Here is a 144,179-nt window from a genome sequence, read left to right on the forward strand (position 1 = left end):
GGAGGGCGCTGGGTACAGTTGGCTCTGTCCTAGAGACTTGGAGGGTATAAACTTATTTCTTGGGGGACCCCCACACCCTGAGGCCTGCACTAGGGTGGGTTCTTTCATCTCCTGTCATCGTGAGCTACTTATGACATTAAGCTACCGGAATTTGTAAGTTAAGTAATTCTGCAACTCCCCCCCCCACAACAAAAACAAAAACAAAAACAAAAAAAAACCCGTTAACTTTGGAAAACAATAGGTTGAAATGGCACCGGGTGCTAATAGGTAAGGAAGGGGACACAGTAACTTAGTGACAATGTTTTCATCAATGAGAATGATGCAGCACCACGACCCCATACACGGAAGAAAACAAACCAAGTGCTCAGTCAAACCAGTGAAGGCATTTACATGGTCCCGGTGTCAGAGGGTCCACACAAAAGCACAGAGACTCCACCATCCCACAGTGCAGCCCTGCCCATCTCGACTTACTCTCCCAAGGGAAAACCCTGTGGAAATAAGGGTGCAAAGTATTGCTCTGTGGCACGTTCTGAGAGTCATATAAAAATAACTTCTACAGTAAGTTTAAAGTTGGCATGTAAAACTTGAACATAACAGTGCATAAAATCTATAAACAGAATACACTGGAAAACTACTTCCCTTGCCAAAGTAATATGGTTAAAAATCATCCCTCTAGTCAATGCACGTGAAGAAAATGTGAACTAAACTTCTGGAATAATCTCCACAGGGGTTTAGAGACATCTGGGTTTCTTCTGGACATCTGCTGTTGTTTGGACACACCCATCCCTCTCAGAAAGTCTGGCCAGATGATATGGGGAACCCTGCTTACTACCGGTTCAGGCAGTGTCTCTCAACACAGCAGCTGGGACCTACTCTTCTTCTCCTTCTTTGTTACACAAAAGGCTGACCAGTCAAAGAGGGATCTTAGGGAACTTGGCCCACCTGTGCCTGTCTCCAGCCACTAAACCTGGTCAGGGAGCAAGGTGTTCAGCGCTTCTGAGCAACATGAAGCAGGTTGTGATTACACAGAAACCACATGCCTGTATCACACTAACCCCTCTTGCTTGCTTTCGCTGGTCTAATACTGCACAGAAGCAGGCATTTCTCACAGAAGGCAATGGCTATTCTTAAACACATGGACTGCCTGGAACAGGCCCCAACTGGTGTTCTACCTTGTTTAGCCCAATGGGACCAAGCTGAGGGACGGGGCCCTTTTATTTGGCCAGGAAAGTAAGCCAGCCGCACATTCACCATTAGATTGGGGGAGAGAGAAGTAACTTAGCAAGGAAGGTAGATACAGTCAGTCCTCTGTCATCCTTCAAGAGTGCACAACCACTGCCCTGTTTGGGAGGGTTTCCTCTATTATCACAAACTACTTTAATTCTTAATTTGCCCCGTTTATTTCTTTCTTTCTTTTTTTTTTTTTGGCAGAGCGCATGAGAAAGATGACAGATTTGCATAGCCAGTTTTGGAGATTTCTAGTTGGCTGTTTTGGCTTCATAGTATGAGGAAGGCAAACATGAATTTCTGCCTCCTGTGTCTATGCACTAGGCTTCTGAACACACACTGGAACATTAGTCTGGAGGGATGAGCTAGAGTAGCCCACTCTGCTGGAAGCAGAGGCTTCTGTGACCTACACCTTTGGGGGATGAAACAGCTGTTCAGGTGATGTGTTCAAAAGAAGCCAGCCCTCCCTGCAAGCTGCTGCAAACCCTCTGAGTGAGAGATTTTTTTATTTTGAGTCTTTTCCCCACCACCCCAAGTAACAAGAGGAACCCCAGTACTCTCTCAGGGAGATGAGTATTAGCCATTACCACACATTTAAAGCATCTTGTTCAACACAAAAATAAAACTTTGAAAAAAAGTCTTAAAGAGTCTATTTAATAAATAATTTTGATTTAAGGAACCACTTTATGCAAAACTTGAATACATTACTGAAAACTCCACAGGCTGTGGAATAATTAAAAACAAAAAGGAATTACTCACAGGAGATACTCAGTTATTTTATTATCATTTCCAAACAGGTAAAAAAAAAATTTCCCTCCCCATCCTTTGAAAATTTTTATTTATTTATTATTAGTGTCATTATTATTATTATTATCTTTGCTTTTGCTGCTCTGGATGTCACGGGATAAAGCATCCTTCAGAAGAAGAGGCTGGCCCGGGTGAATATGTGACCCATCTCCTGCACTTTCTGAGGATAGGCAGGTGCTTTCTCCTGTTTGAGGGGCAAGGGGGCGGGGCTAGTCTAAAGCTCTCACCAGGTGTGGAAGTGTTGTTTCGTTTGCGAGGATTTTAACCATCGGCTTCCTATTTCCTGGAAGCAAGCTTGCTCTTTAGTGAAGCAGGCTAGCTCCTCAGTGTCCTTGGCCAAGAACAGTGGTCTGCAGAGGTAATCTTGGAAGGAAGAGGCTGCATATTGCTGCTCAAAACAGGGTAGCTAAGGACACATTATTTTTTAAATTTTCCTCAAGAAATGTAGGAGGCACCAGAAAGGAGACTGCTCAGAGATTGGGCTGCTCCCTCAATGTGGCATGGAGCCAGGAGCAGTGACACCTGCCCTGTGAAGGGTCTCCGCCAGCACAGAGCCCTTTTACCTGGCTGAACCCTGACAGATGCAGGTGGGGTAAGGTGGTGTCCTTGCCTCCCGGCCTCGGCCTCTCTCAGCCCCTACCCTACGGAAGGAGGCCAGGCTGGGTTCAAAGCAGCCCAGTGAGGGCTGACACAGTGACCAAGGGGTCAATTCTGTCCCCTCCTCTGGGGCACGGATATGAGATCACCTCCTAAGGGAACCTCCAGCGACAGTTCACTGTACATATGTCTTCAAAGGAGACACAAGCAGCCTGTCACGCTGGCTCATAGGTGGGCCGATCCGATCGTGAGTTCAAGACCCTGCTGTTTTGCACCCCCAAGTGTCTCTGGGAAGCTCCTGTCACCGGAGCTGCTCGGCACTGGGAGCGATCGCTACACCTCCCCGTGCCCTGAGAGGTAGGTTGTCCGGTGCCCATTCTGTGGTCGCCCGCGGCTTGGATGGCAGTGTGAATGTTGCTCGAGCCGGGGGCTGAGGGAGGAGGGTTTGCTTATGAGATGGAGCTGGGGAGTCCTAAGGGGCCAGCGTCAGCGGGTAGCGAGGTGCCTGCTGGAGGTCTCCAGGGACCCAGGTGGGAAGCAGGTGGGAGCCGCAGAGGAGGCTCCCCCTCAGGCCGGGCTGCGCGTTTGCTTCTAAACCCTGCGTGCTACCAACTGCACGCAAGTGACCGCTACTTGGAAGAGGTCAGTCCCTAGGTTAAGGGGGAAGAAAAGCATGTAAAACACTCCCTTCTAAAAACAAAGGGCTGCGATTTTCTTTATTTCTCGTATAGAGGAACAAAAATACTCTTGCAATGGCTATTGAGTTTCCACAGGTACGAGGCAGATGCTAGGCTAGCACACCCACTTCCAACAGTATGACTTGTTTCCTATCCATCTACTACCTGAGTGGCATCAGTGTAGGTTCAGGCACCATTAGGAACGTTTGACCAAACACGTACACGGCACTGACCGAGGAGGAGGCGCCGGCCCTTCGGGTGACCAGAGCAAGTTTAAAAAAAAAAAAAAAAAAAAAGACCCACAGGATGGAAAAGCAGTCCCTGGCGGCTCAGGGCCGCGCAGCGCGCGCTTCGCGCCGCCGCCGCAGCTCCTCGCGGTAGCAGTAGGAGCAGAAGTGCTCGGTCTCGGCGCGCCCGTAGAACGCGCAGTTCTCCCGCAGGCAGCGTCGCTGCGCGGGCCCGGGGCCACCGCGGGCGCACTCAGCGTTCGAGCGCGCGGCCGGCGCGTCTGCATCGGCGAACTCCAGCCCGTCGCGGGCCGCGCCGAAGCCGTTGCTGTAGGTCTGCGACTTGTGCTCCGCGGGCCCCGGGGAGTCCCCTCCGCCGGGCGCCAGCGACTCCACCGTGTTGACCGTACGCAGCGCGCCGCGCGCCGGGCTGTAGCTCTGCGACCACAGCGAGCGGTTCTGCTGCGGGTAGGTGGCGCACGGCCGCAGCGCGCCTACGGCCGGCGCGCACGCCTCGTCCCGGGCCGCCGCCTGTACGTGGATGACGCTTTGGCGCGCGGGCGCGGGTGGGCTGCGGCCTGGGGCCGGGCCTCCCATGCCGGTACCCGCGCGACGCGCGCCGCCGCCCGGGCCCGGGGACGCCGCGCCACCCACCGCCCGCGTCGCCCGCGCGTTCGCGCCGGTCCCCGGGCTCGGCCGCTCCTTGAGCTTGAGCACCAGCTGCGTGGGCGGCGCGGCTGGCGGGCCCGGCGAGGCGCGCTCCGGGCCTGGCGTCCCCTCAGCCTCGGGCCTGCGCGCCGGTCGCTTGGCCGAGGCCGTGGCCGTGGCCGTGGCTGCGGCGGCCGCGGCGTCCCGGCGCCGCTGCTCCTGCTCGGCGCTGAAGCGCTCCTGCGCGCTGGTCAGGTAGTAGCCGATCATTTCCTCGTGGAACTGGTGCCGGTGGCTGGTGAGCAGCAGGCCGGCGAAGATGAACTTGCGCTCACCCTGCATGGCGGCGCGCAGGATGTTGAGGCTCAGCTTCACGTCCGTGCTGTACTTCCAGGCGTCGCTCCTTGGCCCGCTGCCCTTGTCGGCCGGCGATGCTCCGGCCGCCTTGTCCGTGGGCGACGGCGTGGTCTTCTCCGACGGCGAGGTGCTAGCTGACGCTCCCGATTCCTCCTTACTGCCCTTGCGCGACTTGGACTTCTTCTCCTTGCTGCGCTCGGCGCTGTCGCCGTTCTTGCCATTGGCAGAGTTGGCGCGACCCATCTTACCGTGCACCAGGCCGCCCAGCCCGCCCATGTTTTTCTTCAGCTTGATGCCCAGCGTCTTGCTGAAGCTGCCCAGCTTGTTGGCCACGGAGTCCGCACGTGTCTTGTCCTTGTCCTTGCGCTGCTTCTCCTTCTCCTTGTCCTTACCGTTCTTGCCGTTATTGCTGTTGGAATTGCTGCACACAGAATCGCGATCCGAGTCCAGCGATTCCGTCAGGGACTGTACATCCTCCCCTGCCGAGGCCGTTGGAGACTCTGGCTGGGCAAGGGGTGCCTGTGGGGAGGCAAGGCAGAAAAGGAAAGTAGTTAAAGAAGAGCTGCCCCCGTGTAGGTTCCAAGAACACAGGTAGAGCTGAGCCCAGAACACTGGCGTTTTTTTTTTTTTTTTTTTTTTTTTTTTTTTTTTGTCTCTGCTGCTGTGGGGGGTGGGCGTGAGGTCTACCAGAGAGGGATGGAGGTTTTTATGGGATAGTTATCTTGCACAGAGCCCTGATCTTTGCAAGGGCGGAAGGCAGGCTTGCAGGTGTTGGCAAAGTGATCTGGAAGGGACCTCATACCTTTGGTCCTTTGGTGCCATCCTTTTAGGGAGGGTGCACAAACTTTATCTCGGAATTCATAGATAGTCTAGAATGCTGAGTGGATGAGTAGAGTCAACTGGTGTGGAGTTCCAGAACCTCAGTATATTTTATAGAGAGACACCAGGTCCACATTATGGTGTCCCTCCCTGGCCAGGCTGTTGGCACCACTAGAAAGAGGTTCCAGATCTCTGTGTAATGGTAGAGGCCACCAGGTGAGACAATGTCTCTCCCACACAGATGTTTCATCTACTTACTCTAAGCACAGGCTAGACACCTTGCCATGAACCCGATTCTTTGTCTTGAATCCATTACTCCCGTTATCCAGCTGAGACATGTTACTTAAGGGGTTCCTCTCTCCTAGTGCAAATGTGGAATGCTAAGCTGAGAAGGATGCTGGAAATGGCTTCCAGAGGGGAATGTAGGGTCTGGTGGAAAGATACTAGTGAAGGAATCTTGTGGTGAATAATCTGGATGACACTGCCTGGGGGCCAGTCAGTGCAGAGGACAAGGCCATGTAGAACACCGCAAGGCCAGTCTCTGGGGACAGGTGGCAAGCCTGAGAAGGCTGTGGGAGAAGGGCATGGTGGGTAGGGTATAGTTGAGGTGGGTCATTGGGCAGGTAGTATCCCTTATGCCAGTCTCTGGGAGTGTAGGAAAACTAGTACATTGGTACATGCCTGAACAGGCTTTTCTGGTCTCAGAGGAGATAGGAGAAGCTGTTACTCCTCACTTTACTTTTGTCCTTCCCTCAAGCAGGTTCCAGAGGGATGACCCTTTGTGGCTAGGTCACCCAAGCAATAGCTGGCAGAACTCGACCCCCAGCCCCCGAGGCAGAAATCCCTTCTTGGGTTTGGAAGGACTGTGGACTCTGGGGTTGGGTTGCCAGAGGCTCTAAAGGGTGGGAGGCCCAAGGCTGAAACAGGGAAGGGGGCCCAATAGTTGGGGAGTGTGGCTGTGTGCCCTTCAGCAGTGGGGTTGTCTGCAGAGCTTTGTACTGGGTAGGAAGGCTGCCAAGGCCTGGCCAAGCACCCTGCTCATAGTAGCGCATAGTAGCATCAGAACCTCCTGGAGGGTTCTTATGGATCTCGGGGTGCTGCCATTTCATACCACGTGGGTGCTAGAGAGCATCATGGAGGGGTGCAATGGCAGCTTCCAGTATGGGAGAGGCAAGACTTTATGACTACTACTGGCTGTCCCTTGTGCCCTCAGGAACACGACGAATTAGAGTCACGTGGGGGCGCCCTACTCAGATGATGTGCAGGTGAAGCGGAAGTGAGCCCTCAAAGCAGCAGGGCAGTCACCATTCAGCAGGGTCTCGCCTTTCAGTACTTAGAGCCCACTGGGTGCTTAAGTAAACGCATGTCAGGGAGGACCAATTATTTACAAGCAATTTTCACAAATCCCTTTCCTTGGGAGTTCCCTCCTGAGATTATGAAAACATCAGTCACAAACTTAAAACGAATCTCTCATCATCTGCAAGCAGGGGCAGCCCAATAGTCCCCCTAGGGCAGCGGGCCCCCACCCCCACCCTCCGCGGGAGACCGGTGGGCGGCTCTCCTTCTTTGCCAGCTCCACCTGCGGCCACCTCCGCCTCGAGGAGGGGAGGGGAGGAGAGGGGAGGAGAGGGGAGGGGGGCGCGCTGAGGAGTTGCGAGGTCGGTGCCCCAGCTTTTCTAAGGATCCACACAGTTATAATTAATTCCGCTCTGCCGCGGCACATCTTGTTCCGATCTCAGCAGAGATAGTTTTGTGTTATGACTTGCCTACGGTTTGTTTTGTGAGTGGGCGTGTTATTCCTCTCCTGCTGTGCAAAATAAGAGGAAAAATCCTAACTGGGGCGCGCGCGCACACACACACACACACACAGACACACACGGCGCAGCTGCCGGTGACCAGCGTGGGGCCCCAGCTCTGCCTACGGACATTCAGGCGGGAGGTGCATCATATCCCACACTGCACAGAGCGGCCACTCCTCCTCCCCCATGGCAGGGGCGGGGCTCTGCACGTGAGGCTCACCCGGGTCTCTGAGGGGATGCGGATCCATGTCACATTCATGTAGCTGTGTAGAAGGTTCAGCTTGGCTTCTAGGGATAGGATGAGGCTGACGAAAGAACACGAGGTTTGAAAAGCTCCGGATGTGGCACAAGCTCACCCGTCTGCACACACCATCTTCTCTCTGCCCTCTAGCCCTCAACCCCCACCCCCAACAGGAGCTCCCCGCCCCAGGGCTCTCCCACGGGGTGCTGGGGTGGGGACCCGGCCATGGGGCAGGTCTTACTGGGCTAGCCGGGCATTGTCGTTGTCGTCTTTTCCCCACTCCCAGTCCTTTCCCGGGTCCACCGCAAAGTGCAGGGGCAGCAGCTTGTGCTCAGAATCTGTCAGGGGGATGACAGCTGAAACAGAAGAGAGGGACAAGGTGGCAGGCAGCTCACTGGCCTGCCAGGAGGCTGGGAGCCTCAGCAGAGCTCAGAGCTCTGTAAGGGAAATTCAAGGCTAGCTGTCCGGGTGACAGGCAACTCAATGGAGACAGAAGGTAGATATAGAACTTCATACCAGCAGTGTTAAGACCATAGATTTCAAAACAAAACAAAACAAACAAAAAAACCCGACCCTGCTATGTAGATGAAGAGCAGGTGGAGGCATCGCCTGGACTGTCTGGGTTAGAGGGCAGGCACCGTCAAGGAAAGACCCAGGATGGGGGAGGTTTACTGGAGGAGGCCACTGTGTGAGTGGCCTGAGCCTTGCCTCCATTTCATCTCAGTGAAGGGCAGAGTTTGCAAGTCAGGAGAGGTGTGTGCTGAGTTTTACTGCAGCAAGACTTGGGGTGGGGGAGAGGGCCGCATGACACAGTAGCAAAGCAGGCTCTAGTGACAAGTCTACAGAAGGCAGCCACATAGTGCTGGGCTAAAGCCTGCTTAAAAGTAGAGTGGAGCGGGGAGCCTTCTGAGGAGGTGGGGATCTGGCCTGCTGTCCCTCATAGGAGCTGCTTCCACAAAACTTATGGACAGAGGCTCACCGGCTTCAGAGATCTGAGGGCTTGGAAGTGGGTATCTAAAGGTGTACTGAGATATGATAAGGCTTCCCGAGAGGGTCCAGCTACCCAGAAAATGGAATCCTTAATGCCACATCTGCCTTCTCCTCAGGGTGTTGCCAGGAGTAACGAACAGGAAGGAGTGGGGAGGCTGGTTTCCCAATTTCACCTTCCAAATGAGTACCAGTCTGCTGTGTCACTCCCTTTAGAATGCCCCACCCCTCTGGAGTCTCACCACCACAGAGAAGCCCAGCCCAGGGCCTCTGGCATCTGCTTTGTTCCTTTTCTTGCCATAATCCATGATTCATACCATGCAGTGCCATGGCAAGAACAAAAAGGCAAACAAAACAGAAAATCCAGGAGCCAATACTGTCAAGTTTGAGAAATTGTATACAACTCAATGCTGCTCTCTAGTGTTGTCAGGGAGATTGTGAGTGCAAACTGCACTCTCCCTATTCCTTCCCCATGTCTGTCAACCTTAAACAAACAAAAGTCAGGTTTGCTGATTATTTGCCAGCTTAGGGGTTTTCACTGTGTGTGGCTAGAGATGGAGGAGTGCAGGCAGAGTCTGATGGGGGAGGGGGTGGTGGTATCTCAGCTTCTGCTTTGATATGGCCTCCCTTTCCAGGGCTGTGCTGCAAAGTGGGTTTCTGGGCTGGCCCAGGAGCAGGTCTCCCTTGGGTGATGCCCATAGGTGAGCGCACAAACATTGAGGCTTTGGCCCAGCTTCCCACCAGTGTCTGGAGGCAGCAGAGGTGCTCTTAACCAACACTGCTTCCCAGACTCCTAGGGCTCTGCACTCCTGCATGCAGAGGCTCAGGCAACCCAAGGGCCCTGAATGACGATAGTGGACTAAATTGTAAATATGCATCCCTGCGGATATTGGAATCAAGGGATTCTGGAAAAGATTGCTCTAGACAACAATAATCTATCAGAATCAGTTCCCGTGGGTATAATTTGGACATGCTGGGTTCAGTGGCAGAGTTGGTTGGAGAAACATCTGCCATGGTGACTACACCTCCCATCCTCTTAGCACTGGGGAGGTAGGGATCTCGTAGCTGAATCTATAGGCTGTGAGTAAAGTAATGTAAGTTCTGGGGACTATGGCCAGGGCGAGGGGGCTTCCCTCTCTCTGCCCATGTCTCCTGTGAAGACAGTGGAACTCTGAGGCAGCTGGAGCAGGCTCTTGAACCCCAGGAAGAACTGCCTGTTGATCTTAACCCCCGTTACAGGATTCATTTAATTGGGAGCCCACCCTGTATGTTGTAAGCCTCTATGGTTTTGTTTTGTTTCTAATAAATTACCTACACTAAGACGCCCCACCATCCTTACCTCCCTGTTACAGGTGCCTGCGCATTCTTACCCTCAGCAGATGAGCTGGCCTGGGTTCCTCAGCCTGTCCACTCTGAGAAGACAACTGGAACATGCCTGAAGATGCTAGTGCTGGCTACCTAGAAAGAACCTGACAGCCTGTCAACCCAGATCTTGGGGTGAAAGATAGGTCCTGAGTGAGGGGCTGGGGATATACAGCTCAACCTGCTTGAGGGCTGAGGGGAGGTACAGCCAGGGACACCTCAAAAGCAGGTCCTCCTCATGAGCATCATTTGCACTGCTTTCCTGTCACATGTACATGGAAGATTCTTACTGAACATCTGCTTTACCCAGGAAGACACATAGCTGCGGGGCAGGGCACCCCCTGGTGGCAAATGTCGAGAATAGCAAAGGCTTTCAAAACAGGCCCAAGAGGATTTATTGGTTTGTTTTGGAAAGAGTTCTCTCATACTTTCAGCCTGTAAATCTACTGATATTATCTCCCACTAGCCAAAGAAGATTTTGAATATCTGTTTTATGCAACACATCTCTCTTCCCCAGGAGGGGGTGACCTCCCCGTGTGTTCTGACAGATTCTAGCATGCACAGTAAAGACAAACTGTGTGTGCCCATTCCTAGGAGTGTAGTGATCTCCCCAGTCTTTCTTAGAAAAATGACTTTCAGGGAAAAACAAAAAGCTTTTGAGGAAGAAGAGAAGTCACCCATACTCCATGTGTTGACAAGGCACAGAGTTGAAAGAACAGGACTCAGTGCAGGTGTGCAGGCATGAAGCTGTTCTGTTTTGTTTTGTTTGACAAGCCTTTGTGTTTCCTGCATGTTGTGGGCTGTTTTACTAGATACACAATTTGAGACTGGCAGTTTTTCTTTCAGTCTTTGAAGACACCACTCTGTTATCTTTTGCCTTATCAGATTTATGGAAGTCATGACACTAGAGACAACGATAAAGGGGCTAATTCTCTAAAAAGACAGCACCATGACAAGTATGCGGGCTTCTCCATTACTGCACAGCATTAAAGCAAGTGCAGCTCACTCTCCTTGTGTGTACCCCAGGAACCCCAGTGGGTGCCTGAAGCCACAGGAAGTACCAACTTAGACACAACCCCGGTGTTGCAACTATTGGACAATGAGTGTAAGATAACTGATGTTATAAACTGATAGAAAAGATGAGCACCACACAGGACTTGGTATCTGCTTTTAGAGGACAGAAGAAATTTAAGTTTCAAAGGGAAAATCTAGAAATAAAACAACAATAACAACAGACAAGACAAAACAAAACCCACAACAAACTACAAATGAATAAAAGAACAGCTTCACGAGATTCTGTGAACATCAAGATGGGTCTGGCAGAACCAGCCAAGCTGCAATAAAAAGTAGCAAAGGTTGGGTAAGAAGCAGAACACCCAAGAGCTGCAGGGCAGGTCAGCAACAACAAGCTGAAGGTCTGTGTCAGTGTCACTCTAGAAGAATGAGGGAGAGGCAGAGGAAATACTAAAAACACATACACACAAAATAAACAAACAAAACCACAGATCAGGGAAGCCATGAGAACATCACTGGGGAAAATCATAACAGCAACGTAACAACAAAAACATGCCACCCCACCCCTTACATAGCTCCTGAAAGCAACTGCAAAGAAGACACACAGAAAGGTAAGAATTGGAGCACACGGTTCAGGGCAAGCAGATAAAGGGGATGATAGCAGGTGGTGCCTTTAAAGAGATAAAAACAACAACAACAACAACAACAACAAAAAACAACCCTGCTAATTCCACTTCTGGCAAAGAGCTCTGAGACATAGAGGAGATTCAGAGGCTTTCTCAAAACCCAAAGCCATTCACTGCCTGCTCATCTGCACAGGACAGTGCCAAATTCTCACGAGGAGGAAGGTGACCAGCAGCGACTTGTATTTACCTAGAGTGATGGAAATGGAATCAATGGAGGTGGAGATAGAATTCCCCTTTCTCTCCTTTTCAGTACTTCTGAGATAACCAGATCTCTACAGCCAAGAGAGCAGCGCTGCACCTTGTCCACAGTGAGGGCAAATGAGCAGTGCAGAGGTTCTTATGAACAATTCTAAGGTAACCCCGGTTAACTGCTAAACTAAACACTAATAGGCAAATAACCCGGGCAAATAGAGTCTCTAAGCACCACAGTTAATCCAAGATAGGGCGACAGATGAAAAACAAAAGAACAGATGGGACAAGGAGAAAAGACTAGCAAAGATGGTGGCTTCTCACTGATCCACATCGTTCATATAATTAAATGCAAACAGTCAACACTATCAAAAGATAAAATTGTTAGATTGGGATTAAAGCAATGCAAGTCTCAAATCTGCACTACCTACAATAATTAAGTTATGAATCTAAAGGCATGGGTAGTTTAAGACACTCTCCGATACAAAGAGTTAGGGGGAGCCAGCTAATATCAAAGAAGAGTTCAGAAAAATGGTTACAAAGAAGAGGACCATTCCCCTAATGATAAAGGAACCAGTTCTCCAGACAGACAGGCATATGCAAGCATCTAACTAAATTGTTTCCAAGTGCACACAGCAAATGCGCTAGCCACCTTATCCACATCTCATGGCCCCAGCGGATGCCTGAACAATGGTCCTCACCCTCACAATACTGTATTTTTTCCTATATGAACATACCAATGATAGGGTATAAATAATCACAATAAGAAATTCACAACAATAACTAATGAAATAGAACAATATAAAAGATACTGAAATAAAAGAATGTGAGTATGGTCTGTTGATTTCTGGAATTTTCCATTTACTAATTTCGGACTATAGCTGAAAGAGGGGACCAGCAGAAAGTGAGCTAGGGATGGGGGAGTGTTCTACCATGCTAACATACATGAAAGGAGAAAGGGCAAACCTGTTTTTACTGTCAGTCAGCCACCCGTCTCAGTAGTTTACAGAGGGTCTGTCCATCTATTGGTTGGTGCCCTACTCTAAGCCCCACTGGCCCAAAAGCCCAGCAGAAAGCCTGGAGGACGCCAGCAGCTGTCATCTATGTGGAGTGAACTGGCTGTGGGTTAAGAAAGGTAAGAAAACAGGAGTGTGCTCAGCTGCCAGCCTCTCCTTCAAGCCCTGCTCATCCTCTCCTGAGCTACAGAGCAGGCACAGGCACCTGGGTTCCCGACCAGGCTCTCTGAACACCCTGCTTGGCACTTTGCAGGAGTCTGGTGGGTACACTATTAGCCGGCTTATTCATGTGAGATGTGCACTGAGCATGGGCATATGCAGGTACAAATGAACCACCTGCTTTCACCTGAGCCAAGTGCTCAGGCCTGTCCTTAGGGTTGCCCACCCCTTTCACCTGAGGGGACTTCATCAACACAGCTCCTTTCATTCCTGTATGGTTTCCAGTACCACTAGCTTGAGCTGTTGTGATAGAATACCATAGACTAGGTGGCCCGTTAGCAACTGAAATGCTTTCCTTCTCAGTCCTGAGGGCTAGAGATCCAAGGTCAAGATGTAGGCAGACGTTGTCTCTCAAGGGCTTGCTCCTGACATGTAACCCAGCAGACAGCTCTATAGCTATTAAGTTCATCCATAGACGCCCCAACCCCGCCTCTTTTTAATCTTTTGTGAAGTTTGTTGGCCAAGAGTCAAGTGTGCCGAACATGACAGCCTGGACTGTAAACTACAAGTCCAGGTGCCCTCACTCTGGCTCCTCATCCTCTTCCTCCATCAGGTGTTGGTGGAGTGTGGTGAGGTGAGGAAGCCATGGGGAAATGTATAAAGATCAGATGAAGTTCTTAATGACTGGGCATAGCCATGTGAAGGACCAATGCCCCAGACTCATGGGGAATTAGCAAAGCCATCCTATGTCAGGCTGGGAATGGCAACACCTTCCTTTGGCCCAAGTACTAATCTTTACAAATGCCTGGTCAGTGTGTGCAAGTACAAATGTTTATGAGCAACTGGCCAGTGTGTGCAAAACTAGCAACTGCAGCTTCCTCCTCCCCGATGTTTACAGCCTGAGACTGTTCACCTACAGACTCCTCCTATGGAGACTAGCTAACTTTCTCAGCCATAACAATCACACGGAGGATCCAGTTATAGTGTAATTGGTATGGCTTCATCAAAGCACATATAGCCAACCTGATCTTGACTTTTCTCTGTATGTATCTGTCATTTAAGTCTCTGTCTTTTCCTTACCACCCCTAGTTAGGTTAAAACCAAGCCATGCAGGATGTGGTGCTGGTGTGCTTTGAAATCTTTGCACTGCTCTGTCCATGTTCTGAGACCCAAAGAGGAGCAGCAGGGAGAAGGGTCTCCTGAGGCCCAGCAGCCCATCTCCTCCTCCCAAGACTCTCCATGGCAACTAACTAGTAAACTAAGGATGCTGCTGAAAAGAAGGGGCACTAAGTGCAGGGACAGCACTGGCCACATGTGTTAGGTACATCCCGGCTTCTAAAGCCTCTTTGCCATCATGGACCCTCCTTGTCCCAGAAAAGTGCTCTTATATATTTGATGCATTACTATATCCTCACAGGCCAGTCTGATTGGTATTGCATTAACAATATCACCTTATAAAATTTCATTTACGCAAATATTTAATACTTATCATATGTGAGGTCAAATAGCTACTTGAAAAGAATTGGCTTTATTGATTGGTAACCACTCCTGTAGGACAAGGCACTTACTGTTCAAAGTACTGGAAGTCACACCATGTGATCAGGGCTGGAAGTGTAGCTCCGCAGTAGAACATAGGCCATAGGTTTGGGTCCCACTATCATAAAAACATCCTAATTTATTTGGCCTGGGGAATACTGATACACACTAATGTTTGTTTTACTGTGGGTCACACATCAAACAAGCCGCTTACGTACTTAGTGGCTCCCCCAGATCTCTGGATGCCTCATTTTCACAAATGTGTGTTGTGTCTAAAAGACAAGGTTGCCTGTTGCTCTTGGTGAAATTCTTCTTTGGTTGTGTTGACTTTCTGTTGCAATAAACAAATCGTAAACCTGACCATCTGCAGGCCTTCTCCCAGAGTCTGAAGCTGTCCCTTATTGACCTCAGCCACCCCCATCTCTGACCTGACCCCTAGGGAAGAGCACTAGGACACTCCAGGGTTTCTTGACTTTAGTGTACGCCAGCTGTTTGTATTTAAGAGTTATATCTTGGCAATCACCTCACATACTCTCCCGCAGTAGCCCTTGTGAGGCAATGCAGTCCTGGCTTCCCTTATTTTCTCTAACTTTGAAGGCTCCTGAATCACCAGGTCCAAGTGTGGTGTGAGTCCATGCAAGTGCTAACCAGAGACACCACTTTCCAAGGCCTCTCTCTAATGCTTGCACACTATGCAATCACTGGATAGGTGCCTTTGTAGGAAGACTCTCCCCTTTCGGAAGGCATAGCATCCACTCTACTCATCTGCTACTACATTGCTTTGTGACTGTGGCCATTCCCTGGAGACGGGCTCTCCTGCCTCATGTGCCTCCTCTGTGAAGTGGGGGATGCTTAGCCATGAAGGCTAAGCAGTCACTCCTGGGAAGGACTCAGAAACCCACCTGTGCACAGAAAGTACATGCAATGCGATCCACCAGGGCCAGTGCACCAGCCCTGTGTGAAAGAACCTGCTGTCCTAGCCCAGAGCCGTCACGTGGGGACAGAGAATACCTGCACCCTCTGTACCCAGAGAGGCTGCAGTGAGACAGGTAAGGCTGAATGTGTCATGCTGTGCACTCTTTCTTCAGTTGGTTGGTATTTTGGGAAATCTTGCCATCAGATGCAGACTCTGTTAGATATTTGAGACCATCACTCAGGACACATGGATGCCTGCATCTGTGATGGAGGCACTTGGATGTGCCAATGCCACACAGGGTCTGAGCACCCACAGACAGCACTCACATTAGCTTATCACACATGAGTGCCATTTGAATAAGTAGCCTATGCTGGTTGGCTTTTTGTCAACTTGGCATAGTACAGGCTCATCTGGGAAGAGATATCTCAGTTGAGAAAATGCCCCATTAGATGGGCCTATAGGACACTGTCTTGATTCTAACGTGATGTGAGAGGGCCGGAGGGCCCAGTCCACAGACCACACTACTCCTAGCGAGTGTTTCTGGGTGGTATAAGAAATCAAGCTGAGAAAGGCATGGCAAGCATGCCAGTAGGCAGCATTCCTCTATGGCCTCTGTTTCAGTTTCTGTTTCCAGGCTCTTGCCTTGAGTTCTGCTTCGACTTACTTCAACGATGGATTGCTATCATGATGTGTAGTCAAAACAAAACAAACAAACAACAGCAAAAAACAAAACAAAAACCAAACCCAATCAAATCTAAACTCAAGCAAACAAAAAAGCTCTGTGCTCCACCATTTGGATTTGGTGATTTTCACAGCAATAGAAAACAAACTAGGACAGAAATTGGTCCTAGTATCATGGGGTATTATTGTGGTGGACATGATGGACATGATGGACATGATGGACTATGGAGGTGTTTGGAACTCAGAGTTTAATGGGTGGGTCTTTGGGAATGTGGAAGCCAAGAGTGTTGAGAAAGAAAGGCAGATGATGGAGGTCTTGTGAAACTTGTGACGTTTTGACAGATGATGGAGGCCTGGCTTGTGAAGTTTTGAGGGAAGCAAAGACTCCATAAAGGTCATTCATGTGATATATTTAAATTAAGAATCTTTTTTAGTAGCTGTGGATGAAGAATCAGTTATGATTTTTTTGTTTGTTTGTTTTTGAGACAGGGTTTCTCTGGCTGTCCTGAAACTCACTGTAGATCAGACTGGTCTCAAACTCACAAAGATCCGCCTGCCTCTGCTTCCCGAGAGGTGAGATTAAAGGTGTGCACCACCACTACCTGGCAGAATCAGATATGATTAACAAGAGACCAGAGAAGTACTGAATTGAAGCCTTCACTTTACTGGGACTGATGCTTTTTAGTTGGGGTGAGATATCAGCTGTGATTAATAAGAGACCAGCATTATTAAATTGAGATCTTCTGGAAGTATTTGTTCAGGGCCAGCACACAGAATCTGTGATCCAGAGTGGGCCAAGGCTGCATCTCAAGCTGGAAGCTGAACTTGGTAATGTGTAAGAGTCTCCCACGTTTTTTGGTGGCATGAAAGTTGCAGGACTGAAAGGGTCATAGAGAAAAGCCAAAGTTTGGCACCATGTGACAGGGTCAGAGTCCCTGAAGAGAGACCATTGGTGAACATAACAGACCAATTGCAATAGAGACTCCAGCATACCAGAGATACTACGACTGTGATGTGACCAGCAAAGACATAGCAGGTGTGGAATGGAGCTGTCCGGAACCTATGAGACAAGCCATGTGTACTGTGGACGGCAGAGTTGGAGAAGTAAACATTTGGAAGCTGAGACAATTGTTAGTGAATCCCAGACGTTTGATAATGAGGTTTTTTTTTTTTTTTTCACTGTTGGAATTTGGCTTTGATTTGATTGTGACTGTGCCCTGGTTCTTCCCTCTTGGAATAAGGAAGTATATAACTTATTTTTTTATTTTATATGAGACCACAGTTGAGTAACTTTGGATATAGTAAAAGAGAATTTGGACTTTTAAAGTGTTTGAATGTTTTAAGGACTGTAGAATTTTTAAAGTTGTATTTTAGGGCTGGAGAGATGGCTTAGAGGTTAAGAGCACTGGCTGCTCTTCTAGAGGTCCTGAGTTCAATTCCCAGAAACCACATGGTGGCTCACAAACCATCTATAATGAGATCTTGTGTCTTCTACTGGTGTGCAGGCAAATATGCAGACAGAATACTATATACATAATAAATAAAAATCTTAAAAAATTGTTACCATAAAGTTATATTTTATAACAGTAACATAATTTTGGGAGCAAACAAGAAAGGGGAGGTTATGGTTTAATAGTGATGTGTTTTTTTTTTTTTTTTTTTGTGTGTGTGTGTGTGTGTCAAGTTGAGAAAGGATCAATTTTTGCTGGTTTGCCTTTTTTGTTCAACTTGACATAGGCTAGATAATCTGTGGAGAGGGAATCTCAGTTGAGAAAATGCCCCTATTGGATTTGCATGTGTGTGATCCTATGGAGCATTGTCTTGATTGTGATTGATGGTGGTACCATCCCTGGCAGATGTTCCTGGGTGGTGTAAGAAAGCTGAGAAGGCCATGGGAGCAAGCCAGTAGGCAGCACTCCTCCATGGCCTTTGCTTCAGTTCCTGACTCCAGATTTCTGCCCTGAGTTTCTGTCCTAACTTCCCTCCATGATGGAGAGTCATAAGGCGACTAACAGAATGCCCCGGCCTCCCCCCACCTCACATGGTATTTATCACAGCAACAAAGAACGACACTAGGACATGGCCCTTGGGGTTTTGAAGGCTTGAACTCCAGGATGATGCTGTAGAAGGTGGTAGATTTTGAGGGAAAGAATGGAGCCTGAGGGAGGTGGGCCTAGTTGGATCAAAATGCAAAATTCCAGTTATGGTTTTTACTGAAAGTGTCTCTCCACTGTTGTAAAGTTGAAAACTCTGAGTTGAAGCACTATGAGTGTGGCCTGCTGGTGATGGGGAAAATCCTTCTGTATATATGTTTGTCTTATTAGTTGATAAATAAAGTACTGTTTGCCAATAGGAAAGCAAGATAGGTGGGACTAGGAGTTGAGGAGGATTCTGGGAAATGTAGTAAAGGAGTCTGGTGATCCAGGCAGGAAGTGACATATATAGCAGGCAGACCCTTCCTCCTGCTCTCTGCTTAGGAGCCGCCATGTGATCCTGGGAAGAGGATGCCAGCCAAAGGTGTCCTCTATAAGATAAATCTTATAAAATATATAGATTTATGATAATTAAGACTGAGCTAGCATATAAGAAATCCTAGTCAACTGGCCAGCAGCATTGTAAACTAATATAAGACTCTGTGTTATTCTGGGCGCCCTCGTGGTGGCGGGGCTCGGGCAGGTGGAGTAAAGACTTATCTTTACATGCTGGTGGTGATTTGGCCTAGGTCCTTGGCCACTGTGTATGTCCCTTTGAAGGAGATTATAGGACCATGACCTTTCTTTCTCTCTGTTGTTCTGTGGCTTGTGATATAAGTGGATTTCTCCACTGTATTTCTATCACAATGACAGCTCAGTAGAGATCCAAAGCAATGGAATGTATAAACCCTTAAGACCAAACAAAGTTTTTCTCTTTGTATGTTAGCTATCATGAGGATTTTGTTCTAGTGATGGGAAGATCACTCACAATTAGTTGCCTTTTATTTTTCCTTGTGCTAGGGTATCACATAGACACTTTCTTCAAAATGGCAAATAATACCGAGTAATTTCATTTCAGGACAACAATAAATCTATTGTATAGATGCCTCCTGACTTATGATAGGGTTATGCTTTTGTAAGTCCACCATAAGTGGAGAAAGCCATAAAGGGAAATCTATATTACCTATATCCTGCTGTGCACCTTGAACAAAAGTACACTACAGGGTGCAGACAGAGTTCTATGTGATTGCAGGGCTGATGGGGACCTATGCTGGATGCCGCTCCAGCATCATGAGAGGAACACTGTGCAAGAAAAGACCAAACTCAAACTCCCAAGTATGGTTTCCACTGAATATGTCTCTTCATCATTGTAAAGTTGAAAACTCTTGAGTTGAAGCAGTGTGAGTGGGGCCTGTTAGTGATGATTTCCAAACTTCTTTCTGATTCCTATGTTCAGTGAACTACATGGCCCCTCTGCTCTCTTGCCAGTTGATCGTGTGTTTTCATAACTCAGCCATTTGCTCTAAAGCCAGAATGAAATGCCCTGCACTAGGCTCTCAGAGAGTTCCCCTGGCAGGCCAATTTGAAGATGACAGGGCGTCTCATTGGAGCTTTGCCTATGGGTACAGCAACCTGCTTCCTGTAGCTTGATGAAGAACCAGGGACTAGGGTATTATGAGGCCAAAGGACCAGCCAGTATTCCCTTGGAGAAAAAAGATGGTCATCATTTGTGTAAGCTTTTAAGAAAATATGTATGTTCTATATAAAAGGCCCTAAAAGAACTGGCTAAGGCTTTCCCACTTGGCCTGGCTGCAGGTAGACTATTCTACCAGATACAACTTTTGCCTCAAGTCTTCTCTCTCCTCTGTCACAAGTCTGGCCTGGGGAGGACAGGGGGATTCCTGAATGTGGAGATGGTTGGAGGTGGCAGCAGCAGCTGGAAGGAGGCAGAGTGCTCTTCAGAGGACTGAGCACAGGCAAGACCCTTGTATGAGGAGGTGAAGAAAAGCTGTGTGCATTGTTACACACCAGATTGGATGCATGCAGTCACACTGCCAAGGAAAAGGAGGAGGGGAGTGAGGAGTGAGGGGGAGCCTCTACTTGCAGCCTAGAACACATTTTATCCTATTTTGAGGCTAATGGAGTGTTCCTAAATTTAGTGGCTTTTATCATAGGGTGACTTGGGGGCTTGGGTCTTTAGGAGTCTGCCAAGTTTCACTTTAAAAAATTGCCTTCAGTTATAACAGGTGGCAGGAGCATCATTTGGTGACATATACTGAGTAGGTGACATGTGGGAACCCATAGGATCAACTCCATTCCATTTTGACTTAATGTCAGAGAGGTTTTTTTTTTTTTTTTTTTTTTTTTTTTCTGCCCTTGCTCCTCCAAGATGAAAAAGTGAAGCTGTCTGGCCTAAGATGTAAGTGCAACAGGATGCTTGGCCTAAGGTGGTTGCTGCATGTCCTGCCTGAACAACAGAACACTTAACTCAGGATATAGTTACTTGATGTTTTGGGTATTAAAGAGGTAATTACTCTGTTCCTTGTAGAATTGGAAAGGAAGCCTTTGAACAATAAATTTGGGATGACCCTGGTATTCCCCAGGTGCCCTCCCAACTCTATCTCATTTCTTGTCTGCTTCTTTTCTCAATTTGCACAGGTATAAACCTGGATTAGATGGTGGGTCCAGACAGCGACAGACCATCAGAATACAGCATACACTGGCCAAGGAAGTTACTGTGGTGAACTGAGTCAGAAACCTCTGGATAAGCAGGGCCCAGAAGTTCCTCCTTTTAAAAGGCATTCAAGCACTCCATGAATTTAAAATGGCTCTTCAGGGAGCCCACCTTCCTCATTACCCTTCCAGAGCCATGCCTAGGAGACTCAGGGCTTGGACAGCAGGGCACATTCCTACCTGTAAGGCTGCTGGCTTCCCTCCCCTATTCCACCCAATAACCCCTAGGGTCTTCTTGGTGTCCAGAATGGTTCTAGTCCAACTACACACACTTCTTGGGCAGGTGGCACATGGCTTCAAGTCTTTAATACTCAGGGTTTTCTGGGTGGTCATTGCTTATCTAGATGAGCTTGGGTGTTGGCCTACCCTGACTGAACTACACTGGAGCAATGAAGCAACTTCTCATATAATAAAAAAGTAATATAAAACTTCTCACTACACATAGGCAAGGGGAGTTTCTACTAACAAGGGAAGAGGAGTTGCAGCAGTCTGACAACATGGCTGCCTTTACTTGTGATGACATGTGCTGGGCCATTCTGTGGCTTACTCAGGAACCTACCAGTCTCAAGTCCTGGGTTCAAGCTGGGCTGGCTCAGTGACAGAGGAGAGGGTGACAGAGAATTCCAAGCATGTCTTTCCCCATCATCTTCCATGGTTGTATGGCCACAGAAAATGAGTGCTTTCCCATTTCTTCTGTGAAAGCTCTCAAGGTATTTATTTATCAAGTCAAATTGCAAGTAGGGTGTTGAAGAAGCCATAACCAGGAGTGAGGACCCCTGGATTCATGCCTACTGGTGCCTACCATGACCAATATAACTCAGAAAAGAGGGTGAGTAATTTGTCGTACTATTTCAGAATGTTAGAGTTCATGATGCCAAGGGTCAATTGGGAGCTCACATCTTAATCCACAGCCATGAGATAGATAGCGAGCACTGGGAATTGCACACAGGTCCACACCTCCTAATCCTTCCCAAACAGTTCCACCAACTGAGGACCAAGTATTCAAGCATGTGAGCCTCTGGGGGAATGCCCATTCAAACCACTGTAGTGCCTCCTGGCTTCCCTGGAAGCTCTTGTAGAAGCAACTCATGGTCCTTACAATGCTGTGGCTTGGTGCCACCACGGGGAGGGGAGGATTGGAGCTGGGATCCACCCTCTGGGAGGAATGTCCCTCCAGAGGCACCAGGCTCACTGTAGGTCAAGGGCTTTAGAGAAAGGAGATGAGGAGGTAATGGGTGGCTTGGCTTTATAGTTTTGTGACTTTTGGCTAAACCCAGACACTCTGACTTGCTTGAAGAACTGGTCTTATTAAAGTCCATGGTCACTTCACCACCACCACAGCCTGGGGCTCGAACAGCAGAGGGTGTATCTCTTCACATTCTGGGTTCTAAGTCTTCATCAGGGCACATTCTCCTGACCTTCTCCCTTGGCTTGGGAATAGCTACCCTCTCTGCGTCCTCACATGGTCTTGTGAAACCTAAGTCAGTCAGTCTGTCTGTCTGTCTGTCTGTCTGTCTGTCTGTCTGTCTGTCTCTCTCTCTCTCTCTCTCTCTCTCTCTCTCTCTCTCTCCCTCTTTTAGAGAGTTTCTTTTTGTGGCCCAGGCTGCTGTAACTCGGTGTCCTCCTGCTCAGTTCCCATGTGCTGGTGATTACAGGTGTGCATCATGACACCACGATTTCCTCTCCATACAGAGGTGTACTGGGTCAGGGGCCACTTGAGTTTCAATCTCTTTAAAGACCTTGGCTGCAAATACAGTCACACTGTGACACACTGCGGGTGAAGACACCAACATGTGAACTTCAGGGAAACATCACTCACTCCATAATCCCTGCACAATAAACTGCAGGGCCTCAGTTCAGAGAGTCATGCTCTCTGCACTTCCTAGGGACACAGGATTTGCCCTACACTCCCTCCAATGACTAGTTCCCACAGGATCCAGTGACTCAGAGCACCCGATCACAAGATGAGGAAATCCCCAGCATGCAGCCATCCTCCAGAGGCCTGGGCCCTTCCAGTCCATCTTCACCATCTCTGCTTGCCCGTCATGCACTTCTCCATCTGGACTTGCCCTCTGACAACACACAGGTATTTTAGGCAGCATCTTGCTTTCTGGCAAGATGTGATGATCCTGGATCTCTGCCCCAATTTCCCACCCTAGACCCAACCATGGTCAATCAAGGGGGACCTGGTTTCTGGTCCTGGGGCATTCTGCAAGCCTCAGGTGGAGGGCCGCATGCTTCTGGGCTGCAAGCCATTACAAAGGCAAACACATCCAGCCTAGGTCACTATGAGTTGGGCTTTGTTTCCTGTGAAGATATCCAATTGGTGTTCGTGTGTACTGTGAGGGGAGAAGACCATGGTAAGAAAGCTGCCTGGCCTCAGGGATGGGGATGGCATGGTGACTCATTTTTTTAATTTTTAGAGATTTATTTTTATTTTATGTGCATGTTGTAAATGCCTGCATGTATGTATGTGTAACTCATGATTGCTTAGTACCCTCAAAGGCCAGAAGAGAGTGTCAGTTCCCTGAAACTGGAGTTATAGGTGGTTGTAAGCTACATAGAACTGGGAAATGAACCTGGTCCCCTGCAAGAGCAGCGAGTGTTCTTAACCACTGAGCCATCTCTCCAGCTCCAGAACCTCATCTTTGAGGGTTGACAGGTATTTACAGGCAGTGTCATGCTTCATTCAAGCTAGGTGGTACTAGGGTAGAGCCCAACACAGCCAGCTGACCTCAGGCTCTGAAGCTGTCGGTGAGGCTCTTGTTTAGACCCTAGCTGAAGGAAAGAAAGGTGTGTACATAGGAGGGTGGGAAGCAGAGGACTGTGTCACCAAGTCAGATGCTGGCACCACTGCTAGACGAGCACACTCTACCCTTGAATCTTGAGCTGGAGAGGGTGTGAGTGACCATTAGGTAGAGCTTGCACCCAAGACAATAGCCATGAACCTCTGACATTCTTGATTGCTAGGAGAATGAGCCACTCATCTGTCTGAGAGCCTAGCAGCCAGCTTAGTGTTTCCAGACAAGGCCTGTTAGTAAGGATCCAGTTTCTGTATTTGGGCCTTTCCCTGATGAGCAGACACTGCTAGCGAAAAAGTGCAACTCCCAGCGGAGCTGCTCGGAAACACAGCACGTCTTTTTTCTCCCCACTATACTTTATTTCTTAGGCTGCTTCATAACTAGGAATGCCAAATGGGAAGCTCAGCTTAGCACAAGTCTTCAAGGAAGGGCTGCCTTTCTTTCCAGTGAAAAGGCAATTATAGGAAGAAAAGGCATTTGGTAATGCACACAGTGTGAGTCTGTCCCAAGCCCTGTCCTGAACAGCCCAGACTTGTCTTGCCCTGCTCTGGACAGCACAGGATCCTCCTGCCCTGCTCTGGACAGCACAGGGTCACTCTGCACTACACTGGACACATGAGTCTGCTCTGCTAGGTCACTGGCATTTTATAACAGCCTGTCACTTCTGTCCAGGCTACTTTTGTACCTGCATCATGACTGGTCAGTTCCAAGACCAGTTCCAAGCCCCACCCCGGTCTACCTGCCCTTCCCATTAGACTACGGTCCCGAATGCTTGTCACATGTCTTCCTCTCCCTAAATAGTGGAGAGAGGTCTAAGGAGGGATGCAGAGATGTTGCTCAGTACATGCCCGTGGGACTGCTCTTGTCCTTCCATCACAGGATAAAGGAGTATATGGCTAACGTGGGCAGTGGGGGAACAGAGGCTCTTCTACTGGTTCTCTGCGGGCGGCACAGGGAATGGAATAGCGAAGCAGGAGCTCCTTCATCTGAAGCTTCTGCAGTTTCATTATAGATGGCCATGATTTAAAATATTTCATAGAAAATTCCAGAAACCAACAATTCACAAGATGAAACTGTGTATTGCTCTGAGTTGTGTGAAGAAACTTCACACCTCTCATGTGCGCGAAGCATCCCTTTGTCACTGAGACCACACAGTAGATGCTGTCATTAGCTGTCTGCTGTCAGTCAGGGACCTCTGTGCTTGTGCATGCCACCCCTTATCCATGGGCCCCAGAGTACAAAGCAGCAATGATGGGATTTAGACCTGCATGCAAGGAGAAGCCAGGAAGTACTTCCTTGAAGCAGAAAGGGGAAGCTTTTTTAACTTAGTAAGTAAATAAAAGTAATCAAAGCCTGTTATCAAGGCCCACAGCCACAGTGAAGTCATGGAGAAACATAGAAATATCAATGCTAGTTTTGCTGCTGTGTTGGCAGTTGGTGAGTGCCTACTGTGGGGGAAGGCCACACACAGGGACAATGTATTCAGGTTTTGGGCCATCCAGGATGTCAGCTACCCACATCTACAGTGTCTCCCTTGGCTGATGGCAGAGCCACTGTTGGTAATAGCTCTATAGAGGTATATCTTCCATAGACCCTGCATCCTCTCCAGGGCTCTAACTTGGTCTGTGAGAACTGGCAGGGCAAATGTGCAGTTCTGGGCATGTAGTGGCCTAGGAGGCAGGACACACAGAGACCCTGGAGGGACTCAGACAGCCACAGAACCCAAGAGTTATCTGCACTATGCTCTGGGGCCAGAACATGGAAAAAGCTTGTCCCTCAGGGTGAAACACCCTCACTCTGCCACATTTCCTAGAGTGAGTACCTCTCACAGCTATCATGTCACGGGAAAGGCATTTGGAGGTTGCAGCTGGAAGACCTCTGGGGGGATCTGAAACTGTGAACTTGAAGCAGACCTCAGGGGATCTTGGGACACTTGACAAGGAGGCCCAGTCCTGGCCCACACCACACCCTGAGGAAGGCTTTTGCCCTGCAAGGGCTATAGTGTGAAGGGTGGTTGCCTTCATGTGCATAGGGTTTCAGCAACTGAGAGATCTGAAGCAGGAAGATCACTGAGTCCAGGGGTCTGGAGGCTATCCTGGACAATGGAGGAAGACCTCATCTCAGACCAAACTAAAACAGAAGCAAAGCAAAACCATAGGGAAGGAGGCAGGCACCAGGCACCAGGCTTTGGCAATGGAGAGCCTCTTTTGGTGGTCAGAGGTAGTGAGAGAGTGATGAACAACTGTCTGTTACCTTCAATGCTGGGACCCATTTCTGGCTATACAGCATGTGAGCTGGGGTTTGATTTGGCTTTTGGGGAGGGGGCCAGGGATTCAGATCCCATCCCAGACCTGCAGACTCTCTGACTGGCCATCAGACCAGGAACATATGTGGAAGGGTGCTTGATAGGGGCTGGAGGAGGTAGGGCCTGGACATTGTCTATGTCCCACCTTGCCAGTTGTCCACAGGAAGGGACAGGATGTGGAGGCTCTGATATCCTCAGTGTAAAGAGTCAGGAGGGTCACCCCAAGCTTCCAGCTTGTGGAAGCCCTGGACCAACCACCTGGGGTTTCCTAGAACCACATTTAAGGTCAGGAACCCTAAAACACTGACTTTCAGTCTCCTGAGGAAAATTCCAATCTATACTGAAAATAAGTATAGATTTCGTGGCAACACGAAAGCCTGTCTGCTCTACTCAGACACCACTCACATATCCATCATAGCTAACATGAGAGAGCAAACGAATGTCCTCTTTGCCAGCAGGACAGCACAGCGGCTATAAATCAGCCCCACCAGTGCCTTACTGATAGCCACAGGTGTGCACTGTGCATAGCACGTGGCGCTGGTCAGGTCTGCCCATCAGCACTGAGATAGCTTTTTTCGGGAAACCTAACTATAGTGATTCATAGATAAAGTGTTGACTTTTTGGTTCAAAAGCTTACTAGTGTAAGCAGGAGTGGGCATCCTTTCATGAACAGTGCTAGCAAATGAATGTCAGAGGCCATCAGGCCACACACATAGTCTGCTGCCCAATTGCAAAGCAGCCACAGGGAAAATGTCAGGCAATGAGCTTGGCTGTGTGCTAGTAAAAAACTATTTGCAAACTAAGTGCTGGGCCACAGCTTGCCAATACTTGCTCTGAAGGGACTTTGTTTTCCAACTCTATCTAAGGTGGATTGCATCTATACAAAAATTCACATAGGACATTAGCAATAATTAGTTTTACAGCTAAAATCCCCTCTAAGGACACAGCATGTATTTCAAAAGGCTAAAAGCAAGGATTTTGAACATTTTCAACATAAGAAGTAATAAATGTTGGAGAAGGTAGATACGTTTTCCCTGACTAGAGTACTACATAGTGTATATACACTGAAATACAACACGAATACACTTGATTTTATGTGTCAGTTAAAATTAGTTAAATTATAGAAAATTTACATATGCCCATGACAGAAACCAACAGCTAAGTACAGGCAGTGGTACCTCATTTCCTAAGTGGTTTAGGTGGACCCTTACCTCTAATGCTATTGCTGTTTGTGAACACATATGCATACCTACTGGGCATGGCTATGCAGACACCATGGCTGCTCCTTGTGTGTGCATGTGCTCTAGGCAGTTGTCCACACATACCACATCTCCAGCTTCCTCCATCCCTCCACACCACCTTACCCCATCATGTCTCAGGAGCTGGACCAACCTTGTTCTCTCTGCTGGTCTCTCTGTTCCATGGACACAAGGGCTGAGAAATGCGCTTGATCATAGGCCAGAACCAGGGGCGAACAGTGACACCTGTTGGGGGGCACCTCCAGGGGCAGGTAGATCCCTCCAAATGGGATGGGTGCAAACGCTGTGGGTACAGACAGGGTAGAGGCGGAGTGGAAGAGTGGGGAAGGGAGTACAGAGAAAGGGAGTGGTGGGTCGATGTGGGGAGGGGGAGTAGAATTAGTGAGCAAGGCCAGGACTGAAGGTTTCCATGGTGATCTGTCTGGGTAGCCTGTGCCCAAGAGCTACACCATAGTCAAAAGAGTGGCAGGGTCAGGGCTAAGACCATTGCCCAAGATGGTCAGCGATATCACCCACTAGCTTGTCTAGAAGTCCACCCTGTCCTTTCTCTTCTAATGTTCACACACAGGCAGGACCTACATGTCCCGATAGTGCCTGGTGCATATTTTGAAAATGACTTCTGTGGAACAGAAGGGACAAGCCAGAGAGCTCTGATACTGAGCTGCAGATCAGGTGGAACACAAGAAGTAGAGATGCTATCTTTGTGTGATGAGACACCATCCTGTTCATGTTCTTATGAAGAACAAGGGAAGAGAAGTCTAAAAACCACTTCCATAAACACCTGCCCCAAGCAGTAGCTCTTTCTCTCCTTCTTTTCTTTTCCCCACTGAAAAAGGTCTCATGTAGCCCTGACTCACTACATAGCTGAAGATGACCTTGAACTTCTGATTCTCTTGACTTGGCCCCATGAGTTCTGGGATTACAGGCATGTACCACCATGCCCATTTTATGTAGTGCTGGAATGGAACCAGGGCTTTGTGCATGCTAGGCAAGCTGTCTACCCACTGAGCCATACCACCAGCCTAGCATCTGGGGTTTTGTTCACAAAGAACATTGCCTTTGGCCTCAGAGTGGGACTCGAAACCTCCTCGGAGCAGAGCACAGGGACCTTTAGAATGGTCTCTAAGGTCCTTTTAATGCCCCCCTTCACTCAGTTTGTACTGGGCAGGACAATTCTGTCCTCATAAGAATCCCGTTTTGAGGTCTTTAATAAGAGGAAGAAACATGGGCAGGCTGCCCTGGCGGCTGGCTCTGGTGCTGGGCAGCAGGGAGGAGAGTAGTGCAGGGCAGGACACATATTCTGCTAGCCCCTGCCCTCAGGGCAGCCCCAGCCAGGCTGCTGTTTCTCTGACATGAAGACTGAAGCCTGGCTGGCAGGGCTACAGGAGGTTCATGACTTCTGCTATGGGATAGATTGACATTTAAGTGGAGCCGAGTGAAATGTCATGGGGTCACCTGAGTGGCATGCTGTAGTAAAGAGATGTTGTGGATGATGCCATCTTTAGAAGTGACAAAACAAGGAAAAAAATGGCAGTAAGAGTAAACTGGATTGCACCGGTGCTGCCAAGCAGAATGGAAAATGAATCACATAATGGGAAGTGCTGGGTACTGGAAAGTGCTGGAAAGAGTGGGGTCTGCTGAGTGGGGCAGCTCCTGGCTCTTCCTCTTCAGAGCATAGCCAACCCTGTGGCGTCTCAGCCATCCTTCCTACAGCTCTTTGGACTCCCAGAAGCTCCAGGATTGGGGATGACATGCGAGGGTCTATATCCTGTCTCAGGCTGAACCTGGATGGGGGTATTGTCTAGCCATACTGGGGCTTCAGTGTACTTCTCTATCTGGGGAAGGTTGTGTGAGGAGCTGAGGGAGGGGTCATTGAAGAAGAAGCCGCACATGGGCCAGGCTTTCAGTGGATGGACAACAGCAGCTTGGCTACTCCTGCAGTTAGTTCCTGACTCTCTACTACCCTCCAGAGCTCCCACTCTGCCCTCCTCCTCTCCTCTCTAATACTCTGTCCTACAGAACCTCTGGAACAGGGCCTGGGGCTTTCAGAGGGATCTGTGCTGTCTGTGGTGGTTGGGCAGATTTCTCAGTCACTTGCTGGTGTCATGCAGGACAGGTGATCGGTGCTGCACTGGAGGAAGAAGAGACACATGGAATAATGCCATCTTGGTGTATGTCTCAGAGTGACATGATGACTCTGCCTATGTGCAGGTAGATGTCACCCTTTCTGTACCACCACTAAATATGGTTTCCTGAGGATCCTACCTTCGCCACCCGAGTCTCTCAGCATGGTGTCTGCCACCACCACAATGGGTCTCCGCAATATGTGGGCTAGGACAAAGACATGGAACTCTTCCAGGCTTTCATATACAGGATCTTCAGAGTTGTCCACACTAGGGAACAAAACAGAGTGATCTTGTCATGATACTAGACTGGGGTGGGGAACAGAAAAGGAAGGGACCCTGAGTAGGAACTGTGCACCCCCAAACACTGAACCCTGTCTACCAGGGTCTGAGGAACCCTGTAGAACAGTTCCTGGGAAGATGTCATGAGAAAGTTCCTCCCCAGCCTGGGTCCAAGCTCCTGCCTAACCTCGGGGGTAGAGTAGGCCCTGAGAATCACTGTCATCCAGACTGTGAGACACTGGGGCAGAAGACTGTGACCTAGATGTCCCTCAACAACAGGGCTACCCTCTAAGGAGAAAGGAGCCAGAGCTCTTAGATGGTGGGACCTTGTTTAAGTCTCCTAAATGTGATGATGGTGTACTGCAGGAGGTGATGGACTCTATGGATTTCAGTCCCCTGGGGCTTCTGGAATCAGTTCCCTGAAGACATCAAGGGGGTGGGGATGGCTGTGGGGCCTGGGATGTCTGGGAAAGAACTCCATGTGCAGAGTGCTGGGCCATCACTGTCTCCATCACTCCTAGAACAAAGGCTGTAAATCCTAAGACATGCAACATGCCTTTGGGGGAGATCCCATGTTACATTATTTCCTTTCTTTCTTTCTTGCTTTCTTTCTTTCTTTCTTTCTTTCTTTCTTTCTTTCTTTCTTTCTTTCTTTCTTCCTTCCTTCCTTCCTTCCTTCCTTCCTTCCTTCCTTCCTTTCTTCCATTTTGCCTTTTTCTTTGGTGGTTCACTATCTTTATTTGATAGTTAAAGATGTGGCAGTAATCAGAAGTCACAAAAAGTCACACAGAACCATCTGGAAGTTATTCTCCAGCCTTCCACCTCTTTACTCTGAGAGGGATCAGAATGATTCTTGTTTACAGGACCACCTTTGACACACCAGGACATAGCCACCCAAATGACAAGCTAACATGCAGCCACCAGGCCTGCTCACAGTGGTCCCAGTGACACTTGTAAGATGCAGGACCCAGCTGAGGGCCATGAGCTGCTTTCTCTCTGGTTCCTTCAGTCTCCCCCAGCCCACAATGCTGCTCCGTATTTCCCAACCATGGCACTTCCGAGACGATGAGGAGTACAGGGCAGGTGTCTTGTGGAACCTTCTCATCCTGGGTCTCTATGACGTTAGCCTATGATTTGCCAAGTCGTCCTCCACTGTCCTCTCAGGTGGTGTGACGTTTGCAGGTTGTCCTACCACGGTGGTGGGGCCTCGGTCACTGGCTCTTCTCTCAGCCACACCCTCACAGAGATGCTCACCTCTATAATCAACACGTGTTCCACTGGAGAACTAGGAACCTCTGTACATCTCTGTTCTTTCACACGCTTGTTGATAGCACTGTGGAGTTCTTGTCTTATACTTTTACTAAATGACTAATAATCCGTTTGTGCTATTATGATGTGCAAATATACTTTGATTTGGCCATCCTCACTTATTTCAGCTTGGTCTGTGTCCTTATGACATATCCTTGCCATTCTTTTGGATTACTTCCTCATTCTTTGGCACAAGAAGATTGGACCGTATGGGCACATATACCATCCTCTCTGGCTGCCTGTGAGTCGTGTCCCACAGCTGCCCTGGGACATGCTAAGTCCATGAGTACTCTCATTGCAGCCTAATGCTGACAAAGTTCATCCTTCCTATAACTTCCTCCTGCACAGAGGGGAACTGCCTGCAACTATCCCACCTTTCCCCCTCATTTGAAGCCATCTCTTGGCCTGTAAGCAGTCTCCCATCTCGGCTGTCATCCCCCACAGTGCTCCACCCTGTCTGGCCTTGGCACTTGCTACCGTCCTTTGTGTTCTCCCATTGTCCACCCACTGCAGACACCCTACCCTGCTTTGTCTACCAAATGACTTGAAGGTAGAGTTGTTTTAGGAAAGAAAGTAGAAGAGGAATGTTTAAAACAAGTTTTGCTTTAAAACAAACAGCTCTGGCTGGGCAGATGGATACAGTGGTTGTGCTCGTGAGGGCCAGAGTTAGGCTCCTCAGAACCTAGGCATAAAAGGTGTGGTGGCTGGCTGCCTGTAATCCTAGCACTTGTGATATAGACAAGGGATTCCCAAGGCTAGCTGGCCAGCTAAGGCTATCAAATTTGTAAGCTCCAGTGAGAAAATGGATCCCAATAAATAAAGAAATGGGTGACTGAGGAAGACAACAGGCATTAATTTGGGGCTTCTATATGTATCCATGTGCGGGCACACATGAGAATGCACATACATGTGCCTGCATTCTTGAGAATGCACATATATTCACATCTTCCCCCAAACAAAACATACAGATTCCTGTAGGTTCCACATCCGAAGATTCAACCAATGGAGATAAGCACTAAAGAACTAGATGAACTTTTTTTTTTTTTTTGCTTATTCCCTAAACAGTATATTACACTTTTTTCTTTAGAAGTACCTAGTTTCAGGAAACTTGTTATAGCAATGGAAAACAGACAATCATACTTGATTGCTGTTACTCTCCTTTCTCCCACCTACGCTTTCCCAGAAGAGATTTGTTCTTCTCCTTGGCAAGTGTGGGAAGTCCAACAGTGAAGGAAACATGGACTGGAAGGAACACCTGGGACTTGGAGGGCATGGAACAGACAAGAGCTAAGTTTTCAGGAATGAGTCTTCAACTGTTCAAATATGCCTGCCTGGACACAGGATGGGCTGTTGGGGCTGACCTGTCATCTCACTAAAACTAAGCGATGAGCAGCCCATAGGAATTGTGGGTTTCTGCACCCAAGTCTCATGTCGGAACACAGCTCCATATGGTGCCACTGTGGGCTCTGCTGGAATGCATCCTCCAGCTGGAGCTGCCAGAGGGCTAGGCCCAGTGGGCCCAGAGGCTGCCTTGGCCTGTGAACATGAGGCTGGTTCACGTGTTCTTGGTGATGCGCAGTTCTGTGTTCTTGGTGTCAGTCCTCATTCTTTGTGCTGTGGCAGAGACATTTTCTGGGGTGATACCTTTTCCTTCAGGACAAAGGAGCAAAAATCAAAGAATGCACCTTCTGAGATTTCGTGGCCAAATGTTCCACAGTGTGCCTGTTGGACTGGCCTGCTCTTCATTCCCACAGTGGAACGCTGGAGCTGACCTGCAGGAGCAAGCTATTTTTGAATGCACAGTGTGCACGGCCTTGGGGCTAAGACTACACATCCTATCCATGGAGTCCATTTGGGAAGCGCTGCGGTGGTGTGATGACCTCTTGCTTTCAGTGTGACTTGAAAACACACACTAAATAGATTAAGGAAAAACTCTATAAACATTGGCTGGTGTTTTCACAGCCCTGTGTACGCAATGACAGCTGTGGCAAAGACCAGCTCCTCCAGGCCTCATCCAGGCCTGGCTATGCCCTGAGTGCCCTACCTACTACTGTTTGCTTTGTATGATGAGCCTGAGGGAGACAGAGCTGGGCAGCTCTCATGAGCTCGTGTGTAGGGAGCGTGGGTACTTGTGTCCCACCTCCTCTCCCCTCCTATGTTGGCCTCATTTATAATGGGCACTCCCTGTCTTCTGCTACCTGGTTAGCATGCAGGATTGCTTCCTCTCCTCCCCAAGCTCTTTGAGGCCCTGAGTATCCAGGAGCTCTGGAAGACCCACAGGAGAGCAGGGTAGCACTCACCCACCACCTGTGCCGCTGCCATTCTTGCTGAGGTGTGTACGAGGCTCGCTGGAGGCCAGTTTTAGCAGCTCTGTCCACTCTCGCTCCCATTCCTCCTCAGTGTACACCAGCCCTGACTGGCGCGAAGGGAAGCTGGTTCAGGAAGCAGCGGCTGTCTCACCTGCCTTTACCCCCTCCTCCCACCAAGGTGGCCACCCAGCTTGGCCTAAGTCCCACTAGGATCCAGCCTGGTCACATCTGTTGGTGTCCCCTGAAGGCCACTCTTACTGTATTATCAGAAATTCCAGCCCTGATTTCAGAGCTGTTGGGAGTCCTCCCATTATCAAGGTCACTCCTGTGAGAATGAGTGACCCTGGCTGGGGCTGACCAAGGCACAGCTTAAAGGGCCAACAAGCCATTTTACCCCAAATATAGGCCGATTCTTCTTGTGGAAAAGAGTGCTAATGCCACCATGGCTAGGGGCTGCCGAGGATTCCTCTGGATCGAGGGGGCCAAGAGCATCGCAGATCAGTGCATGTCTACATATTTCATTAGCCATGCTGAGGCAATGTAAATGCCAAGGAAGACTTTCCTAACCACAGCTGCATGGGAGGTGTGAGTAGGAGGTGTGCTGCTGTCCACCCTGCGCTTGTAACAGGGCTCCTCTGGGTTATAGCCCAGCCAGAGGCTGCATCCACGTGCAGCCCTGCTCCAGCAGAGGCGGGTACCAACCTCCTTGTTTTGCTGTGTCTGCTGCCACCTCCACCTCCGCTTCAGGGCTTCCCGCTCAGCACCCGTCCTCATCATGGTGTAGAGAGCTTTCCGCAGAACCAGGTCCCGGTCGTGAAAGCCCCACATTCCTGCAGCCAGGAGGCCATGAGGGACAGAGAAGGAAGTGACATAAGAGATCAGTCAGAGGAGATGCAAAGGGTCACAACTCAGCAGGCTGACCTCCCACATAGGTGCACAGGAAGGAACTGCCATGTCAGACAGCTATTTAGTGTCACCACAGGCTTGCAGCCCTCCGCCAACAGCATGCTGTTATGTGTGCATTCTTGCTGCTCAGATATGTGAATGAAGCTGTACTTCCTGTCCTAACAAAACAACAGCAGGTGAAGGGCAAGAACTGCCTCTCTCTAGGACCTAAGGCTACATACCCTCTCCTGCAGGTTTTTCTGGAGAGGCCAAATACTCACCACAGGTCTTGGGTTTGGGTGAGAGATTGGGGACAAGTTGGTGACATATCCTCATAGAGGGCCCCATATGTGCATGACCGATAGGATTCTGGCTTCCCTAAGGCCCACTACAGATGATGTGTGAAGTCCTAGCACAGGGCATCTGAGCTCTCTGAGCAGCAGTGTCAGTTGGTACCTCTGCATATGTCTGGGGCATTACAGGGACCTTGCTTCCTGGGGAGAAGGACTCCACTGAGGTTGGTGCTGAGGGACTAAAAGGACAAGCCATCTATCTCTGAGTACAAACTGTGGGTGGCTAGGACATGGTCAAGGAACCCCATCAATGAGAAGCACATTGAAATGAGCTACAGCCATGGCTGCAGGGGGAAAAGGAGAATCCATCTAACTGTCAACTCATTCTTTCACCTTTCTACCATCCATCCATCCATCCATCCATGCATCCATGCATCCATGCATCCATGCATCCATCCATCCATCTATGCATCCATCCATCCATGCATCCATCCATCCATCCATCCATCCATCCATCCATCCATCCATCCATGCATCCATCCATCCATGCATCCATCCATCCATGCATCCATCCATCCATCTATGCATCCATCCATCCATGCATCCATCCATCCATCTATGCATCCATCCATCCATGCATCCATCCATCTATGCATCCATCCATCCATGCATCCATCCATCCATGCATCCATCCATCCATGCATCCATCCATCCATGCATCCATCCATCCATGCATCCATCCATCCATGCATCCATCCATCCATCTATGCATCCATCCATCTATGCATCCATCCATCCATGCATCCATCCATCCATGCATCCATCCATCCATGCATGCATCCATCCATCTATGCATCCATCCATCCATGCATCCATCCATCCATGCATCCATCCATCCATCTATGCATCCATCCATCCATGCATCCGTCCATCCATGCATCCATCCATCTATGCATCCATCCATCCATGCATCCATCCATCCATCTATGCATCCATCCATCCATGCATGCATCCATCCATCTATGCATCCATCCATCCATCCATCTATGCATCCATCCATCCATGCATCCATCCATCCATGCATCCATCCATCCATGCATCCATCCATCCATGCATCCATCCATCCATGCATCCATCCATCCATCTATGCATCCATCCATCTATGCATCCATCCATCCATGCATCCATCCATCCATGCATCCATCCATCCATGCATGCATCCATCCATCTATGCATCCATCCATCCATGCATCCATCCATCCATGCATCCGTCCATCCATGCATCCATCCATCCATGCATCCGTCCATCCATGCATCCATCCATCTATGCATCCATCCATCCATGCATCCATCCATCCATCCATGCATCCATCCATCCATGCATCCATCCATCCATCTATGCATCCATCCATCCATCCATCTATGCATCCATCCATCCATGCATCCATCCATCCATGCATCCATCCATCCATGCATCCATCCATCCATGCATCCATTCATCCATGCATCCATCCATCCATCTATGCATCCATCCATCTATGCATCCATCCATCCATGCATCCATCCATCCATGCATCCATCCATCCATGCATCCATCCATCCATCTATGCATCCATCCATCCATGCATCCATCCATCCATGCATCCATCCATCCATGCATCCATCCATCCATCTATGCATCCATCCATCCATGCATCCGTCCATCCATGCATCCATCCATCCATGCATCCATCCATCCATTCATCCATCCATCCATCTATGCATCCATCCATCTATGCATCCATCCATCCATCCATCCATCCATCCATCCATCCATCCATCCCAGGCGCTGGGAATATTCATGGCACAACAAAGTTCCTTCAATTTGTGAGCATATATTGTATGGAAGTAAGAAGTGAAGTAGCTATTAAATGAGTGCAAAATGTAAAATGTTCACAACACAAGGGGAGACAAAGCAGGTAAAGGCAGTGGGCAGGTGCATGCCTTATGGTGGGAGTGGATGGAGATATCCACAAAAGGTTCAAATGGACGAAGGATGGAGCTGAGTTGCCATGCCAGGCAGACAGCTCTTCGCAGGCATTGGTGCATTTGAGAAAAGGCAAGAGGTAGAGGCGGTTAGGCCCAGGATGAAGAGGATGAGGCAGAGCAGAAACAGGCCAGCTTGCAAATGAGCTGGGAGCTTTTAGAGCATGACTGGAATTGGTTGTGGGCTGTGACCTCCAGATAGGCAATAACCAAAGACTGCCATGGGCAGTAGCATCCCAGGCTTTTGTCTTTCCCAGTAGAATGGGTGGAGAGAAATGACCACCATCGTTCCTTTCTCATCTCTAGACACGTTTCCTCCCACCTGGCATTCCCTGGACAGGCTCTGCTTCCATAGCTCTTTGAAGGTCTTTCTCACACAGGTTTTCCTTGTTTCAAACACATTTGCCTGCCTGACAGGACAACTGTCATTTTTTTTTTTTTTTTTTTTTTTTTTTAAAGATTTATTTGTGTAAATGCAGGCATGCAGGCATGCAGGCAAGCACTCATGCTCACACATGCAGTTGTCTCAGAGGCCAGAAGAGGGAGCCAGATCATAGTTATAGGAGTTCTTGTAGTAGGTTCTGGAAACCAAACTCTGGTTCTGGCTCTTGACTAAGCTGTCTCTATAGCCCCAGTGACTGTTGTTTTTATGTGTGCCCACTATCCTGCTCAGTCAGGCCTGGTCAGGAGGTGTATCCCCCATGGTACTGGTGTGGTCACATGGATGCTTCTGGTGGTCCTGGATGGCTGGAGTTTTGCTGTGTCAGCACAAATGCAAAGCAAGTACAGGCTGAGAACACTTTTCCAAAATGTCTGGAGTCAGGAGAGCTTCTGATTTGGGGATATGGACATACACAGACACCTTGGGGAGAGAATGCAAGTCTAAATATAAAGTTCATTGACGTTGCCTATGTATTTGTGCACAGATCTAAAGGTAATTTCTGTTACATTTAAAGTGATTTTTGCTTGAAACAGAGGTTTGTGTTGTGGAATTTTCCACTTATGGTGGCATGTTGATGCTCAGGAAGTTTCAGATCCTGGATTTTCAGATTAGGGGTATACAACCTGTACTGGAGTAAAGGACCTGTGGGTTCCAAGCATCCAGTTTTGCAGGGCATTGGTAGAGAGCCTGTTTCCAGGCCAACCATGGCCTGGCCTCTCCTGCAGATGGAGCAAGGCTGGAGGGAGGCCTCAGAGGCCCATCATGCTCATAGAGAAAACAGCATCAGTTGAGGCGCTGCTGAGCACGGAGGCTCCATCACCCGAGGTATGTGAAGGACAAGACATCTCCATACAGGAGCCTTTGCAACAAGATGCAAAGAGACTCCGAGACAGGAGCGGCTCTCCAGTGATCTGTTCTCCAGGCTTTAGGTGAAAAAGTGAACAGCGCTAGGGAAACAGTAACAAATAAGACCCAATGACCAAATCACATTTTAGGGGAGGAAAGGAATAGGAAATTTGTAATGAAAATTCAAGATGTCCAACCCTCCATAAAGATGTACAGTTATTATTTGTCAATTAAAAATAAAAAGACGTGTTGAAAAAGGTCAGTAGAAAATGTTGGATTTGGAAGTGAACATGGTGGGTATATAAAATGGGGAGATAATATGTGCAGTATTGAAAGTGGCCCTCAGTTGGGGTGTTAGTTTCCTTATGAGTAATGTGGCTGCAGAATGAATTCTTTCTATTTACTTCCTTTCCCCTTCCTTCTCTCTGCTTTCAACTTTGCCACAGTTTTTTTTTTCTTTTTGTGGGGGATAACTCCATAAATATGTAATTGGTAGTGAAAGTGTAAAACCCTATGTAGAAGTTTACTGAAATACAAAAGAGTTGGAGATGCATAATATTTGAGTGGCCACCTTAATCTGTGTGATTCCTTTAAAGTTTTTATTTGTGAGCTCATTACAATAAAGTAATTAAAATTTTAATATTGTTTTGAGTTTTAATTACAAATTTCATTTAGTTCAAGATATCTAAATGTCATTTTAAGTATACAATCATTAAGAATAAGTAATAAGATATTTTATGTTGTTTTCCACATGACACCTTCAAAGTCTAGGTGCATTGTAGAATTACATAGTGCTTCCATTGGTAGCAGCTACATTTCAAATATTCCACAATCCCAGCTGCCATACTGGGAAACACACTCCTTGATATACTTAACTACAGTAGAAGCCTGAAAATGATTTAACAAGCAAAATGGGGATTCCTGTTAGGGTTTGTATGCGAATTTTCCCCACAAGTTCAGGTGACTGCATGTTTGGTCCCTAGATGGTGGTTTTGCACAGCTGTGGGACTTTTGAGGAGTGAGACCTAACCAAGGAAGCTGCTGGGAAGTGGACTTTTTCTAATTTTAAAAAATTAAATATTTTTATTCTGAGTGTTTTTTTATTTCTTGAGAGTTTCATACGAGTAAACGAGTACTGTATTTACATCATTTCCCCCCTCTGTCTCCTCCCTCCAACTCCTCCTGTGTCTCCCTCCCCAATTCTTTCTTAGATTCATGGCCTCTTATCTGTTTTACTGTTACATACACACATAGATATGTATAGATCCCACCTGGTGAGTTCACTTGGTGTTGCTTATATGTATATATGTTTAGGGCTGACTGTTTGGGACTGGACAACCTATTAGGGAGTTCATCCCTGGAGAAGACCGAGTCTGTTTTTTGGCAGCCTTCGTGTTTGTCCTCATTGTTTTTGGAGGCAGGTCTCACTGTGTAGCCCTGGCTCATAGCTATCTGCTCCCTAGTGCTGGGATTAAAGGTGTGTACCACCGCAAATGCCCAATGGCATCAGCAGAATGTGCTGGCCCTGCTGTGGGGAGGAAGCACGAAGTGACTGCCTTTCTTCCCCACTGCTGCCATCATACCCATGTACTAATCGAGGTCTCAGAACCTCTGGGCCTCTTTGGGCCCATTCTGAGTCACACTGCTCAGAGCTCTTTCCAGTGTCCTCTTGGCCTGTCTTGTACTGAGCAGGCCCCACTCTGGTCTAAATATGATGTGGGCCTGGCCCTTGATCGGGTTCCATTTAACTGGAAACATAATAAGAGTCATGTTCTTATCTGGGGATCCTGTTCCCTTGGCAGAGACAGTCTTCTAGGAATGATGAAGAGCCATGGACCTGATGTTCAGGCCTCTGGTACAAATCTAGACTTGCCTGTCACACAGCAAGAATGGTCCTAAGACAGAGATTCTAGGAAGTCTACTGAGACCTTGAGTTATCTAATATCGCCATGCACAGCTGTGTATCTGCTGATGGCTTCCCTGGGGAAGGCAGCAAATGCATGTGCTGTGTACCTGTGATTACCTGAATATGCCTACATGGGCCTTCTTCTCATCACAGATTGCTGTCCACAGGCAGCCCCCACACTACCCTGTGCCACACACTGCTCCCAAGTCTTCCTGCTGGAGCCTCATCCAGCATAGCTCTGTTGCCTCTGAACACCCCATGATTTCTGCCTTTTGTTTTGTCTGTGCTGTCTCCTGCCCATGGTGTCTTCCATTCTTTCAAGTCTCACTAAAGATCCAGCATCCTCCAGGAAGCCCTCTTAGATTCTTCCAGAGTACCCTTTCTATGGGCTGTCCTTGAAACTCCTGCTCAAGGTTGCCTAGCAAGACAGGTATTTACCCCACACTGCTGTCTTGTCACCAACCCAACCTGACCAGAAGGGCCAGGATGTCACAGGCATTCTGATGACAACAGCATGAATGTTGTTAACCATGCATCAAATAGACCCAGAGCCCCACTGGCCTCTTTTGGTGCTGTGGTGCTTACCCAGTGAGGCGGCATGTAAGAGGCAGTTCCCATCCCCTGTCGTGGCCAAAGGAAGAAGCCTTTTACAGCTTGTGCACACAGTAGACCACCAGTTAAGGCGACCTGGAAAGGAAGTTCATGTTAGAACAGATGCTCAGAAAGGCAGAGAATAGGTGTGTGTGTGTGTGTGTGTGTGTGTGTGTGTGTGTGTGTGTGTGTGTGTGTGTGTGTGTGTGTGTGATACACAGTCCCAAATATTGATGAAAGGTTTCCTTTTCTCAAACTATGAAGAGAAAAATGGGGTGGAGTGGGGTGGGGTAAAATAAGCTTTTCTTCTCTGAGACCAAAAGTTACATAGTTTGTCTCTGTGTCTGTAGAGTATTTAAGACAGCCAGATGAATGGTAGAGAATGAGGGGTCACAGAAGCAGATAAGATGTATATGCTTCCTTAAAGGTAGCTAAGTCTCTACACCAGTCAGCTCTGACAAGGTAGTGTCTGCACTGTAACACCCAGAACAAGCAGCAACGATAAAGAACTGAGTCACACTCAAACAAATCCTAGCTGGGCATGGTTGGCTCATAACTGTTATCAGTGCTGATGCAGGAGGATTGCATATTTGGGGCTAGTCTGAGTTGTCCAGTGAGATCTTGTTTCAACAACCAACCAACCAACCATCCAACCAACTAAATGATACTATACATACAATATGCTTGCTTCTTGACACCAAAACCAGGCGAAGGTACCAAGAAATATAGTCAGAAATCTCTCATGAATATGCTTCAAAGATTTCAACAGTTGTAAACAAACTGCTCTCAGATATAGATACCAAGAATTACACGGTGTGATCGTGTGAGACTGATTCTAAGAGTGAAAAGTTGGCTCAATATTAAAATATCAATTAGCATAATCCATTGCAATAAACTACAGAAGAAGCAGACCAGATAATCATTCACACAAATGGAGAAAAACCATTTAATGAAAGTCAATACTCTTATTGATTAAGACTAGGGGGCTGGAGAGATGGCTCAGAGGTTAAGAGCACTGACTGCTCTTCCAGAGGTCCTGAGTTCAATTCCCAGCAACCACATGGTGGCTCACAACCATCCCTTATGAGATCTGGTGCCCTCTTCTGATGTACAGATATACATGGAAGCAGAATGTTGTATACATAATAAATAAATAAAATCTTTAAAAAAAAAAAGACTAGGAAGGAGCTCCCTGAACTTAACAAGGAACACCTGCAAGTCCATACAGCATTCTGAATGGTGAAAGAACAAGTGCTTTTCTTCTACATGAGGGGAAGCCCCCATTCGAGAGCATCTGTGTGGACCCCCATACCATAATCCTCCCAGTGAGAGATGCTAAGAATACCATTTGCAGTTACAGATTAGAAAGGAAGAGATAACAGTCCTATTTTCAGATGACATGATGGTTACGTAGAGAATCAGAAGGAAATTACAAAGTCCCGTAATTAGTTTGTAAAGGTCACAGGAGATGAGATCCATATTTGCAAATCAATTGTATTTCTATATACTCACAATAAAATGTGAGAGTCACAACAAAAGCGCAACAGCATGTATAACCACTCAGAAATGACCTAGGCACAGATCTTTTGCCAATGGGCAGTACTCTTACAGGCTGGAGACTGCATGCTGATGGCAAGTTAAAACTTGCTGGGGTGGTGGCGGTGGCACGTGCACGCCTTTAATCTCAGCACTCTTGGGAGGTAGAGGCAGGCAGATCTCTGTGAATTTGAGGCCACCTTTGTCTACAGAGTGAGTTCCAGGACATCCAGGGCTGTTACACAGAGAAACCCTGTCTTGGAAAAACAAAACAAAGTTCAAAACGCTCTGGGAGAATCCCATAAAGGGAGACTTTCCACGCAGTGAGGGTGTGGATTCTTGCAGACTTATAGGCTGAAAGCATTCCCTGTAGCATGGTTTCTTACAGAAAGGAAACCAATAACAACATGGAATTCTGTACCTCAGATAGACTGGAAGAGACAACTCATTACCACTGGACCTGCAGCACACATATTAATCATGGCAGGAAAATATCCTGGGTAGAAGCAGAGGATGTAAACAGAATAAAGAAAACTGAAAGAAAAATATGTTGGTAAAAGTGAGTGAATACTGATTAATTGTAATTAGCAATGTCTCTTGGGGACTAAATTATATGCAAATTAAAACAAATGTCAGCAACAGCATGAACTTTAGCAGTTTCTATTATGTGATGTAAAGTTGAAGGCCTTCCATTGGACAGCAGATGGTAAAAGTACCAACTTAAAGGCAAATTCTAGTAACTCACAGAGACATTTTTGTAAATGGTAGTAAAAAACCAAACGATAGAATAAAAAACAAAACAAAACAAAACAAAATCCCCAAAACCAAAAAATAAAACAAAACCCAGTCTTAAATAACTCCAAAGAGGGGGAAAAAACCTTACTAATACACAAGAAAAGGCAAGATAACAGATTTAGATTTAAACAGGACAATACATTCAAACCAAAGTATACATTGGCACTTATACTAAATGTGAATGACTCGAACACTCCAACAGTGATTCAGGATGAGTAAGTTCTGGGATCTGCTGTATGGCCTGGCTCCTATAGGTAATGAAAGCATCCCATACACTTGAAATCTGCTATGAGAGAGGTCTTAAATATTCTCATTCTCATGGCCTTATCTGAGGGGGTGGACAGTCTAAGAACTTAACCATGGTAGTTATTTCACAATGCAAATGCATATGAAGCACACCTTGTACACTGTGAACACACACAGCCAGCTGCCATAGTTTCCTGGGCACTGGATAAAGGCTCCTAGACCAGAGACAAATGACTTTATTGTCCACAGCACAGTAAGCAGTAGGAGCTTCCTGTCAACGCCAGATCTTCTTGTCCCCCATATCTCACAGGGGTGGTGGGAAGACAGGCACAGATGGGCACTTCTCTCAGTGGTCTATGCTGAAGCTGAGAGACTTGAAGCTTTGTAAACCCCATGCCTTTACATTTATAATGAACTGCAAAAAACGAGAGAGAGAGAGAGAGAGAGAGAGAGAGAGAGAGAGAGAGAGAGAGACACAGAGGGAGCCAGACAGAAGCAGATCTCTCTCTCTCTCTCTCTCTCTCTCTCTCTCTCTCTCTCTCTCTCACACACACACACACACACACACACACGGGGGTGGGGAAGACAGGAGAGGACAGAGATTCCTTTCTTTTGGCAGACAGCGAACAAATCTTCCCGTGGTCGCAGAGCAGACAACATCCTTTTCATAAGGGCTTGCTTTGCTGACGGCCTTCCCCATGGTGGCTCTAAGCCCCAGCTCTACTTTCTAAGTCTTTCAGATCTGGCTGTCAGCCTCACCCCGGGCACAGCCAAGAGTTTGGTGAAAAGCCCTTTACAGGTAAAACCAGATCACAGCTATGGTATCCCAAGTCTTACTAAACTTCTTCCCCCACCTAGATTTTGTGGGTGGAAAGGCCTCCTCTGTCTCAATCTTGGAGTCTCAGAAGCTTAGGTTGATTTAGGAGTAAGATTCTGACTGTCTCTCCTCTCACTGGGCTAGACAGACAGATCTGCCATTAGCCCCTTCATTGATTTTGGGAGCAGGAGACTGCCAGTGCCTTATTTGTGGTAGTAATCTAATTTGTATCCCTGGAATAAATCTGACCTTGCTGACATATATGGATGAGTTCAGTTTGCTAAATATCTTGTGTACAATTGTGTCATGATTATTCATGAGTGACACCCTGAGCCCATCACTTGTCAAATGGAAATGGAACACTCAAGAATACTGCAATCTAGCTTCCAGAGACATCTGGAGATGATATGGGAAGTCAATGACCTCTTGGGGTAGACTTTATCTCTGGTGCTGCTGCCCAGTGTAGAACTGTCGATTGTGTGTGTCTCTCCACATAGTCTCCTCAATGCTGAGCTTGGCTCACTGATGCCTCTGCTGAGCTGAAACCTGGGCTGTTCACTGGGCTTTGGAAAGCTGTTCTGCTCTAGCCTTTATTCTACAGAACCAAAATGCACCTAGCCACCCAACCTCAGAGCAGGACTCAAGGATGCTCTTGTAGGTCTGGCTAATGTTGCCTTGAAACTGCTCCTCTTTGCTGCTGTCAATGATATAGCAATCCATCCACCACATAGAAAGCTACACCCTGGCAGGTTATATAAGACAGTAGACCTCAGCTGCTCATCTAATGACTGGGCCACTCATATTGAAGGGCACACCCAACATTTGTCCTCTGAGGTGACAGACCAGTACTGAGTGGCTTGCATTGCCTGCACTTCTCAGATTCTACCATGGTTACCTGCATCCTCTGTAGACATACATGGCAGTATTCCTACCATCACGGGAGACAGAGAATAAAGGACTCCAAGTTAGTTCTTATGCAGAGGTGGCCACTGTGTGCCACACACATCTGACCACTATTGTGTGTGTGATTGTGTGTGATTGTGTGTGATTGTGTGTGTGTGTGTGTGTGTGTGTGTGTGTGTGTGTGTGTGTGTGTGTGTGTATGAGTACAGCACTAGGGTCTCCTTATTCCAGCAGACAGCAGTATGGCACTGCCTCCCTGGTGTTAACCTTTTCAGGAAACAGCTGTAGTTACAGTCCAACCAGCCAACTCTGGCCACATTGTTATGACCTTTACAACAGCTAATCCATCCTGCTCCTGTAAGTCACCACAACACGCTCACTGGTTCACCAAGCCAGGAGAAAACTCACATGGCAGTGTTGTCTAAATGGTATACTTAAGTGAAAACCAAAATTCATAGCTTCCTGTCTAAGACTGGCAAAACTGTCTGTGAGGCACTAAAGCCAAAGTCTGGAGGCCTACACATGCAAGGACAAAGTGGTCAAAGGAATGCTAAAACTTTGGCTCTTGCTTTCCAGGACATGGTTGGAGGGGATGATGAAGCCTCTCTAAAATAAGAGGACCCCACATCCCCAGTAAGTCACATGCCCTCTGGTCAGAGACACCATGGAGACCTCAGAGATTGGAACCTAACCATTGACTATCCTACAAAGGGTCACTAAAGGGTAAAAAGTTCCCTCTTTGCATGGGAAACCGTGGGGTCAGCAAGGTGCAGCCAATGGCACTGCAGGTAGAGAAAGTGAATGAATCAAAGGTTCTTGTGAATATCAAGGTTCAACAGATCTTAGTAACCATCTCCATGTCTTAAATACCCAGTGGGAAAGCTTAACCAAAAATAATCAGTAATATCACAAAAGAAAACTCTATCAGCCCCCTTCCCCCGGCTTCTCATAGGGATCCCGTTCATCTGGGGGCCCATATGCAAAGACAGTCCCTTACCCAGGTCCTTCAGCAGCTTCAAAGTCTAGAGAATTGCTTGCTAACTTAACTCGGTTCACCTATTTGGGGCAAAAATCCTATTTTTCAAAAAATGCTCAAGGTGAAAGAAACACTGAGTTTTCAAAGCCCACCCCCACAGTGACACACTTCCAATAGAAGGTGCGGCCCAGATTAAAGCTGTGCCCTCCAGCCTCAAGGGCTGGGTTAAAGGTGTGTGTCTTCCAACAAGACCACACTTCCTCCAACAAGGCCACGCCTCCTAATAGTGCCACTCCCTATGAGTTTATTTGGGCCAAATAAATCCAAACTACCTTCACATTTCAGCCACCAGGAATGAGTACTGGAAGTCTGACCTCTAATAATGTGTGCCTTATCCAGACATCTGGAACCTAAGTCCGAATGACCCATAGTACCTGAACAAATGCCAGGCCGGAGGAAAACAACATACACTGTAAAACTTGCAACTTAGCAAGATGAGATGTCTGACATCAAATGCTGGCCCACGGGCTAAAGCCAAACAACTTCCTCCTCCACTACCATAAAAGATTTTCCATCCCCTCTCATCTGGTATCTCTGCCTCACCTGTCTCCCTGCAGTGCAGTGTTCTTTGCCTTTCTCTGTGTAGTCTTGGGTAATTCTTGTAGAACCAATGCCATCAGCTTTCCCTATGCTAGTTGCATGGCAGTACTGAATGTTGGGGTGACCTTCCAGAAGGGAGCTTCAGAATGATCTCTGATTGCTATGGTCTGAATGATGATTCCTCTAAAAATTCATAGGCTGAAATCCAATTCCCTCAGCAATGGCATTGGGAAGTGTGGCAATTAGATCACAGGGGTTGTTTCCTTGTGAGTGAGATTAGTATCCGTATAAAAGAGGCCTTAGGGACCTCTTTGTCCCCTCTATCATGAGGAACATGTATAAGGTACCCTCTATGAGGTATGAGCCTCTCTGAGTACCAAAAATGATAGCAGCTTGGCCTTGGACTTCTTCTAGAACGGTAAGTAGGACATTTCTGTTTATGACTCCCTGGGCCAAAATTTTTGTTACAGCAACCTGGAAGGACTAAGACACTGACCCTTACCATTCCTGATGTGTACCAGTCTTTGTCCATATGGGTCCTGGAGTGTGGCTGCTATAGACCAGGTATAAACAATAAGTATCCATTTCTTATAATTCTAGGGCCTAGAAATCCTTCATTCTCTCTCTTCCTGGCTTGGAGATGGCAACTTTCTCACCCTGTCCTTACACTAGAGGAGTGAAGTCTCTGCTCTTTCTTCTCTTTTCAGGACTGTGATCTCTGCATTCTGTTGGAAGCCAGATCCATCCAAGGCTTTCCCAGAGGCCCCGATGAAAGGACAAAGGGAGTGGTAGTTCCACATCCTTGCCCAGGGGCAAACTTGGCAAGGTCTACTCTGGGGCTGAATTTGAAGGAGTTAGGTTTTGGTTCTGGGGAACCTGGATTTTTCCCTCTGAAGGACTGTGATTATCAGTCCTAAGGCTGGGGTACCCTACCTGCCTGTGCTCTCTTTGCCAACATTGTTCGATTTAGTTTTCTGTGGACTTGTCTCATTCTCTCCTGTAAATAGTGTATAAGATGCTGTACTTTTTTTTTTTTTTTTTTTTTTGACAGGGTTTCTCTGTGCAACAGCCCTGGCTGGCCTGGAACTCACTTTGTAGACCAGACTGGCCTAGAACTCACAGAGATCTGCATACCTCTGCCTCCCAAGTGTTGGGATTAAAGGCGTGCACCACCACTGTCCAACCTGACACTGTTTTTCTTAGTAAACTTGCTGGTGTAAGTCATCCATTTATGCAAGAGCTCCCAGTTATAGCTATCTGTCTTCTTTAGTCCTCATTCCTCCGTCCTTCCCCTTGACACCACACCCTTAGGAACCCTTATTCCTGTGGTTTCAGGTCAGCACTCCAGCTTTGTGATCTTATCAAAACTCAGTTTCCTCTCAAAGGCTCCCCCTCCTAACACAATCATGTTAGGTTAGTCTTTAACATATGGATTTGAGGGGCACGGCTGAGTCCATGGCAGCACCTTTGTAGTGAAGTGTCCTGAATGTGGGTGTTCTAGTGCAGGACCATCTCCCTCCAGATGTCCCCTAAGTAGTGGCCAGGATGAACAGGGCAGGGGTTATGGAGAGCTGTTTTGGAAAACTTAGGTTTGACCCCAAACAATTTTGTTCATGTTGCAACTACCATTTTCCTTCTGGCAAACCAAGCGTAGTCTGTTTTGTATGTCTTCTGGGTGGCTATCCAGTCAAAAGAGGACCTAGAGTTAATTGTTGCTTAGCTTTATAAAAATGCTTTTGTTCCTCTTGTTTCTGACCTTCATAGATGAGATAGATATATAATTGAAATCATTATTTAAAAAAAGGAGGTTTCATGTAGGTGGTGGTGGGGGTAGCCACTCCAGTATACAGGGGGGAATATCTCAGAATCTCTGACAGCATGGGGACGTATATATGGGCTCCTCTACTTTGACCCAGGATTCTCAGGTCTTCTGCCAGTACTCATGAAACCAGGCAGATGAAGTTATCAGCTTCAGGCAGAGTGAACTCTCTGACACCGAAGTTCTTGGCATAAAACAGACTTTTTAGATATGTCATGAGATACTGAGCTCACTGTCTACTGGGGAAGGAGAGCTGACAAAATGCAATGGGATGAGGAGAAAATACTGGCATACTAGACATGAACTTGAAGTAGATGGAGCTTTTTTTTTTTTTATTAATTCAAGTTAGGGAACAGTTGGGTAAATAGGATAAAAAAATGTAGAAGAGATGAGTCAAAGCCCATATTAGAGCAAATGATGTTAAAAACTTTTCCAAATTTAGAAACAATAGCTTTTAGAAGGCCTGTAGACACAGAGATATTAATGCAAAGTGAACCACGCCAAAGCACAGAGTGAAGCTGTCAAGAACTAAAGACAAGGCCTTGAAAGCAGAGGAAAGCATTGAACGGGTAATGGTGAGGCAAGGTCAGTGCATAGCCCACGGGACCATGGAAGACCAGGCTCTGCATGGAGAAAAATCATCCTCACAGCAGAATGAGGAACATAAGGAAGTTTCTCAGTGGGACAGAAGTCCTCCAAGAAAACCACACTGCCAACACCAGAGAGGAGCCCCCTGGACTCTGGCAACCAAGACAGGAAATGATACTAAGGCTTGAGCTAGTGCAATCCTGTTAGAGACAAAAGGACAAAGGATGGGAAATGAAAGAGTGAAGCAGGCTTTACTAATGAAGAAATGGTTTCATATAGAAAATACTTAGGAATCTACAAAAATTTCTTGACCTAATAAACAAACTCAAGTATATCAAACCTCAGGCTACAAAACAATTAATAAAAACAACCATAACAATGAACTTAAAAATATAAACACTTAAGTATATATCTATCAGGGAGGTTTGACAGATGGCCCAAACAATATAGGCTAATGCCATTGCTCTTAATTACCCACAAGAACTTGATATTGAGATAGTGTTGCTGAAGAGACCACACACTTGAGTTATTGGACCAATGGTGAAATCCAGCTAGTGTCTATTGGAAGCTTCATCCACACTGGCTAGCTCCCACAGTGCCAGGAGGTGCTGCATAGACTGCTTGGGAAGAACAGGGATTATCAGTCTTACTGAGCTGTGGACACAAGGACTGGCCTGCCAAGACATGCTCATGCGTACAATAGCGTCATAAGTGGTATGGGGGTAACCAACCACTTTCTGATTGTATTTAATACATGAATCAGAACACATATCTGGTACTGTTAAATGGAATAAGAACCTGTGGCTGGGAAGGTCATATAAAGTAGAACTTACTAATACTCTGCTAAATGAACATAGGATTAAACTGCCCTCTAATGCTTATTTCTATACCCACAGATTGGTGCAGATCTCAGCCCTCATCAGAGAAGCCTCCTTTTTTCCCCCTCAGTAGATGGGCATTAATATAGAGACTAACTGGTCCAAATGAAGAGACTAAGAGATTGTGGAGTGCTCATACCTAAATGGGAATTTATATTGTTCCTTTGAGCTTAGAGATGACCATGGAGGGGGCAGGAAGATTATAAAAGAGTCAGAAGTTGTGGAACACTGCTGGGAAACTGTTTTCCTGACATGGCAGGGACCGCACTTAAGAATTCACAGCAGCTTTGTTTGAATGTAGGAAGCTTGCACAGCATCAGGCAAGTCAAAACTCCAGCATGGATGGGGAGGTCTCAAGTCCTGCCACTGGCTGAGGAACTATTGGCAGCTGATGGTTACTGGGGGAAGGAGAGTTATTTTTTTTGGGGGGGGGATGTGGCCCCTGATTGGCTCCTCATGTTCCAGTGGATGGAAATACAACCATGTGCAAACTGTCTACAGTAATAAGATCCGGTGGAATAAAGAAAAGAAAAGAGTAAAGATAACTGGGAGGGAGAAATGGTGATGGGGGTGGGAGGAGTTGAAGATGAGGATGTGGGGGTGGACTTGAGCAAAAGACATTGTTTATGAAATGTGCAATTTAAAAACAAAAACTGTATTTCAGAAAAGTGAGTAACCAATAAAATCTTAAAAAGAAAATCAGAATACTTACGGTTCCTGATTATGTAATTTATCATGAAGAAACAGTATCCATAACAATGTAAATTTAGTGTAAAAAGTACAAATCAATGGAAAAAACAGGAGGATGCCAAAACAGATCTATGGTTATGGCCAAGCAATTTTCTACAAACCTATGTGGACTATCAACAGAGGAATGGAACTAGCTTCAAACAAGTGGGGCAAGGGTTAGTGGATACATTGAAAAAGACCTTCAATGTCAACTTTGCACCATAAGCACCAATTAATTAAAACTAAATCATAGCCATAGCTACCAAACTAAACTTAGAGAGATTCAGAAGTCTAAGTAAAAAGCTGAAACTGCAATGTCCTGGAAAAAAGGGAACAAAACATTATTGGGATAGTTAGAGAAAAAGACTAGCACGCTTGCTTCATCAAAATAAAAACTTTCTGTACACTCAAAGACACCACCACAAAGGGCAGAGGCATGCATCTGAGAAGGAGTGGCAGATGGACAAAGAAAACAACCTATGGGCACAAGACTTAACAAGAATTTGATCATAAAGGAACTATAGATGGTGAAAAAGGACACAAAAGATGCCAGGCATGGTGGCTCATGCCTTTAATCCCAGCACTTGGGAGGCAGAGGCAGATGGATCTCTGAGAGTGAGTTCCAGGACAGCCAGAGCTACAGAGAGAAACCCTGTCTCAAAAAACCAAACCAACCAACCAACCAACCAAACAAACAAAAAGACACAAAAGGTCCTTAACATTAATAGCCATCAGATAATACAGATTCAAACTATAGAAAACCACTACTACTTCACACTCTTAAGGTCAGTTTGTCACAGTCTGTCATGTGAACACTGGAGTCACATGGCAACCAGACCTTTTGTATGTCACATCTGGGAATTGAAATGGCAGAATGGTTTTCAAGAAGTTTTTGGTAATCGCTAACAAAGCTAAGTATATGTATGCCACATGATCCAAAAACTCTATTCTTGGGTTATTCCCCCAGAGAAATGAAATGGGAGGCACGCACAGGTTCACTCGGAGCAACCTTGCTTCTCAGAGCCAGTTGCTGACCTGTTGGAGGTTTTGTTTCTGACATAATCAGTACTTAGTAATGATCCTGGACTATGCCTTTAGTGAATCTGTACTAGTCTATTTTCTGTTACTATAACAAATTACCTGAAGCTGAAAACAAACCAAATGGTTTATTTAGCATACATACTTCTATTCCTGACAACATATATATATATATATATATATATATGTTTATATATATATATATATTTATATATATGAATTTTGGCCATTTTAATTCTCATTTCCTTTTCTCATTCACCTCTTCCTCCTACTGAAACCCTTCTTCTTCCCCACAAGTTCTCTTTCAACTTTGATGAGTGTGTGTGTGTGTGTGTGTGTGTGTGTGTGTGTGTGTGTGTGAGTTTAACTAGTGTTGCTTGCACAAGCATGGGCAAGCAGCTATTTACTGGAGCACTGGGCAACTTACCAGTGGGTACACCACTGGACAAAGTGACATCCCATTGCCTTAGCCACCTTTAACTGTCAATTGTTCCTCAGAGGGGGTGGGGCCTCAGGAGTGATGAAATGTTGACAGTCTTGCAGGACCCATATTTCAGAGGCTGAAAGTCCAGGACCAGGCAGATGTATGTGAGAGCCTCATTGCTGGATGACGTCATGGTAGGAACACATGTGGGAGGAACAGAGCAGTCACATACTGAGACAGGAAGCTGGAAGGGTTCAGGGGCTAGGCTCATTCTTTTCTAACAATTTGTTATGGGAAATAGCCGGGGTCCCATAGTAACTATGTTAATCTTTCTTAGAGCTGTGCCTCAAATGACCAAACCACCTTCTGACTTAGAGGTTAGACCTTATGACTTAGAGGTACATCTGTCACCTAGCAACCCTAGGCACCAAGCTTCCACCATGTGAACTCTTAGATACACACTGAAATCATAGCACCATATAGTCCAGCAATTCACACAGGTATTTACTCAAGAAAAATGAAAACAGGATTTGTATAGAATATCTTCAGCAACCCGACTTCTCCAAAGATCATTCACTCACAGGTCTGAGATTGCAATCTTGGATAATCAACATGAACTGTGACCTCTGTCAAGCTGTCCCTATTCACTCTTTCCTGGGAAGTTCCTAGACAGCTTCACCCACACCAGGGTACAAAAGGAAAGCAGTGAAATGAGATGGGTGAGCTACCCAGGAGGGAGGCAGGCACTCACCAGGATAGTGCCATGGGTGACCATTCCATTGGTAACTTAACTGCTTTTCAAAAGGATGTCTCAGGATCATCTGACAATGGCATGTACAAGCCATGTACGTGACACAACATTGATAAGCTGCTTCTTGGATATTAAAATTGTTCAAGTTTATGAGCCAAGTTGACATGTGTTCATGTATCTATACATATACTTTTGCAGGTTTATATATGCTTGTATGTATGAAAATGAATTTGAATTGTTTACACATCATTTCTAATATTATGTAAAACTACTATATTATATATACCACTATATATTATATTATGTTAATTATATTATATTTTACTTAGGGGGATATAGTACAGTACTCAGTCACTCCTTTCAAATCTTTGTGAACTTCACTTGAATAAGGACATTTACTACAGATATTCCAAGACGTTGTTAAAAACATTTCAGTTGACTTTTTAAAGGGAATAAGCCTGTGTGGTGTCCATAATCCCAGCACATGGGAGTCATGAGGACTGCCTTGAGTTTGAAGGTGGCTAGGGCTACCCAAGGAATTCCAGGCCAGCCTGGGGTATACAGTGAGGCTCTACTTCAAAAAACCAGAAAAACCCAAACACTGCAACAACAACAGAGTCTAATGATAGCAGGTGTCAGACAACTGTAGGGTATTACTTCATTGGTCTCCACTTTCACTTCTTACTAGTGAAATGAAACTGACTTTAATAAAAGGCTTTGATGCTTTCAAAACAAAACAATGAAATCCAAAGGGAAAGACTCCAACTCAGTTGTAAATTAAGGTTCTCAAAAGTGTATTCAGCTTAAAGCCAGCATATTAACAAAGTTTAATAAGCTTGTCAGTATTTTGTTCAAAATCTGCTCCCCAGTGCTGCCTGGCTAATATTCAGTAATTCCATTTTAATGGTAAGTGTTTTAATGTCACAAACTAACTGTGGCCTTAACTGAAAATGAGATATGTATTACATGTAATAAAATGCACACTACAAAATGAAATGGCTATAAAGATGCTAATGCTTATGCTAACAATGGGCACATCCTTACCACCTGCAAAGCATCTTATTGATGCTGAATGAGAGATGCAATTAGCAGCCTTAATTAACAGTATCCATGGATAGCCTGTTGAAAACATAAGTGGGAATAATATTCAATCATTTAATAATATTTTTGTCTCTAGGTTGTGTAAAAGCAATCTGTCTCATTTGACTTGTAAAAATCTCTTTCCAAAGTTCCAGGCTGGGAGATATTAAAGCTATGTTACTACAAATCAAATGAAAATGCTGACTTGTTTTAACAAAGGCATAATAACTGACACATTTAATTTGAATGTAGGCATCCTGGTCCATGTCCTTATACCATCGAAGGTACAACGGCTCCTGGCAACAGTCCATGAGCAGTGGCAGAGGGGAAAGTTAGTTTTTGTCAACTTGATACACATTCTAGTTACCTGGAAAAAGGGAACCTCAACTGAGAAATTGCCTCCATCAGATTGTCCTGTGGGCATGTCTGATGGGGACATTTCCTTGATTAATGATTGATGTGGGAGAGCCCATCCTACTGTGTGTGGTGCCAACCCCTGGACAGGTGGTCCTGGAGCATGTCAGGAAGCAGGTTGAGCAAGCCATGGGGAACAAGATATTGAGCAGCATTCCTTTGTAGTTCCTGCCTCTTCCACTGAGTTCCTGTCCGGAGTGTGAAGGATGACTGTGAACAGAAGTGTAACCCCCAGTCCCCAAGTTGTATTTGGCTATGTGGTTTTGTCACAGAAATAGAAAGCAAACTAGTACTGTAGTATGCTAATGAGGCAAGTGTTCTGCATTCACGAGGAAGAGCCTCCAGTTTGCCCAAAACCATAGTTTTCTTCCCCCATTCCTTTTTAGTAAGTCAGAGAGTGGGATGGACATCTGCTGGCTGGGTTAGTGTCTCTCCACCCTGTCTCTTTCTATTTACACAGAAGGAAACTGAGACCCACAGAGAGTAAAAGGAGACTCTGAGCATCCCAGAAAAATCACATCAGAACCAATGACGGTTTCATCTACTTGGGAGTGCTTGCTCTGCAAGCTTGAGAACCTGAGTTCGAACCCCCAGCATCCATGACAAAGTTGGACATGGATGTGCACTGCTATAAGTCCAGCACTGAGGGACAGAGAGGCAGATCCTGGGTTCACACTGACTAGCCACAATGTCAAGTGTGAGAGAGCTCATATCAAGTCAGTAAGGAGGACAGTGCCCTAAGATAACTGGTCTGCTTTGACTTGTACATGCACATTCACCACACACACACACACACACACACACACACACACACACACACACACACACACACACACACACACACACATTCTTTTATCAGGACCAGAGAATTGGAGAGTTCTTGGAAGATGGCAGATTGGAAGCTCCCTCAGTTGGATGCAGTGAAGGAGATGAGCTGGGATAACAAACCACAGATTCCATTCCAAAGAGGGAAAGATTGGAAGAGCATTTGACTGAAAGGTGCAGAGAAACCCTGCAGAGAACAGGAGCAGCTGAACACGGCTCCTGCTCCAGCCACTTCCTGGCAGGGATGGAGGCAGAGGGAAGACTTGCAAGGATAGCCAGGAGTCCCGCAGAAAGTTGGCAGCTCCACTCCACAACAAGCCCATAGTTTTGAAAGCCTTAAATCTAGGTAGGAGTTGTGGCTTGAATGTGAAAAGTTCCCCATAGCTGTGTTTTGAATATCTGGCCCCCAGCTAGTGATACTCTTTTGAGAAGCTGTGGAAACTTTGTGACATCTGACACAGCTGGTGGGAATGGGTCTCTGGGGACAGCAGCAGTTCTGATTGTGGCTTGAGATACCCAAGAATTCTGCTTCCTGATCTGCAAATGTCTGAGGTGCCTCCACCTCATGTTCCCATTGCCTTGAATCCACCATGGCACCACTGGAAAGGAGGCTTTCCTCTCATATAACCAACACTGTGTGTTGTGTCAGCAGTCAAGGGAAGGTCTACTTTGTCACCCTCCAAATCCTGGAGGACTGTGGCCTTGTACCATTTTGAGAGGGAAACTATTATTTAAAGCTAAGCTATCCTAGGGGGCAGAGAAGAAGGAGCAACCACAAGCCATTGATTGAGGGATCAACCTGCCACAGCCTCAGTTGACTGACAACTGTAGGAGGCAGCTATGGAGAGGAACAGGACTGGTCACAGGCACACGGAGTTCAGGTGGCAGGAGGTCCAGCTGAAACAGTGACATGGATGGGTTGTAGCCTTGCCCTCTACTGGTAGCTGAGTCCATCCCATGAAGATAATGATGGAATCTAATAGACTTGACATGGTAGTCATCCAGGAGCCCTTCCTGGAGTGTCGGAGAACTCTGAAGCTCCAGAGAAGAAATTTGACTTCTACAGGCTTCTTACATGGTGGTTAGTGCTGAGTGGAGTTTCAAAGCAAGGGGACTAGTGCTCTAGATGGGTCAGGGCCCAGGGCTGTACTTGCTTCCTCCACTCCCTTGCCCTCAGGAGACACACACTGTGGCTTGGACATCAGCATCCCAAGGAGTTGTGGTAAGGCAACAAGCTTAGCTCTCAGACTGCAAAGCTAACTGTGTCCAGCAGAGGTTCTGGGTACATACAGGAAAATAAACCCTTGAAGGAGAAACAGCTGTGGCACACATGTGACACTGGGCTGCTCCACACCAGGCCCCAGCTTAGCTGGCCGGAAAGACAAGAGCCAACCTCAACCCCCAACCAACCAGAAAAGCCCAATGCTGGAGGATCCAGGGAGTTGTACTAATACTTGATTACTTTTCCCTGTGTCTCACCTTTTTACTTTAGTATAGTTTATTAGCATTTTAACTTTATTTTTTTCTTTGTTTATCTAATTGAACTTAACACATGTTTTCTTCATTGTGCACTTAGATTTTTTTTATCTCTTGTTTTTACTTTTGTCTCTCATGACACTCTTCTTTATTTTCTTTTCCTTAACCTTATTCTCCATTCTGACCCCTTTCCAGGTTCCTTTCCTTTACCTTATCCATTTACTAATTTTTATTCCTACCCCAAATAATTTTAAACTTCACCATACAGTCTGCATAATTTTAGCCATCTTTCTTTATTGTCATTGGTTGCTTATTAATGATTTAAATGGATTTAAGTAATTTCTATTGCATCTTTGGATCAAGGCTGCTGCTGTTATAATGGTTTGTTTTCTTCTCTCTGAATGGTGTTGGGGACTGGATCCTTAAGAGTAGGGTGCACAATAAGATCCCTAAATATAACAAAGAGGCAACCAAAGCAACAGGTTTGCAAAATGCAGTACAGAAACACAAGACAACTGAGAAAATGAGGAAACATAACCTTGAAAGATTGTAAATCCTCAGTTACTGCCCCTAAAGATATTAACAGGATTGAAATGTCAGAAAAAGAACTCGGAGCCTACTTGTAAAAACATCAACATTTAAAACAGGAACAAACAAGCAGTTGAATGAAGCAGGCCATCAATACATGATGTGAATAATAAAGCATACAAAAGATAAAGTTGCTAACATGGCTGAGAAATTGAGAAAATTTTGAAAATTCAGATAATTAAATCTACTTTGAGATCCCATATTATACCACTCAGAACAGCTAAGATCAATAAAACAAATGACAGCTCATGTTGGTGAGGCTGTGGAGTAAGGGAAACACTCATCATTGCTGGTGGGATTACAGCCACTATGGAAATTACTGTAAAAATTCCTCAGGAAGATGGTAATCAATCTGTCTCAGGGTCCAGTTATACCATTCTTGGGCAGATACCTAAAGGATGCTTCATCCTACTACACTTTGACATTTGCTCAACCATGTTCATTGCTGCTCTATTTATAATAGCCAGAAATTGGAAACAGTCCAGATGTCTGTCAATGAAGTAATGAATGGATAAAGAAAATGTGGTAAATTTACACAAAGGAATATTACTTAGCTGTTAAAAATGAAATTAAAAAATCTGCAGGTAAATGGATGGAGTTAGAAAAATAATACTGAGTGAAGTAACCTAGACCCAGAAAGACAAGTATAGTATATATTTGCTTCTATGTGGACATTAGCTGTTAGGCCTTCAATAAACAAAAGCTACAATTCACATAGCCATAGAAGTTAGGTATAGTATAAGGGACTAACTAGTAGGGAGAGATGGATCTCCCTAGGAAGGGGAAATAGAATAGACAGTATGGATGGATGGGGTGAGGGCAGGAACAGGATGCTCAGATGGAGAAAGAGAGGGAGGAAGGAAGTGAGGGGAGGGAGTACAGAGAGGGACAGCTAAAACTAAGGGCCATTTAGTCATATGGAAACCTAATACAGTAGAAGCTTCTTAAAATATATACATGTATGAAGGCAATCTAAATGAAACTGCCAAATAATGGGGGAGATTGAGCCCCAACTGGGTATCTCTTATTACCGTTGAAGCTTCGTACAGGAAATGGATTGCATCTAATTGAGTTGTTGGCCAAAAGGACCCAATGGGAAACCCTGACAACCCAGGTTATTGCCCAGTCCAGTGATTGCTCTCTACAAGCTGATGGTAAGGCCCCATTGCTGAAGACAGCACCTACATAACTCATTGAAGACAGAAGTCAAGCTGATGCCTACTTACAGTCTTTACCCCATGGACCAGTGTTTATGGTACTGGGAGGTACCTTGCATGCTGCCAAAGGAGAAAAGTAAACACTAACCCTACTACAAACCCTTCTTCGATCTACAGTGATGATCTAGCTGCAAAATGTGTTAGTTCAATAGCTTCTGAAAGTAACTGACCAATATCTGACTGGATTGAAGACCCATTCCATGATATGGAACTCATCCCCAATACCGTTCAGGTGGCTAAGAACCTAAACAAAAAAAATCTTATTTTATGTTAAAAAAAGAACCTGAGACCAGATAAGTAAGAGATCTAGGAGAAAACCAAATACAACTGTTCTGTTAAAGGAACATAGCAATATACTCTTGGTGACATTCTGACACACTCACAGATCAGTGTCTTGCTCAGTGATCATCAGAGAAGATCCCTCTTCCAATAGATGGGAACAAATACAGAGACCCACAATCTGACATTGTGTAGAGACTGAGAAATCTTGGAAAACTCAGTCCTAAATGGGAGGTCTCTATCAAATCCTTCAGCTCTGGGCCCAGGGAAGAGGAGGCAGAACGACTGTGAGTCAGAGCGGATGGAGCACTTCAAAGGAACAGCATGCACAGAATTTGTGCAGCACCTGCAGAGGGTCCTAGAACTGAACGGAGAAGTGGACACATGCTCATCCCAAATCCAGAAACTGTCTCCAACTGATAACCACATGCAAATGAAACGTAAGTTCTCCCAACAGAGTCTCCCTGGGAATACAAATCACTCTTTAGGGCAGGCCCCATGCCCTGCAGTCGATGAACACCACAAAATGAATTCCATGACATCTTTGGATGTTCTTTGTCAGGGCTTAGCTTTTCCTCCTCACTGGTCCTTTGTGTATATATTATGGCTTCCATTTTTATGTTTCTATAGGAGTCCTTTGTGTACAAACATGTATGACTCTGCTTTTTCTTTGGCTTTTTCCTTTTGTTTGTTCTGTCCTATTCCAGTCTGTTTGTTTTATCATCACCATCATTATTATCTCTATTATTATTATTACTAGTATTATTCAGATGCTAGCTTATTTTCTAATGAGAGGATGAAAGGCTATGAGTTAAGGTGGGGAGGAGCTCATAGGAGTTGAGGGACAAGAACCATAATCAGAATATATTGTATGAACAGCAACAGCTCCAAGCTATGCCTTGTGGCTGGGGCAGGGGTGGGGTGGGGTGTGGGTAGGCAGGACTCAACCAAGCATGTCCCAGGTTGGGTACCATTATGGTGAGTGAGTACAGGGTAAGGGAGGTGGGAGGGGCGCACTCATGGGCTGGGAAGAGGGGTGGATCTGAAGAGGTGAGGGTGGTGAGGAACAGGCTGATGTGAATGGCCTGCTTGATACCCAAGTCTAAGTGGATGTCCAGGCCAGGACTGCTGCCAAGGGCCACATCTCAGTCCATGCCCCTACTGCAGTCAGGGTCTTTGTTGATGCCCATGTTCCTGATACCATTGAAGGCAATGCTGATGCCAGGGAACTGAACCATCACCTGGGGCCATGTTGGTGTCCATGGGCCATGCTGCTGTGGGGGTCATGGCAATCTGGGTGACCTACACTACCACCTGGGTCCATAGTAACATCTGAGTCCAGGTTGCTGTCTAAGACCATGTCTGGGTCCATGGTCCTATCACAGCCAGGGTCTGTATTCATGTCCATGGCCCACATTGTCACCAAAGGCCACGTGGATGCCTGGTGTCTAGGCCACAATCTGTGGCCATGTAGGTGCCTGAGGTCATGCCACCACCAGGTCCATGCTGATCTGAGTGGCCTGCGCTGTCACATGGGGTAACGGTGTTGTCTCAGCCAGTACTGCTGCCCTATAGCAGCCAGGGTTTGAGTTGATGTTTGTGGCTCCTATTACCTCTAAGGGCTGTGGAGATGCCTGGGGTCTGGTCAGCCACCTGAGAACATGTTGGTGTCCTAATTGTAGGGGATACTGTAGCCAGCTCCTAAGCAGGTGTGGCTACAGCATCCCCTACATAGGGCCATGATGCTGCCAGGACCACACAGATCTGTCACATTGTGACATCAAGTCCTGAGCTGCTGCTGAGAGCCATGTCTAAATCCATGGTTCTGCTGTGTTGATGTCCATGGCCCATGTTACCACCAGGGGTCATAGGAACCATATTTGTTGAAATCTGAGGACCATGCTGAGCTGACCCTGCCTCTCATTGGTTATGGGATAGCTGGCCCTGTCCCATCACTGGATACTGCAGCAGGAGAGCTGCCACCTCCAAACCCTGTACTCAGGAAAGATGGTCCCAACATGGGTGCACATCCTGCCTGAGCAGAACACTAGAGGTGACCTTGTCATTGGTGGCAAAGATGAACTGGCCCCGAGGGTATGAGAGCAGGAGAGCTGAGCCCCCCATCTGCCATGTGATAGCATGGGTGAGGGAAAGATGTCCTGTCCTTGCTGTCTGCAGCAGACAAGAGAGCTGGTCCCAGGGTCACGAGAGTGGGAGAACCAGCCCTGCCCCTCATCAGCTGCAGCACACAGGAGAGGGGGCCCTGCATCCTGCCAAGGCAGCACAGTAGATCTCACACCCTGTCATTGGGGGCACAGGTGAGCAAGCCCTGAGGGTGTGAGAGCAGGAGAGCTGACCCTGCTCTCCCTTGTATGCCCCCTACAGCAACCTGGGGAGAAAAGGCCCTGCACCTCACCTGGGCAAGACAGCGGAGCTGGCCCTGGTGGTGTGAGTTTGGGTGAGCCAGCCTTGAGGGCCTGAGAGCAGGAGGACTGGCCCTGCTCCTTGCTTTAGGCTGTGTTGGGTTGGCTGGCAGAGGCAGTTCTGGGCAGCTTGCCCAGGTGGTGATGATGGGGGAAAGCTGGCGGTCGGACCAAACCAGCTACCACCCAGTTGGCTATGAGTTGGGCCACCCCAACATCCACCGCACCTATGAACTGATAGAGCATGTGAAAGGGACAAACCTACAGATCCAAAACTGCAGGATCTCCATGACACAGGACAACAACAGGATACCCAAGAGAAGTCCCAGTGACAGACCATTATTGGTGGTGTAGTGGAAGCCAGAGGCCATGACCCAGACCAGTAACTCATGGCGATGAACACTTTTAAGTAAAGATGAATAGACTAAAGGGTAAACTGTGTGACTCACCAGGCCACACCACAGCTTCCATGATGAGATTCTTCCTCTCCTCCCTATGTTTTTGGTTTGGTTCTTGTTTTTTCTTTTAAGTTTTGTTTTGTTTTGGGGTAAAGGTTGCAAGGGTTGAGGGCAGATGTGGGGCAGGCAGATGTGGGGGCAGGCAGATATGGTAGGATCAACATGCATGATGTGAAGTCTACAAAGAGGCAATAAATATTAAAAACTATTTTCAATAAAAGGAAAATAGGAAAAAAACAGGCAAAAGAACTCAAGTAATAAATAAAATGATGAAAACTGGGGAAAGAATGTCTATAATTTTAAGGGCACAGTAAGATTGGCAACTTCACAAATCAGGTGAGAGATTCCAGAGTTCTGCCAGGAGAGGCTGGCTCGGGTACAGAAGCTCTCTGCTCTTAGTGAGAGGTAAGGCCAAGAGCACACATGAGAACTGTACTTAAGACAGATTCAGGAAATCTGCACTTTGATTTCAGTAGGGGACAGAAAAAAGGGGTAGAGACCCAGACAAAAGGTGTGCATCAGCATCAGTAGCAGAAGGGGATGCTGGGAAAACTCCCCTCAGCACTCAGAACTAGACTGGAGCAGCTGTGGAACCCATCTTAAACAGATCCCTGCTGCAGCAGTGGTCCACGATCCCAGTGAGTCAACATTGCTGGGAAACACAACCACAGAACTTTGAAGCCTGTCCAGATAACACTGCTAGACTGTGGGGAAGAAACTTCCAGTCAGAGCTGCAAAGAATTTCAATGAGGTGGAACCCAGGTGAACCATACTGACTTCAAGCAGTGCACTGGACAGAGGAAAGGACTGTGCTGGGGCATCCTGCACAGCTTTCATCCACAGCTGGATTCCTAAAATTTTTCTAGAGGTGTGACCAGCATTGACGACTCTACCTGTGAAGCACCTTCCACAGAAAGGATCGGAATCTGTGATTCCGTGTTCTGAAGGAAGGGCTCAGAGGCAGAAACACATTCCAATCCGGCACCAAGGTTGACCAGGGATGTGACCATCATTTGTGACCCAATGGGGTCACAGGTTTCTGGAAGTTAGGGAAGAGAATCTGTGGTCTTCCTCTGTTTTTCTTTCCACTCACCCACAGTAACTAATATATTCATAACACATTCATAAATCCTAAAATGATTGGTGCATAAGAGATTTTTTTTACCTGATTTGATATATTACTATATATTCATAATGATTGTGTTTATAGACAGCATTCTGTTCTCAGAGGAATACTGGGGGATTGATTGTGGTATACAGAATATCAGTCTAGCAAAGGAAACAACACTTCAACCATATTACAACCTAGTCCCTCTTGAACATTGGGATACTTACACAGAATTGATTTAAATAAAAATTTCAACCAATGGCCTAACTCTAGATTCATAAGTCCCAATGCAAAAAAAAATTGAAACAAGAAAAGCCAAGGTAGCAATGACTTCTTCAAAAATGACCAATCTGACAGTAATTACCTCCAATGAAAATAGATTTGGCAAAATACCAAGTATGTAAAAAAAGTTATGTTCAAAGAAATCAAAGAGGACACAATCAAACTTCTGAATGAATTTCAAGAGAACACAGAGAGTTGAATGAAATAAGGGAGTCAATGAAATGATTACTGAAGAAAAACAAAAGTATAACACCAGAAATGAAAATTCAATAACTCAAACAAAAATCTCAGTAGAAAACCTCAGAGACATAGTGGACCAGAGATACAATGACTATTAGTCCTTGAAGAGAAGAAAGAGGAGTTTGAATACTGAGTCAATGTAAAAAATAAATAATAAGTTACAAATACAACATTTAATATCTATAGGACACTATGAAAAGACCAAATGTACAAATTATAGGCACTGAAGAAGAGTTTTTGTGCTAAAGTCACAGAAAACATTTTCAATAAAATAATAGAAAACATACTAGAGTTATTTAGAAATCAAAATGGACATAGCCAGAAAAGACCTTTCTATGTCATATTAAAATCAAAACATTAAATATAATGAGCAAAGAAAGTATATTGAGATTTGCACAAAACCAACTTACATATAAAGGCAAGCCCAAATAATGCAAATTTCTTTCCTCCCCGCTTCGATTTTTCTAGAGCCTACATTTTATGGATGCTTGTAATAGTCTCTCTACATTGCAAAGAGAAGCTCATTTGATGACTGGTGAGAGCTTCACTTATCTGTGGGTGTGAGAGACAATCCCATGTGGTCAGCTATGAAGGGCTCCAGCAGGCCCAGGCTTGGCAAACACGGCACTGGCAGGCCTTGCCCTTCCCCATTTCCTCTCCCTTCTAAACCACAGATTACATCCCTAAAGCAAGCCACTAAGGTCTATAACCTTACCTTAACACTTTCATATGCCAGAGGCTGACTACCAAAGTGAAGCTATCAAACCCCCTTTGGTTCACCTAATTAACAGACCCCACCACCTCATCTGAGCCCATTCTAACACAGACCTTCCCTTTTCTTTCTTTCTTTCTTTCTTTCTTTCTTTCTTTCTTTCTTTCTTCTCTCTCTCTCTCTCTCTCTCTCTCTCTCTCTCTCTCTCTCTCTCTCTCTCTCTCCCTTTCTTTCTTAATTACACCTACAAGGCCATTTGCTGCTGTTTTCTGCTTGGGTCAGAAATCACCCACTTTAAAGAAATTCTTCTTTCATATATCACTTCCTAACCACAGTTTACCCTCCCTTCCCTGTATCCTCCAGTCTCTACCTCCACCTCCCCTCTCCTCTAGACTCACATCTGCCTCCTTTCAGAAAAGAGCAGGCTTCCCAGGGACAAAACCAAATGGCATTAAAGTAAGACCGTGCACATCACATCAAGGCAACCCAGTAGGAGGAAAAGAGTCCCACAAGAAGGCAAAAGGGTCAGAGACTGTCCCCACTCCTGTTAGGAGTCCCACAAGAACACCAAGCTACTCAGCTCTAACATATGTGCAAAGCACCTATGCCACAGTCCACAGACCCAAAGAGGCTAAGTAACAAGGAGGGCTTAAGGTGGGGGACACAAGGGTTTCCCTGGAAAGGGGAAATAGAACAAATTTCATGGGTGGGCTGGGGGTGGATGAGGCTGGGAACAGGAGAGATTAGATGGGGCAGAGAGGAGAAGAGAAAATACTGGGAGAAGTGACTGGAATTGGGGGGCATTTCAGGGTAGTGATAGAAACCTAGGGCAATGGAAACTCCCTGGAATCTGTGAGAGTGACCCTAGCAACAACTTCTAGTAATGGGAACACAGAGCCTGAAACAGCCATCTTCTGTAACCAGGCAAGACCTCAAATGGAGGGATTGTGACACCCAACCCAGCCACAAAATTTTGACCTATAGTTTGTCCTGCCTGCAGAGTGTTCTGCGACCAGAGTCTAACAGCATGGTCATCAAAGAGACCAGAGAGACTTCATCCAGCAACTGATGCAAGGAGATACAGAGTCCCGCAGCAGACAGACATTAGGCTGAACTAGGGGAGTCCTGTAGAGGAGGGGGAGGAAGGATTGGAGGAACCAGGTATGTTGGGGACACCATGAGAACATGGCCCACAGAATCAACTGACCAGGACTCATGGGGGCTCACAGAGATGAGGGAATCCTGTAGGGAAAATCACCCACTTTTACCTTTCTTCCTTGCTTAGTAAAAAACCTCTCTGTGAACACAGGTGTTTGGGTGTGGTTTGTGCCTAATCAGAGGTCTGAGAGGGAGTCTCGGTTGTGTTTAAGACCGAAACACATATGCACATGAGTAACAATCAGTAGGGTGTGTGTGTGTGTGTGTGTGTGTGTGTGTGTGTGTGTGTGTGTGTATTCAACAATCATTTAAAAAGAAGAGACATGAATTTGAGAGGGAGTGTGAGGGGACAGGAGGAACTGGAAGGTGGAGAGGGAGGGATGGAATGACACAAATATATTACTCACATATGAAATCCTCAAAAAATAATGCAAATAAAAAAATCTCCCAGCTAAATCCATCTTGATTCAGAAGGATGCACTGCTGAATTCCATCAGACCTTTAAAGAACGACCATGTGTTTCTCAAACTATTCCATAGAAAAAGTGAGAAACATTGCCAGCCCCCTTTTTGTTTTGATTTTTAAAATGTCTTATGAATTCTTTGGAAATTTCATATAATGTATTTTGTTCATATACACCCACTCCCCCCTCAACTCCTCCATAATTCATCCCTACTTCATTACATACCTAACTTTGTATACTCATTAAAAGAAAAATAACTATAGAATCCAATTTGTCCTGCCCATATACTCTTGGGTGTGTGGCCATGCACCGGAGCCTAGTCAACCAAACTCTTAACGAAGACATTGTTACCCTGACACCAAAACCATGCTAAGAAACAACAAAAGCAAGCAAACAAACAAACAAAAAGAAAAAGAAAAAGAAAACTACAGACAAACCTCTTGGATGAACTTAGATGCAAAATTTCTCAATAAAATATTTATAAATTCAATTCAAGAACATATAAAAAAGATATATACTTTGGTCAAGTTGATGTCATTCTGGAGGTGCAGGGTTCAACTTGCACACATCCATAAATGTAGTATGTCACATAAATGGACCCAGGGGCAGAAATCATATGATCATTCCAAAAGAAGCAGAAAACACATTTGACAAAACCCAACATCTATTTCTCAATGATAAAAGCCTTGCGAAGACAAGGAGTACACACACACACACACACACACACACACACACACACACACACACTTACTTTAAAAGCCACAGAAATACAAGAAGCTACAGATAAGTGCACAACCAAACAGAAGGTTTTAGTGCATTTTTTATAGTAATTGTGAGAACAGGTAAAAAGTATGTTGGTTAGAAAGATGCAGTAAATTACAGCAGACACAAAGAAAACATGTAGCAGACAGACTACACATTCTTTTCAAGCATACATAGAACATTGAAAAAGACAATCATAGGGCTAGAGGGTGGCTAAGTGGTTGAGAGCACTGACTGCTCTTCCAAAGGACTGGAGCTCAATTCCCAGCAACCCACATGGTGGCTCATAACCATTTGTAATTCCAGTCCCAGGGGATCTTCTGCCTTCTTCTGGCCCTTGTGGGAACTGCATGTACCTAGTATACAGACATAGATATAGGCAAAATACTCCTACACATAAAAGTAATAAATAAACAAAATACCCAAAAAGCTAATCATATTTGGACAATAAAGAAAACCCTGCAAGTTTCAAATCATACTGATAATCTTCTCTGACCATAATATCAATAACAAAAACCATCATGATTGGTCAGTCCAGTGGCTCAGGGGGTTAAAGCACTTGCTATGTAAGCCTAATGACCTGAGATTGAGCACTGCATGTGTGAACACACACACACACACACACACACACACACACACACACACACACACACACACACAATCCATCACATTCCATAGATGCAGACTTCAACTTTTACAAATCAATAAATGTAGTACATTACACAAATGGACGGAAGTCATAGGATCATCTATGCAGAAAAGCCTTGTGACAAAATCCAACATCCTTCATGTTAAAAGCCATGAAAAGACCAGGAGTAGAAAGAACACACCTCAACACACAAGAAAGGGTATAAATGACAAGCCAACAGCCAATTTACAAAATAATCCATGGGTCAGAAAAACAAATCTGTATAGTAAAGATGTCTATTTAAAAAAGAACAAAAATAAATCTGAATGAAAATCATTAATTATTTTTGATTATAAGATAGCAACAATACTATTTACCAAAACTCATGGGATGTAGAGAAGATAGCAATGAGAAAATCACTAACATAATTATAATAACTTAAGCACTTACAATAGGATAAGAGTTAATGAATTAAGGAACTATCTCAGGACCATAGAACACAAACAGTAATATACCCAATGCAGAGGAAGGAAAACCATAGAGACAGGACCTGTTAAACTTCAGCCTGGACTACATGGCATAGGGATTTGTAGGTGTATGTAGTCATTCTGTTCCAGAGACAGATAAGCCAATGGGACAGAACAGAGTTCAGAATCAGAACCCTCCATAGTCAAGGGCTGTATGTATACCAAAATCATCCCAGTAATGTCACAGAGTAAACAAATCCTTCCCACCACTCAGACATAATGCAGTTGCAAGGGAAACCTCCAAAAGGGTTCCCTCTTTTCACTGCCTTTGTCTGTGACTCCTCTCAGCCCTGTCTGAACAGTGTCCACTGGAGTCTGAAGTCTCCACCTCACTGAATACTTTTGTATCTGGCCCCCCAAAGATCATTCCTTTGGGGATTTCCTCTGCCATTGGTGACTTACTCTTTTAGAGAAAGGAACTGTGCAATTCATATGTGGAATGAAGTGTTCAAAGACAGTCTTGAAGAGAGGGTGGTAGTTTAGAAGACTCTGAGAAGGTGGTGCAGAGAGGGCAGGGGCATGCAGAGCTGGGCCCTCCTCAGCTCAGCCATTTAGCAGGTTAGGGAGGCACAGGTGGATGCCTGGCCTCTCAGGGCTTCTTTCCTTTTATCTTTGGATCTGGTGTGCATCTGAAGTGAGAGCTAATTTACTTCGTACATACATGAAGTGCTGCATAAGCCTCTAACATGCCACGGGTGCTGCTACCAAAAGCACAGCCACTACTGTGCCTACCCCAGCCCAGATGGCCTCCGCTTTGGCTGTCAGGAGAGCTGGCAAAGCGTCCAGTTTCTTCAGAGGGCACAGTGGAAGTCTAAGCTTGCAATCATTAGGAAGAGAGTAGAGAGCAGATAATACACCCTGTCTGCAGCCATCCCATACTGCAGTACACCAATTCAAGGAGAATGGTTCAGAGTGGAAAATGAGGGACCTAGGAAAATTCCTTTGATCCTAATATATCCAGTATGGTTTAATATCTCACTGTGAGTTTTAGCTCAGCAGAATAGTTATCTACAAATAAGAACACGTCCTATGTAGCAGGCAGACCTCTAAGGTAGCCCTAAGAGCTCCACCCCAGGGGCACCCGGTAAAACTATTTCCCCTTGAAGGTAGATGGGGCCTCATGCTATTCTACATGATTAGGCTACAATCCAAGGCCAAGTGAGGAGGCTTGGGGGAAAGTCAGTTCTTGATTCTGGGTTGATTGAAGTGTTGTTTTGGATTATCTTGATCTAACTGTGTGAATTCCTTAAGGAGGTCTTAATGGTCAGATAAAGCCAAAGTGAGGGGAATTTGGAGCAAGACGGTAATGGGAGGGGAGACAGGAGGGAGTCTCTGGCTGGCCCTGCACAGTAAGCAGTGAGTATGTATATCTGTGTCTATGTGCATATCTATCTATCTGTCTGTCTGTCTGTCTGTCTGTCTGTCTGTCTGTCTGTCTATCTATCTATCTATGTAGTTTGAAAAGGGCCAGATGGCAAAGACCAGCACAGGACAGTCTTCCAGGTGGCTTTTGACAAAACCAGTGCTGTTGTCACTGGAACCCCATAGGTCTCTGAGCTGCTGCTGCATTCAACTCACTAAGCTTGCTTCTTTAAGAGCCCACATCAACTTGTTCCTTCTTGGTGAAGATTGAAGCATTGCTTCAATGGCCTTGTATGAATAGTCATTTGGGCCCGTTAGGTTGGCAGTTTCTGCAGGTGATTGTAGGTTACCACCAATTCCCTAGGTTGCTTTGTGTGTGGCTCAGTCAATGGTGCTGAGGCAAGGAAGGGGGGAGTCTGCAGAGCCAGTTAGGTATTTCTGAGGGCTGTGTAGAACCCAAGATAACAACTTGTTCTTATTTACAACAAAGACTCACATGCTACTCTTGTGCCCACAGCTCTGTACCCATAGGGTGAGCTGAACAGAAATGTCATGATCACCCAACCACTGTCTTTCTGCCAATGTGATAACCTGGCCAGTCTGCATGGTGGAGGAAGAATGTGGTTAGAGCCTATTTCTCCAACATCTTCTCTCCCTGAAGTTATGATCTCTCCACACAATTACTCATCCTTCCCCCCTTTGCAAGGCACAAAGGTAGCAATGGCCTTGCTGGGTGATTCACAGGCATGGCACTAGCCTTTAGTGTTCTTAACCTCTGCACATTGCTTGGCAAATATACCCTTTATGGAACCCTACCATCTCATTAGATTTCTTTCATGGCAGCATCTTGATTAGCAATGCCCACCCTCTAGATCCTATTTTTCTCTTTTTCTGAAACACAGACATATGGCAATGCTTACTGTGTTTTGGCTAAGAGCTGAGTTCCACTTCATGGCAGCATGTTGTTGGCTGGAGCTCTCAGCAGAGAAAGTGTTCTGCTAAGATGACACACCTATGAGGCATCCCCCCTTCTCTGCTGAGACAGGTTACCTAGGAGTCCCTCCGGCAGCCAGGCCTCTGGAAGTGGAGGTTCTACACGGGAAGGGTTGGCCAAATGCCAAGTCTGAATCAGAAGCCTTGTGTTCCACTTCTACTGGGGCAGCAGGGACCACTGCTGGCGACACATCCTTAGTGCATGCTGGCAATGAAGCCCCCTGGGAGATGCTTGTGAAGAACATATTCTTTCACATGTTTATCTGAGAAGCCCTTTGGTTTTCAATTTTGCAGTTATTTATAATGCGAGCAATGATTTGATTTTCAATTTTGTAGCTGTTTACAATGCAAGTGATGATGCTGAAAAGGCATTGCCTTGTCTCAGGAAGAACATACATCTGTCCAGACATTTGCTTTGAGTCAATTGTTAAACTAATTAAAAAGTCAAAGAGGACACATCTGGCTTCCTCCCTGTCTTCCTCACTGGCATCATAGGGTCATAAGGTAATTCTAGACACAAAGAGGCTCAAGTCACTTCTGTGTTTCTTCCACTGGGAGGCCAGAAAGACTGGAAGAGTTGTGAAGAGTGACACATCTCTGTCTAGGCCACTAGTGTTGTGAACTTCGTGAATGGGAAGTTCTGAGTACAGGACTTGCCCATGTGCATAGGAAGTGGCAGGGCCTCCCGTTTCTCTTCTAATTCAATCATATTGCCTATCCTTCTTCAGTGTCCATGGGCATGAGGGATGGGAAAGAGCAAGGCCAAGTAGAATGGTGCTTATATCCAGGGAAAATCTGGGATTCAAGAAGAAGGGAAAGCCAGTGCCGGGAGACAGAGTACAACAATCTTTAGAGCACAGTTGGTACAAACGGAGAGTTCTGATGGCAAATCCCAAGAACCCCGATCTTGCTCCTGCTCACTGGGGAAAGAGGCAGTCAGGCTGCTGCACAGGGGTGGGGTGAATGAGTAGGGGTGAGTGCTGAGGAAGAGGAGCCTGCAGTAGCAGACACTCACCTGCCTGCTCCAGAGCTACCATGGTGGCCTGCTCGATCAAGTCCCGTTCAATGAAGCTCCTGAAGTCCTCACTGTACACGCTCAGGTCCGGCAGCTGGAATGTATAGATGGGCATCTCCAGTGGGAACTGCTCATTGTTGCATTCATTTGCCACGTGGGATCGGGCTAGGGAGACGATGGCTGAGCTGGCATGGGAAATTCCCCGGGAAAGGCGTTTCTCTGCTGATGAGAAGAAAGGATAACCACAGGGACCATGTCACTGTCAGTGTGGCTCTGAGAGTGCATGCAGCCATGCTTAAACACTCACACACAGCACACATACCACATACATGCAAACACATATAAGTACACACATAAACACATACCTATATACTATGAACATGTAACACACATATCCACATTCACATACATACATATAATACACTGTACACATTATAAATGCACATACATACAAACATACCCATACAGATAGTTGCAAATATATGTACATATTGTACAATACACTAATTCGTGCACACAGTATACAGAACTATCAATAAGTATGTCTACACTACATACACATGACACTTATTATTTTTAATATTTAAATTAGATTTATTCATTTTACTTTTTGTGTGTTTTCTTTGAATATATATATATATATATATATATATATATATATATGTGTGTGTGTGTGTGTGTGTGTGTGTGTGTGTGTGTGTGTTGTGTGTGTGTGTACTACATGTATATCTGGTGACTGGGGAAGCCAGAAGAGTGCACTGGATCCCCTGGAACTGGAATATGGTTGGTTGTAAACTGTCGCATGTGTGCTGAGAATCAAGCCTGGAGCCTCTATGGGAGCAACAAGTGCTCTTAATGGCTGAGCCTTCTCTACAGCCCCAACATGACACTTTTAGACAACACATTTTTTACATACACATATACACAGGCACACACCATATAGTTTACATATACATGCATACATGTACACACACATACCCAGGTATAAAAATGTACTAGACACTACAAATATGAACACATATATCCCCAAACATATGTAATATATATCACACATGTAATATATATCATGGACATGTAATATACACATGAACATGGAAGTATATGCATACAATACATATGTAATAGAATATTTACACAGCAAGTATGTGACACATAGGACATACTACACACACACATGTACAGCTATGTGTCCCCTGTACCATACACATATAGGAACACATATGTGCACCACACTCATGCACACACTCATATCCTTCCCACATTAGTCTTTCTGTCTTCCAAGCCTCTTCTACCTTGCAGGCCTGCCTGCTGCTGGAATAAACCTGGTGTGTGGCCCTGCCTCAGAACACCGAGATCAGTGCTGCCAGCCTACTGACAGGAGCAGCAGGGCTTGCTTTGGGCTATTGGGCTCCATTTAACTCCACTCCCGAGAGACTTCCTCTCCCAGCAGTGATTGGGACCTGGGAGGCCATCTTTGTTTTCACAAATTTAAAGCAAGAAGCATCCTGCTCAGGCTGCTCTGCAGTGATTGAGGCTTTCCAGACATGGGCTACTTTATTCTTGCTTCTCCAATGAACATTTCCCATGTGGGCATCCTGGGGACACACGGATGGAGACGGTGCATGTTTCCTGGCTACCTGCATGTTCTTTTGTCCTAGCACTCTCTGGTACTGTGGCCTCCTCTATTTTATTCTTTGTGGGCTTTCTGCCCAAAGGCTGAGAAACACATTGGAAGACGCCTCTAAGGTATGGTCTGTTATCCTGTTAGAACTTGGGTGATCTGAAGCAAATGTATTGTTCTCTTGCTGCAGTGAAACATACTGTAAAAAAGAACCTAGTGCTTGATTTGTAACATAACACACACTAGAAGTCTATTTTGTATAGAGCCAAGGCTGGCCTTGAATTCGATATCCTCCTGTCTCAGCCTCCATGATTACATGTGTGCCCTGTCCCTAAACAATTCTGGAGCATATGACACAGGAATAGCACCTATAGACTCAGTGTTTGTGGCATGGGACTTCTCACAGTGGAAGTCCTCTTATTCAGCTCAGGGAAGGAGGGCCCTTGGTGACTGATTGCAACTATGGTCAAAACCCTGCGGCAAACTCCTGAGTATATGCATATGAGTTGCTCACCTCCTTTCAGGCAAGCATCCCTGGTGCACGGGAAACTGAAGCCACTGCCTTCCTCAGAGCAAGACGTTCAACACAGCCTCATATGTATGTCAGTGGCCAGAAATGACATTAATGCAATTGTGTCAAAGCAAATTGGCAAGCAGCGGTTTGCCTTGACAACCTCATACATTTTCCCCATTCAAATGGACAGAAAGTATAGAGATTGCATATTTCAGAATGAAAGGCTTCTATTCACTTCAATTTCATTCTGAGGCAATAGGATTAGGTTATCTTATACCTTGAGGAAACAACAACAACAAAAAAAAATGAGAAAAGAAATGAAACCACAGAGGCCATCGGAATGAGAAATAAGAGAGATGGAATGGGAGGTCTGGGTTGTCTGTCACTGGGAGATGCCCCCATTGCTCCCTGCACCCAACTCAAATCCTCGAGAGCATTAGTCAAGTGCTCCAATCCCAGCAGGCACTGCCTCCCTCCTCTCCTTTCTCCAACAGGCCAATAGCTGGACAATGGCCACAATAGGTTTAGCCCTTATAAACAAGCAATATCTGTAACAGTGGTTCTGGAAGTTTCCCCGAGGAGATACCAACTGTAGGGAAGGGGAAGTTCCCTTAAGCCTAAGGTAAAATGTAAAGCCCAGTAATTCTAACACTGGATATATAGCCAAAGGGGAGAAAATCATTGTGAGCTATCTGCTCTCCCACATGCTCTACAGAGTTAGTCACACAGCAAAGAAACAGAAGCAACACAGGTCTCTATCAGCAGAATGGAAAAAGTGATCACATACATAGAAGGGAATACCATTTATTAATGAAAACAGTGAGATTGTGTCATTTATGACAACACGGATGAACCTAAGGAACCTACCCTAAGTGAAAAAAGCCAGGCGGATCCCACAGATGTAGCTCACGCGCAGAAGCAAAATAAAGTGATTATGCAGAGTTACAGTGGGGTAGTGGTGAGCAAAGGGTGGGTGTGGGGAGAGGAAACTGAGGTTGGTGATCGGCTACAAGACTGCAGTCAGTAAGAATCTAAGCAATAGTCGAGAGGCTACCTTAAATGCCCTTCCCCTGTAATGAGACTGATGACTACCTTAAATGCCCTTCCCCTGTAATGAGACTGATGACTACCTTAAATGCCCTTCCCCTGTAATGAGATTGATGACTACCTCATATGCCATCCTAGAGCCCTCATCCAGTAGCTGATGGAAGCAGAAGCTGACATACACAGCCAAGCACTGAGCCCAACTCCTGGAATCCAGCAGTAGAGTGAGGAGTGATGAGCAAAGGGATCAAGACCAGGCTGGAGAAACCCATACAGAAGCTGACCTGAACAAGTGGAAGTCCACAGACCCCAGTCTGACAGCAGGGGAGCCAGCATAAGATTGAACCAGGCCCCCTAAACACGAGGGTCAGTTGGGGGGGGGCGCTGGGCAGTCTATGGGGCCTCTGGCAGTGGAACCATTTATCCCTAGTGCACAAATGAGTTTTGAGAGCCCATTCCCTATGGAGGGATACTCTCTCCCTAGGATATACTCTAGATACACGGGGGAGGGCCTAGGTCCTGCCCCAAATGATGTGTCAGACTTTAATTATCCCTCATGGGAGGCCTCACCCCACCCCCCAGGGAGTGGATGGGGAGTGGGATGGTGGGGTTGGTGGGGGACATGGGAGGACGGGAGAGAGAGGGAATGGGGATTAGTATGTAAAATAAGATTGTTTTTTAACTTAAATAAAAATTATTTTTTAAATTAATTTTTTAAAAAAGATTGCAGTTGGATACAGGAAATAAATCCTAATGTTTCATAGCATGGAGTGACCACTGTTCAGAATTTACTGCATTTTTCCAAGTTGCCTGAAAAACATGTTTTGAATGTCTTCAGCAGGGACGATGATAACTGGGATGACAGATGGGCTAGCCCTCAGAGGGCTATTACACATTGTTCATATATATTGAAATAGCCACAGCACCCTATGAATATGTACAACTATTACGTGTCAAACACAAAGACAAGAAAGTCAAGGCTGGTCACCTAAAGCCCTTTCATACTCAACCAGAGGACCAGCTAGAGCCACACTGCCTGCTTTTTGCGTAATATACTCTAGTCTGAGGTGCTGATAATCATAGCACTAGGTGCTCACAGGCACACTGAGGAGACATCTGAGGAAGGCAGGCACTTGTAAGAAAGTAGTCAGAGTGTTTACATTACAGGAACCAGACTGAATGGGCTGAATTTATAAATGCTCTCAGCAAACATGTTTGGAGAAATACTGAGGCTATTGTGAAATACTAATAATATTAAGAAATAATTTGGGATGAAAACACATGTTGACTCACAACAAAAGCACAGGAAAAAGAAGCAGGTGCGAATGCCAGGGCAAGCATGTCTCTTAGACGATGAGAAGAGGACAGCCGAGGATGCTTACAAAGAATTCAAGGAAATGAGTGAGAGCCGGGGAGCTTTGTTCCACTAACAAAATTCGAGAAGGTCGTGAAAACCTTTTCAGGCACTTAAGGTTTAAGAGATTCTCAGCAAAAATAAGATTTGAAGGCAGTATTTGAGGACACATTTTTTTTGAAAGAGGGAAATGGATGTAGCCACATGTCTCTTAATGAATAGATATCTTCTGAGAAATACGTCCCTGTGTGACTTCACACTGGCCTCACAGGGAATTGTGTGGTCCGGCCTATGCTTTTCATGTGGCCTCTTTATGCCACTGAGAGGCAAAGTAAATTCTGAGGCTGCAGCCAGCAGAACCTGGCAGACTCTTTCACAGTAAAGCGTTTTGTCAGAAAACCACACTAAAATAACAATGAAAAGCACAGTACAGAAAATATGTAAACACATGCTTGATGATGTTCATACTGACATTAATTATTTATTACCAGTTCTTTAATATACTAGATGATGTGAGGTCACACAACTGTAATTCTAGTATAGATGAGGCCCAAGTAACACACACACACACACACACACACACACACACACACACCCCTACATTCAGTGCTGAGAGCAGGTATGCTTGTGTATTTTGTGTGTGTGTGTGTGTGTGTGTGTGTGTGTGTGTGTGTGTGTGTGTTTATGTAACAATAATAATTAAAGGAAAAGAGGGAATGAGGAGAGGAATGGGAGGGGTTAGAATGAGGAGGGAAATGATATCATTATATTTTAATTAAAATTGCAAATAGCCAGAAATAATTATATCTAAATGTAAACAAGATATCAAATGCTCTTAGATGATATGATTTCTCCGAGGCAATAACCCAGGGTCATTTTCTCAGAACTATTACTGTTAAAAAGATACCATGTTTATGTGGCTGCCTAGATGACAGGTAAGTACAGGATGGCTTGCTTTCTCCTGTGTCTAGTCTTAGCAGAATCTGAATATGTGGACAGGTGTACACAACACTATTGGATACAAGAAACATGCCATTTAAAGATTAAATGGGACCCATTCAATCACAATTGTAATAAGGCTTACATGGAAGCATAAACACACAAAGTAGTGAAAACCTTTGGAAAGGCAGTAAGGGAGTTTGCCTAGGAGGGTAACATATAGGAAGCTGACAGAGTCAACAGTAACAGTTAGACAGCAGCATGCTAGACACACAGGGACCACAAACAGATTCTGAGATAGCAGGGACTTTACAGTATGGTCCAGTTGGCATTTAGTCCAGAGGGGAATAGCAATCTGATCAGTATGTGGGGAGGAAGTGCTGTATTCAGAAGACAGCAGCCTAGAGCTTTTGCTATTGTTTATAAGGTTTTCAAATTGATGGAAACACCTGAAGACTAAACTGACAAACAATAAGTAAAAGGAATTATTAACCATGTATTTTATTTTTCAAATCCAGAGAAGAGCCGATAGGCTGGGGTATTAATACTGTAAACATTTCTGTATGGCAAAGTCCTTTGAACACAAAGTTGTAAGGCAGAATGACACAGTGGGATTAACACCTGGGCATGGGTAGAAACGTGTGCCTATCCTACAGGCTGATAAAGGAAAGCACTTTGATTGGTGGGAAGATGAACCACACGAAGAGACAGGCATGTAGCAGAGGAGAAGGACAACTAACAAGCAAACCGCGAGGTGAAAGTTAAAACAAGATTGCAGTTTTCACCCTTTAAAACACCACCAAGGCAAAGCCATAGCAAGGACACACAGTGCTGGCAGGAGCAGAGCAAAGCACTGGGCGTGCAGTCAGTGAGCAGAGACGTGAGCAGGAAGCCGATTACAGGAAGCACAGCGCTAGCCTATAGGGAGGGAAGCACTGGTATGGGCTTTATAGGACTGAGTGTCTCTTTACAGATTTACTTGGAGTAAATCAGATCCCCTGGAGTTAGAGACAGTTGTCAGCTGCCAGGTGGGTGCTGGGAATTGAACTCAGGTCCTCTGGAAGAGTAGCCAGTGCTCTTATTCAGGGAGCCTCTCAGACCCACATCACAACATTTATTATATGTGTGTGTGGGGGGTGGGATGGGGGTGGCAAAGACAAACAAATGGCAACACAAATCCAAGAAAACCCAGAAGTGTCTAAATATACCATGTAACAAAATGTAGAAACCAAGAGAATGAACTAGTGCTTACTGCTCAGCAAAGTAAGCAGTTTGTAAGCCACATGTCTTTGCATCTTGAACAAGCTTAGCAGGAGAAGGAGGTAGATGTGGCTATCAGTGGAAATTAAGTCAGTGAAGCTGGGAGGTGGGACAAAAACCTTTCAACTTTCCTTTTTATAATCACTGTTACACGTCTGTCTTAGTCTGAAGACAAAAAAAAGAACAGTAAAGAAGAAGAAACACATGGAATGATGAACAGCTATTGAGTGACTTGGAGACTAAGCTGCCAGAAGTAATGGGAGGACCAGTCAGGCAAAGTAGGACTCCCCAGCAGTCGGCCTGGCTCTCAAGGCTTCAGGCACACTCTTGGGCTTTCTAGGGAGATGTGGAGCCGCAGATTCATGTTGCATTTTAGCCTACTGTGAGGAGATGGACATTGAGAGTTCATTTGGCTCAGCTTGGTGATGTTGAGCACACTGTTCCCTACACCTGAAGGCCCCTCAGCTGGTACCTTGGGCAATTTCGTCCTGCCTCTGCAGGCAGGGCCGCTCCACCTTGTGCCCAGGCTGGGGCAATTCTCGCTCAGGCTGCTTGGCGCACCTCCCTTCGTTGAACACATGTGGCAGGTTGGCTGTGTGCACCTGTCGGAGTTGCTCATAGTCGCTTAGAGCAGCTGTCAGGTCCCAGTTTTTGCCTGTGGATAGAAATGACAAGAGACTGTAACAGAAATGGAGGAATCCTGGCTTTCCCGGAGAAAAGGATGCTGCTGGGCAGTTTCTGGAAGTAACCTTTGACACCCATAATGGATGGCCAGAAATACGAGATACAGCGCCTCTCATTAACAGACACATACACCCTGTGGACATCATGCCTCTAACGACCATCAAAGTGCAGCACTAAGTGAGGGCTGTGCCAGGGGAGGAAATCCAGGCCACACAGCACTGGTTTTGGGTACTTAAAACACCTGGGAAGCCTTTCAAGTCAGGTTTCAGGAACATGCTAACATAGCTGAACTTCTGAGGCTGTTGGCACACAACTCAGGGACACGGTGACTTTGGAGACTGCCACTCTGGAATGAAACTCATCACCCTATGAAGGACTTACGAATTTCCTAAGATCTCACCCATGATATCTATCCTTCTGAGAGACTGAGCCCTATTCTTTCCCCCCCGATACTTTAACATAACTCCTGGGAAAAAAAGTGAAGTAAGGAACAGTCCTCTTCAGCTTACGCCACTACACAGCCACTTTCTGGTAAAACTTTTGCACATACTTACAAGGCTGCCCGGCTACAGTGTCATTCAGATCACAGTCCATTAGGCCCTACGTGACTGTGACTGTGATTTCATCTTGGCCACAAAGAACAAAGCACAGAATGCACAGAATTTATTCAGCCTTACATAGTAAAAGCGGAAGTGCAGCTTGGGAGGTTTTCTCTTGTTGAGGTCTTCAGCTACAGTCCCACGAATGCTCCAGCTTGCTCAACCTGCACACAGAGATGTTGCACACCCCAGCCGGGCCACGCCTGGGTGCTAATACATCATTATGCTACTTAGAGTAGCAGGGGCACAGGCTTCAGTGACTGTGACAGAGAACATGCCATTCCATACACAGAACTTTGGATTCCTTCTCCGTACAACTGAGTTAGTAAAATCCCAACTCAGCTGGAACTGATACGAAGGTTAAAGAGACACAGAGATAGTGTTTTTAAGTACTCAACATATGGAAAACACCTAGTAAATGATGTTAATCCAGATAATGGCCATGTTAGTTGGTAAGAATAGTTAGCCCAAACCATCTAGGTGACTCAATAGAAAAGACAGTATGTTTGGTGAAACTTTGTGTAGATGAGAGGAGGGGATGCTGATGTTATGTGGACCCACTTTTTTGAATGTGGGTGTGGGTGGATGGTGTTCATGACAACAAATTCAGAAGAAACTATAGAGGACACAATCAGTGTAAAAATCCACTCATCTGACAAAACGGAGTTTTCCTCAGTACTTATCACCATTCAGTTAAGGGTTTTGCTCATGTCTGATTTATATTGCTTTCCACAAAATCACTTGGGGGAGGGAAGGAAAGAGAGGAGGGACAGAGTAGGCATACCACAGGAAATGAACTTAATTGTCTAGAGAAAAGAGAAAGAAGATAGAACAATAAAAGACTTAAAAGTAGCAGATTCAAATTTTTTAGATACTAGAAAAATATTTTAAGATAAAAAGCTAAAAGTATGCATATTTTAATGTAGAATACATGACACTACCAATTCTATCTCCTACAGCAACACTGGAGCAGACTTAACACAACATGTAAGGAAAGGGAATGAGTATTTGCTGTAGGAGACACACATGGAGGTGCAGGCCTGACATCCCAGCTGGTTGGCAGGCTGAGGCAGGAGGATTACACTTTTAAGGCCTGCCTGAGGTAAAGAGTGAGTTGAAGGTTAGTCTGGACAGCTCACTGAGACTATCTCAAAATAAACAATGGGGGAGGGGGAACTGGGCATATAGCTCAGGGATAGTACTAGGGCAGCATGCCAAAATCCCTAGGTTTAATATTCAGTATTACCAAAAGAAACAAACAATAAAAAATCCAAAACCACAAAAAACAAAAGAACTCCCCAAACAACAAATAGAAACAGACCAAAAAAAAAAAAAAAAAAAAAAAACCCAAAACAACAACTAAAACCCCCAAAGAACAAAACAAATAGAAACAAAACAAACAAATCCCACACCTAAAGCAGAGCTATTTCTAACAGCTACTAGGTGATGGCTACCAGATAACAAGACAATACCAATAGGATCCTGCTCTTGTAGCAACACAGAATTCAGGCCTACATCATTAAATAAGATGAAAAAAGCAACATGACTGGGCTTAAGGGCTCAGTTTAGAACTGAGATGCATTCAGCATGATGTATGGGCACCCTGAGGTTCTGCCTCCTGGAGATGTGAGGTTGCTCCTGCCCTCTGCAGGCCTCCACTTTATACCCTACCTCTCAGGCATGCTGGAACACCAACAACTCAGGATGGCTTCTCACCTGGGAGCTGACACTGCAGACTCGTCAACCCCAAACCTGCTTGTCTGCACTGTCCCCCTTCCCCCAGAAACCACAGGAAAGGCCCCTGTGCTCATTCCCTTCATCCCTACGCCTCCTGACTGGCATTTCCATGTGATAGACCACGTCTCCTGATACACAAGCAAACTTCCTACAATAGTCGTCTATGTTTGCACACCCAATTAAAGCAAATTCTAGACATAAATGAAAACTCGAGATATAAACAGCCACATATGGAATTTAAAGGTTAAAAGGCAGAAATTATTGCAAGACTCTGACATAAACACACTGACATTAGATTACTGAGAGAGGGCTATAAGAGGGCAGATCTACAGTCTGGGGATGGAACCCGGGGCCTCACACACCTACTAAGCAGGTGTTCTACCACTGAGCTACACCTCCATCCCACAGGGCAGATTCTAATATGGCAGCAACCACCCTCAAAATCACAGGCTGCTTGGACTCCTGCTTGTCATGAGTTGGGAGAGCAGCCACACTTCAGACTTCCCACCACTCTGGAATGTTCCTCCTTGACAACTGAAAAACTCTCTTAGGAATGCATTTCATTTCTGATTACCACCATGGTCAGAATTCCACCTTGGGGCTAGGGGCATACTCTTCTCCATCCTCACAGGGGTTGTAGGAAAGCAGGATACAGCCCATAATCAGCATTTCATGACTAATAAACTGGATAGAATGAGCAAGCTTGAATAAATAGCCTTCAGGCAAAAGGAAGTTAGAAAACAAAGTTATAGAACATTATTATATTTATACTGTACATTTATAATTTATAAATTATAACCCAAAGATAAAAATTCAGAGGACTATCCTTAAATGCAGAAAACATACTCTTACCTATCAATCTACCTCTCTAGGCTATTTATAGTACTCCTAAAGGGTGCCACAGTAGGTCTACACTTATTGTGTTCTTTGGAAGATTCGGCGTCATAATTTCTACCTAAGTTAGTTCATACAGTTACTATGACTCTCCAAAGCATAAGCAGAACCCTGTAAGTAGTAGCATTGCACGTATACCGAATAACATAAGGTTAACTAATTAACCTATCTATTTTTCAGTATTGGGGATTGAACCCAGGACCTTGCCCATGCTTAGCAATCCCCACTACTGAGCTACATCCTTGCCAGATAAGCTGATCTTAGTCACATTTATCTGGAGAAATAAACAACAACAGCCAGGTTTGAAAAAAGAGGAGGGAGGGCACTCAGACACTAAAGCCCCTTCTGCCATCTTGGATGTTACACCATAAACACAAGATAGCAACAAATCCTCAGAAAGCCTCAGGGTCTCAAAGGAATTTAGAAGCCTATCTGGGATATGCTTGCAACTCATTTCACACACGAGAGGCGCTTATTTCTGAAGTAACTCAGTTTCCAAAAAAAAAAAAAAAAAAAGAAGTCTAAGGAAAAAAAAGTGCAGGCAGAAAGTTTGCAGTGTGAAGGCACACAGGGCACACAGGGCACTGGCTGAACTGAAGGCAGCAGATCAGGGAAAGCTGTTCACATAGCCACTAGGCATCAGGAGTTGGGGCTCCACACACAGATATGCGGGGTCTTAAGATAGTGTTGTGTTCAGGGAGAATCTTAGATGATTTCCTTTGTCTGGGGACAGAGCCTAAAGAAGATCCATTAGTGGAACAGTATGATCAATATAATATGACAAAGAATTTAACACCCCCAAGAGATACAAAGGCAAAAGACAGGACTTTGAGCCTTTCCATTTACAAGAGATGTAAAATGTAAATAATCAAGGAACCGTTTTACACATCAAAGAATGACAAAAGTACAAATGTTAGCTTCGTGTCGTCCAGCCACTGGGTTCCTGACTGTGGGCAAGCATGTTTGCTCACCTACTTGTGGAGGAAGTCCAACTTCCAAGATTGGGACTTTCATAGCATTCATTGAAAACATAGATGCCTTTATCCTGTTACCCAATACGTCCTCTTCTGGGAATTCATCCTAGAGAAATACCTGTGCACATGAAACATGTTGTGTGCAACAGTGGCAAGCAAGACAAGTGTCCATCCATAGAAAGAGGGTTTACGTGCCTCACCACCAAACACAATGCTATGGTGTGGTGTTGATTCTGCATCCTGGGTATTTATTTGCCACAATCCTTTGGCTTACCTCTTTGCCACTCACAGCTGTTTTCCTCTTCTGGCCTCTTCTGACCAAAGGCCTTCAGCTCAGATATACTCACCTCCCAATTGCCCCCGCCCCCAGCTACTTTCAAAAATGTCATCTATGTACTGACATCCCTGGCCATCCTCTCCCCGTCCCACCGCCCCCTCCTGGGGGATCTACTCTTGGGCTTCACAGTTCTCAGAAAAGGCTCTACAACAGAGCTGTTTAGATTCTTGACTCTCGTGACTCATTTCTTACTCTGTGGCTTATCAGTTGTCCAAAAGCATCCCAGGCCTAGCTCAGACAGTGCTAGGCTGGAGCTTCCTCCACACACTGGCTGTGCTTACTTCCCACTGTGTGAGAGTAAAGGGCTGTGAGTACCTTTTAGAGAAGGTGGCATATGATTTTCTCCCCTTCACATGCTGTAGGCCCTGCAGCCTGATATCCATGGCAGCCAATTGGCCTTGTAGGACCCCCAACTCTCATTTTGTTTCTTCTGTGGTCCCAGAAGTGGAAACTTCCAACTATTTCCCTAGTAACTGCAGAGTCCTCTGCACTGCCACCCTGTGTACCCTAGGGTGCTGGCCTCTGTTCTCTTTCTTTTGGGCTGCTGCAGCAAGCAGGTCTGAGCATCTACAGAGGCCTTCCTACCATGGGGCTCTAATACTCACTGCCCCTTTAGCTTGGAATATTCATTCCCAAAATACCTGCACTGCTTCCTCTGGTTTTTGGTGGCCTCTCCTGAGAGGATCCTGGTCACTATTTTTTTTTTTTATCTAAAATGTCCTATCTCTGGCATTTAGCAGCATCTTTAGGCAGAAATCCTCAAGAAATGCCTGCACCTCTGACATGCAGAAGGAACCCTATTGAAACCTGCATGACAACCTTATCACATAAAAAAAAGACACAAGGTAAATGTTAACCAAAAGAATGAACCAGCAAGTACACACTCATCCACTTAAATAGCAGACTGCTAGGCAGCAAGGTCAGGGCAACTACATTTCATACAACACAGATGGGTCCCAGGAGCACATGGTCACAGGAGAGAAGAATGATCTTAGACATTCATATGATCTCTTTTCATTTCTGAGGTTCAAACATGCATTCTAAACACACAATTACAGATATAGACTGTATGATCAAGGAAAGCAAAGGAAAAGAAAGAAACTGCAGGAGTGTGGTTCCCTGGATGGAGTGGTTAGGAAGCGAAGCATAAAGGGGTTCCAATGTTCAGGACTAAGCCTTTTTGAAGCTGGGTCGTTCAAAACTTCAGTGCTAAGGGTTGAAGGTGAAGCTTGGTGCAGTGCCTGCCTGGTATGTGCAAGGCCCTGAGTTCAAGACTCAACACTAGGAACAACAGCAACAACAGCACCCCAACCCACAGAACAAGAGCCAAACCTGCAATACTTCCAAATTTAATTCCGTTACACGTAACTTGGTGTCAGCTTAGTACTTAATAAAAACAACGAATTAGGGTCAGTTAATCTGTGGTACTCAGAAGAGCTCATACCCCTTGCTAACCAAAGGTCAACCAGCCCCTTCTGCACAAGGCAGCTGAGCCCAGGTGCCCAGGCTAGCAGTGGCTCTGTTCCATACAGTCATCCAGAAATCCATGCAAGTGTAATACAGGTATTATGTCCCATCTTCAAAATGTGCCAGCTCACTCAATCAGGAAGAGGAAGAACCCAGGGGGCATAGTGGCTTCCACTGTTTATTGCAATCTTTCCTATGCCTTGTCTCCTCAGATAGGCTGCCATGGGCAGGGCCTGGAGTGTCTGTGCTGCTTTTTCTGCCATTCCACAGCCACATGATGCTCACATCCAAATTCCTGTGTACATACACATGTTGAATGTATATGCACAGTACATGCATGCAAAGATGCATACATACATCTGGATATACTGCATGTGTATTCTGTGCAGGAAAACTACAGAAAGAGATTTCAAAATATCCTTGGAATTCTCTCTAAAGTCTGTGATGATGAGTGGCTTTTATTATCTCATTTTATTCTTCAACAAACTCACACTTACGTTAAAAATATCCACAAGGTTACCTTACTCAGGATTTTTTTCTAGTTCCATACATTTGCCTTCAAAAATTCATGATCCCATTGTTCTTAACAGCTGAGTAGCACTCCATTGTGTAAATATACCACATTTTCTTTTTCTTTTTTTGAGAAACCTTGGAACACTCAGTCTTTTTATTTATTTTTATTTTATTTTATTAGTTCAAATTAGGAACAAGCTTGCTTCGGATGTCAATCCCTTCTCCCTCTCCCTCCCCTCCCCCCAACATCCCACCTGCCCCTAGCCATCCCCCCTCCAATCCCCAGGCAGGGTAAGGCCCTCAAAAGGGGCTCCCCAAAGTCTACCACATCATCCTGGGCCAGGCCTAGGCCCTTCCCCATGCCACATTTTCTTTATCCATTCTTCAGTGGAAGATTATCCATTCTCTAGGCTATGGTTATTATGAATAATACTGCTATGAAGATAGTTGAGCAAGTGTCCTTGTGGTATGATTGAGCATCCTTTGGGTAAATGCCTAAGAGTGGTATAGCTGGGTCTTGAAGTAGATCAATTTCCAATTTTCTGAGAAACTGCCTTATTGATTTCCAAAGTGGCTGAACAAGTTTGCAATGGAGGAGTGTTCCTCTTACTACACATCTTCTCTAACATAAGCTGTCGTAAGTGTTTTTGATCTTATCCATTCCGAGAAGAATAAGATGGAAATCTCAGAGTCCTTTTGATTTGCATTTCCCTAACGGTTAAGAATGTTGAACATTTCTTTAATGTATCTCGGCCATTTGAGATTCTTCGGTTGATAATTCTCTGTTTAAGTCTGTACCCCATTTTAAAATTGGATTATTTGTTTTGTTTTATTGATGTCCAATTTCTTGGGTTCTTCATATATTTTGGAGATCAACCCTCTGCCAGATGTGGGGTTGGTGAAGATCTTTTCCCATTCTGTGGGCTGCTGTTTTGTCTTGTTGACTGTGCCCTTTGCCTTACAGAAGCTTCTCTGTTTCAGGAGGTGACTGTGCTATTAGTGTTATATTTAGGAAGTTGTCTCCTGTGTCAATGCGTTCAAGGCTACTTCCCACTTTTTCTTCTATCAGGTTCAGTGTATCTGGGCTTATGTTGAAGTCTTTGATCCACTTGTACTTGAGTTTTGTGCAGGGTGATATATATGGATCTATTTGCATTCTTCTATGTGACAAAAATCCAGTTATGCCAGCACCATTTGTTGAAGATGCTTTCTTTTTTTCCATTGTAACACTTTGGCTTCTTTGTCAAAAATCAGGTGTCCATAGGTGTGTAGATTTATGATTGGGTATCTCATTCAATTCCATTGATGTATGTGTCTGTTTTTATGCCAGTACTGTGCTGTTTTTATTGTTATAGCTTTATTCTAGCACTTGGAATCAGGGATGGTGATACCTCTTTAAGTTCTTTTATTGTACAGGCTTGTTTTAGCTATCCTGAGTTTTTTGTTTTGTTTTGTTTTTCATATGATGTTGAGGTAACTCAGACCCAGAAAGACAACTATGGAATGTACCCACTTATAAGTGGGTATTGGCTGTAAAATAAAGGATAACCATGCTACAATTCACAGTCCCAGAGAGGCTAGGTAAGAAGGAGGACCCAAAAGAGGGTGCATGGATCTCCTGGGGAAGGGGAGATAGAAGAGATCTCATGGGTGGACTGAGGGAAGGTAGGGATGGGAACACGAGGGAGGGATGGGGTTTGGAGATGGATGGAGGGGGAGAGTACTGAAAGAGATGCCTGAAAAGGGGAGGGGACATTTTCGGGGTCAGAAAGAAACCTGGTGCAAGGGAAACTCCCAGGAATCTATGAGGATGACCCCAGCTAAGACTTCTAGCAATAATGGATTTGTAGCCTGAACTGGCCTTCTCCTAGGACTGGATGAGACTTTCAGTGGAGGAATTGGGACTCCAGCCCAGCCACACAACATTTGACCTACAGTCTGTCCTGTCTATGCGAAGTGCTGGGGGAGGAGGTGGCAGGGAGGTTGTGTGCGTGGCCAAACAATGACCGGTCCAGCCTCAGACCTATCCCATGAGACTGAGCCCACCCTTGACACTGCCTGGAGCATGAGGACCCAGAGGCTGAGTGGACCAGAGACATAGGATAGAACCAAAAAAGATCAGGAGAGAAAAAGTTAATGTAATGCTTCCTAAAGATATCTGCTATACTCATAGATTGGTGCCTAGCCCAATTGTCATCAGAGAGGCTTCACCCAGTAACTGATGGAAACAGATGCAGAGACCCATAACCAAGCATTGGGCCAAGCTCAGGGAATCCTGGTGAAGAGAGGGAGGATGTACTGTACAAGTCAGGGGGTCAAGAACATCATAAAATAATCCACAGAAACAACTAACGTGGGAGCTCACGGTCTGGACCGAGAGCCAGGAAGCCTACATGAGAACAACCGAGGCCCACTACAAATGTGTGACAGTTGTGCAGTTTGGTTTATTTGTGGGTCTAGCAGTGGGAGAAGGAGCTGTCCCTAATGCTTTGACTAGCTTTTGGAAACCTATTCCTTACACTGGGTTCCATTGCCTAGCCATAATGCAAAGGGAGGAGTTTAGTCCTAACTCAATTTGATATGCCATGCTTTGTTGATACCCACAGGAAGCCTGCCCCTTTCTGAACAGAAACAGAGGAGGGATGAATTGGGGTGGGGGGAGGCAGAGGAGAGGTGGGGACTGGGAAAGGGAGGAGAGAGGGAGGGGAAACTGCGGTCTGGATGTAAAATAAATGAATACATTTAGTTAATTAAAAAAGGAAGAATATCCACAGGGCTTCAGTTCATGTGTCTGGTAGATATGGTTTGTTTGTCTGGGTAACAGTTGGCTCATTTTCATTATTTATTTTTTCTTGAGACAGGGTCTTGCTACATAGCCCAGGCTGGCCTTAAACTGCAAACCCACCTCAGTCTCCCAAGTAATGGGATTAATGGGCCTGTGCCACCATGCCCAGCTTGACATTATCTTCAGTAAGTATGTTCACATCTGAACTAAAACAGGCTGCCAGTTCAATCACTCTCTAGTGCTTGTTAAATCATAGTGAAAAGGAAATCAAGGACACATTCCAGCACTGGGTGGCGATGTGAGTATTCCGAGTAATCTTCAAGGAAAGTACTGAAATGATCAATTTTACAGTAATCGAAGCACATTTTAATTGTTTGTATGTTAATTGGTCTATCAGAAGGATTTATTTTAGTTTCAACTGTGCGCACATGCATGAGTATGAGTGAGTACTGATGTGTGTGGAGGTCAGAGACATGGGATTCCCTGGAGCTGGAGTTATGAGCAGCCTGCTATAGGTGCTGGGAATGGAATTCAGGTCCCCTGAAGGAACAACAGGACATGCTCTAAACCACTAAGCCAATGCTAGCCTCTGATTGGTATATTTTATGCTAAAGAAACAATTTCAATATAAAAAGTTTCAATCTGGTTATCTTAAAGAAATAAAAGGGCCAGGCGTTGGCACACACCTTTAATCCCAGCACTCGGGAGGCAGAAGCAGGTGGATCCTGTGAGTTCCAGGCCAGCCTGGTCTACAGAGTAAGGCTGGCCTGGATAGGCTCCAAAGCTACATAGAGAAACCACATCTTGAAAAACAAAACAAAACAAACAAACAAACAAACAAACAGAAATAAAAGGAAAGCAGGTTAAAACCGTATGTGCAGTAGATCCTAACTCTCTGTTGACATAGTCCACAAATAAAATCACTTTATTGTCATATGAATGTATAAGTGCTTATGTACTTAACATATTGAGAAAGCATACTTATGAGCCCTGCCTAAGCTTATGAACATAGGATAATTTTTGTCTTTGCATATATTTGTGTTCTTTACATTCAGAATACAATTAATCTAAGCATTTGTGTAAATGTAGGGAGAAGCATTTTCATAGCAGCTGAAGAAACAGCTAAACTGAATAGCCAAAAGCTACAGGCAAGGATGTGCCCAAGGCTATGTTGTTTGGTGGCCCCGAATACACAAAGACACCCCTGAGTGTTGATGACTACTGTGTGCTTTGTAAGAAGCTAATAACTGGATCTAAGCATGCATGGGACAGCTGTGGTGACCTGTGATGGCTGAGGTAGGGGTGTGTGTGTGTGGGGGGGTGGGATAAGGAGTCTACACAGGGGTTATTCACCTATCAGTTGGGAGTAAGGAAATGGAACCTTCTCAGAGGAGAAGGAGGAAGGCAGTGCAGAACGCAGCACAGACAAGGAACCAGTGGTTTACACAGCCTCCACAGGGGACTGCACAGGAGTGACAGCACTGGGGAGATTGGGGCTGAACAAGGAAATAAAGATGTGATGTGGCCACAAGGTGGCAGTAGATAACACAGCTTTCCTGGAGATGCTCTGGCAAGGATTCTCTGGAAAGATGCCCACTGTAGGGGAGGTACAGGGGCCAGAGGGAGAGGGAGGCTGCTGTTCAGAAGAGAAGGAGCCTGGAGGCAACTCCTAGGAGAGACAGGCTGGAGGAAGAACCCAGGGGCTAAGGTTCATTTGCCATGCAGAGCTGACTGTTCTGCAAGCTGGCAGACAACCTCAAACGTGACTTGGGGTATACATTTGTACATCTCTGACGATGAGTGAGGACCTCTCTGGATGAGATGAACATCTGAATCTGTAGGCTGAGTGAAGCCGTGCAGTCTTCCAAGAGTGGTTGGGCTGCATCCAGTTGTCACCAGAGTGGAAGAAAAGCCTCACAAGGGAGGGAGCCCTGCTGGCAGGGGAGAGCTCACTGTCACCATTAGCCCTCTTGGCCTCTAGCCTCCTTACTGCAAATCATGGGGCCCATCAGTTCTCCTAAATATCTCCTTGATTAGTTAATGAGCTAGCTAATGATCTAATTCCTTGATTCCTTGTGATAAATTTTTCTCATTCCCACCTCTCTCTTTTCTTTCTGTATGTACGTATATGTCAACCCACAGGAAATATGTAGACAGACTCAGAGTAGACAGTCTCCAGGTCAGACAGCTTGGGGTCACTTCAGCACAAAGCTGTGCCTTATCAGTTCCTGGTGCAGGGGGAGGGGGTGGGAAGAACAAGCTGTGCAAAATAGGAAGGCTCTACATCAGTGATTCTCAACCTGTGGGTTCCAATACCAGATACCCTGCATATCATATACTTGCATGATGATTCATAACAGTAGCATAATTACAGTTATGAAGTAGCAAAAAATAATTTTATGGTTGGGGGCCACCACAGCATGGGGAGCAGCATTAGGAAGGTTGAGAACCTTTTCTAGATAAACTCTGCTTGTTTGGGCTACATTCAAGCTGACTGAATATCTGGGGCTTGGGGGATAGATCAGGCTCAGAGCCTTTCCCTGGTATGTGTAAGGCCTTTGACTCCAAGCACCAGAAAAGAAATCAGGGGTGTGAAAATTTGAGTTTGGAGATGGCATATTTTTCAGCTAATGTATCTTATACTTCAACAAAGAAGTCAGAGTCAACCTTTGGAGCATTTAAATTAACCCCAGGTCAGCAGGACCAAAATGATAGTCCCCCAGGTAGAGTTTTGGAAAACATCTAATTTTATGTTAAAGTCTCAGATGGGCTAAAAACTACTACTTGATTTCAAAGACAAATGAGTGAGTTCAGGAACTGGCTACCTCATACACCCACATTCTTCTGCCATTCACCCAGGTGTCCAGGCAACACCATGCAGCAACTGTCCCTGTGGAGGTGTCTGGGGAGGGGGCTGTTGGAATAGCATGCCAACATGCTGCAATTAACTTGTGGTTCAATCCTTCTTCTCACTGAGCTGAATCCTCCTCTCTCTAGGCAGCCTAAAGGTACAGACTGAAATCAACAACTGCAAGCAGCAGTGGCTTCATTAACCCAAGGCATAATTAGGATACTTAATGCCCCCAGAGGTATGTGGGTACCCACGTGTGTATGCATGCTACAGTCTTGGCCCCAGCTTCGAGCTTTGGAGGTGGTGATGTCTTTGTAAGGTGGGGCCGATGGAAGCAAGTTAGGTTACTAGAAGCATGTTCTAAGGGAAACATGGACTTTTCTTTCTTCCTTCCTCTTCTGCTTCCTCGATGGTCAGATTGGTGGTTTTGCTCTGTGACATGCTATAGTCACTAGTGCCTAGAACAAAGGCACCTAATAATCATTGACCTGAACCTCTCAAGCTGTGAACCTTCCTTCTTTCTAGGTTACCTCATATCTTTGTTATAGTAATGGAGAGCTGACTCACACAACTAAGCAGGACACAGCTTAAGAGAATGAAATCAGCTGTCAACATGAGTCTAGATTTATATGACAGAGAAAGCAGGCTCTGCTGGGGCTGACAGAGGCCTTCTTGGAGGGGTATCCGCCAAGGGCCCTCATTGTGGAAGGACCACCATTCCTGTGTCTCCCATGCTGTCAGTCTGCATGGGATTTAAGACCCCATTCCTTTCAGCTAAATTGTTTTAGTTAAAATTCCCCAGACAGGCTTGAAAAACTACAGTAAGATCAAACTAAATCCTGCAGATCTGAGAAATAAATCACTTCTGTGTCTTGGATGTTTGCCAAGCTGGCCCCCAGGAGGAGTTTTAATATGTCACTTGGAAGAAAAGTCTTTTAGTTCTCTCTAGTCACCCCCCCCCCCAGAAGTCTATCAGTTCCCCTCTACAGTGTCCATGTACCCCAGGTAGGTAGACAATGAAGGCTGCGGCCAATGGGACCCAAGCCTCACATCAGGGCCCAAGACACACCTTGAGGAGGACCAGCCCCCATGGGATCCATAAGCACACAACACAGTGCACAGTTAGCAGCTGTCTGTGGGTGGTCAGCCCATCCACACAACAGACAGGGTGATGGCTCTAAGGATATTGTCTGCTTATTCAGAATAAAAGAAATCCTGCTGAGATCCTATCTATAAGAGTGGAAGCATATTAATGTAGCAAGTGGGGTTTGGGGGAGCCATGGCTCTTCTCAAGCTGTGTAGTAGAGAGCTTGGAGCAGCAGGTGCAGTGATGGGAGAACTGTGTTGGGTACACTCCTCCCAAGAGACCATGCCTACTAAAGAGGCTGTATCTACTGAAGAGGCTACATTCACCAACTGTGGCTATCAAGGAGGCTGTGTGCACTGAAGAAGCTACATTCACCAATTGAGTCCACCAAGGAGGCTATGTACACTGAAGAGGCTACATTCACCAATTGTGTCTATCAAGGAGGCTGTGTCCACCAAGGAGGCTGTGTCCAGTTCAGAAGCTAGATTTACCTTGGAGACTGTCTACTTAGAAGAGTGTGTGTACCTAGGAGGTTACATCCACCAAAGCTGCACCTCTTCTGAAGATCACTAAGAACAGAGTACATGTCTACCTAGAAGACCCCGTGTCTTTCCAGGGAACCCCAAGTCTTCCTAGGAGACCATGTCTATATAGGAAACCTTATCTACCCAGGAGACTGTCCACCTAGAGGGCTATGGCCACCAAGCAGTCTGTGCACCAGGGAGCAATGTTAATGAAGTCAGCAGAAATTCAGAGGTACTTAGTCCATGGTACTACCAAGGCAACTGACTCGGTTCTCACAGGTGACTGCAGGCAAAGGACTTTCCCAAATGAGGAAGGGAGTGCTGCAGCTATTTTGAGGATAGTGTTTTCAGTTATTGGAATAGCAAGACTGACCACAACATGGACTTGCACAGTTGTGTCATCTGTGGATGACCTGGGAGGGTGGTCTGTGTTTGGAGTGCATAGGGTGCACCTGTATTATAGATCCTGGATTTTATGTTGGGTGACAGAACACTGGTCAGTTTCCATCTGTGGAGAGAAATGTTCTGACATTCTTTAATATTTTGTCTGTGTGGTTTAATTTGTTGATGGTGGTTGAATGTTGGTATGGATACTGAATGTCTAGTTGTGTGCTCAGCGGAACGTGCTTGGTCAACCCGTAGCAAAGGCACAATCTGAACACTGTCTATTCTGTCAGCATGGCCATCATGTCCCTTCCTCATCAGTCCCTCTGTCATTGATTTTTGCTGCCTACAATATCACACACTGAGTGGCTTATAACAGCATGAGTTGATTTTCTCATGATTTTGGAAGTCACCTGTAGAGAGGCCTTGACTAATTTCTTTGTTCCAAGTCTCACAATGCTGAAGTCAAGGTGTCACAGGGCTGGGTCTCTCCTGGATGCTCTTAGAAGGCCTCAGCTTTGAGGCCTGATCCTATGCCGGGTGGTTGGAGTACTGAGTTCCTGTGGAAGCTATCAGATGAAGGTCAGCTTTAGATGCCACTCAGGATCCTTGGCTGGTAGTCCCTCCTCCATTGTCAAGCAACTAATGGAGGGTTGCTTCACTGTCACATGGCATGTCCTCTCACCCCCTCCCCCCCCCCGTGTCTACAGTCTTCATTTGTTTCTGAAACCTCTCACATTATTTTGAGTTTGCCAGATAGGGTGTAATTTCTATTAAAATCAAAATGATTATCATCCTAAATTCCCTCTGCAGAGTTCTTTTGTAGCACTACAGTAGCCCCTCTTTATCTGAGGGAGATGTGTCCCAAAACTTATGGGAGATGTCTAAAGCTATGGGTGTACCAAACCCTCAGAGCAGGTCTGAGAAACCCCCACCTTCCTTATTAAGCCTAGAGCCTTTATCTTTCCACTCACAGGAAGCACTTCAACCCTCTCTTATCTCCCAGATGCCACTACTCTACCCTTGTGCTTTGGGGATCACTGCTAGGTAAAACAAGGACTACCTGACTACATATACATCGTGACACACATGCTAGGCAAAAGAATGATTCATGTTCTAGTTGGGGTGAAATAGCATAGTGTTAACTTTTATCAGTCTTCTTTGTAATTTTATATTTAATAGTTTTGAACTGCCATTGACTACCAGCAACTGAATTTATGGAAAAGGGAAACAAAGACATGGGGCATGTACCTATGCCAGCACATAGTTCAGTATTAGAGAACAGGAATCTTTCGAGTTATTTTTAGACATTTGTCTACCAGGTAACCTTGTGCTGGAGCTTTGAAAAATGGACCATTGCAATACAGTACTGTTTGATATCTTCACTCTGGCTCAGAATAAGATGTCTGAGAGTCATCCATGTTGTAACATGCATCAGTAATTCATTCATTTTCACTGCTGAGTATTCCATTGTATGCATACAGAAAGATGTACTTATCCATTTACACACCGAAAGACGCCATGTTGCTTGCTTGCAGATTTTGATGGTGAATAGAATGGTTATAAATCCCTTCAGGTATGAGTCCTTTTCGTAAACATACCTTTTCAAAAATTTTTTATCAGTTAAAAGTCTCATCTTTTAGAGAATTTCTAGTGTGCAATACAACACTAACTATAGTCAATCTTAGAACTATACTAATTTATCTGAGTTCTATCCGGGCAGCTTTCTCCTCTCCCAGGCTTTGGCCTGGGAGCTCAGCCTCCAGGATTCCCAGAATGCTCAGTGCAGAATGCTCCTTGCACCATGCAGCCTGGGAGCTTCTGTGTAGGGCACTCATCCTGGCAGGGGTCCTGCTGGGCTTACACATTTTATAATGGGAGCTTTCCTATGTATGCAGAAGTAGACACGAAACTGTAATGGTTCTGCTGGAATCCATAGCCCAGCTCTGATGAAAATCAATCATGGTTTCTCCTGTTTCACATCTGCTCTCATCAGTGTTGCCTCCCATAGCATGTTATCATTTCTTCCATCAGTATTTCAGCTGAACCTTTCTCTTCACAGTAAAGCACGTTTACAGGCCAGCTCCAAGAGATCCCAAAATCCTCAGCTGCCCAGGAATGCTGAGTTCAATTTCCAGCTTGCCTTGCAATGTTTCATTTTTCAGTATTTGTGAATAATCTTTTAGTCAATGCACCTATATTATGATTTGCCCATAGATCACTCGTCTTGGATGAAGACCATACACTTCAAGACAGGGCCTCTTTTTGTCACTATTGTGTATGTCAGACTAGCTACCACCTCCCCAAGCTCCTAGGGATTCTCCTGCCTCAATGTGCCATCTTGCTGCAGGATTGCTGAGGTTACAGGTGTACACGACGGTGTCTGGCTTTATATGGGTTCTGGGATCTGAACTCAGTTCCTCACACTTGTGAGGCAAGTTCTTTACCCACTAAGTGGTCTCCCCAGCCCTCTTGAGTCTTCGTAAAATCTATAGCAGGGTGAGCAAACTGGCTCATAGTCTGGCTTCCCACTGTGAGATTGTGTGTGTGTGTGTGTGTGTGTGTGTGTGTGTGTGTGTGTGTGTGTGTGTGTGTGTGCATGCGTGTGTGTGTACGTGCTCGAGCACTCTTGTGTGTAGGTCAGAGGTTAACATTGGGTGCTTCTCAGGTACCATTCAGAGTCTTTGGTTCTTGAGCTGGCTTTTGGGAACCTATTCTCCATGCTGGGTTGCCTTGACACATGGGTAGGAGTTTGATCCTGGCTCAGTTTGATTTCCCATGCTTTGTTGACTTCCATGGGAGGTCTGCCCCTTTCTGAATGGAGAAATGGATGGGGGGGCAGTAGATGGGAGGTGGGGGAGGGAATGAGAGGTGAAGAGGGAGGGGAAACTTTGTTTGGTATGTAAAATAAATGGAAAAATTTAATAAAAAATATCTACTGAGAGTAATAAAAGAAAGTTTGGTCATGGGAAGCCATTTTTCCTTTACCATTTTAAGTAAACACGATGTCTCTCTCGTCTTTGGGCTGGATTTGAAGCTGAGTGGTAGAGTACACACTGTGTGCTCTAGGCTCTGGCTTCATTCCGGGCCACTTAAGAAAAATGAGAAAGGACCTAGCAGTATGGAGTGGAATGACAGGGGTCTCCAGGCAGAGGCCTGTGCTACCACTGCCTGGCCATTTGGGCTCTCCATGCCTACCCTTCAAAATGCTGTCTGGGCAGCAACGTGGATCTGCTCTACCTGGATCCCATGGCCAGCTGGTAGGCAGTGGAGCCTTTTCACTTTCACTAAAAAAGGTCTTCCTTTCACCATCTCCCCTTTCTCGTGGATTATTTTTGCAATGATCTCAGTCAGCAGCTGCTGTCCCCACACCATGCTCAAGATTTTAAGGACCCAACCTAAATGTCAGCAAATGACCTGTCATTGTGACTGTCAAGCAATTGGCAGCTACTTCTCTGCATGACTGGACCAAGAAAATGTATCAGAAGCAGTTTCCCAAACTGCACATTTTTCAAGCCTAAGAGACCAGGAAAAGAGTCTGTGCTTCCTCAGAAACAACCTGAAGAATTCTCAGTTTCAAATGATCAGCTGGATTTGTTACCATACATACATCTTCAGTTAGCCGGGTAGCTCAATACAAGAGACAGCGGTATGCTATGCCTCCTAGGCAGGCCTAGAACTAGGCTCAAGAGACCCTCATTTCTCAGACAACCAAGTTAGTTAGGTGGGACTGCAGGTGTATACCATGCCTGGCTCCTTCTCTGACCCTTCTTTCTGAGGGATATAATCTAACCTATTCACGGTTGTTTTCTTTGGCTTTCTAAATTCCACAAAGATTCTGGAAAATCATACAAAACAGACTGACAGACAGACAAAACCAATACCCTTTACTGGGTTTCCTAAGTGAGACCTGGCTGCTTTGTTCACGAGTTGTTTTCTGTGGTAAACAAGGCAAGGAGTGGGCTTTTGCTGGAACATCTTGGTGGAGCCTTGAGGGCCAGCTTTCACAGTTATCGCAGAAGTGAAGTGTTGCTTTGCCTTCAGGTGGGGGTGGGTGCTTCATGAGCAACTTATGTGCTTGGCTCCATTTCAGAAATCTTCTTAATTAACGTCTAATAGATGCAAAGTGGCCAGACAGTGTCTTGCACATAGAGTTAGCCACATTCTTTTTTCTTTCTTTTTTTTTTTTTTTTTAAGTTTTGCAGTCTATTGGAGTATGGACGGCTTCCTTTGAAAAATAAAGGTTAATTAGGTACCTCATAAGAGGGTTTATTAAACCATCTCTTCAGCAATTATCGAGAGCATGCTTGCATCTTCCCGTGTGTGGAGGGCTGTGGCGCTGTGGAAGGCAGTGCACACAAAGCCAGGGGGCAGGGGTATGGCTTTTATAGAGTGAGCGTAGTCTTTGGGGGGTCTGAGCTAGGTTCAGATGCCGGTTTTGAACGGGTGGCAGTGGGCTCTGCTCTGTCCCAGCTGTGAAACCTCTAGAGATCTTTCTTGGTTTCAGCTTCCCTAGCTACTCAATTGGGAAATCTAGCCTCTCTGTTGCTAATTCATTGTGAGAAAAGACATGATGGCATGTTCGAAGAGTCCAATGTATGGCATATAATGACATCCCTATTATATATTTTATGAAGATCTATTAGAAGAAAGGAACTCAAAGACCCAAACACGAAGAAATAAGGAGAAAGATGACTAATTACCCTGATTTGTACAGTGCACACTGTGTGTATGCTGAAGGGTCACACTATGTCCCACTAACACTGTAATTTTAAGTTAATCAAAAGTTTTCATAAAATGTCCAGAGACACCATCATCGACAATGTTATTTTCTTTGTTTTAAAGAACTTCTAATTAAATGAAGGAAATAAGTCCTGGAATTTCCTATCTACCTTGGAGGGTGCTGGGGTTTGACTGTGAAGTGTTCTACATTTACTCATGTACTGAACACTTGGTCCCCAGCCCGTGGCAACATTGTGAGAGAATGTAGAACCCTTAGAAGAGGAACCCCACTGAGGAAATGGTTTGCTAGGGGTGGCCTTGAGGTTTTATAGTCTGGCCCTACTTCCTGCTTCCTGACCCACCTGGAGGATGTAACAAAGTAGCCTGGACTCCTGCTGCTCCAGCTAATGCCATGCCTTCCACACCAAATGGCTGCAACCCCAAAGCCATTTACCCAAACACTACTTTCTCCTCCAGTTGCACTAAGAAAAGTGACTCGTACAGATGGGATTTGAGCAGAGCATATGCAGAGGGGAGGGTCACGATGGGATTGAGCAGAAGCAGAGGGTGGTGGGACTGGAGAAGGGGAAGGTGAAGGGCCTCAGGAAGTGATGAAGCAGGAGGGATGGAGCAGGGCCAGATGCTCAAGGGACCTGAGCTCCAAAGGGAGGAGCTTGTTCTGTAAGTTATGAAGGTGCTCCTTCGTCAGTGGCTCATCTTTTCCAAAACTCGCCTTTAAATTCAGTGGCTCAACTAATCACCAAACTGAACTGGAATCCAGTTGCAGAGAAGGACAAGTGAAGAGCAAAGGGGTCCAGACCTGGCTGGTGAAACCCACAGAAACAGCTGACCTGAACATCAGGGAACATCTTGCTCCCCAGACTGATAGCTGGAATACCAGCATGGGACTGATCCAGACCCCAGGAACATGGGTTTCAGTGAGGAGACCTTAGAAATCTAGGGGACCTCCTGTAGAAGTTCAGTACTTATCCCTAGCATAGGTGTGGACTTTGGGAGCCTATTCCACATAGAGGAATACTCCCTGAGCCAAGACACATGGGGATGGGCCTATGCCCTATCCCAAAGGATACGATAGACTCTGATGACACCCTATGGAAGGCCTCACCCTCCCTGGGGTACACAGAGGATATGTGATAGGTAGGATTTTAGTTGGGGGGGGGTGGTAGGAGAGGATGGGAAGGAGAAGGGAACTGGGATTGTCATGTAAAATAATCTTGTTTCTAATTCAAATAAAAAATTAACAACAACAAAAAAAATTCAGTGGCCATACTGGCAGTATTGAGAGCTAACCTTTCAGGAGAATACTATTTGGCTATAAAACACGAAATCCTGTATTTTGTGACAGCATGGGTGAATGTGGAGGACATTGTGGTAAGAGGTATGAGCCAAGAACAAAAAGACAAATAATTCATTAGCATACTCATCAGTTGCAGTTTTAAAAAAAGCTGAACTGCCTACCCCTGTGACCTGCTTAAGGACCAAATGCCCCACTTCCTTTCTGTACCCCTTTCTGCATATATCTCTCAGTTAGGGAGGTCCAACTGTGCCACTAACCCCATCCACACCTGCCAGATCTCTCTAACCGACAACCCTAACTGGGAAGTCTAGGCTTCCCTGATGACACTGGCCCCCACTCCAGCTACCCCACCAACTCCACACATCCTCACTGCACACACCTGGACCTTCTTCTAGGTAGATGCAAGATTTCCAATGCCAACTATACTTACCTCCTTAACCTGAGAACCACCCCTCCAGGGAGGGGCTACTCCTAAACCAGTAACTCTGACCATCTCTGTAAGCTGCCTAGTGACCCTGTGTCTTTCTTCACCCCTTTCTTCATATATCTGTCCTGTAGGGAAACTTCACTTGGGCCACTAGCCACATCCACCTGAGGAATGTCCTTACCCTCATCTCTAGCCTGGGGCATAACCCAGCAACTCCACCCACCTCTGTGACTCACCTGAGGACCATGAGTCCCACACTTGCTTTTGAGGAAAAACAAAAAACAAAAAACAAAAAACAACCCATATTCATCTAGGCAACTTGGGCAGCATCCATTACCCAAAGAAAAATGCTCAGACTCCTTAAGATTGACTCTGAGAATCCTCTAACTGTATAAAAAGTCTTCTCCTGGGCTCAGAAACCTCATCTGGAACTTAGCTGTGTCTACTTCTGAAACCCCATTTAAACATCAACAAAGAAGTGTCCAAAGACTGAACTCTAAGCCACATGTAGCAATCTGACAAGTTGGGATAATATGCAAGAGAACATCAGACACCCACTCAACAAAAAAGAAACATGAGTTCTCTACCAAGAAGCATCACCAGCTACCTAATTCCAGATGTTTAAGACCCATTGCAAAATCCCAAATATGAATAACCAAAGCAAATATCCCACAAAAATTTTAGTCACATAGTAATGTCACCAGATGAAAATTGATTCAGCTGACATACAAGAGTATTATTTTAAAATAGCAATAATAAAAATGATCAAAGAACTCAAAGAGGCTATGAAGAAATGCCAGCATGACCTACTGTATTCTGAATTTTCACAGAATGCAAAAGCACAAAGAGTTGAATGAAAAAATGAAACAATTCAACGTGTGAAAACAAAATTTAATAAAGAAATAGGATCTCTGAAAAAAGCCAAATCAAATAAAACTTGAAATGAAAAAAATTCAGGAATTCAAACAAAAAGTTTAGAGGGAAGCTCCAACAATAGATTGGATGAAATAGAAGAGATTATATTAAACCTTGAAGACAAGGTAAAGGAATTGGACCATTCTGTCAAAGAAAACGTCAAATCCAAAAAGTTTCAAGAACATGAAAAGAGCTCTGGGACACTATGAAAACACCAAACCTTCTAATAGTAAGCACAGAAGAAGAAAACACCCAAGTCAAAGGCATGGAACATATATTCAACAAGATCAACAAAGAAAAGTACCTTTAGCACCATGAACACTAGTCAATAGGGATGAGCTCCAGCTTGGTCTCACCATGCTCAACTGAACATACACAAGTTGTATCTTCAGCAATGGAGTCTTACAATCAACTTATGGAGAAAAACCAATAGTTTTGGCAATAGCTTGTAATGCTTATGGGGGAAGGGGCTTATGAGACCCCTTTTGCCAATGACTCAACAAGCTATATAACCCATTCCATTCCTGGCACTGGAGGTTTTACTTTGTGGAAAAGACATCTAGTTGGGGCACTGGCTACCCCCATTATATGATGACTTCATTTTTATACTATTGGAGTAAAAAAGTAATCAGCAATATCATACAGATATTGAGACCTGTAACACTCACCTGCCTACAGTATAGACTGGTACGATAGTAGCACAAATGTCATGGAAGTAACCAACCGATTTTTAAAAATTTCATTTAGGGTCCATCCCTGACACTGCTAAAATGGCCAAGAGCATGACTAGATAGATCATGGGATACACAGGAAAATATAATACTATTATTCTGCTAAAGGAACTTAGCAATAATATGACTCCTAATGACATACTGCTATATCCATATATCAGTGAATCACTCAACTCTCATCAGAGAAGCTTCTTTTTGCAGTAGACAGGAATTAATCAGAGACCCACAACTAGACAATGTGCATAGAGTCCTAAATCATATGCCTTCATCAAACTCTTCTCTTCAAGGCTCAGGGATCTATGGGGAAGAAGAGGCAGAAACACCCTAAGAGCCAGAGGTGGTGTAATGACTCCAAGGAAAACAACATCTTCCAAATACAATGGGAATCACACACAGAGACACACAGACACACACACAGACACAGACACACAGACACACAGACACACACACACACACATACACACACACACACACACACACACACACACACACACACACACGCACACACACACCACACCACACACAAACAAATTCAGAGACTGTGATAGCACAGTTCCAAACCAGACAAAATCCCAGAATTGAGAAGAAGAAGGGTCACAAAGTCCCAGCCCTAACCAAGAAGTTATTTAATTGCAATTGATTCCTGCTGGGAAAAGGAAAATCAGTCCAATGGAATGTCATTGGATATACCAACCACACTACAGGGCGGGCCTCATGTTCATGATTAGTTAGCTAACACAAATTGGACATTTTTTTATTATTAGTGTGTGTATTTGTGTTTTGTTTTGGTATTTTTTGTCTTATTGGTTTTTAAAAATTTGGGGAGGTATGAAGAGGTTGGGTGGGTAGGAGGTTGAGGGAGAATCTGGGAGGAATTGGGTGAGGGGAAAGAAACTGATCACAATGTATTGTATAATTTTTAACTAAAATAATAAATTAAAAAATATAGAAGAAAACTTGTCCAAATCTAAGAAAAGAGATGATTACCAAGATCCAAGAGGCATACCAAATAGACAGGACCAGAAAAGAAATTCCACATGCCATGTAATAATCAAAACACTAAATGTATAGACAAAAATATTAATAGCAACAAGAAAGAAGGAACATCGCATATACAATGACAAGGCCATCAGAACCACAGCAGACTTTTCAATAGAGACCACAGAATCCAGAAAAGATTGGACCAATGTTCAACAAATTATGAAAGACCACAGATGTCATCCTAGCCAAACTGAATTTAAAAAGAAAGGAAAATCTTCCAGAACAAAACCAGATTTAAGGAATTTGTAACTGCTAAGCTGGCTTTAGGGAGAATATTGGAAGGAACACTTAGGTCTGAATAGAAGGAATATATATATATATATATATATATATATATATATATATATATATATATGGACAAGGAACAAATCAGTTCCAGAACACTGAATCAAGAGAGGCCTAATAGAACTCCACAAAAGCCACAAAATGACTCAAATCAATACACACTGTTGAACAATAACTCTTCATATTAATAGTCTCACCTCCCAATCAAGGGACACAGACTATCAGGCTGCATTGGAAAACAGGATCCATCTTTCTGCTGCCTCCAACAAACACACCTTGTGACCACTATATACACCACCTCAGGGCAAAAGGATAGAAAGGGAAACAACAGGTGTGGTTATTCTAATATCCAACAACATTAACTTCAAACCAAACTAATCTAAAGAGGCAAAGAGGGGCATTGTGTCCTCATTAATAGAAAAATTCAAGAAGAGGGTATTATAATCCTAAACATATGCACAGCAAACCAAAACTCAGACCCATGAGAATGGCAAGCATAGGCACACCTAATTTTATAAGAGAAACACTATTAGGCTTAAAACCACAGATGAAACCCAATACAATGATCGTGTGTGAGTTTAATACCCAATGGTCACCAATAGTTAGGTATTCTGGGAAAAAAAACCCTAAATAGTGAAACCCTGCAGTTAAATGACATCATAAATCAATGGACCTAACATAGCTACAGGACACCCCACTGAAACAGTAGCAAATACATGTTTTTCTCAGAAGCCCATGGAAATTCCTCCAAAATAGACAACGTACTAGTACACAAAACAAGTCTATATAGATATAGAAAAACTGAAATTACATCCTGCATTCCACCTGCTGCTTTAAGTATAGATATCAATAACGAAAGGAAAGGAGGAAAGCACACATATTCATGGAAGCTAAACAACACACTACTAAATCAAAATCAGGTTAAGGAAGAAATTCAGAAGGAAATTTAAAAATTTTCTAGAACTGAATAGGAATGAAAATGTATCAAATTCTATAGGATACAGTGAAAATAATCATAAGCGAAAGCTTATAGCATTATATACCTATATCAAAAAACTTGAGGTCTAAAGTTAATGATGCACCAAAAAGCCACAGAAAAACAAGAAATAATCAATACCCAAAAAAGTATTTGGAGTGAAAAATGAAAATAAGGGCTGAAATGAATAAAATAGAAATGAAAAAAAATCAATTAACTAAACCTCTGAACTGTAAGCCAACCCCAATTAAATGCTTTCCTTTATAAGAGTTACCATGGTCATGGTGTCTCTTCATAGCAACAAAAAAACACTAATTGGGGCAGTGACTGGAAATTATCTGCTGGAAAAGGAAGTGTCAGTTTTCTCTAGGAATGTGGCTCCTGGAGTGTTGACCATGCTCCAGTGGAAGACTGCACATCCAAGAATATTTTGGACAGCACGAATTCATTCAGGAGGTCCCATCTATCAATTGTTGATCTCAGTGTCTGTGCTACTGGTGTAATGTTCAGGAATCAGTCTCCTGTACCAATTAGTTCAAGGGTATTTCCCACTTTGTCTTCTAATAGGTTCAGTGTGGCTGAGTTTATGTTGAGGTCTTTGATCCAATTTGACTTAAGTTTTGTGCATGACAATAGGCTTGGGTCTATCTGTAGTCTTCTACATGTCCGCATCTAGTTATGCCAGCACCATTTGTTGAAGATGTTCTCTTTCTTCCAGCATATAAATTTAGATTGTTTGTCAAAATTCAGGTGTGTGGGTTAATATCAGAGTTTTCAACTCTATTCTGTCTACCTGTCTATTTTTGTGCCAATACCAAACTGTTTTCAGGACTATAGCTCTGTAATAGAGCTTGAAGTCAGGGATGGTGATGCCTCCAGAAGTTCCTTTATTGTACAGGCTTGCTTTTGGCTATTCTAGGTCTTTTGTTTCTCCATATAAAGTTGAGAATTGTTCTTTCAAGGTCTGTGAAGAATTGTGTTGGGATTTTGATGGGGATTGTATTGAATCTGCAGATTGTTTTTGGCAAGACTGCCATTTTTATTATGTTGACCCTACCTATCCAAGAGCATGGGAGATCTTTCCATTTTCTGGTATCTTATTTCTTTCTTTAGAGACTCAAAATTCTTACAGTACAGGTCTTTCCCATTTTGGGGGATATTTTATGTTGTTTGTGGCAATTGTAAAGGGTGATGTTTCTCTGATTTCTTTCTCCACCATTGTGTCATCAGTAAGTCATATAGTAAGGCTACAGATTTTTTTGAGTTAATCTTGTATCCTGCCACTTTGCTGAAAGTGCTTATCAGCTGTAGGAGTTCCTTGGTAGAGTTTTTCAGGTCACTTATGTAGACTATCATATCATCTGCAAATAGTGAGAGTTTGACTTCTTCCTTTCTGATTTGTATTCCCTTGATCTCCTTTTGTTGTCTTATTGCTCTAGCTAGAACTTCAAGGACAATATTGAAGAGGTATGGAGAGAGTGGACAGCCTTGTATTGTCCCCGATTTTAGAGGAACTGCATTGAGTTTCTCTCCATTTAATTTGATGTTGGCTGTCTGCTTGCTGTATATTGCTTTTATTATGTTGAGGTATGGTCCTGTTATCCCTAATTTCTCCAAGATCTTTATCATGAAGGGGTGTTGGATTTTGTCAAAGGCTTTTTCCGGCATCTAGTGAGATGATCATGTAGTTTTTTTCCCCCTCAGTCTGTTTATATGGTGGATTACACTGAAGGATTTTTGTATGTTGAACCATGCTTGCATCCCTGGGATGAAGCCTACTTGATCATGGTGGATGATTTCTCTGATGTGTTCTTGGATTCGATTTGCCAATATTTTATTGAGAATTTTTGCATCAATCTTCATGAGGGATATTGGTATGTAGTTCTCTTTCTTAGTTGTGTCTTTGTGTGGCTTGGGTATCAAGGTTATTGAAGCCTTATAAAAAGAGTTTAGCAATGACCCTTCTGCTTCTATTGTGTGGAGTACTTTGAGGAGAAATGGTATTAGCTGTACCTTGAATTTCTGGTAGAATTCTGCACTGAAGCCATATGGCCCTGGGCTCGTTTTGGTTGGGAGACTTCTGATGACTGCTTCAATTTCATTAGGGGTTATAGGTCTATTTAAGTTGCTTATCTGTTCTTGGTTTAATTTTGATAAGTGAAATCTGTCCAGAAAATTGTCCATTTCCTTTAGATTTTCAAATTTTGAGGAATATAGGTTTTCAAAGTGTGACCTGATGATTCTCTGGATTTTCTTTGTGTCTGTTGTTATGTCCCCCTTTTCATTCCCTGATTTTATTAATTTGCAGGTTCACTCTCTGCTGTTTGATAAGTTTGGATAAAGGTTTGTCTATCTTGTTGATTTTCTCGACGAACCAACTCTTCGTTATATTGATTCTTTGTATTGTTCTCCTAGTTACCATTTTATTGATTTCAGCCCTCAATTTGATTATTTCCTGGCGTCTGCGCTTCCGGGGTGTATTGGCTTCTTTGTGTTCTAAAGCTCTCAGTTGTGCTGTTAATTCTCTAGTGTGATTATTCTCCTGTTTCTTCTTCATGCGGACACTTAGCGCTATGAACTTTCCTCTTAGCACTGCTTTCAGTGTCCCATAGGTTTGGGTATGTTGTGTCTGCATTCTCATTGAATTCTAGGAAATCTTTAATTCCTTTTTTTATTTCTTCCTTGACCCTGGAATTGTGCAATAGTGTGTTACTTAATTTCCATGAGTTTGTAGGTTTTCTGTAATTCGAGTTGTTGTTGAATTCTAACTTAAAGCATGGTGGTCTGATAAGATACGGGGGGTATTTCAATTTTTTTGTACCTGTTGAGGTTTGTATGTTGCCAAGTATGTGGCTGATTTTAGAGAAGGTTCCATGTGGTGCTGAGAAGAAGGTAAATTGTTTTGTATTTGGATGGAATGTTCTATAGATGTCTGTTAAGTCCAATTGGTCCATAACTTCAATTAGTTACTTTTTTTTTTTTTGTTAAGTTTCTGTCTGGTGTTCCTATCCAGTGGCGAGAGTGGGGTGTTGAAGTCTCCCACTATAAGTGTGTGCGGTTTTATGTGTGATTTGAGTTTTAGTAATGTTTCCTTTACAAACGTGGATGCCTTTGTATTTGGGGCATAAATGTTCAGAATTGAGACTTAGTCCTGATGGGTTTCTCCTGTGATGAGTAGGAAGTGACCTCCTTCATCTCTTTTGATTGATTTTAGTTTAAAGTCCAATTTGTTAGATATTAGGATTACTACCTCTGCTTGTTTCTTGGATCCATTTGATTGGAAAATCTTTCCCCAACCTTTAATTCTTAGGCACTGTCTGTCTTTGAAGTTGAGGTGTGTTTCTTGTATGCAGCAGAAGGATGGATTCTGTCTTCTTATCCATTTTGCTAATCTGTGTCTTTTTATAGGGGAGTTAAGACCATTAATGTTGATGGATATTAATGACCATTGATTGTTCATTCTTGTTTTTGATTTGGTGATAGTGTCGAAATTATGTGTTGAATTCTATCCCCTTTTCCTTTTGGCTGTTGGTAAAGTGGGATTATCTATTGCCTATATTTTTCTGGTTGATGAGTTTATTTCCGCTAGTGTGTCTTCAAGTCCTGAGATTCTCTCTTCCATCTTTTGTATTCTGTTGGTTATGCTTATGTCTGTAGTTCCTGATCATTTACCCAGCTTTTCTATTTCCAGTATTCCCTCAGATTTTGCTTTCTTTATTGTCTCTATTTCTGTTTTTAGGTCTTGAGCTGTTTCCTTGAGAGATTTGTTGATATCTTGTATTTTTTGCTTCGTTTTTTCTTCCATTTCTTTAACGGATTTTCTCATGTCCTCTTTGAGGTCCTCTATCATTTTCATGAAGATATTTTTAAGGACATCCTCTTCTGCTTCATCTCCATTGTGATGTTCAGGTCTTGCTGGTGTATGGTTCCTAGTCTCTGGTGGTGTCATATTGGGTTTTCTGTTGTTGAATGTGCTTTTACATTGACTTCTTCTCATCCTTTCTTTTGGTGGGTGTAGCAGGAGTTTCTTCCTCTCCTGGTGGGTATGGGACCAAGGTTCCCTTCTGGTAGATGCAAAAGGTTCCAATACTCTGATGTCTGTCCTCTTGTCATGGATGGAGGCGGAACTGCCACCAGGGCCTCGCCAGTGTCTGGGTGTGTCAGATCGTGCTGCCGAGCTTGGATCTGGTGAGCAAACCCCTGACATCAGATGCCTTGTAGGGAGCCGTCCCTGCATTCTCCATTACAAGATGGCGCCTGCATCCGGCAGGCACCGAATGTAAACAAGATTATTGCGCAGGCGCTGGGTAATTTTCCATTCCTTGATCTCTGCCTATTCCGTGGCGTCATATGGCCTGATGAGCTGCAGCCAATCATAGGGTGACACGTCCCAGGCGGCGGCTGCCAGCCTTTATTAGGGGACGGGATTCTTGGCTCAGGGTCTCCGCTCTGGGAAGCTTATGCTCTCCACTCTCAAGATGCATTAAAGCTTGTCTGCAGAAGGATCCGAGTGTCCCGTGTATGATTTCTTGCTGGCGAGAAATACAGAGCGCGCGCGGGACATATGGTGCCGAAACCCGGGAACATATGAACATCTCCAGCACCGCAGAGACCCCTTGGCTACAAGGTGGATTCAGAACTGCAGGGTGGTAAATTCGGAGAGGTATGATTTTTCTGGACTTTGGCTTGGGAATGTTGCTATTGTGGGAGGTTAATATAGAGGCTTCTATGCTTTTATTAGGAGCTATTTTGACTTTTCTCACTGTTGTAGCAATCTTAAAGAAGTCCAGAATTACATATCAGAAACCGAATGTGGTGAGAGATGGGGCGCGCCCAACAATAAAATATAAGAAAAAAGGACCTCCCGGGATGTCTAGTGACAAGGGAGTGAATAATTTGTTAACAGAAAAAACAACAAATAAGAAAAAAGGACCTCCTGGAATGTCTACTGACAAGGGAGTGAATAATTTGTTAAATGATTCTGTAAATAAGTTTAAAGCTTTAAATCTTGATAGCTCTGATGACTCTAAAAGCTCAAGAGATAAAGTTTTAGAGGAAACAGCTCAGCTAGGTGAAAAAGAAACAAAAATGGAGGGAGAGAAAATAGGAGATAGATATCGGCTGCCAAAAATGCCAGCGGGTGTGCTTCCATCAGCACCCCCACTATTTGGTACCGACTCCTTTTTACCATCAGAGGAGCGGAGAAAATTACAGATGGCTTTCCCAGTCTTTGATAGGGGAAAAGGCCGTGCATGTTATTCAACACTGCTTGGAGGCCTGGGATGCCTGGGAAAAGCCTCATATCCTAAAGTTGCTCAAGTAATTTATGTATGCTTGTTTTAAAATGTTCTATTTCCTGGTACGGCCATTTTGTAGCTGGTCACATGACTGACAGTAGCCATTTTGCTAAAGTTAAAAAAAGGATACTTAGACCGCCATCTTAACTAAAGGTGACCCCATGGAAATTAGAGGTACCATCTTAGAAACAAGTTTTTCAGTTAAGATTTAAAATGTTAATGCTTCTATATATTACAGAAAGACCTTAAGGGAATTTAAATTTCTTTTTAAAACCAGTTTTCAAATGTTTAATTTTATTAATGTTTTTACTTAAAGAGCTTCAATTTAGAATTATTTTTAAGCAAAGCCTGACAATGTAAAGTTCTTGTTTTGTAAAAGATGCTAATCTATTATGTTGGTGACACACACCTTTAAGTTGAGGGCGTTGGCGGCATACGCCTTTAATCCCAACACTCGGAAGTAAGAGGCAGATGGATCTTTATGAGTTCAAGGCCTGCCTGGTCCGGCAGATCGAATTCCAGGACAGGCTCCAAAGTCACAAAAAAAACCCTGCCTCAAAAAGAAGTTAAGCTACTGTTTAAGGAAGTTCAGCTGTATTACAGAAATAAGACTTTACCTAGCCACCTGTGTGCTTCTTAAAAACAGATAATGGGCCGGCTTATACCTCTCAAAAGTTCCAACACTTCTACAGACAGATGGAAATTACCCATCTAACTGGCTTACCTTATAACCCTCAAGGACAAGGCATTGTGGAACATGCCCATCGCACACTTAAGCCTTATTTAATTAAACAAAAGGAGGGAATGGGAGCATCCTTACCCTCGGTGCCAAGAGTTGCAATATCCATGGCACTCTTTACCCTTAATTTTCTAAACACCGACGCTCAGGGCCATACAGCGGCCAAGCGTCATACCTCAAAACCTAAAAGGCCAAAAGGAAATGGTAAAATGAAAAGATATCTTAACTGATCTTTGGAGAGGCCCGGATCCCATTCTCATAAGATCCAGGGGAGCGATATGTGTTTTTCCACAGGATGAAGAGAATCCCCTGTGGATCCCGGAAAGACTCACCCGAAGAGCCTCTTTGGACCCTCAAAAGTCGGAACTCCACCCTCTCCCCGGGAGTTGAGAGCCGCTATTATCCAGATTAACTCCTGTCTTTGACGGAGGGACTGTCATCATGGATTGCTTCAGCTGTCTCCTATTTTAAGGAAATGGGTGGAGGTGGGATTGTTTGGTACAGCCGTTTGCTGCGGATTGATGTTGCTTCTCTGGCTGGTCTGTAGGCTCAGGGCTCAAACTAAGAGAGACAAGGTGGTTATCGCCCAAATGCTTGTAGCTTTGGAACAAGGGGCTTCCACTGATATTAGTTAACTATGCTTAAGCAATAGGCCGCTGGCCAGACAGCTCTTGCACACCCGGAGCCTAGGCTCATTGCACAGGGTAGAGTGCCTGGCTTGAGCAGCCCATGAGGGATGTCGAGCAAGGCATCGCACAGAGAGTTGCCCAGTATGCAGGCTTCTCTGGGAGGCATGTTGTCCTGCATAAGGGTTGCCTGCCCTAGTCTCCCTTTCCCAGAAAAACGGCAGAGGACAGGTCGAGAGTGCTTCGGGTCAAGCTAACAGCCTAGTCGCGACTCCCGTACACAGTCTTAATGTTTGATTTTGGGAAGGTACAACCTCTACCTCTATCCCTCAACATATGGGTGACCTATTTGCTTGTAATAATATAAAGCCTTTTCATTAATTAATAAAAAAGGGGGATATGTAGGGAGCCGTCCCTGCATTCTCCATTACAAGATGGCGCCTGCATCCGGCAGGCACCGAATGTAAACAAGATTATTGCGCAGGCGCTGGGTAATTTTCCATTCCTTGATCTCTGCCTATTCCGTGGCGTCATATGGCCTGATGAGCTGCAGCCAATCATAGGGTGACACGTCCCAGGCGGCGGCTGCCAGCCTTTATTAGGGGACGGGATTCTTGGCTCAGGGTCTCCGCTCTGGGAAGCTTATGCTCTCCACTCTCAAGATGCATTAAAGCTTGTCTGCAGAAGGATCTGAGTGTCCCGTGTATGATTTCTTGCTGGCGAGAAATACAGAGCGCGCGCGGGACAATGCCTCTGAGCAGGGCCGCTGAACCAGAAGCAGAAACATCCCCTGACCCACTAGGGCTGGTGGATGGAGGTGGGGCTGGACCCGTGGATGGAGGCAGAGCTGCCACTGGTGCCTCGGCAGTGTCTGGGTGCATCGGATCCCGTTGCCAATCTTGGATCCAGGGAGCAAACCCTTGGTGTCAGATTGGATAGTTAAGTTTTATCACCACAAAATGACCCTTGTGTTAGTAATGTACAGATTTAGATTTAGACAGGCCATGATGGCATGATGTGTGTGTGTGTGTGTATGTATGTATGTATGTATGTATGTATGTATATTCACATTGCAAACATTATGTTATACATTATACATACATACAACTTTATCTGTTAATCTGTGAGTAAAAAAGAAGCCAAAGTCAAAACAAATGAGTCTGGACAGACCAAGGAGATGGTTATACTACAATGTTCCATAGAATCAGGAGTGACAAATCAGAATTTGTCCTTTTTCCTCAATAGTCTCCATGTGAACACAGTGCAGCCCCAACCTAGAAGTGGGCATTGCTTGCAGTGAAGCTCTCTGTCTCTGGATTGACCCAGAAAAGATCTTTAGAGTACAAAATGGGGAAACTCCTCATTTTTTTCTCCTGAAAATTTATTTTTCTGTGCTCTGGATCCCAAGCAAGGGAAGGGGCAGCCATGGAATTAAAACCAGTTCTGCTTGGGGAGACTTCTTCCCTATGATGAAGACCATTATGAAAGGCAACTTGGGAGGAAAGGGTTTATTTGGCTTATACTTCTACTTAACAGTCCATCATCAAGGGAAGTCAGGAAAAAAACCCAAGCAGAGACCATGGACAAGTGCTGTTTACTGGCTTGCTCCTTATGGTTTGCTTAGCTTCCTTCCTTCTTTCCTTCTTTCCTTCCATCCTCCCTTCCTTCCTCTCTTCATTCTTCCTCCCTCCCTTTTTCCTTCCCTCTCTCTCCCTCCCTTCCTTCCTTAAATAATAATTTATTTATTTTATACCCCAGCCGAAGTTTCTCCTTTCTCCTCTCTACCCAGTCTCTCTCCCCATTCCCCTTCTGTTCCCACCCCCGTATCCACTCCTCCTTCCTTTTGTTTAGGAAAGGGAGGTCTCCCATGAGTATCAACAAAACATGGTATATCAAGTTGCAGTAAGACAAGGTACCTCCCCATGTATTAAGGCTGGGCAAAGTGACCCAGTATGGAGGAGTAGGATCCCCAAAGCCAGTAAAAGAATCAGAGACAGTCCCTGCTCTCACTGTTAGGAGTCCCACAAGAGGTCCAAGCTACACAACTGTCACATATATTCAGAGGGCTTAGATCAGTCCCATACAGGTTCCCTGGATGTCAGTTTAGTCTCTGTGAACCGCTGTGAGCCCAGGTTAGTTGCTTCTGTGAGTTTTCTTGTGGTGTCCTTGACTCCTCTGGCTCCTACAATCCTTCCTCCCCCTCTTCTAAATGATTCCCCAAACACCTAGTGTTAGGCTGTGGGTCTGCATCTGCTTCCATCAGTTTCTGCTTGCTTTCTTATATGCACCAGGACCACCTGCCCAGGGACAGAAAAACCCCACAGTGGTCTGGGCCCTTCCACGCCAATGATTAATCAAGAAAATTTCCCATACTCTTGCCTACAGGTCAACCTGAGGGTGACATTTCCTTAATTGAGGCTCCCTCTTCTCAGATGACTCTAGCCTGTGTGGAATTGACAGAAGGATGAAAGAACTGTTAAATATACAAAGATATCATTAGCAACAACCTAGTTCAAACAATGCATAGAAAACTAGCTGGAGAAAGGCAATTAACAGCCGGAGGAGACCACAGGCAGCAACAAAGGTTGCCACAGGACATCACCTGAGTCCCGGAAGCAGAGGAGGGAGACACACTGCTGCAGACGAACATTTAGAGTAACTGCTGGAAGGCTGCAGCACCAGGAGAGGGCAGGTGGTGCAATTCAGGAGGTGAACAGTGACAGGGAGAAATTGCTATGGTGTCAACAGATACCGACAGCCCATCGGAAAGACCCAGCATCGATTCTGGACAAAAATCTTCTGTATATTTGGCATGTCTTCTGCTGGACCAAGAGCATACACAGAAGCCTGGTCTATTTTCTGCGTGAAGGTGAATGTTTGACAATATTTCCTGAAATTAGGGTTGCCTTACATATTTCCATTCAGCCATTTATGGAAATTATAGTCAGCTTACTGGGAGAGAAGAAATAAAACTCCCCATTCAGAGGCAATATGATCACCCTTGTTAAAATATTAAGGACATACACACAGCACATGCACACATACACATACACATATATACCTATACCTCCTAGAAAAAATATTTGCTCTTCTCCCTGTTTCCCAGTAATTCAATCCCCCAGTCTCTTCCCCAGTTCACCTGCAACAGCCTTCCCTGCTCCCCTCCCTGGATCCCACAGATCTTCCCCCTTCTATCCTCCTCTCTACTCATTGCTTTGTCCTAGCCCCCGACCTAAGCTGGCTAACCCAAGGACTGCTCCTCCCAGGGCAGCAAGTAGGCTGAAGGTGGATTCACCCTTCTCTGTCTGCTCTACCTGATGTCATACCACAAGTCTCACCCCTCAGCTCTGTAGCTGGAAACCTGCTGTGGTCTCCCTTTCTCCTCAGACTCCACCCCCAACAGATCACAAACCTATTCTTCCCTAACTTTCCATACTCCAACTCACCCCATCCCCCAGCATCTAACATCAGCAGGTATTCACTGGGAACACGCCAGCGCCAGTTGAGCAGGTCAGGGAAACAGGTAAACTAACTGAAGACCTTCACCACTCCTTGCTCCCCTCCAAATCCAATCTTCTAGTCTCAACCCTAGGGTTGCTGCAACAGAACACCAGCTGCAACCTCCTCCACCCCCAGATCTCCGTTGGATCCTACAGACCTTCCTTTCCTAACCTCCCTCTCCCAACTCATTGCTTTTCCCCAGCCTTCAACTCCAGGCACCTCTGGCTAACCCACAGGCCATGCCTTTCAGAAAACTAGGTAGGCTACCTGCAGATCTCCTTCCCCTGTCCCTAGAACATCTCAACATAGTGTAAACACAAGAAAAGACCTTAAAACCAACTATATGATGATGATCGAGGTACTTAACAAGAAGTGAAACAATCCCTTAAATTGAGGAAGACAAACAAACAATTGGAAGAAACAAATCCCTTAAAGAAACCCAAGAATACATACACAAACAAGTGAAAGAAATAAAACTATTCAAGACCTGAAAATTGAAATAGAAGAAATAAAGGGAAAAAACACAAACTGAGGAAATTCTGCAAATGAAAATTTAGGAATTAAACAGAAACCACGAGGCAAGCCTTACCCACAGAATACAGAGATGGAAGAATCTCAGGTGTTGAAGATGCGATAGACATAATGGATACACTGGTCAAAGAAAATTTAAAACTTAAAAACTCCTTACATAAAACATCCAGGACATCTGGGACACAATGAAAAGATGAAACCTAAGAATCAGAGGAATAGAGGGAGGAGAAGAATCCCAGCTCAAAGGCCCGGGAAATACTTTTAACAAAGTCATAGAAGAAAAATTTCCTAATCTAAAGAAAGAGATGCCTATAAAGGTACAAGAAACATACAGAACACCAAATAGATTGGACCAGAAAAGAAAGTCCCTTGGTATATAATAATAATAAAAAACTAACCATACAGAACAGAGAAATAATATTAAAAGCTGAAAGGGAAAAAATCAAGTAACATAGACTTATTAGAATAACACCTGACTTCTGACTGGAGGCTATAAAGCCAGAAGGGCCTGGACTGATGTCCTGCAGACTCTAAGAGACCATGATGCCAGCCTAGACTACTATACCCAGCAAAACTGTTACTCACCATAGATGGAAAAAAACAAGATATTCCATGATAAATCCAAATTTAAACAATATCTATCTACAATTCCAGCCCTGCAGAAGGTTCTAGAAGGAAAACTGCAAGGTTAACAATGCCCATAAAAACACAAGGGACAATTATTCTCAGACCAGCAAAACCAAAAGAAGGGAAGCACATGTGTGTGAGCATGTGTGCACACATACACATACTCAGGCACACACTACCACCACCACCACCAATAAAATAACAGGAATCAACAATCATTGATCACTTATCTCTCAATATCAATGGCCTCAATTCCCCCTAAAAAAGACACAGGCTAACAGAATGGATGCAAAAACAGTATCCATCCTTCTGCTGCATGCAAGAAACAAACCTCAACATGAAGGATAGCGATATAGGGAAGGATACTACATACTCATAAAAATTTTAGAATATCCACAAAGATGACATTTCAATCCTTAACATCTATGCCCTAACACAGGGCATCCAAGTTTGTTAAACAAAAACTACAATTTAACTACAATTGACCTTCACACAGTTAAAATAGGAGACTTCAATACTCCACTCTCGCCAACAGACAGGTCATCCAGACAAAAATTAAACAGAGAAATACTGGAGTTAACATGTCATAAACCAAATGGATCTAATAGATAACTACAGAACATTTCACCAAAATACAAAAGAAAAGAACACACCTGCTTCTCAGCACCTCATGGAACATTCTCCAAAACTGACCACGTACTCATACACAAAGTAAGTCTCAATAGATACAAGAAAATTGAAATAACTCCCTGCGTCCTGTCAGACAACCACAGATTTAAGCTGGGTATCAACAACAACAAAAACAACAGAAAGCTTATAAACTCATGGATACAGAACAACTCTCTACTGAATAAAAAAATGGGTCAAGACAGAAATAAGGAAAGAAATTAAAGACTTTTAGAAGTCAATGAAAATTGAATACACAGCATACCCAAACTTCTGGGACACAATGAAAGTGGTGTTAGGAGGAAAGTTCATAGCATTGAGTGCCTACATAAAAAACCAAAACAAAACTGGAGAGATCTCACACTAGCGACTTAACAGCACACTTGAAAACTCTAGAATAAAAAAGAAGTAATGAGGCCTAAGGGGGAGTGGATTGCAAGAAATAACCACTCAGGGCTGAAATCAATAAGAGAAACAAAGAGAACAATACAAAGAATCAATGAAATGAAGAGTTGGTTCTTTAAGAAAGTCAACAAGATAGACAAACCCTTATCCAAACTAACCAAAAGGCAGGGAGAGAGAACATGCAAATTCACAAATCAGAAATGAAAAGGGGGATATAACAGCAGACACTGAAGAAATACAGGGAATCCCAAGAAATAGAGGGAGCCCAAAACCCCAGGATATCTAAAACAATCCTGAACAATGAAAGGAACTGCTGGAGGTCTCCCATTCCCTATTTCATGTTGTACTACAAAGCTATAGTAATAAAAACCACATGGTATTGGCATGAAAACAGATACATTAATCAATGGAATTGAATTGGAGATCTAAATGTAAATGTGCATATCTCTGGACACCTGATTTTTGATAAAGAAGACAGAAATATACACTGGGAAAAAAAGACAAAACCCTCAACAAATGGTGCTGGTTAAACTAGATGTCTGCATGTAGAAGAATGCATATAGATCCACACTTATCACTCTGAATAAAACTCAAATACACGTGACTCAAAGACCCCAACATAAAACCATCCAGTTTTGTGTTGTATCTACACTGAACCTGATAGAGAAGGTAAGGAATAGCCTTGAACACATTGGCACAGGTGAAGCCTTTCTGAATCAAACACCAATAATGTAGACACTAAGATCATCCATTGATAAATGGGACCCCATGAAATTTAAAAGCTCGGTAAGGCAAAAGACACCATCATTGGGACAAGGCAGCAGCCTATAGAATCGGAAAATATTTTTTATCAACTCCACATCCAATAGAGGACTAATATCCAAATATATAAAGAACTTAAGAAACTAGATATCAAACAGAATTCCAATAGAGGAATCTCAAATGGCTGGGAAACACTTAAAGGTATTTCCTTTAAGGTTAAGGGTGGTTCAACACTCTTAACCACCAGGAAAATGCAAACAAAACTTTGAGAGTCCATCTTATACCTGTCAGAATGGCTGTGATCAAGTAATAATACAAGTAACAGCTCATGCTGGTGAGGATGTGGAATAAGGGGAACACTCCTCCATTGCTGGTGGGAGTGCCAACTCATACAGCCACTCTCAAAATCAGTATGGTGTTTCCTCAGAAGGTTGGGAAATAATTTACCTTAAGATCCAGCTATATCAAAGGATGCTTCATCCCACCAGAAGGATGCTTGTTCAACTATGTTAATTCTACTTTCATTCATAATAGTCAGAAACTGGAAACAACTTAGATGTCTCTCAAGAGAAGAATGGATAAAGAAAATGTGGTGCATTAACCCAATGGAGTATTATTCAGCTATTAAAAAATGACATCTTGAAATTTGCAGACAAATGGATGTAACTGGAAAAATATCAGACTCAGAAAGATAAATATGGTTAAGTATTTGATTATCTGTAGATGTTATCCATTAAGTAAATGATAACCAAGCTACAATCTATACACCCAGAGATGTTAGGTATAGAGGAAGGGACTAGGAGGGACACAAACTCGCTAGGATGGAGAAATAGAATAGATTTTATGGGTGGACAGGGGGTGGGTGGGGACAGGAATAGGAGGGTCAGGTGGGGAGGGGGAAGGAAGACGGGATTGAGGGAGAGAATGTGGGTGAGAGCTGGAATTAAGAGATGATATGAAAAACTAATGCAGTGAAAACTTATTAAAATATATGATGGTGATTCTAATGAGGTTTCTTAATAATGTGAGATACAGAGTCTCAATTTGTCATCTCAAATGAGGCTTCCATTAGCTTAGTGGGAATGGGTTGCATTCAGTTGAGTTGTTGGCCAAGGGAGTCCCATGTAAATCCTCAAACAACCCAGACTGCTGCTAAGACAATGGGTTCCTCTCTGTAAACCAACAGAAGGGCCCATTGTAGAGGACAACTCATTGAACATGGAAAAGTCCAGCTGGTGCCTACATGGCTCCATCCCTACTTTCTAGTTAGTGTCTTTGGTGAGGGAAGGCACTCTTCAGGTTACCAAAAGAGAAGCATACACACCAACTCACTCACAAAATCTTTGATGTACAATATGTCCTGCCTGTAAGATGTGCTAGGGCAATGGTGTCAAAGAACTTGTGGGAGTCACCAATCAATATCTGATTTGACTTAAGGCCCACTCCACAAGACAGAACCCATACCCAATACTGTTTGAGTGACCAAGAACCAGAGACTAGATAGCCCAGAGATTTAGAGCAAAACCAAACACTACTGTTCTAAAAAAAAAAAAGTATCAAATAAATGACTCCTAGTGAGATTCTGCTATACTCATCAATCAGTGCCTTATCCAGTCATCATCAGAGAGGCTTCCTGTGGCAGTAGATGGGAACAGATGCAGAGACCCATAGCCAGACATTACTTGGAAAGACGATCTAAATGGAAAATCTCCAACAAATTCCTCCCTCAAGAGCTCATGGTTGCTGAAGAGGAGGTGGAAAGAATGTAAGAGTCAGAGGGGATGGAGGACTCTAGGAGAACAAGGCCGTCTGAATCAACTGAGCAAGGTGCGTATGAACTCACAGAGACTGAAGCAGCAAGCACAGGGCCTACAAGAGGCTGCATTCCTCTGCATCCATATTTTAGCTTTTAGCTTAGTATTTTCCCATCATTCTGAGATTTATTCATTAATTGATTCACCTATTCAAAGCATAGTAGATGTCTGTAACTGGCTATAAATAATGAAAAATGCATGTGATCTGTATGTTCACAAAGCAGGAAGTCTTGATGATGAAGCAAACTGAAATGTAAGTGGAGAGCTGGACATGTGGATAGAGCACCACAAGGGAAAAGATGATGCTTATGATAGCACAGAACAGTGTAGAACTTTTATAGGACTCCTGAGTGTGAGGATGAGTGGGTCTCTGATTCTTGTGCCTCCTCTTAGGACTCTTTTCCTCCTGTTGGCTAGCCTTGTCCAACTGTGATATGACGGCTTTTGCTTTATCTTATTATATTTTATTTTGTCATATTTGGCTGTTATCTCTTAGAAGCCTCTTCTTTTCTAATGAGAGACAGAAAGGAAGTGGATCCAGAGGGGACAGGAGGTGGGGAGGAACTGGGAGGGACAGAGAGAGGGGTAACTATAATTAGGATATTGTATGAGAAAAAAATATATTTTCAATAAAAGGAAATTTTTTTTAAAAAGTATTTGAGTTAGCTTTAGTGACATTTCATGCTAAAACCTCAATACATAAGTAATTATTTTTAGCATACTAGCAATGAACAATTAAAGGTGGAGAAAATTAAGTTACCATTTCAAGAAACAAGAGACTCATGGACAAATGTAAAAAAGGTATGAACTCTGTCTGCTGCTGCCTACACAATTTGATGAAAGAATTCAAGACCAAGATAAACAGAAAACATGGCTGTGCCTCGTCAGATGAGACTTAATGCAACAAGGATGTCCTTAAACACACAACAGAATTCCAGTCAAAATCGTGGCCACTTCTAAGTCAGAGGCAAGGTCACCCCAAAATTTTGGGGAGATGCAAAGGAGATGGAGCCGTGAAATCATTTTGAAAGGGAAGAATGAATTCCGGAGGATCATGCCTTCAGATTGTGAGAATCACTGCACAGCAGGAGCCAACCTGGTGTACTTGCCAGCAACGGAAACAGATGTCATGGGCAACAGCCGATATGAATTCCCACACATGCATTTCAAAGAAGTAATTCTCATTCAGTGGAGGACAGGGGACATTTTCATCAAATGGTCTTAAAACTATTCGCATTCATACAAGTAAACATGGACCTGAGCCAAAACCTCACAAAAGTAAAACTTATAATGGGTCGCAGATCTAAATGGAAAACACAAAAATGTAAAACTTTTTAAAATTAATTTTTATTTAAATTAAAAGCAATCGTATCTCAAAAATGTAAAACTTTTAAGAGTACATTCCAGAAGAGCTTCGGCTCTGGAGCTGCATCAGGGTTCTTAGACTCCCACAGGTGTGAGGCACAAACTACAAAACCAGCAAGCTGAATTGTATCAAACTGAGATCTTCTAGCTGCAAAGCTTCCATGAGGAGAAGGTGGAGCCCAGAAGGGCCTGGAGAAGATATCTGCACAGTATGCCTGGCAGAGAATTTGAACTCATTATATGCAAAGACCTTTTGATGCTCCCATGCAAGAAAAAGATTTAAGTTAGAAATATGTAAAAATTATGAACAAAAGTTTCACAAGATAGATTATTCAGACAAAACAAACAAACAAACACACACTCTGGCATGAAACCAGCTTAGCACCATAAGCTGTCGGGTAAATGAAAACCAAAGCCACTGAGAAATATCACCACACACCCATTAACATGATTAAAACCAGCAGAAGCAAAGAAAGCTGGTGAGGACACGGCACAGACAGTGTCTCATGCACTGCGGGTAGGGACTCAGGCCGGCCTACTGCTGTGGGGAACAGATCCACAAATTATGGTCCATGTCTTACTACTCAGCAATGGAAAAGAAACTCCTGACACACTACTGAGATGAACTCTCAGGAATTGTGCTGAGTTGCAGGGAGTGGAGGAAGCCCTGAGTGCATGTGTGTTGACATGACATGGACATGTCAAGAACCCTGTAGCCTCAGACCCATCTTTTTTTTTTTTTTTTTTTTTTTTTTGCCGAGACAGGGTTTCTCTGTGTAGCTTTGGAGGATGTCCTGAAAATCTCTCTGTAGACCAGGCAGGCTTCAAATTCACAGAGATCCACCTGCCTCTGCCTCCTGAGTGCTGGGATTAAAGGCGTGTGCCACCACTGCCTGGTTTCAGACCCATCTTTTAATGGCAAAGCCTTTTCCTCTGGGGTGTGGCTTGGAGGGAAATGGCAAAGTCTTCCCTTTTGGTCTGTGTGTGGATAGTATGTGCAGAAAATGTTCTCCATAGTTTTCTCCATCCTATCTCATCCCAACCTTATGGCTTGCAGACTGCTCCCCTAAGGACTACACCTACTGAGATTAGCTGAACCTGTCTCCTTGACTCAGCTGTGCACCATAAACCCCACCTCCTTTTTTACCTGTATGCAACAGCCCAGCCTCTGTTCAACCATATATAATAAACATATTGTGCTTCTGAGGGCCTGCGGTTTCTCCAGAGAGGCCAGACCAACCCACCACAGCTTTCTGACTTCGTATCTGTCTTTTCTTTATTCCCTAGATGCCCAGTCAGGTCAATTAAGGAGCAGTGATGGACTAGGAGCCAGTGAAATGCTGGCTCTGAAAGAGCAAACAGTAGGACTCCATGATCACAACTCTTCTCTGTGGAGAGACAAAGCCAGCAGTGCAGAGGTTTTGTCTGTGGTTGCCTGAGCACCTGGCTGGGACCCAGCCCTTGGAGGTGGTGCAGCGGCCTTGGGTCTGACAGCAGGGCTATCACACGAATCCAACTATATGCTAAAATATATAGATTGGTACATAAAATCCAGATTCTATGAATTGTAATTAAGAAGTATGAAGAAAAGAGGAAATAATATTGTTTGAACTCTGTGTGAGGGGAGTCATGAGAAATGAGACCCAACAGTGAGCTACAGAAGCTCGAGCCACCTGCACAGAATCTGGGTCACCTTCAACAGTTCACGATCATCTTGTAAAGGTGAGTTGGTGTCAACTTACAGAGAAATCCCCCACCCCCCCAAAAAAACCCACCTAAGGATAAAGGAAGTCAAACAATCGACTATTCTCATTTGAGAAGTGGAGGAGTCTGGCATGGAGCAGCCCACAGCAGCCTCTGTCCGAAACCTGCTCTTTTCTAGGCTGCTCCTCTTTTTACAGCAGTAACCTGAGCAGCAGGGAGCTCAAGGGACTTCACATGGCATGGAGACAGGGTAGTAAGGACCACATTTTTACTCACACGCATCACTGAAACCATGAACTGGGCTGAAATAATGAGAGGCCGAGGGAAAACTTTCAGACCATGCATTAAGATTTCCTTGGCACCCCAACAAGAGCTTCCAATGTTCAGGAACTACCCGTTTATGAAAATGCTTAGTCATTCAGTCTTCTCTAACTGACCCCGAGAATCACTGTGGCTTATAATACTTGATAGTTCCCAACTCCACAGTGATTTATGCACGGGAGGCAGATCAGTCTTGGAAAACAAGCCTTTTCCCCATGCCTGAACGTCCTGAACAGCAGTGATCAGCTTTTTGTCTTTCCTTGCTTCAACAGCATCATCACTCAAGAGGAGGAACCAAGGTTAATTCCAGTCTGTGATGAGTATGGCTGAATAGAGCCCTAGAAATATCTCGTATCCACCAGGCACCTGCTTTGCATGTCTCAAGCACTCTACCTGCGAAGCCCAAAGGGGCATTTACCTTCCTGGTTACTAGGTAGTTTTTCCACTCATAACTTTGGCCTAAGGTATTTGTGTCTCAGCTAAGACAAAGATATGAGAGAAGGTTTCCATAGAAAGTATATTCTTGAATGTTCTAGAATTTCTACTCCATTGGAGTATACTGCTCTTAAAAATGATTATTGTTAGTTAGACTAACTCTCGAGAAACATTCACCAGCGTCACCTTCTTTCTCTCTGTGCACATTAACAGCTGGTGATCCATGTCTTATCCCAAATAATGACAAGCAAAACAGAAGAATTCCATCTCCAACATTAACACTTTCTTTTTACTTCAAGAGTGGCCAAATGCTGTCTTGGTGACACCACCATGAGGTCATGAAGACCCCCTCATCTTCTGTTCACGCCTGAATGGGTGGTTTGGGGACAATGAGGTCCACATACCTTCTAGCAGGTCTCTGGCCAGACCAGGTTCTGCCCCCGTGGACCGAACAAAGTCTGACAGGACTGCGTCCATATCAAGCGTCATAGGATCATGTAGAAGTGCTGCCCAGCACTCAGCCGAGGGCGGGTTTGGAAGCAGGCTAGAGACCATCCATCTGCAGGAAACAAGAGAAGGGCATCTCACCATGCAGTGGACCAGAGGGATGTGCATGCACACACACACTCTCGTACGTACACACACACACACACACACACACACACACACACACACACACACACACCCCAGAGTCCCAGCAGTCAGAAGAAATCCCTACCACCTTCAGTGTACAGCTCTGAATTAGTTTTTTAATAATTCCCTTCCCTTACATGCAAGCTGTTACATCATTAAAGCCACACTGAAGCATCAGTCTTCAGTAGCACTGTGAGATGGGGCACTGGGATCTGTGCTGTGCTTGTAGTATGCTGAATCCTAATCTGTTGGCTGTTAAGAGAGACTCCCAGTTCAGTCCTGGCTAACTGGAGCTCCTTGAGTTTTCACATTCACAGAGACAGCCCCACTGCTTTTACAGGATGTCAGATGTCCTGAACAGAACAGCTGCAGGCAGAGGGACAAGATGGGTGCCTGAAACAGCTGGAGAAAGCAGCCTTGGGTGTGTGTGTCACCTGGGGAAAGCAGTTTTGGAGCTACTTGTGTTCTCAGCGAGGGAACAGATGCATCAAGCATCATGTAGATGACCATTTATGGCCCTCTGTCTGTTTTTATACATAAAGTTTTATTGGAAGTCAGTTTTGCTAGCACATGAATGAGTTGACTAGCAGAGACCATCAAGTCCACAGAATTAAAGTCATCACCTTGTGGGCTTTTAAGGGACGTTCACTGATGCCAGGACAGATGCTGTGCAATTTTATATCGTCAAGGGCGTGGTTAATTTTACACACTGCATGGCACTGTTGAATACTTTTTGCTCCTCCTTCTCTGATGATCAGGGGGTTGGAGCTCTCACTGGCCTTCTCTGGCTGATGTGACAGGGTGTTCACTGCTGTGAGGAGGGAAGAGGGACACTCCTAAAGCTCAGGTGTCAGGCAGGAGGTCATAATCTCAGAGCTAGCTGTTTGTAGTGTCCTATCTGCATCTGGTTCCTACTGTGGAGTAAGATTTGGTTGGTGTGGCTAAAAATGATGAAATGGTTTTGACCTGATGTATGTGGCACCAGTTAGGAGACTCCTTCCTCCGCCTCAAGCACCGCAGCTTCAGCCACAAGAGTCTCCTCTTCTGTCACTGCCACCTGGGGACAAATGAGAGCATAAGGGCATGTTATCTCCTCTCCTGTGCTTTGCTCTTCATCAAAGGAAGCTGCTAAGGGGGAGGAGGGCAGTTGCTAAAGGCAGGCCCTTAGCTTCCTGCTTGCCATAGGCACTTCCTAGCCAGGAATCACATTCACAGAACACAATCATTCTAAACCTTGGTAGTAACTTGCGGGTCAATGCATTTAATCTGGGTTACCATTTTAACCTCATAGCTCAGTGACATTAGGTGCAGCTATCCACTTTTACCTCTGGAACATTTTGTCTGCCTAAATGAAAACTGGCCCCACTAAACACTGGCTCCCTAGTCCTGCTTCCCTTAGAACCTGGCAACCTCCATTTTACTGTCTGTCTCTATGAATGTGACTAGACACTCCTATAAGTAAAATCTCACAGCATTTGTCTTTTTTGTGATTAGCTTATGTCACTCAGCGTAAGTTCATCAAAGTTCATGGAAATTGTAGACTTGTCAGAATTTGAAGGTAAGTCCATATTGTCGATGGAACACTATGAACTTCAGATGCAAGACTTGGAGGAACTGAGTTGGATCTAATCTGAAAGTCTCTTCCTGGAGGATTAATTTCAATAGCACAGGAAGGCGATATGCAAGGGGGAAAAAAGAAAGTAATAGTCCTACCCAGCTGTGATGCTTATGAACCACAACAGTGACCAGCACATTATGACATCCTTAAAGATACAATTGTAATGTGAATAATAAAACCCAGAGACATATATTCATGTTCAAGCCGAAGATCAGAAAAGCAAAGCAGCCAGGCCATCAGCTCTTACCTCTATCAGGCTGAAATGGCATTCCTGCCTTCACCAATCCTCAGAGTGCAATGCCTTCCCTGTCTGGAAACTAAACCTCACATGAGACCCTTTGCTTCTTCCTTTTATACCTCCCTACTGTTGGGATTAAAGGCGTTAGCTCTGTTATTCTTTTTGGCTGATTCACACTCTCGTGTAACCCAGGGTGGTCTTGGACTCACAGAGATCCACCTGCCTCTGTCTCCTGAGTCCTGGGATTAAAGGTGAGTGGCACCACCATCTGGCCTCTATGGCTAGCTCATATGGTTGCTGGGATTAAGGTATGGATCATCACTGCCTGGCTCTATGGCTATGGCTAGCTTTGCATTTTGATCTCCAGTGGCTTTATTAAATCATAAACAATATATCTCCACATACAATAGTGGCACTTATATCTTGATGGTAATCAACAGCTGTACAATTGCACTTATGACCACATTGTTATGACTACCTTGCTATAACCATATTGTTACAACTACCTTGTTATGATCACCTTGTTAAGACTACCTTGCAACAATGTCTTTGTTTCAGGAGGTTGTTATGGCCAACTTGTTATGCTTATGTTCTGTTTCTGTAAATCTACCTATTTGCCTTCCAAATCCTCCATTTTGAAACCCCCTACTCCTGAGCTATAAAAACCCTCATCTTATCCATGATCTCTTAAACCCTGCCTTTGGGAGAGACAGCCCTTGAACATGAATACAGAAAGCTTGCTTTGAGCTGGGTGGTGGTGGTGGTGGTGGCTCAGGCCTTTAATCCCAGCACTCGGGAGGCAGAGGCAGGTAGATCTTTGTGAGTTCAAGACCAGCCGGTCTACCGAGCAAGTTCCAGGACAGGCTCCAAAGCTAAAGAGAAACCCTGTCTTGAAAAAAATCAAAAAAATCTTGTTTGAATTAATTAATTACTTGCTTTAATTAATTTGGTCATGATTTGGGTTGGTGGTTTTTCTCTAGACTCATGGAACATGGTGGAAGACAGGACAGAAAGATTGTAAAAGCCAAAAGACCAGGACATCTGCTATAAGCTAGTGCCTTCTAGACATGACAGGGAAGCTTCATTCATGAAATCTCATCAATATGATTGCTTAAACAAGACCAGCCAATGGCAACACCAGTTGATATGCCAAAGTGGATTGAGAAAATCTACCTCTAAACAAGGAACAACAAGCAACTGAGAGGGGGAAAATCAGTTTGGGTAACTAGTTATCCAAACACCAAGTGACCTAAAAAGATATACATATGAGCTAACTAAGTAGAAGCAATACGTTATATTTACATATTGATTCATATATCTCTTCCTTCCTTCCTTCCTTCCTTCTTTCCTTCCTTCCTTCCTTCCTTCCTTCCTTCCTTCCTATCTTGGTTTTTTGAGACAGAGTTTCTCAGGACAACCCTGGCTGTCCTGAAGCTCTCTTTGTAAACCAAGCTAGCCTTGAACTCACAGAGATCCACCTGCCTATGCTTCCCGAGTGCTGGCATTAAAGGCCTGAGCCACCACGTCTAGCTCTGACATTATATATCTATACACACAATATAAAATATATTTTATATATGGAATAAAACAAAAGAGGGCATGAATTTGAGGGGGGCATGGAGAGGAAATTATATAAGAACAGAACACATATATAAAATTTAAAATAATTTTAAAAGAAATGAGTACATGTATACTGATGAACGGAAGAGGACCGTTTCCAACATAGGCATGAGTCTTTGACTCTAGGGGATGGCAGATGTTTGAACTTATCCAGAATTGCTGACTGATGCTGGGAGGAAGATTAGGGACTCACATTTCTGCTGCTGTAGAAACATGCTCAGGGACAGCCACTTTCAGGTCAGGGCTGTCCAAGTCAGTGGGGAGCAGGACTCATGCGGGTCTTTCTGATGATGCAACCTGCAGAGCACAGGCATGAAGGCCTAGAGTAGCACAGACCTGGAGCATAGCCTAGTCTCGGGATCAAGTAAAGGCCCTGGGGTGGAGCACAGGCTGGGGGCCAGGGGCTCACCATGTGTGAACCCTCACTGTACCCTAACTCCCTGATTAGCCCAAATGAGTGGTTCCCTGGAGCCTTGATCTCTGGTTCTGAAAATGAGGCTAAGAACAGCTCTGCCTCTCAAAATTGCTGAAAGGAAGAAAGAAAATGATGTTTCATGAACACGCCCCATTGTTACCATTAATGACATGAAACACACAGATGTCTAGTATTGAGGATCTTTGCTCTATAATGGATACATGCACACATCCCTACTATGAAGACCAACATATCAAAAAGGGTCCTACATGCTTCAGTTCATCCTACACTGCGATGGAGGAGCCCATTCTGGTCAGAGGATCACAGACACACAGATAATGTTGGGGTATAGATGGCATCTCAGCTCAGATGTCAACATTCCTCAGTCCAGACAATCTGCTTACTCCATCCCTGGACAAGTTCAGTGACACTGGTTTCTGTGTATGTCCATCTCATTGGTGAGATAAAGCTTCCAGGGCGCTCATGGTTTTAGTGCAGAGGAAAATGGGGAGAGCCTTGAGATAAAAAGGCATGAGGCTAGCAAGGTATCCAATGTGCACAATCAACACTCAAAGCAAATTTCCATGTGCTTTGAGTAATGGTGGCTGCAACAAAACAATGTATCCAGAAAACTCAAACTAAAAAGCCCAGGGTGAGGAGGGAGGTGAGAGATAGCAAGACAGAAGGAATAGGCAGAGAGGCTGGAGAGTTGACAATAGACAGGGCTGCCTGTCAATCAAACAAAGGTGGCTATAGAAATATCTAATTCCCAGGATGCAGATTTTTCAGCTTGGCCACTTGGCCTCTTTCATCTTTTCCTGGATAAGGAAACAAAGATGGGCAGCTCCAGCTACCACTTAGGCCAAGATATGGAAGGAGGCATACGTGTGGGTTCTGAGCCCCAGATGCAGACGGGATGGAATGAGGCACAGTTTTTTAATTCAGGGACTACTGGTCCTGTGCCATGCCAGTTCTTAGAGCATAAGACAGGGTGGATTAACATACATGAGAAATTGGAGCACTAAAAGTTGTAAATAGCCAGGTGGTGGTGGCATATACCTTAAATCCCAGCAGTTGGGAGGCAAAGGCAAAAGGATCTCTGTGAGTTCTAGGCCAGCCAAGGCTACATAGAGAAACTCTGTCTTGGAAAACCAGAAAAATAATGTAAATGGCCTTTTTTTAGTTTTTTATTTTTTATATATTTGAATTACAAACAAGATTGAATTACATGACAATCCCAGTTATCTTCTCCCTCCCTTCCTCCCCTACCACCCCCCAACTAAGATCCTACCTATCATATGTCCTTTCTTCTAATCTACACCTGACTCAACCTTTCTGCTTCCCCATGACCTCTGCATCCTTCCTTTTCTTCCTTTCTCACTCTCATAGCTTCCTACCCCCTCTTCCCATGTTCTCAATTTGCTCAGGGAATGGTGACCCTTTCCCCTTCTCCAGGGGACAAAGTTTATCTCTTTTAGGGTCTTCCTTGTTTACTAGTTTCTCTGGCAGTGTGGATTATAGGCTGGTAATCCCTTAATCTATGTCTAAAATCCACATATGAGTGAGTACATATCATGTTTGTCTTTTTGTGATTGGGTTACCTCGCTCAGAATGGTTTCTTCTAGTTCCATCCATTTTCCTGCAAATTTCAATTCATTGTTTTTTCAGCTGAGTAGTACTCCATTGTGTAAATGTACCACATTTTCTCCATCCATTCTTTAATTGAGGAGCATCTAGGCTGCTTCCAGTTTCTAGCTATTATAGATAGTGCTGCTATGAACATCGTTGAACAGATGTCTTTGTTGTATGAATGTGTTTCTTTTGGGTATATGCCTAGGAGTGGAATTGCTGGATCTTGTGGTAGACTCATTCCCATTTTCTTGAGGAGTCGCCATACTGATTTCCAAAGTGGCTGTACAAGTTGGCACTCCCACCAGCAGTGGAGGAGTGTTCTTCTTTCTCCACATCCTCTCCAGCATAAATGTCATTGGTGTTTTTGATTTTAGCCATTCTGACAGGAGTAAGATGGTATCTCAGAGTTGTTTTGATTTGCAATAATATATATATATATATATATATATATATATATATATATTGGTTTTTCAGACAGGTTTCTCTGTGTAGCTTTGGAGCCTATACTGGCACTCGCTCTGGAGACCAGGCTGGCCTTGAACTCACAGAGATCCACCTGCCTCTGCCTTCTGAGTGCTGGGATTAAAGGCACGAGCCACCAATGCTTGGCTGTAAATGGCCTTTCAATGCTCCAATTTCTGGACTGTTGTCCCCCTCCCTCCCTTCCTCCTTCTTGTCCTTCCTCCTCCTCTTCCTCCTTTTTTTGGGTTCTTTCTGAGACAAGAATTTCATGATGCAGCCCAGGCTGCCTTTCAACTTGCTATTCTCCTGTTGCAACCTCCTGAGCACTAACAAATGCTGGAATTAAAGGTCTAGTTAGATTCTGTTACTTTTGAACTCAGAAAACAGTGATGTTTATATTTTGAAAATACTTTTTTTTCCCTGGGGCCAGTGAAATGGTTCAGCAGAGAAATTGCATTCAGTCAAACTTGAGTTTGATCCTTGAGAACCACATGTTATAAGGAGGGAACTGATTTCCCTCTCGACTCTGACCTCCACATATATCACATGGGGCATGCATGACTATGTAAACACACACATGCAGACACACAGACACACAGACTCTCTAAATGTCACTAAAGTAATTTTCAATGAAAACATTTAAATATGCATAAAAGTAGAAAAAAGAACATATGATAAATATTAGTGGGCTACTCAGTTATGGCAATAATAAACTTATAGGTAATATTATTTCTTCCACACTTGCAACAATTTCCCCTTTCCACATTATTTTGGAAAAAAAAACTTTCAACATTATTTCATCCACATGCAGGCAAGTGTTTTACTAAAAGACTTTAAAATATAACCTCAATATTATCACACCACTTAGAAATTAACAATGACTCTTCAGGGCAATTAATGCTCAGAGGGTGGGAAAATGACAGCATAATTTACCAGCACCTCTGGGACACAGCTCAAAGAATTCTAACAGGAAGTTTCACAGCCAGAAATGATCACATTAACAAAATCAGATAGAGCTCAAATAAATAACCTAATGATGCCACTCAAGGTCCTGGAAAAATAAGAGAAGCCAAACTCAAAGCAGTAGATGGCAAGAAATAAGGATTAAGGCAGCAATTATAAGATATAGATTAAAAGAACAATATGTAGAATCTACTGAAGAGTTATTTGAAAAGGTTTGTAAGTAAGATTGACAAATCTTAGGTAAACTAACCAAAAGAAAGAGAAAGACACAAAGTCACAAAATCAGAGCCAAAATGGGAGTCGTTGCTCTGATGAAATCCAGATGCTACTAGAGAACAAACACTTTGAAAACACATTCCAAGAAGATGAAAAATCTAGAAGAAATGGATAAATTCTTTAACACACATAATCTATTAAGGATGGATCAAGCCTGAACTGGCCATCTTCTATAATCAGGCAAGGCTCCTGGCAGTGGGACTGGGGCATCAACCCAGCCACAAAACCTCCAGTCTACAATCTGTTGTACCTGCAAGATGGACTGGGACAAAGTGGTGCAGAACTTGTGGGAGTGCCCAACTCATGACTGGTCCAACTTGAGGCCCATACATCAAAGGGAGCCCATGTCTTGATGGCCAGGGACCAGTGGCAAGGCAGCCCAGAGACTCAGGATAGAGCCAACCATGACTGGCAAAAAAGTAAATGAAATGATTCCCAATTCCCAATGATATTCTGCTGCTATGCTCATAGATCAGTGCCTAGCCCAATTGGCATCAGAGGAGCATCATCCAGCAACTGATTGGAGCAGATGCAGAGACCCATAGCCAAACATAAGGTGGAGCTCAGGGAACCATGCAGAAGAGCGGGAGAAAGGACTATGGGAACCTGAGGGGTCAAGGACATCACAAGAATACTGCCTACAGAAGCAACTAAAGAGGGATCATAGAGACTGAAGTGACAAACACCAACCCTGTATGGGTCTGAGCGAGGTCCTCTGCATGTACCTTTCAGTTGTGTAGCTTGATGTTCTCGGGACTCCCAACAATGGGAGTGGGGGGTGTCTCAGACTCTTTTGCCTGCTCTTAGGACTTTTTTTCTTCTAATGGGTTGTACCATCCAACCTGGGCGGTGGTGGTGCACGCCTTTAATCCCAGCACTCGGGAGGCAGAGGCAGGTAGATCCCTGTGAGTTTGAGACCAGTCTGGTCTATAAGAGCTAGTTCCAGGTCAGCCTCCAAAGCCACAGAAAAACCCTGCCTCAAAAAACCAAAAAAAGAGTGTTAGTACCCAGTCTTACTGTATCTCCTTAGGCTGTGTTTGGTGGATATACCTGGGAAGCCTTCTTTCTCTCTCAATCTCTCTCTCTCTCTCTCTCTCTCTCTCTCTCTCTCTCTCTCTCTCTCAGGGAAATTGAGGAGGAGTTGATCTGGAGGAGAGGGGAGGTAGGGGAAGGGACTGGAAGGAATGGAGGAAGGGGAAACCGGCTAGTATGCAGTGTATGAGAGAAGAATAAAAGTTAAAAAATAAGATTGGATCAAGGAGACAGAATCAGCTTAGACCTATAACAACCAATGAGGCTAATGCAGTAATGAAAAGTTTTCCCATAAAGAAAAGCCTGGGACCAGACTCTGTTGAATGCTACTGAATCTTATTATCTTTAAAGGGTGACAGAACACATGACAGAAAGGAACACTACCAAACACAGTCTACAGAGCTGGTGTTGCCCCTACCAAACCCAGAGGGAAACACAACAGGAAAGTGATTCTCAGTAACTATTTGCAGACTTAATTAAAAAGCTATTAGGAAGATTATATACAACCATAAAATTGGCTTCATCCTAGGAATGAGAAATTGGTTCAACATGGGGAAATCAACAAATGTAATCCATTACATAAATAGGGCTAAGGACAGAAATCACATGTAGAAGAGGCATTTCTCAATGTTTAACATCCTTAATAAACAAGGTATAGAAAGAACATATAGCAACACAATAAAGGCTACCCGGGACAGTCCTCTGGCCAACATTTACTAAATGAGGGAAAACAGCACTTCTTTTGGGTTGAGACAAGGGTGCCTACTTTCTCCATTCTTATTCAGTTCAGTGCTCAAAGTCTTAGCTAGAGAAACAAGACAAGAGAAAGAAACAGCAGGGGTAAGGAATAAGAAGGAAGACACCACAGGACTCATATTCACATATAACATGGCACCATGCTCAGTGGTTGTAGGAATGCCATCAATTCTGTAAAGTGGCTAGATACAAAGCCTACATACGAATATAATTAGCTTTTCTAATCTGCAACAACAAACTTGCCAAGACTGAATTAGGAAATTCACAGGAGAAAAAAAAAATCCCAAGGAATAACTCTACCAAGGAGGTGAAGGACCTCTACAATGAAAACTTTAAGACTTTGAAAATATAAATTGAATGGTACATTAGACAATGGAAAGACTTTCCATGCTCATGAATTAGCAGAGCCGATGTAGTAAAAATGGCAATGTTGCTTCACAAACAGCCATCCTGCAAATAGTCATGGCTCAGGTAATGCAGCACTGGCAGTCCCTAAGGGATTAAATTTGGCTGATTAAAAGATGCACCAAACTTGACAGAAAAGAATCCCAGAAAACTGAAGTGGTCACAGCAGTAGGATTTGATACCATGGGATTTAAGGGCTTCCTTTCAAAGCTGATGTCATATCCCTATAAATAATATTGTGGGTGGCTGAATACTTCCTCATCTTAGGAACTAGTGAACAGTGAGGGTGTGAGAAGCTCATGAAGTTAAAATTTGACTATATGCTTTTTTTCTGTCCTTTCCCCTTCTAACATGTTTTCTATGTAGTTTAAATAATTTCAGAATAATCACCTTTTTCCATAACAAAATGGCAATATTATTAAAAATAGTATTCAGATCAATGCAGTTCAATGAAAATTCCTACAACATTCTTCATGTAACTAAAACATTTAATAAAATTCATATGAAAATATATAAAGGCCTCTTACAAACAAGGAAATCCTAAGTAGAAAATGTGCTAGGGGTATCATGACCTTAAATTATATATGCTACAGGACAACAGTAACAAAGATAGCCTTGGTTCTGGCACAAAAATAATAAAAGAGAATAGAGGGTCCAGAAATAAATCCACACAGTTATGGCTACCTACTTTTTGACAAAACTGTCAAAAATACACACTAGAAAAAGAGAATCTTCAACCAATGTGTTGGGAAAATGGTGTACTCCTGTGCAGGAGAGTTAAACAAGATCCATATTGCTCACTTGCACAAAACAAAATTCAAAACAGATCAGAGATCTGAAATGTTGAAGTTGCCAGAGGAAAACAGGAAAGATACAAGATAAATGCACAGCAAGGCACTCCCATAAAAGACTCCAAAAGCATGGGGAATAATCTCAAAATCATTACCAAACAGAATCACAGATACTGTAATCACACATTACCAAACAGATATCAAAAGGTTTCTGCACCATTACAAAACTATCAGCAGAGTGAGACAGCCACGGAATGGAAACAGCTCTGTGATAATATACTTCAGACATGTGGTTCATATGGAGGATATACAAATAACTTCCAATTTAATCATCAAAATTCCCAAATCTCCCAATCAATAAATGGGCTAATGAGTGGAGAAGACTGTTTTCAAAAGCCAAAAGCACAAGTGGCTCAAACACGTATTTTTAAAAGTGTTCAGCATCTTTAGCCACCAAGGAGAAGCAAATTAAAAACAACTGGGGGTTCTGTCTCACTCCAGTCACAGTGTCTGTCATCAAGAAAATAAGTCATGGGCTAGAGAGTTGGCTCAGAGGTTAAGAGCACTGACTGCTCTTCCAGAGGTCCTGAGTTCAATTCCCAGCAACCACATGGTGGCTCACAACCAACTGTAATGAGATCTGGTGCCCTCTTTTGGTGTGCAGATATACATGGAAGCAGAATGTTGTATACATAATAAATAAATAAATAAATAAATACATAAAATCTTTAAAAAAAAAAGAAAAGAAGTCATGACAATGGCTGGAGAGGAGGTGGGGGAAGGGGAGTCCTTAGTCACTGTTGGGAATGTAAAGTGGAATAGACACTGTGAAAATTTGTGTTGAGGCTTTTCAAATTATCAAAACTAGAAATGCCGTGTGATCCTGCTGTACCACTCCTGGGAACACACCCTAAGGCCTTAGATCCTACCACCATTAATGTATATTCTTTTTTTTTTTATCCCTTCACTGCTCATTAAAGCTCAGAAATGAAATCAGTCTAGATAGCCACTAATGTGAATAGTTAAAGAAAATGTGATAACCTGCACACAGTGGAATTTCAGTCAGCATAAAGAAAAATAAAATCATGACATTTACAAGAAAATGGGTGCAATTGGAGATCATTATATTCGTCAAAGTAATTCAGACCCAGAAAGACAAATATCACCCACATTCTCTCATATGTAGATCTGATGGGGAATGTACTTCTGTGTATGTTCACCTTATTGATTGTTGAATAAAGTACTGTTTGGCCAATGAGGCAGCAAGTTAGATGGGACTAGGATTCAAGGAGGATTCTGGAAAATGTAGTAAAGAAGTGGTGATCCCGGCAGGAAGTGACATAGAAGGGAGACTCATATTTACACAAGGGCAGGAAGGAAGTGGGACCTTCTCTCTTCCTCCAGAGCCGGGGATGGGGACGCCAGTGGAAGGTGTCGATAAGTCTTATAAAATATATAGATTTATAATAATTAAGACTGAGCAAAAGATGAGAAATCCTAGTCATTGGCCAAGCAGCATTTGTACCTAATATAAGTCTCTGTGTATTATTTTGGCCATCCACAGGGCGAGCAGAACTCAAGTGTGTGGCGGATAGATTTATGGTAACACAGATCCTAGGTGTGTGTGTGTGTGTGTGTGTGTGTGTGTGTGTGTGTGTGTGTGTTCTTGCATGAGTGTGCATTTATGTTGAGGCCTGGGTAGACTTTGGGCACCTTCCTTGACTGGATGGCTCTCCACGTTAGGTTTTGATACAGTGTCTCTGTGAACCTTGAGCTTAATGACTCAGAGGCTGGGGTTACAGAGGCACACTGCCACATCTGTATTTTCACTGGATGCTAAGGATCCAGACTCTGGTCTTCATGGTTGTGTGGTGCAGAGGACACCTCACTGACCGAGCCATCTCCCCAGTCTGTGTGCTGGAATTCTTAAAGAGAAACTTTTCCCATCTACTGTTCCACCATATGTGATGGACTTCAAGCAGGAAAAGCCAGGCTGATGCTGTGCTGCTTCCACTTTCAACTACCAACTTGTTTGTCTTTTCTCTTCTTCTCTGTCCTCTCTCCCTCTTCCTTTTTTTCTTGTATCATTTTGAGTGGCTGAGGACTTACGCAGGATATGTTAGGTCTTAGATTTGATCCCCACTGGCATTATACACAGAAAAAACATAATTTTTGCACATGATTTGAATATACCCAGTCCATTTAAATTTTTCCCAATAAATGCAGTTATCATTTTTGGATGCTCAAATTGTCCTCCTTTTGGCCAGTGAAGCCTCTTTTGGTCAGCTCTGGGTGTCTGAGCTATATTGCTTTGATTCTGGTGTGGCTGACAGGAGGTGATAAGATGTTTCAGGTTCTTTTTGTCCACCTACTGTCCCGGATCTGGAATCTGACATTTTGACATGTCCAGTGGGATGGTTTACTTTTTATTTTTTTTATAGCATATGCATATGCCTCATGAAAACAGATTTTTGAGAGCACAGTTGGAGAGCTTGTTGCACCCACTGATGCTGGCTTAGTCACCGTCTATGAGACTTGTTAGTGGGTATAGCTATGAAATATATTTGTTTTAAGATAAAATAAAATTTGCTTGAATATTTACAATTCAAATGGAAGATTCCAGTGTTTTATTTAAAGATTAATTTTGCCCGGGTGGTGGTGGCTCACGCCTTTAATCCCAGCACTCGGGAGGCAGAGGCAGGGGGATCTCGGTGAGTTTAAGACCAGCCTGGTCTACAAGAGCTAGTTCCAGAACAGCCTCCAAAGCCACAGAGAAACCCTGTCTCAAAAAACCAAAAAAGAAAAAAAAGATTAATTTCATTTTATGTGTAGGAGTGTTTGCCAGCATATATTAAGGCACCATGTTCATGTAGTGCCCACAGAGGTCAGAAGAGGGCATTGGACCCCCTGGAACGGAGGTTACAGATGGCTGTGAGCACTGAGAACTGGACCTAGGTCCTCTGCAGGAGCAACAAGTCCTCTTAACTGATGAGCCATCTCTCCAGCCATCTCCATGTCTCACTTAGACTCATTTGTTGTACATATGACCTTCCCGTGCACACCTCTAGTCCTAGTTCGGATCAACATCAGGGGTGGCAGAATATTACACAAATATTCAGTGTGTTCTATAGTATCTATAAAAGAACTCAGTGGTTAAGAGTGTCTTTTGAGCAGTCATGAGGACGTAGTTGTGCATGTACCCACAATTCCAGTGCAGTGTGGATGTCAAGGGGTGTGTAGACAGGAGGATCTGGGCCTCACTGGCCATCAGTCATTGAGTTCAGTGACAGTCTCCTCTCTTAAAGGGTTTGGGTGGATGGAGATGAAGTAGACACCCAACATCCTCCCCTGCCCCCTGTGTGTAATTTGTGCTTATTTGTAACCCTTACTGCTATGATCTTAGGGACAGATATACCATTATGGACAAATCATTTTTTTATTGTATTAAAATATTTTATTTTTATGTTTTTCAGGTTTTTTATTTGAATTAGAAACACGATTGTTTTACATGACAATCCCAGTTCCCTTCTCACTCCCGTCCTCTCCACCCCCCCAACTAAAACCCTACCTATCACATACCCTTTCTTCTATTCTTCCCGTGACACAACCTTTCTGCTCCCTCATGTCCTCTGCATCCTTCCTCTTCTTCCCTTCTCATTCTCATAGCTCCCTCCCCCCTCTTCCTGTGTTCTCAATTTGCTCAGGGGATCTTGACCCTTTCCCCTTCTCCAGGGGACCAAGTATGGACAAATCATTTTTAAGTCACTTAGAGTAATATTCCCCACTGACACTGAGTCGGAAAACTGAGCTTTATAGTTGCTTTATTCTGCGGTTACTTTAGAGACTTTCAGAGTTATTTTTGTTGAATTGCTTTGTAAAGTAGCAATAGATCACTAGTTGAATCTCAAAACTTAGATATATTCAAAGAAATATGACTTCTGTTCTGTGCTCTTTGCCCTAGTCCCTCCTTGCCCTATGTTATGTATACGGTATGACTGCATTACTCCTGCAGGCTAGAAGAGGGCACTAGATCTCATTATAGGTGGTTGTGAGACACCATGTATGTGGTTGCTGGGAATAGAACTCAGGACCTCTGGAGGAACAGCTTGTGCTCTTAACCTCTGAACCATCTTTCCCATGCCCTGTATTTTTTAGTTTATTTATGTGACTTGTCCTTTTCTTTTTTTTTTCTTTTTTCTCTTTTTTTGTTTTTTTGAGACAGGGTTTCTCTGTGTAGCTTTGGAACCTATCCTGGCACTCGCTCTGGAGACCAGGCTGGCCTCGAACTCACAGAGATCCACCTGTCTCTGCCTCCCGAGTACTGGGATTAAAGGCATGCACAACCAAGGCCCGGCTGTGACTTGTCCTTTTTAAGTTTAAGTGGATCCTTAAACTCCACATTGTATCCTCCTAATGGGTGAATAAATGATGTGCTCTATAGTCATTTTTTTACTTTGTTCTTTTCCTTCTGGATAAGTCTGCACTGGAGTTAAACCACCTTCCACATTTCCACATCATTGCCAATGGCACACTGTACATCTGTAACACATTATAGACTGCAGAGATGATCACCATTGCTCTGAAACTCTACAAGGCAATGAAGATTTCTTGTGTAATGACTTCTTCCTATGTTGTCTCAGTATGTCTCTGGGGTTGATTTCTAGGGGTGAGGCTGGATGGAAAGCTGATTCTGACAGCATTACTAAGTCTTGTCAAGTTGTTTGTGTGCCAGTTTCCACTTGCAGTTGCACAGTAGAAAAGCATCAATTTCCCATAAGCTCACTTTGTCAGGGATTTCCCTGTTACTGTGATAAAACACCAGTGCAACTCACAGAAGGAAGAGTTCGCTTGGGCTCAGAGATTCAGAGAGATGAGAATCCATAATGGTGGAAGGCGTGGCAGGAAGTGGAAGGCCTGGCAGCAGGGGCAGGAGGCTGAGAAGAATCATACTTCAAACCCAAGAAGCAGAGAGGAAGAACTGATGTGAGTAGAGGCTAAGAAACTCTCAGAGCCTACTGCAATAACCTATTTCCTCCTGCAATGCCACGTTTCCGAAACCTCCCAAACCACACCATCAACCAAGGACCAAGTGTTCCAATGCCCAAGTCTATGGAGAGAATAGTTCTTATTCAAACCACCATATTCCACCCCCTGACCCCAACAGGCTTACGGTCAGACCACAGTACAAAATGCATTCAGCCCAACTTCAAATGTTCCCATAGTCTTTCACAGTCTCTACACTGTTCAAAAGTCTGAGTGTGAAGTCTCTTTTGAGACTCAAAGTATTTTCTTAACTATAAGTCCTTATAAAATACAAGAGCAAATTGTATATTTCCAACATACAATCATGTACAATATATATTCTTATTCCAAATGGGAGGAAAGGGGGCCATGATGAGGATATACTGGACCCAACTGAGACCAGAACCCAAGAAAGCAAATACTAAATCCTGCAGCTCTCCTCTGGCATCGAAGCACTTAGATGGTTCTGCCTCTCGAGCTTTGCTGCCTGTAACACACATCTCTATCCTGGGCTTGTGACACTCCCTGCACATAGCTCTCATTGGCAGATGTCTCACAGTTCTGGCAGCTCCAACATCTTGGAGTCTCCACTGAAACCCAGGTTTCAGTTTCACAGCTTTATGAAATGGTCTTTCATAATTTCCTGGCCTCTCCCAGACCTTCATGCAGGGACACTTGTCACATGCTGCCTAGCCTCGGCACCTCTCTGAAGCAATGAAGAATCCGTAACTCTTTCACTCTTGCATTCTTCAAACTTCTAACACCAACACTGAATAAACAATACTGCCCAATTCAGCTGCCGGCTTGTGATGGATCCTGGACCCCTTTAGCAGCACTTTGCTTCATTCTGTGGCTTTCTAGGAGGAGAAAACTCCTTACTCTTGATGGAGCCTTGCCCTGAGAGCACCCTTCCCTTTGTTTGAATGCAGGGCTGGCTTCTTCATTAACAATTACAGTCTCTCTTCCAGCACATCCCAGCTGTAACATTAAGAGCTACGAGGTGCTCTTTTTCTCTCTAAACTGTAATTTTGTATTTCTTTCTATCCATTTGCTCTTTTTCATTATAGACTTGCATAAGTGTTATTCATAACAATCACTCCACAGAATCATTATTGTGTTAAACTAAATTTTACTCTGCCAAAGAAATTAGCCCATTTTTTAAAAAAATAACCTCAGGCAAGTTCTCAGGACACAGGCAGAACACAACTAGATTCTTTGCCCAAATATCGCAGGGATGACCTCTAGCCTGGATGATAATGCTGGGCAATGTCCTTAGGCTGGGCAAACTGGTCTGAACCAGTTCCATCCCATCTGATCCAGTTTAAACTGGTTAGATCTGGTTCCATGCCCTCTACCCTCCACAGTCTTCATTCTTTCCAGCACCAACAGCTTACAGGTTTCAACTAGAGTGGCTCTGCTTATAGTACTCAACCACTTTTTAGTCCAAAGTTCCAAAGTCTTCTACCTTCTTTGAAAAACAGTGTGTTCTGGTTCTTTAAGTAATAGCTCACTTCTTAGTACTAACTTCTGTATTATTTATTTTTCTATTGCTCTGATAAAACACCATGGCCAAGGCAACTTATGAAAGGAAGAGTTGATTTGGGCTTAGTAGTTCCAGAGTTATGAGTTCATCACTGGTGGGGACACATGGCAGTAAGTGGCAGGCATGACAGCTGGAGCAGGAAGCTGAGAAATCACATCTCACCTGAAAGTATGAAGCAGAAAGAACTGGAAGTAGGGTGAGGCTATGAACCTCTCCAAACTGGGGACCAAGTGTTAAGATTCCTGAGTCTATGGGGGATATGTCCCTTCCAAGCTACTATGTTCACCTACAGAACACAATATTTAACTCATGGAGTTTTGGTAATCTCATAGAGATGAAACTCTCTTGCTGTAGTCTAATTTATTTGTTTATTTATTTATTTATTTATTTATTTTTGTTTCTCGAGATGGTATTTTCTCTGTGTAGCCCTGGCTATCCTGGAACTTGCTCTGTAGAATAGGCTGGCCTTGAGTTCATAGAGATCCACCTGACTCTTCCTCTCAAGTGCTGGCATTAAGAGAGTGCACCACTACCAATCTTGTAGTCTCAATTTAAATACCTCTTATTTTATGTAAAAATGAACATCTTTTCATGCAACCAAAACAATAGTTATTTCATCTTCTGTGATCCATCTGATTCTCTAGCACATTTCCTCCTTTTAAATATTTTGGAGGTCTTTATTTAACACCCCATTGTTAGGTCATTCAATTCCTTTCTTCTTTGATTTGCACCGAAATTTTTTTCATGTTCTGTTACATCTCTTCTTGTGTCTTTTTCCTTGTAATTAAAAACTTTAAAGTGGGAGGAGGGGAATGAATTGAGCAAAACAGGATTTTTGGGCGATGCCATAATGGTAAAAGCATGTTATCCATTTGTTCAAATCTGTAGAGTTCACAATCCTGTCATTATGATATGTACATGAGCACTCACCAATACATGGGTGAGTATGTATTTGTACCTTCCATTCATTCTTTTCTCTGTATATGAAAATATCTTCTATATAGTTGTTTTGTCCCTCTGATGTGTGTGGATTTAGGTCTAAAAATCATAACCAATGACAGAGTAGAGAGGATCTCACCAAAGCTTCCTTCTCTAGCTCCATGGTTTAAAAGTATTTGAAGCTTTAATGCAACTGAAAATACTACTTAGAAAAAGCACATTTTAGGTCAACCTTATTATTTTGAGATGCTCCATTACTATAGGAAAAATTGGCATTTGCTTTACATTTTTTGGTTAGACTTATTCAAAGGCATTTGTGAAAGATGTCTTCCCTGTCCCTATTTTGTGTGTCAACTGAGGATTATAAACAAAGCTACTGATTTTTTTCTGAGTTGAACATATCTGGTGAGGGACTGGAGAGATGGCTCAGTGGTTAAGAGCACTGGTTATTCTTCCAGACGACCCAGGTTCGATTCCCAGTACTCACATGGCAGCTCACAATCCTCTGTAAAAACTCCAGTTCTGGGGAATTGATGACCTCTTCTGGCCTCCACTGGCACCAGGCATGCACATGATGTATACACACACACACACACACACACACACACACACACACACACACACACACAGCCACACTGTGCTTCAAACTCACACAAACACCCCTTATCCACTCACCAAAAGAGAAAAGCCACACAGGGAATAATAATCACTAATTCTGATGGAACAGATTGGACCTGGACGTGAACTCAGTGAGGCTATGGAACAGGAAGACACACCTGTAAGAACCTTGACATTTCACCTGTGTTAAGCCACCTTCCAGGGTAGATGTCATCTCATCTTTGAAAATCTATGGCTGAGTGTTGCTGTTGCCTTGAAGGCTGCTAGCCCTGGAGTGTGTGCAGCTACCTTCCTTTTCTTTCTTTCTTCCTTCCTTCCTTTCTTTCTTTCTTTCTTTCTTTCTTTCTTTCTTTCTTTCTTTGGATCACCTTTTCTTCAATATATTGAATATATTTTTTAAAAAAAGATACAAGAGGCTAGAGAAATGGCTCAACAATTAAAAAGTACTTACTAAACTTAGTCCAGCTCCCAGCTCACAACATCCAAAAACTCTAGTTCCAGGTCTTATGTCCTCTTCCGAACTCACACACATATGCACACATTGCTAAAAATAAAATTTTTAAATATTTTTAAATATATAAAAGGACAGAGAGGTGACTTGGAGATTAAAATCCCTGGCTGCTCTTCTAGAAGACCCTAAGATAAATTCTCAACAACCATATGGCAGCTCACAGACATCTATATCTTCAGTTCTAGCAGCTCTGATGTTCACTTCTAGCCTCTGACAGACACACACTCATTTTCCAGGCTGAAAAATCCAGCTGTTATACAGGTATGAAATATGTGTCTGAATTAGACCACTGTGCCTTCAACAAAGGCCTTTATTAGAGCTAAATAACTCACCAAGCAGGTTGATACCCCTGCTATGGATCAATCTAGCCATTTCCTTCAGATGCAAAGGGAAAACAGCCTGATGGGTCTGGCTTCTTTCACAGCCTCCCACTGTCACTGAGCAGTTGCTGCTCCAGCCTACCTGCCTCCTCCTCTCTCCGTGTGAGCTTCTTTAGAGGGAGGGCTCATATTTTACTTGTCTTATCTAGAACATAACAAGTGCTAAATGAATATGCTGAACAATTGAACAAAAGAGACTGGAAATCCTAAACTCAAGTTCTTACTCCATTCTATGGGTAGAAATGAAAATAACCACAACTCAACTTAGACAGCACTAACATAATGCTATTATTTACAAGTATATCCATTTTAATTAAAATAAGATTTTTGTGGGTGTGTCTTTTTTGGGGGGTGTTCCCAGAGATAGAAGCCAGGGTTTTGTACAGTCTAGACAAAGAACATTCTACCACCGAGCCACTTCCACCCCAGCTCAGGTTTTATTGTTGTTTTGATTTTTGTCATACTGGGCATCACACCCAAGACCCTGTGCATGCCAGCAAAGTTCTCTATCATGAAGCCATACTGCTTAACCTAAGAGAAGCATTTGAGGAGGATTTAGAATGTTTGGGCAAAAGTCAAGAGTACAGAAACTCTTGAAGGCCCAGGGGCCTACAGCCATGAGAGCTGTGGGAGAGCCAGCAGCCATCTGTGTTGGCAAGGCAAGTAGACTTGGCTGTATTCTAAGGGCTGTGAGTGTTTCTGACATATGTGCTTTAGTAAAAGAGTCAGAGACACAGAACTTGGTGACGGAGTGAACCATGCATACATGACAGGCAGAGCAGTGGGAAGGCACTTGCTCACGGGCTGGAACTTGCCCACTCTCTCCACCCTACAGCATACTGCAGATAGAATCATGACTCAGCAGGAACTGGGGTGGGGGGAGGTGAAGACATAGGGCACTCTTAGCTCTGGGGTGTATCATGAGTGGCTGAAGCCAGCAACACACTCAGTCCCCTGGCCTGAGATCCCCAACCTGAGTGAAGTCATACTGGCAATATGGCTCTCTTGAGGTAAGCTGATGCCACCCAGTCTGGCCTCTAAGAAAGCATCCGCTTACCAGGTAGAAGGTGACAGGCTGGCCCAGTGCAGCCCATTCTCATGTTGTTTCTCCTTGCTCCTTCATTTTAAGTAAGGGACTTAAAATGATACCCACAAGTCCATTCTGTAACTTGGGACTGTGAAGTGTAAAGTAAGAGGAGAAAATGCACTGAAATTTGGTCAGCCCCTGGTACCATCAAATATCTGCACTAGCCTTGGCCTATATTTGGAGTTTTATTATCATTTTCATATAAGCACTGATTCATTCAAGTCAATTAAGTCAAATGTTTAACCTTTTATATAATTGGTATATGAAAGTAAAATGCTTTGGGGATCACAATTAGAAATGAAGCAATGGTGAGAAGGTAAAAAAAACTAAGAGAGTTGTCACTCATAAATGTACATGTAAAGCTAAAGAGTAAAGATAGCCAATCATCCAAGCTGCAGACAAAAACATTCAAAGATAAAGCAAAGCCTGGGCACTGTGGGGTCAGGAGCTACAGGGCCAGGAGTGACAGGAGCCAGGAGTGACAGGAGCCAGGAGTCACAGGATCCAGGAGATGTAGGGCCAGGAGCTGCAGGTCACTCTTATCTTGGGTCCATAGTGATGGAGGTTACTGAGCTAGAGGGGTCAGGGTTGAGTGCATGGGAGTTTCTAGAAATTCTGCAGTCTTCACAGGAAGGTCTCATTCCAGCCTCACTTGAGAGAAAACCACATTTTTTTTTATCTTATTAAATTCTCCATTATTTCCTGTGTCCCAAATAGGCAAAAATAGTTCTGATGCAGCTAAAATATAAGAAAAAATCAGGGAAAATGTAATACTATCATCTTAAAAGGTACCAAAAGTCGTTTGCTTTATACCATCTTGAAACAAAACAGAGGAGGAAGGGAGTTTCTTTTGCTTCTAAAGAGCACAGATCCAAATTCATAGGAATGATAAGGACTAATAATGAGACCATCAATAGGTCCACCGAAATTGAAGGCAATTCATGACTAATAGGAAACAGGGAAAACTTTAGATAGCTAGAACAAGACCAAGATACAAAATCAATTTTTTTTCCATTTAGCTAGTGAAGCATTTTAAAACACAATAAAGAGATCTGTTTTGTAAGAGCCACCACAAAATAGTCTGTGAATCAACCAAGAAGGCAAAAGCAAGAGACACTTTTAACTTTGTTCTTTTGCAGAAAACAGCAAGCCTCCCCTCGGTACAGAAATTAAACATAGGACAGGAGACTGTCTGAATGATGCTTATCTTTCTTGTATTTGAAATGGAGAATACTGACATTATATAGTATGATTAAATAACACTAAAGGGGAAAAACAAGCTCACAGAAATATGTGCAGGGGACATTGGCTGTATTCTTTTTTGTTTCTTTTTATTATTATTATAAATCAGGTTAGGGAACAGGCTTGTTTCACATGTAAGTCCCCTCTCCCTCTCCCTCTCCCTCCCCTCACCCTACTCCCCCACCTCCAACCTACCCCCCACCCCATCCACCCACCACTCCCCAGACAGGGTAGGGCCCCCAACAGGGGCTCCACCAAGTCCACCAAATCTTCCTGTGCTGGGCCTAGGCCCCTCCCCATGTGTCCAGAGACAGAGGGCATCCCTTCAAGTGGGATGGGCTCTCGAAGTCCCCCCCACACACCAGGGCAAAACGCCAGTCCACCTCCGGAGGCTCCCAGGAGTGCAGGGGCCTCCCCATTGGCATCCATGATCGGGGGCTGGATCAGTCCCGTACTGGCCTCCCAAAGAGCGTCTGGGGTCGATATGCTTTCCCTTTTTCAGGCCGACATTGGCTGTATTCTTAACAAGCAATCTGCATTGCCCCATTAGAGACTGACACAGAGAAACACCCTAATAACACCGTTAAGCTCCCTCTGCATTCCTTTCCTATAGCCAGTTTTCACTAACTGAGCTCTTGCTCTATGCCGTGTGACATGGATACAACCCCAAAACAGGCATGGCCTGTCTTCTAGAGTATGCATAGGTACCTTCTAGGTACCTCACAAGCTATTGAGGGTGGTGGAAGTGCAGTCACCCTAGACAGGAGACAGGAGAGAACAAGAGAAGCTTTGGGTGGGAGTGTGATGGGGTGCAGAACCAGTAGCAGTGGCTGCATAGCCAGGAAAAGAGGGGACAGGATGTGTATGGACATGATGAACAACAGCAAGGGCAAGCTCCAGAAGTTAGAGCTGTGCGCTGACAAAATTCAGACAAGGCAGACCAAGAAAGTGCGCAGAAGCTCTGTTTTCAAAGACTATAAGCTATAACACTATTAAGATAGCAATTATAATCTTTTTTTTTTTTGAGACAGGGTTTCTCTGTGTAGCTTTGGAACCTATCCTGGTCTGGGGACCAGGCTGGCCT

The 144,179-nt window shown here is 44.5% G+C and overlaps 1 protein-coding gene and 1 long non-coding RNA gene across 3 annotated transcripts; one reads left to right on the plus strand and one right to left on the minus strand.

Annotated features, from left to right (window-relative positions):
* Positions 1-1,860: 1,860 nt before the first annotated feature.
* Positions 1,861-121,467, minus strand: Otud7a (OTU deubiquitinase 7A). Of its 2 annotated transcripts, none has more exons than XM_035442473.1 (11): positions 121,317-121,467; positions 77,341-77,523; positions 70,137-70,355; positions 40,021-40,122; positions 33,741-33,868; positions 33,030-33,124; positions 29,282-29,409; positions 27,150-27,299; positions 7,641-7,755; positions 7,379-7,463; positions 1,861-5,059 (listed from the first exon to the last, which is right to left on the minus strand). In XM_035442473.1, the coding sequence occupies exons 1-11, from the start codon at positions 121,465-121,467 to the stop codon at positions 3,638-3,640; spliced, it is 2,778 nt and encodes a 925-aa protein (XP_035298364.1). In that variant the 3' UTR covers positions 1,861-3,637. The 2 variants fall into 2 exon arrangements, with proteins under 2 accessions (XP_035298364.1, XP_035298363.1); XM_035442472.1 differs by having other exon boundaries at positions 33,030-33,145.
* On the plus strand, positions 3,873-11,482 carry LOC113834907. Its single transcript, XR_004769157.1, has 2 exons — positions 3,873-4,003; positions 9,739-11,482. It is a non-coding gene; the product is annotated as an uncharacterized LOC113834907 (long non-coding RNA).
* Positions 121,468-144,179: the final 22,712 nt, after the last annotated feature.

Source organism: Cricetulus griseus, chromosome 3 (assembly GCF_003668045.3).
Source record: "Cricetulus griseus strain 17A/GY chromosome 3, alternate assembly CriGri-PICRH-1.0, whole genome shotgun sequence".
NCBI classification, from domain to species: domain Eukaryota; kingdom Metazoa; phylum Chordata; class Mammalia; order Rodentia; family Cricetidae; genus Cricetulus; species Cricetulus griseus.

Coding starts and splice junctions, on each gene's coding strand:
- Otud7a (XM_035442472.1), bottom strand. CDS start 121,467: ATGGTCTCTAGCCTGCTTCCAAACCCGCCCTCGGCTGAGTGCTGGGCA. Junction 33,869..40,020: donor CTTACATGCCGCCTCACTGG/GTAAGCACCACA, acceptor TCCTGGCTGCAG/GAATGTGGGGCTTTCACGAC. Junction 29,410..33,029: donor GGCAGCGGCACAGGTGGTGG/GTGAGTGCTACC, acceptor TTTGTTCCCTAG/TGTGGACAACTCTGAAGATC.